The sequence below is a fragment of the Glycine soja genome, chromosome 6 (assembly GCF_004193775.1).
Source record: "Glycine soja cultivar W05 chromosome 6, ASM419377v2, whole genome shotgun sequence".
Lineage (NCBI taxonomy): Eukaryota > Viridiplantae > Streptophyta > Magnoliopsida > Fabales > Fabaceae > Glycine > Glycine soja.
Window position 1 is genome coordinate 3,066,555 of NC_041007.1, and position 139,229 is coordinate 3,205,783.

General features: G+C 31.0%; 11 protein-coding genes, 1 long non-coding RNA gene and 2 pseudogenes across 16 annotated transcripts; 2 read left to right on the plus strand and 12 right to left on the minus strand.

The window, feature by feature from the left end:
* Window positions 1–7,512: 7,512 nt before the first annotated feature.
* Window positions 7,513–8,025, minus strand: LOC114414123 (uncharacterized mitochondrial protein AtMg00810-like). Its single transcript, XM_028378468.1, has one exon. The coding sequence runs from the start codon at window positions 8,023–8,025 to the stop codon at window positions 7,513–7,515; it is 513 nt and encodes a 170-aa protein (XP_028234269.1).
* Window positions 8,026–11,718: 3,693 nt separating this feature from the next.
* On the minus strand, window positions 11,719–13,333 carry LOC114414727 (heat stress transcription factor B-4-like). The gene is made up of 2 exons (XM_028379108.1): window positions 12,993–13,333; window positions 11,719–12,910 (listed from the first exon to the last, which is right to left on the minus strand). Exons 1-2 carry the CDS (start codon window positions 13,239–13,241, stop codon window positions 12,068–12,070), a joined length of 1,092 nt encoding a protein of 363 aa, XP_028234909.1. The 5' UTR covers window positions 13,242–13,333; the 3' UTR covers window positions 11,719–12,067.
* An 18,109-nt stretch (window positions 13,334–31,442) lies between these two features.
* Window positions 31,443–39,063, minus strand: LOC114414728 (probable E3 ubiquitin-protein ligase RHG1A). Of its 4 annotated transcripts, none has more exons than XM_028379111.1 (7): window positions 38,835–39,063; window positions 38,331–38,431; window positions 36,072–37,867; window positions 35,104–35,154; window positions 32,245–32,346; window positions 31,971–32,111; window positions 31,443–31,888 (listed from the first exon to the last, which is right to left on the minus strand). In XM_028379111.1, the coding sequence occupies exons 3-7, from the start codon at window positions 37,770–37,772 to the stop codon at window positions 31,757–31,759; spliced, it is 2,127 nt and encodes a 708-aa protein (XP_028234912.1). In that variant the 5' UTR covers window positions 37,773–37,867; window positions 38,331–38,431; window positions 38,835–39,063; the 3' UTR covers window positions 31,443–31,756. The 4 variants fall into 4 exon arrangements, with proteins under 4 accessions (XP_028234912.1, XP_028234913.1, XP_028234910.1 ...); XM_028379112.1 differs by having other exon boundaries at window positions 38,225–38,431; XM_028379109.1 differs by having other exon boundaries at window positions 38,331–38,478.
* Window positions 39,064–45,318: 6,255 nt separating this feature from the next.
* On the minus strand, window positions 45,319–46,928 carry LOC114413990. The gene is made up of 2 exons (XM_028378373.1): window positions 46,168–46,928; window positions 45,319–45,607 (listed from the first exon to the last, which is right to left on the minus strand). Exons 1-2 carry the CDS (start codon window positions 46,650–46,652, stop codon window positions 45,601–45,603), a joined length of 492 nt encoding a protein of 163 aa, XP_028234174.1. The 5' UTR covers window positions 46,653–46,928; the 3' UTR covers window positions 45,319–45,600.
* Window positions 46,929–48,361: 1,433 nt separating this feature from the next.
* Window positions 48,362–49,974, minus strand: LOC114414731 (annotated as a pseudogene).
* A 282-nt stretch (window positions 49,975–50,256) lies between these two features.
* LOC114414730 (uncharacterized acetyltransferase At3g50280-like) lies at window positions 50,257–51,951 on the minus strand. Its single transcript, XM_028379113.1, has one exon. It carries the CDS (start codon window positions 51,864–51,866, stop codon window positions 50,493–50,495), a length of 1,374 nt encoding a protein of 457 aa, XP_028234914.1. The 5' UTR covers window positions 51,867–51,951; the 3' UTR covers window positions 50,257–50,492.
* Window positions 51,952–59,779: 7,828 nt separating this feature from the next.
* LOC114414732 (uncharacterized acetyltransferase At3g50280-like) lies at window positions 59,780–63,423 on the minus strand. 2 transcript variants are annotated; one of them, XM_028379115.1, is made up of 2 exons: window positions 63,210–63,423; window positions 59,780–61,417 (listed from the first exon to the last, which is right to left on the minus strand). In XM_028379115.1, the coding sequence occupies exon 2, from the start codon at window positions 61,294–61,296 to the stop codon at window positions 59,926–59,928; it is 1,371 nt and encodes a 456-aa protein (XP_028234916.1). In that variant the 5' UTR covers window positions 61,297–61,417; window positions 63,210–63,423; the 3' UTR covers window positions 59,780–59,925. The 2 variants fall into 2 exon arrangements, with proteins under 2 accessions (XP_028234916.1, XP_028234917.1); XM_028379116.1 differs by lacking the exon at window positions 63,210–63,423 and adding an exon at window positions 62,408–63,006.
* A 3,560-nt stretch (window positions 63,424–66,983) lies between these two features.
* Window positions 66,984–71,666, plus strand: LOC114414733 (sulfite exporter TauE/SafE family protein 3-like). The gene is made up of 12 exons (XM_028379117.1): window positions 66,984–67,423; window positions 67,541–67,700; window positions 68,240–68,440; window positions 68,816–68,880; window positions 68,981–69,020; window positions 69,886–69,947; window positions 70,040–70,126; window positions 70,277–70,327; window positions 70,499–70,723; window positions 70,827–70,920; window positions 71,000–71,140; window positions 71,261–71,666. Exons 1-12 carry the CDS (start codon window positions 67,199–67,201, stop codon window positions 71,383–71,385), a joined length of 1,476 nt encoding a protein of 491 aa, XP_028234918.1. The 5' UTR covers window positions 66,984–67,198; the 3' UTR covers window positions 71,386–71,666.
* A 3,258-nt stretch (window positions 71,667–74,924) lies between these two features.
* LOC114414734 (polyadenylate-binding protein 8-like) lies at window positions 74,925–79,522 on the minus strand. The gene is made up of 9 exons (XM_028379118.1): window positions 79,291–79,522; window positions 78,639–78,757; window positions 77,878–78,534; window positions 77,685–77,762; window positions 77,508–77,597; window positions 76,250–76,384; window positions 75,792–75,962; window positions 75,514–75,681; window positions 74,925–75,407 (listed from the first exon to the last, which is right to left on the minus strand). The coding sequence occupies exons 1-9, from the start codon at window positions 79,520–79,522 to the stop codon at window positions 75,165–75,167; spliced, it is 1,893 nt and encodes a 630-aa protein (XP_028234919.1). The 3' UTR covers window positions 74,925–75,164.
* Window positions 79,523–88,998: 9,476 nt separating this feature from the next.
* LOC114414735 (WUSCHEL-related homeobox 4-like) lies at window positions 88,999–90,449 on the minus strand. The gene is made up of 3 exons (XM_028379119.1): window positions 90,127–90,449; window positions 89,506–89,790; window positions 88,999–89,383 (listed from the first exon to the last, which is right to left on the minus strand). Exons 1-3 carry the CDS (start codon window positions 90,370–90,372, stop codon window positions 89,222–89,224), a joined length of 693 nt encoding a protein of 230 aa, XP_028234920.1. The 5' UTR covers window positions 90,373–90,449; the 3' UTR covers window positions 88,999–89,221.
* Window positions 90,450–97,129: 6,680 nt separating this feature from the next.
* Window positions 97,130–98,237, minus strand: LOC114414894. The gene is made up of 2 exons (XR_003667284.1): window positions 97,809–98,237; window positions 97,130–97,711 (listed from the first exon to the last, which is right to left on the minus strand). It is a non-coding gene; the product is annotated as an uncharacterized LOC114414894 (long non-coding RNA).
* A 7,952-nt stretch (window positions 98,238–106,189) lies between these two features.
* On the minus strand, window positions 106,190–107,648 carry LOC114414736 (ethylene-responsive transcription factor RAP2-1-like). The gene is made up of 2 exons (XM_028379120.1): window positions 107,525–107,648; window positions 106,190–107,198 (listed from the first exon to the last, which is right to left on the minus strand). The coding sequence occupies exon 2, from the start codon at window positions 107,194–107,196 to the stop codon at window positions 106,717–106,719; it is 480 nt and encodes a 159-aa protein (XP_028234921.1). The 5' UTR covers window positions 107,197–107,198; window positions 107,525–107,648; the 3' UTR covers window positions 106,190–106,716.
* A 347-nt stretch (window positions 107,649–107,995) lies between these two features.
* Window positions 107,996–108,887, minus strand: LOC114414737 (annotated as a pseudogene).
* Window positions 108,888–121,454: 12,567 nt separating this feature from the next.
* LOC114414738 lies at window positions 121,455–124,294 on the plus strand. Its single transcript, XM_028379122.1, has 2 exons — window positions 121,455–122,793; window positions 123,372–124,294. Exons 1-2 carry the CDS (start codon window positions 121,830–121,832, stop codon window positions 123,887–123,889), a joined length of 1,482 nt encoding a protein of 493 aa, XP_028234923.1. The 5' UTR covers window positions 121,455–121,829; the 3' UTR covers window positions 123,890–124,294.
* Window positions 124,295–139,229: the final 14,935 nt, after the last annotated feature.

Below are 139,229 nucleotides of genomic sequence, written 5' to 3' on the forward strand. Positions count from 1 at the left end.
TCTGATTCGGATGGTAGTTTGAAATCATACCAATTTACCTGTAAACTGCAAGTTTAATCATCTTTTATATCATTATCGTAATATTTTAACATCTACAATGATGTGTGTAAGACTTAATTTAATTTACATGCCATTATTTTTATCTTAACTATATTTTCAATAATATAAATAATCAATACATTAGCCTTAACTTGCAGCGTATAAAAACCAATTAAGATCAAGTCACGAGATTCAACAAGTGTAGGGAAAATGCCATGAAAATTAAAAAAGTAAAAGAGCCAGGGGAAAGAATGATGCATGAATTGAACGTGTGCTTGCGTGTTTAAAATTTGGATATTTATTGGCCATTATTTGGGTTCCGACCCGAGCGCGTGGACCCCGTGCTGCACACAATCTGATAATAGTGTGATGTAGACGTTGATAAAGGGACAAGTAAGTTAGTTAATCAATTTAGAAGGGACACGATTCAATATGATAGGAGATGAGATTAATTTGGTGGTGAAAGGAGAAAAAATATTATAAATTTGATTTTTTTTATTAATAATCAATTATTAATATTTATAAATAAAAAAAATTCAATATGTCACGAGACATTTTGTTTCCAATGGTCTGGCAACCCCTAATATAAGATTAGTACTTTTGTTGCTCGTTATATTAATTTTATAATTATAACAAGCAGTTCTGTTTAACTATTCTAAAGCTTTGTGATGACTATACCTGTTTATGATTTGCATTTCAAACAATTAGAAAAATTATAGTGCAGTCACTAGACCAATTTTTGTATATAAAAAAAAATTAAGGGTTTCTTGCCTGCTCCTTTCTTATTTTAAAAAAAAATCTTTTCTGTTTTAAAAAATATTTTCTTAATAATAGTAGGTTTGATTTTTTTAAAACTAATATACATTTTTAATTTTTAGATCATCTCTAAATAATCTAACTTTTTTATTTTCAGTTTTCCATTACTCATGTTTTTCCAACACTTTTACAATTTTTTACAGAACACTTTTACATCTTATTTTCTCACTTTTATGATCTAAATAAACCGTTTTTAAAACTTAAAAAAAAAACACAAATTAAGTTATGCGGAAAATGTGTCTAGAATCATAACCTAAAAATTGTCCTCAACAAAATAAAGTAAATTATGACTATTGAGCAAGCAAAATTGTAGACTCTGAGCCAAGAGGAGGGAAGGGTTCTTAGCAAAATTGTAGACTCTAAAAATTGTAGACTATTGAGCAAGCAAAATTGTAGACTCTGAATCATAAACAAATATTTATGATTTAAAGGCAATATATTAAGTGAAATTTTTTGTTATTGTGAGAAATAAAAATAATAAATATAATTTATTAATTAGACCATATTTGTCTGGTTAAGAACCTATAAATCCTAATTCCTAAACCATAAATTATAACAAACTCTAAACCTCAAATCTAAATCATACTTCTGCTAACTAATTTTTATTCTTAATCATCTGCATGACCTAGATTTAAGCAAGAGAACTTTTAACTTGATAAGCTCCAATAATTTGACTATAAATTAAGGTTAAATATATTTTAGTCTCTTAAATTTAAAATATTTTTTATTTTGGTCTCTCAATTTAAAAAAAATTATTTTTAGTCGCTCATATATTTTTATAATATTCTTTTTAGTCCCTTAAATTCACATTAAAAGACTAAAAATAACATTTTGTGAAATTGATGGGACTAAAAAATAAATTTTTAATTGAAGGATTAAAATAAATTTATCTCAATTTGAGGGATTAAAAATATATTTAAATTTATAAGTTATATTTGTGTTCATATATACATACAATAAATTTAAGTGTCTTTCGAAAAAAAATTCGGTAAATTTAAGTTCATACATAACTTTGTGATCGGTCACGCCATGCGTATACCCTAATGGGCATTAGAATAAACCCTAATAGGCGATCCTGAGTAAGGCTATAGATTTCCAAGGGCTCCCTGCCTGACTGCATCCCACGGTACGTAAGATGCAATTGTTGATCAGCAACAGCTCACTTATGTTGTAATTGCCATCAGCTTAAAGGCAGTTAGCCTCACACAAAAAATGTACCATCGATTTTTTAAATAAAAATATACATTTCTCACGTTTTTAAGAATAATCATTTTAAACTTTCAAAACAAATTAATCATTTGAAAGTACAAATCACAAAGCTTAATAATCACATAATTCTTGGCATAGAAGAAATATGGAATTTTTTTTTGTCAAAATACAAAAAGACATGTATATAATAATAAGGGAGGGGAGACAATTCTCTGCAAGAATACGTTCGACAAGATAAATGAATCCAAAGGAGACGATTTTGATTTTGGTGTGTGTGTTTTTTCTTTTTTCCGCTACGGCATTATCACCCGTCATCACCTTATCCTCTTTCCCACCCATCCATTTTATAATTATTGTTATTACAATGATATTCAAAATTTCAAATAAACAAAACATTATTACTCCAAATCCAATACTCCATATTTTTTCTCGCTCTTTGGTATCTCCATCCGAAAATGCATTCAGGTGCCTTGTAGATAAGATAAATCATCAAAATTACTTTTTTTTGTGACACTTTTTATGATGATATTAGTATGAAATATTTCCTTCTAAAATCATTGTTTAATCTCCGTTTTTAAACATATATTTTCTTTTAATAAATTAAAATTAATACATCAAAGATATCATTGAATTTAAAAATATTATCTTTTTAAGGAATCGGAAATCTTTAATATGGTCCCAGGTCCGTGTCTGTGTGAAACAGTGTGCCTGCTGCAACAGCATGCGCGTTTGTGGGTGCATAATTTTCATCGCTCGCAAGTTGGATCATTTTCTGGTTGCCCAATTACGCAAATCATGAAGTCCAAGAATCCAACCACTTGTTTGGATGCAACATTCACATGGTACGCCAAGTCCAGAACGGGAAGCTGGCTAGAGTGAGTGAAATATATGTACATACATACATACATATATATATATATATTCTTTTAAAAGAAAATTAAAGGGTGCATTTCAATTCCAGGGAATTGAGTTTGGTTTATAGCAAAGTGTATTGATGGCAATGTTGCTTTATTTGCTGCATGTGTATAGTGGTTTGCGTCATAATGTCATGCTGATCTCACGAGTTGGTTGCTGCCAGGAATACCCCATTCCTTAATTTAGCATCTTTCTTCTTTAAGCTGCAACTAGCTCAATAAATTTCTTTGCCGATTACAGCCAGAAATTTAAATTGACAACTTTTTTTTATCCCTGCAGCCAATGGTAAGTTTAGTGTTCCCATTCGCTCTACGATTATGTGAATTTAATTATCATTTTTCTAAGAAACGAAAGAGGCAGGTAGTGGTCCATCGGATTGCTGATACTGATCATCCTGCTTCCCCTTTAATTAATTTCTTTGTCTTTTTTTTTATGTCACGACTCACGAATTTAAAATTTGGGGAATCATGAGTTCAGGTAAATGTGTGAGTTCGACCTAATTGGTTTAATTTCTTCATCTTATTTATCTCATGAATTTAAAATTAGGGAAGATAATGAGTTCAGGAAAATGTGTGAATTAATTGTTTGGGTTCGGTCAGGTTAAAAGATGTAAGCTAATCGCGTTGGAATATTAAGTCATGTTCAAATTTAAAAAGAAAAAAACATATTTAAATTTATTGAATATGACTTGTTTTGGTCTATCTAGGCACAAGTTTGTGATCGATTAAGGACATGTAAAGGAGATGTCTGGTTAACAACATAAAAAATACTTTTGAAGAGTAAAATCAATTTCCTGACATGTTTAGGTAATTTTTTATATTAAAATTTTGCCTCAAAATCTAATTTTGTAGTGGCAAGACTAGAGTTGCTTTTTATAACCTTCTCCCTTACAACTTCACCAAACATTGTCTTGATATTTCCTGCCAATTAAGAAATTAAAACCAATGATAAAGTTTAAAAACTTTTACCTTATTTTCTTTATTGACCCATTGCGACTTGTATGGATGTGGATGTTTTTGTGTTGGCATATTCAATTTCTCCACCACGTAGTTTGATACTACGTAAATTCTCACAACATTTGTTGTCTAATATATCGTTGCATACTTCCTTTGGTAGTGCAAAAAGTATATAAAATATTGTACCTTAGCTAGGACTCTTCTTTTGCTGACAATATGTGTACGTAGGCTTCTTATAATAATCAACAATAATTTTCCACGATCAATAGCGGTGAAGTCTTCACCATACATATATAGGCTCTTCATTATACACAAACTCTTTATTTCCTTCAAATGCTTTATGAGCTTTTCCTTCAATATAATGATAGTCATAATTTTTCAATTTGAGCAATCAAAAGCTAAGCAGATAAATCCTTGACACTTGAAATGCTTGGTTACTTTAGGATTAGTCTTTTGGTCTGGTTTACTCAAAGAAATGGTTGTTAGGTTTGTGTTTTATTGGTGTTAAACATGTTTTTTAGTGAAGGAAATAGGTCAGTATAAGGACTTAGTAAATTGTTTCTCAATCTTAATGGATAGACAAATGACTTTGTCTAAGGTCCAATATTGCTAAAGTTCGACTGACTGAACAATGTATGTGTTAATCCTCCAAGGTTGTTGCCTATTGTCTGCTTCTCATTTTCTTTAATGTCACACTTTAACATATATGATCTGTTTGACTCGCAAAATTTTTGGGAACAGGATAGGACAAAAACAATTATGCTCTATTTGATTCCTAAAATGGATGTGATACAGAACAAAAAAAAGAATCACAAAATAGAATAAAAGCCTCAAATTTTGTTACCCAGCTATGCCATGGGACAATTTTTTGTCCCAAATAGAAACGCTCATACCCTTATAGCTTGGTTGATCTCATCCATCCTTATATTCTTCTACATATGTGGACATATGAATTCTTAATTTAGCATTTTTTTTTTCATGCAATTCCTTCTTCCAATACTTCGTGCAAATTCTCCAAATAGTGACATCATCTGGAACTCGAGGATTGCTGCATTATTAAGGTGAATAAATATTTCTAGCGGACTACACAAATTGTGCTTGTTAAAGAAAACTATATGATATTTATAGTTGAAACAAAGTGAGTTCGAGTTAATTTAACTAGTTAGTAACTTTTGAGTTTTGAAACATTTTGGAATGATGTTTCTTAACAATTCATAATTTCATTTGGTTATATTAACGATATGTCCATAAAGTAAATAGCGAACGAAGGGTGAGCATTATGATACAAAGTAAAAAAATAAAAATAAAAATCAGAGCACTCATGGAACCTTTATTCAATCAGTAGTTATTTTTAATTTCTTCACAACTGGAATTCATCATTTTTAATTATACACGGTCAGAGAGAGCTAGTTTTAAGCAGGCTATGTGCGTATCAGAATTTTGATCCAATATTGCCAAAGAAACTGTTGAGTGGAACTCAGAGCGATCGAGCTGGTTAAAGCAGGCCCAATATTCAAGAAAAATTTCAGCAATAAATCAAAGGTATACACTATGCAACTGGGCTGCAGCCTGCATGCATGATGATGATGATTCTTCATGGCCCATGTAAATAGTATTATCAAACCAAGATTTTGGTACTTTTCCTTCCCAGTGATAAAGTCACAAAGCATGAGGTCCCACGGGCACGAGCAGCCAGTAAAGCAATGCGAAACTCAACGCGTGTATATTTCATAAAGTTAATTACACACTTTATTTTAATTGGGTTTCTTAGTTTCTTTAATTCTAATTAAACAAACCAATTATTATGTAGTCTAACTAACATTTAATTGTTAATGAATATTACTGACGTAATATAATTTTTCAATCTGACATAATGTTAGTTGCCTAAACATACACCCACCGACATGAAACTTCAAATAAAAAGGCTTAAATTTATATTTTAGTCTTTAAAATTACAAGTTTCAGTTACTTTAATCTTGGCTCTTAATTTTTTTTATTAGCCGTTAACTTTTAAAATAATAGTCCCTTTTTTATTTTTTAATATAAAATAATAGTATAATGTTAATTGAAAAAATTTAAATAAATAAGTTTTACAAAATTAAAATCAAAGTAAATATTTCATGTTAACATTAAAATAATATAAACGTTTACAATTTTAAAGATTTGAAGGAAGGATTTCTAAAATAAAAAGCTTTTTTACTCCCTTTACAATTTTGAAGACGAATAAAAAATTACTCAAATAAGGTTTTGGGTTCCTTAAAGTGAGTGAGTACTTCACTTTAGAGGATAAAGCAAGCAATCTTAGTTATTAATGAGAAAATCAATATTTGATATATGCATAAGAAATTATGGATGTGTTAGAATATTAACTATTATTTTTCTATCAATGGTTTTAATTGCTTACTTTATGCTTTAAAGTGGGTTTGTCATTTTATTGGAATCAAATCCTTCAAATAAATACACGCACAGCTAAAAAAATGATATTAAAGTTAAATTCACAAAACTAACCGACATTTAACAATTTGAAGACTTGAATGAAAGTTCGCTGGAATAAATGCACATAAGAAACTTACGTTACACTTTTGAAGACATGAGAAAAAAATTATTCAAATAATTACACACTCAACTAAAATAATGATATTATAAAGCAAAAATTAAACTAACTGACATTTATAAATTTGAACACTTGAAATTTTACTCAAATAAATACACACATGACTAGCTTAGCAATATTTTTTTTTTGTTACCTTTAATGATCGTGCTTTGTACCGTTATTTTCGTTCATTAAACAAGAAGAATGATGTATAGATATTCCAAAGATTTTCTTTTATCTTAGGAATCAAGATAAAATTTATAATAATTCATCTATTCTATTTAATTAATTAAACAAGACCCTATTGATTATCTCAAAGATTTTAAAAATTCATTTTACACTTCTCTGTTGAAACATTAAAGTTCTCACATTATGCACTCACTCACTCTATGTTAAAGAAGATGATGAAGAAATTGATTGAGAGAAAATAGAGAAAACTTAGAATTCTGAATTAAAACTTGTGCACTCTCATACTTCTTATTGATTATCACTATTATATTTTTATACATACTGCACATATAGCTATAATAAACTTCATAGTTGTCAAATTAACTTCTAAATGAATCATTAACTAACTCCTAACTAACTAACTGAATTATAACATACATCAACATCCCTCCTTAATTCATATTTGTCAAGGATGTCATTCCTAACTTGTCTCTCAATTCCTTGAATTTGATAGACTTCAATGGCTTAGTTAGTATGTCTGCAACTTGATCTTCAGACCTACAAAACTCTATTTCAAGTTTTTGCTTACTCACTTGATCACGCAGGAAAGGAAATGAAACTTGGTTTCAATAGGTTTACTCCTGCCATGGGCCACAAGATGCTTAGCTAAATTAATTGTTGATTTGTTATCAATCAACAACCTCATAGGACTACAGTCTCTCAAGTTTAGTTCTTCAATTAAAGCTTCTAGCCATAGAGCTTGACAAGTTGCCATAGCAGCAACAATATATTCTGTTTCACAAGTTGACAAAGCAACTACATTCTGCTTCTTTGAGCACCAAAAGATTGGTGTTGTTCCAAATTTGAAAACATACCCAGTAGTGATTTTCCTATCATCCTTATCACTACACCAATCTGAATCACTATAACCAAATAGTTCTTCTTACTGTAAGGATATAAAATGCCAACATCCAATGTTCCTTTCACATACCTCAAAATCCTTTTTGCTGCCAAGAAGTGAGGTGTCTTTGGTTTCTCCATAAACCTGCTTATCAACCCAACACAATAGGCAATGTTAGGTCTGGTGTTACATAGGTACCTCAATGAGCCTACAATTTGCTTGTACATGGTAGGATCGACTTCTTTCTCATCCCCATCTATTTGCAGCTTGATTCCAGTTTCAGTTGGTGTGATCACAGAATTGCACTCCATCATGTTGAACCTCTTCAAAATGTGTTCTGCATACTTCTTTTGATGCATGAAAATCCATTTACTAGTAGAAACAAATTCAATACCCAAGAAGTATGATAGTTCACCAAGATCAGACATCTCAAATTATTCCATTATTCTTCCTTTGAACACTCTCATATCTTCTTTACTACTGCCAGTCACTAGCAAATCATCTACATAAAGACATATTATCAAAAACTCACCAGAATCTGTGTTTCTGACATAAACTCCATGCTCAATAGTGCACTTGGTGAAATTCTGTTGGACTAGGAAGTTATTAATTCTCATATTTCAAGCATTAGGAGCCTGCTTAAGGCCATATAGTGCCTTATTCAACTTGTAAACTTTATCCTCTTGACCTGTCACTACATAACCAGGTGGTTGAGTTATGTAGACTTCTTCTTCAAGTGGCCCATTCAAAAATGCTGACTTCACATCAAATTGATATAAAGATCAGTTTCAGTTGCTAGCAGCTGCCACAATGAGCCTAATAGTTTCAAGTCTTGCAACTAGAGCGAAAACCTCATTGTAGTCCAAATCATGTTTCTTTAGAAATTCCCTTGCTACTAATCTTGCCTTATACTTGGATACATCTCCATTAGGCTTTATTTAGTCTTATAGACCCACTTCACATCAATTGGTCTTTTTCCTTGAGGTAAGTGGACTAACTCCTAAGTTTGGTTCTTCTCAATTGATCTCAATTCTTCTTCCATAGCTGCTCTCCGATGTGAACTTTGTGAGGCTTCATCATGACTCATTGGTTCTGATTCAGCAAGTAGAGCAAAGTGCACAAAATCCCCTTCTGTAGTGATTGTTGTATCAGGATACAATTCATACTCTCCAAGTGTTTATGGTACTTGTCTCTTTCTTTGTGACCTTCTGAGTTGCTTTCCACATGATGGTACATCATCTTCACTTTGTTTGTCTTTAAGGTTCACAATCACCTTTCTTTCACCACTGTCAGCAACATTTATTTCCCAATTCCAGCTCTTTCTTTCATCTATCAAGACATCTCTACTAATCACAACCTTCCTCATTCTAGGATCATACAACTAGTAGGCACTAGTTGGATGATATCCAATGAGTATCATTGGTTCAACCTTGTCATCAAGTTTCTTTCTGATCTGCTCAGGCACATTCTTAAAATACAATGAACCAAATATTCTGAAATGACTCACACTAGGCTTGTTTTCTGACCATGCTTCTTCAGGTGTGTATCCCTGTAATCTCTTAGTGGGACATCTGTTCAGAATATATACAGCAATAGAAGTTGTCTCTCCCCAGAAATAATGAGACATTCCTTTCCCTTTCATCATGCTCTTGGCCATGTTGAGAATGGTTCTGTTTCTTCTCCCAGCAACACCATTATGCTAAGGTGTATAGGGAGATGTCACTTCATGAATTCATGAATTATTCCCTCTTCATCACATATACTTGAAATTCATGTGAGTTTAAAATACAGTATACATCAACGCTCTTTTTTTCTTATCTTTTTCCTTTTATCACATATCATATATTAACTATTAAATCTATCCCTTTCACTTTTGTTTCCTCTCTTCTTTCTTTGTGTATGTAGATAAAAAGAAATCTATTATAAAATATTACTTAATAAATAATATATCAATACCAGAAATACATTTGTTCAATCAAACAAATAAGAGACTTAATTGAAAAAAAAATTAATTTTAATTAGACAAATTTTATAATAAGTAATATTTTTATTTATTTATAAGAATAAAAAATGACTCTAAAAGATTTATAATGATTAAATATTTTGTTTAACCAACTATTTTGGTAGTGTATTTTTCCTCTCATAACCACAAATGTTGGTTTTGAGTTTTGGTTTCTTTTGGGGGTGTAATTGAAAGAATGGTGCTTTAGCGAGTAGTTCGATGCGGGTGTGTAACATTTAGCAACAGCTCCAATCACCACAAATGCGTTTAAAAGTCTAAAACCGAAAGCTTCTTTTACCAGCATGATCGGTATCCACTTTTGAAACCCATCACTCACTTTATCTTCTTCGAACTCCAACTTCATCTCACTACTCTGCACTTCTCTAGTCGCCCGGACATTCGGACCCTGCAACCTTATCTGACATTCCACTCTTGCCTGCTTCCTTCTACACGTGCCACACTCTCCTTAAACAAACCAAAAAATAAATAAATATTAATCATTATTACTTAATACAAAGAGAAATATTTACTATGAGTACTTGTCTAAACTTGTTAGGGTTTTCGTATTTTTTGGTCTTTTATTATTATTTTCTTTTTAACCCTCAGGAGGTGAAATTATCCCAGCTTTGTACACCTCCTAACTTTAACCACCTTTGCTTGTCTAAAGACCCAAATATAGACATTTCTTATCTTGCTTTCTCTGATGCCTTTCAGAGTTTCTCTGTTTGAGATTTTAATACTGCGCAGGAACATATAGGGTATATGAAATTTGAATACTGCATATATGATATGATATAATAAATTATCAAACACTAGCAAGGAAAGCTATGACGAAAATGCAAAGACAAACTTTATGGGACACTTTACTCGTATAGGGATGTAGGAGTAGGGAAATGTGACAAGAAAAGAAGACTCAACTCAAAAGAGCAAGAATCATGAACTTCCTGGCAAAGGTGCAAACATGATACAATATTGTTCCAACGTTCTTAAACTGGTCAAGGCACTTACTCTCTTTCACACTACTGCTCGTGTTTTGTCTCTGTAAGAAACAAAATGTGTGAAGCAAAAGCGTGGGAAAATAAAATGAGAGTGAAGAGAAGAGAATGGAATCCCAAGGGTACTGAGAAAACTTTAATTGGATGACTACTCAAAGTAGGGAAAGACAAAGGTTTACTGGTCCTCAGAAGCATAGAAGAAGCCTTGATAGAAACATTTCAAACAACATTTTCAGTCAAGCTTCCCTTACGTTTCGCTTTCATCGAATAATTCACTTCCTTGTTCTTTTCTTGTAAACCTTCCAGCACCATTTTGAATATTTTATTCCCGTGATTATGTCTCTCTCTACTTCTCCTTACGTTCTTATGGAGGGAAAGAAAAGGATAGGGACTTCCCTTTTCTGCCACTGACAATTTATTACCTATATGTTCTCTATCTTTTTCTTTTTTCCTACATTTTCTTTTCTTATCTTTCTCATTTTTGTAAAATCTATTATTAGAAATACTACGTAGAAATAGTTTACTTATTCACAAATACGAGAAGTAGGACTATAAGAAACACTATGATAGCCTTCTTTTTCCATAAATCATGGCACTATACTCAATCTCGACCCAAACAAAAATGATTAATCAATCTTGATTACTAAATAGTATTATTTAATTAAAATGACTAACCAAAATCGTACATCTAATAATGGGAATATTTTTTGAACGAATCAGTGATTTACTGTCAGCTCCTTTATAGTATGGATCTTTTGTAATATCACTCGTCTTTTCATCGGTTTTTGAATTGAGATGCAATGTATTTTGTGTTCTTCGCTTCGTACATGGACACCATTAATGGGGCTAGCTTCCTTAAGAAAGCCTTGAATAAATTTGTCTTTAAGCCAGCCTGTTACATTCTCAGTTCTCAGCTTTTTACCCAATAAAAACTGTAAGCAACTCTTTATCATTAACACTCTCTCTCTTACGCTGGCATTAGCATTAATGTAACTGGAGGCATGCAGATACCAAAATAAGCGAAAGAGACGATGAACAAGACGAAAAAAAGAATGATCCCACACAATCACGGACAATAAAGTGTACCAATGAAAATGGGAAAAAACATGACCAGAAAGAGGAGTTGAAGAACATTTAAAGTTTTGCTTTAATTTCTGATCTTTTAGTCTAACCAAAACCCACCTATATCAACTGATCGATGATGGGTCGGGAACAAAGATAATAATATCGGCACTAAGTTATATGTACACAGAATCACAAAAACAGTCACACAAACGAACCCACGCGCGCACACACTCACACGTTTCCATGAATATCATCTGCATCCTCCAAGACTCAAAACTTGAGTGTGGTGATTTAAAAGTTAAAATAGAAAACAAATCAAAGCAAGTAGTAAAAGAAAATTAATTTAAGCAGCTATATAGCTAGCTTGGGATATCATATCATACTTAGAATTAATCATCAGTAGTGGAACTAACAAGTGGATGGAGGCATGAGATTCAAGCCCAAGTCATCCTTTTCCAAAACCAAACGAGCCTTGTTGGTCTCTGGATTAGATCCATAATCCGGGTGCACCCTTTTCTTGGACTGCAGCGACACCCCAAAAAGTTTGGTCTTGCAGCTGTTAATGTTGCTGTTAGGCCCTTCAACAATGGTTATAGAACTCCTTGATGTGTTGGTGGGAGAGTTCACAACATAGGTCTGAGGTTGAGTTATTTGTGTAGCTCCTTGCTTAGGGTTAGTAGAATAATAGCCCAGAAGCTGGTTCGTTGGCCTTTGCGTCATTGAAACATTGCCGCCACTAGTTATTGGAGTGGCAGAAGGTGTATTGCATAGTAGCAAAGAAGAAGAGTAAGAGTTGCTTGGAGCCACTGGCTTGACATGGTTCTGAACGAAGTAGATGATGTCATTGTAGAGCTTCTTCATGTGTGCGAGTTCTGACATGAGCATGTTGTTGCTTCTTCTGAGTCTCTCGTTGTCCTCCGAAAGCGCCGTGACGGAAGTGTTGTAGTTGGCTGCTGCTGCTGCACCGTTCACCAATGAGGTGGATCCACGTGGCGGCGAGTCGCACCAATTGGCTTGGTCGTCGGAGTCGTTGGAGGGAGAGATGCTGACTCTGCTGGAGAAGGGAAAGAAAGTTGGGACGCTAACGTTGACTCCTAAGGGAGAATGAGAATGGTGGTGATGGTGGTTCATGCTTCCTTGTTGAGGCTGAGCGGTTTTTCTTCTATGGATCTCGCACAGCAAGTGTTTCTCTCCCTTCTTGAAGAATTCGTTGGCGAACTCCCATCGGTCTGGCACAATCTTTCTAAAACCCTAATTCATGCATTTAAAATTAACCATGTTAATTATAAGAATAACTGAAGAACTAGATATAGTGTGTAAGTGAATATAATACATAGGTGTTGAGCTGGCGAACGAAGCTTGAGAAGTTGTTGTGTTTGAAGTAGTTAGGAAGAAGGTCTCTTGCGAACTCAGGAGGACGCCAAACGACGAAGGTGGTGTCGTCTTCGCCCCAAGACACAATGTGATCTGTGGCGGGATCATCCACCAGTTGGTATGTTTTGGTGAGGAAAGGAGCTGGCACTGATTTGTGTGAGTCCAAAGAGAGTAAAATGCCTTCACAGTTGTCTAGAAGAAGAGCCATTGGAGAAAAATTAAGAGAGAGTGTCAATGAGAGAATGGTGCGAGAAGATAAAAATTAATGTTTAGGGGAAAAGAGAGAGAAAGAGGAGTATTAGTAGTGCTTGCCTTGTTACTGTGTAAATGTAATGTTATGCGTTTTGTATTCTCTCTTTTTTTGTAATTATTTTAATTTGAATGTAGAGCATGTATTTTAGATGTAGGGGGCATTATATTATTATATTTTTGTTTCCCGCATCGGTTGTGTAGTGAGAGAGAATATGTGTCTGTCTGTCTAGGACTGTGAAATAAGGGCCTTTCAAGGCAAACCCGTGACTCACTTTCTCTCTCTCTCTCCTTCTACGTGTGTGTGCGTATGTGTTTGTGATACAGAGAGGCTTCTGAGTTCTGACATTGATCCCGCGCACACCCACTTAATATCACGCACAAGAGGAAGAAGGTGCAGACCAATGCTATCTACTATTCTCATCTTTTATAAATTGACCGTTGAACCCTTCCTCAACTCAATCTTTTCTTACTTTTTACTTTCATTCCATTCCATTAGTAGTAATCAGTCAAACACTTCCTATGTTACAGCCTTTTCCCTAATCATTTTTTTCCTGCGAGCATGCAGGTTAAAAAGTCTTTATGTTTAGAGTTATATAACGGTTGTAAATTATATTGTTCTAATAATTCCAATGTCTAAGAAGATATAATATACTCATATATATGCTAATTAAACTGGAATGATTATGTCATGAGGGGTATTAATTAATTTCCAATTCAAAAGGTAAAGGAATCTTGTGAAGAAGTACGATCTGATTTTTGACAAACAATATGGTTTTTGTTTTTGGGTATTGACATAACATTTATCGTATCCAAATAAAATATTGGAATCAATAAAAGATGTGTATCAGAAATGTGAAGAAGGTGGGTTTCACTTCACGTCAAACGAGTGTCCTCTTTTCACAATTTGTAGGTTTCCTTTTGTTGTTTAATGTCACCAGCCAAACACAGTCTCTAAATTCGAATCCCTATCAAATTTTGTTGGTATTGCACATCTTGAGCAGATATAAGGCAAAGGATACATCGAACTACGTGATGGGAATTAAAAGACTGTTGCGGGTGACGACATTTCTTCCTTCCGTTGCTTCTATATATGATTTTCTCTCTTTCTCCTTCTTTTCTTCCTTTTCCTTATTGAAAAAAACAGATTTCAAACTTCAATATCGTGTGCTAGAGACGTATGCTCTCTCTGGCCACTAGTACCTTTTACTCCCTAGCTTACAATATATAGCTAGCTCTAGCTACCCGTGTTTAGCTTTCCCTTTACTTTTACATTACATTGAGCCTCCAAACTTTGGCTCGGCTTCTTTTGCTGATGCGTCCAGTCCAGGTGATTGAATTATTGACCCCAAAAGTTCCCATGAAACAACTAGGGAAATTTTTCCAGCTTTTCCACCTCCGTTCTAGGACTATTTCTTTATAATTATAAATATAATAATAAACCAAAACACATGATATTTCATTGCTCATTCTCTCGCTTTCCTTTCTTCTTATCACATAAATGTATACCATAACTGTGTAATATATATATATATATATACACACACACATATATACCATGTACTGTATATATGTGATTAAGTCGTCCGTGCATTAAACTTCCCAAATGAAGGCAACTAGATATAATGAGTAAAACATATGAATGAGCTAATCAACAAATCATTCAATCGATTCATAATTTCACATCAGCAATCATGCAATGAGTTTCTAAATATTTCGCTGATTGTCTTGTTAATTACTATTTTTGGTTTTTACTTTTGTGGATGGGTAGGGTTGTGTTGGCATACTAAGATACAGGTTTCATAATTTGAAAGAAAAGAGGAGGTAAAAAAAGTTGCTTGAAAACCATAGAGTAATAAGTGGCCAGTGAGGATGCAAATAATTAAAATGAGAAGCGCATTCATTTTGTGATAATAAGTGAAAGTATAGTAGTAGGGACGCAGAAGCAGATAGAGGGCCAAAGCAAAACAATGGGAAAATGATGACTAATTATTTCGGATAGATACCACAGCTGATTATTTTGATAGTGTCTATGATTCTCATTATTGGAAAAACAAAGCTAAACTGTCCCGGTTCCCCACCCATATAGTAGTAATTATTTCTCACTTTACAATTTTCTTTGCTTTCCTCATATAACAATGTGAGTATAATTAAATAATAATATCTCATTATGTCAAAAGTTGCTCAACACCCAATTGAAGCTTACGAGAGAAGCTCAAACTTTATTATCGGTTTACCCCCCAAACAGAAGAAGTATTAAGAATTCAAAGGATGGAAATATTATACATAAAAGGGTTTTAAATTTATTAATTAGAAATTAAGCTGGGTCATTTTTCACCAGAGAATCGCTATCCTCTAAATCTGTTGCCGATATGGTTGAGAATATAAAACTGGCCTCCCACACTACAGAAAAAAATTATCATTTACTAACAATATGTTATCATTCTCTACTAAACACGTGAACTTGAAGAACTTTTTTTTAATACATATTAAAAAATGCTGTTAAAAGTTTTTAATAACATTTAAAAAATATAATCAATTGTGAATAAATGTTATTAAGGTCTCGTGAATTTTTATCAAATGTGTATATATATCCTATGTCGTTAAAGGTTTTAATGATTCACTATACATAAAATTTAATAAAATATTATCACAATATATTAATAATATTTATTCATATTTGATAATATTTTTTAATTATTAATTTTTTTATTAATGTTTTTACTAAATGTTAGATAAAAAAATATTGTTAAAAATCATATCTTCAGCAGTGATTATACTATTCACTATTAACATAATTTTAGCTAATAAAAACTAAACTATTAGTGTGCATAGTACGCGTTTATACATAATTTATGAGGCATAATAATTATACAAATAAATAATTCTATTAGAATAGAATATAAATATATATCATAAATACATATCAAAGGTTAGTGTGTAATACATTATACAGTTATTAGTGGTATCTTTAAAGTATGCAGTAATAGTTTATCTTTTTTCTTGTATAAAGATATATAATAACTAGGACAATCTTATATCAAATCTCTTATGAGTACATATGATATTTTTTTATAGTGTGATAAGTAAAGATTTAAAATATCATTAGTTAAGTAAAACAAAATCTCAATGAAAACAAAATAATAAGAACTTAAGAATGGGTTATTTGGACACATTTAAAATCCCAATGCTATCTACTATTCTCATCTTTTCACACAAGCAATCAAATATAGTTTATCGTAACATATAATAATTTTTTAATTAAATCAAATAATAAATAATTTAAAAAAGTAAACAAAGTAAGTATCAGGAAACAATCAACAGAATCACATGTTTTATTTTTAGGTTCATAAAGACTCACATTTCATTGCGACATTACATCACTTACATTCTCTATTGACATCGCATCGACAATTCTATTCTTTGACATGTCTCCTCTTTGCAACTTGCTAACTAGTTGTCTTTGAAATGGGAGAATATGTAACATTTCTTATTCAAATTTTATGTTAAAATATCAATACTAACTAATTGAAGATTTTTCATAGGAAAAATTATAAGTTTTATAGATTATCTTGTTTATACAATAAGGTTATATTTTTTTTTCTTGTGATAACAAGATATTTCCAAAATCAAAAGTTATGAAACTAAGTTCTCAAGCAAATATAATCTATCAAACTCCTCACATATGTTTAAAGAGTTCAAACTATTTATGACTTATATAGCACCTCGTGAGTAGGTTACATTTAAATCACATTCAACGACAATAATACTAGTAAAATAATAAAGTACAAATAGCTGACTCAGTATAAAAAATTTTCTATATTCATTATTTAGTTGTTGAAGTAATATATATATAAACCTTTTCCGTTACACAATATTACTATTTAATATGACTTAATATTGGATAAAATAATATAAATTTCTTTTAATACCTTTGTATTTTTGATGGTTTATAATCATCTAGTAGTGGGTTTGAACCATTACAAAGTGTAATTTTTTACCATTTATACTGAAGGACCAAATTAAATCTAAAAAATTAAAAGATTAAATTGAACTTAAATAATAAATTAGTGGAATAAAAAACTAATTTAACCATTTTAAAGCTATACTTTTAAGATTTTTCATTAAAATATTATTGGGTTTGAGGCTAAATAATCAAAACTTTCTCAAACTTTAAATTATAACTTAGTACAATTACTAAACTAAAAAAATTACATAGCAAATAAATTCATATGATTAAATTTATATACACTAAAAAATAATATGATCTGAACGAGATTGAAATAAAAAAAAATTGCATCTTTTGTATTTGGTCAAATTTTTAATTTCTCATTATAGTGATGGTTTTATATATTTCTTAAACAAAAAATATATACCATTTACCTACTTTTGAATTTCGTAAGATGTTAAGGTGTCGTATTGGTTAAGAATTAAAATATTAAATGGGAAACAAAAATACTTATTTAATATATAAAAAATATTATAAAGTTATTTTATTAATTGAGGTGGTTTAGGTAAATAAAAGTGAGATGAGTAGAAACATGAGAACAGAAAATGCAGCAGCAGCTAACATATATGATATATCGCCGGCAGCTTCAAGTCCCAATAATGAAACGAGAATGGGGGAATGGATGATGCGGTTCTAGTTCTTCCCCTACTCTCTATTCATTGTATGTATTGTAGTCTAGCTAGTAGCTAGCATATTCATTCATAGAGAGAGAAAGATGTAAATTAAGAAGAGGAGGAAAGGACCAAAGAAAGTGATAAGTATCTGGCAAGTTTCTAAACAATCATGCCCTTGTTGTTTCTATTTCTTTTTGCTTCTTCTTCTGCACCCTTCTGCTTCTTCCTAACCTTTTCTTAATTCCCAATTCCCAGTAGTTCACACTTCTTCACACCATCCCTGACTCTTTCTCTGTACTCTACTGCCACCCCATTGCAGCAGCGGCTGACATGGAGACAGTAGTCCTTTTTATTTTTTGATGCATCTGTGAGTATTGCTAGTCTCGTGATTCTTCTTTTGTTTTTTTCCCTTCACAATTATATTTATTACCACCACCTTATTCCCTTGTTCATGTTACGTGCTTATTTATGGGAATTCTCCACTTTTTTTTATTTATTATTTTTATCATCAACCATCTTCTTCCAGCTAGCTAGCTGTACAATTATATTATATATCAAATATATTTAACGTGATCACATACTCCTCTCTCTGTCCTTTTCCCAATTTCGATTGTGTTTCCAATTATGCTGAATCTTTTTCTTCTTTTTTATTTTTCAAAACAGGAGCGGGTGAATATTAAAGAATTTCATCAAAATGGAAAGTTTTCTATGTCCTCATATGTTTTGGCAGTCAATATTATTATCTATCCAGATTCAATTCAAACTTCTTGTTGCAGAACTATGCCCGGTTGATTGGCTTGACCAGAACAGAATTTAATTTGACCTAATTAATAATGTGTTTATAAATGGAGGGAAGAAGATAAAACTGGGTGGGTCCCATACCATTTTTTCCAATTGTATTTTGGTAAGAGAACTGAAGTGTGATATGATCCAACGTCTCATTTTATTTTATATGATAAAGAGTTCTTGGACTCTTGTTGATTAAAAATGGAAGAGTCCTTGCATTTCGTTTTTGTATTGTGACTATGATGGTTATGATTAAGATTGTAAAAAAAAAAAAAGATAAGGAAGGGAGATATACGTATTAATTATTAGAATAGATAGGTGTTTATTTGATTGAAAGAAAGAAATTGGAGAGAGAGATAGCTGGGGCCCACAGAGGAAGGAAATCTAGAAAACAAAGGCTGATTTCCCCTCACAAGTTGTCAGGAACTGAGACAGATACTAGCGAGCCCACCACAGCACCAAAATATCACTACCAAAATTCACCCAACAAACAAAAACAAATAAAACTCACATAGATGATACATCCCTCGTTGGCTCTTGCTTCTCGCACTTGACACTCACGTTGAAGAGCCAAGAAGATTCTATTCTAATTTCTAAAACGCAGTGAAAGTGAACCAACCCCACCTCCTATCACATGACCACCGCCGCTACCTCTCAATATAAATCTTCTTTCTTATTATTGAACAAATTAAAACTCCCCATGGGAATTTCAAGGAGAGACAACTTAAAAACACATGCACAACCAATACGGATAAACCGTTTTATTTTTAATCCCAACAAAACCAAATCATATTTATATATCAAATGTAGGCTTAAGCTACCCAACATCCTACGTTAATGACGAATATATGTGCACATTTTTCTAAAAAAAGTGAAAGAATAAAAAATCTGTATTCTTTATACGACAAGGCCACTGAGGTTCTTTGATCTTCTTCTGTCCGTTTTCGCACTCTCTTTTGTCTGTTTCACTGTCGCCCTCTTCAATTTCCATAGAACACACATTTTATATTAATTAAATTAAAATATACTGCAGATACGTACATGCTTGTCAATTTTAGAAGGAAAAAAAAATGAAGCATAAGAGGGACAGATATGCTATTAAGATTAATTTAATAACAAAGGAAATGTGGGTAGTTTGTACTTTATACGAGATTTTAATTAAGTTAAAACTTCAATTATTGCTTGAAATAAAAAGGAAAGAGGGACTAATAGCTGAGCACATATATATTTTGGTAATGATGTACATGTTTTGAATACTACAATTATACACAGACATGAAAGGGAAGTTGGGTCAAATAAGTTGAATTCAAACTTTTTTTTCATATAGTATTACTTAATTGGAGGGTCACGAGGGGCTATGAGCCTATGACATATGAATCCCACGAGGAAATGATACTGATAATAATGTACCGGACAAGATGCCCGTTTGTTTTTATAGTGTCATTTAAATTTATATAGAAACATTCGTGTACCTAAGCTGAGCCCCAGGTTCTTTTTGCCCTGTTTGTGTATGGATCATTGACATCTCCCCTCCCTTCTAGTTCTTTCCTGGATAATAATGAGAGCTTGCGCTTTCTGTTTTGCATATTGGCCGGTCTTTCAATTTTATTTTCTTCATCAATATCAGTTTAATGCCAACAAAGCTAAATACATCGTATTTCTTAGCGAAAATAAATAAAAAGGATATATTCGTGATATTTAAAAATAAATTTATTGTATAATAGTTTAAATTATTTTTTAGTTTAGTTAAATAATAATAAAAAACAATGAATATTATCTCATTCTTTCATATGTGTTCAGACCGACATCGTTTATTAGTTTGTGCGGAAAAAAAGCTTAATTTTCTTTTAATAAAGTTTTGAGGTCATGATTAAGAAAAACAGTTAATTTATGATTTTTTTTTTTCCTTTTGTAGGAGTCTACTAAAAAAGAGGTGAACGAAACGAGGATTTTTCGTCCCTTCAAAACTCGTCTAATATATATAATTATTCTACAGTTTTTTTTTTTTACAGAATAATTGTTCTACAGTTAAGTTCTCTCAAATTGGGGGGATTAGGATAAAAAAATACATTAGGTTATTTTTTAAATATATTACTTCTAAATACATCAGGCATTGACCGTTTGTTTGGTTGAGACAAAAGACCACATACTAATTACAGGGAAGAAAAAGATTGAGCATTGTTTTCCTTCCTTTGTTTGGAAGTCTGAGGAAAGGAAAGGATGAGTTTTTGAGTAACCTATGTATTGTAGGCATCCTTCCAATTTGGACAGAAAAGAGAAGAAGGGTCTTTTTTTTTAGAATGATAAAAAATATTTCTATTTATTTGATATTTTTATTTAAAATATTTGTTATTTTATATATTTATATTTTTGTTCTTATTATCTAATAATCTAAAAATCATTTTATCTTCTCATTTTTTTCTTTCTTTTCTAAACTAAACATACCATTAGGAAATACAATTCCTATAGCAAGAAATGTTGATCTTAGCACAACCAATATTTGTCTTTTCCCTTCTTTTTTTTAACTGGCCAAAAACATAAAGTGTATTAATAGTCAGGGGTAGCGGTGGTGCTCCTAAAAATACAGTTTTTTTGTACAAGGATAAAAAATATCGTTACCGATTTCACATTTCTTTTTTTATTTAGGTATTTATGTCATTTAAACATATATATGTTTTTTTTTCTTTCAATTTCTTTTCTAAACCAAACATCCCTTTAGCAAATGCAATTCCTTTGACAAGAAATGCTGATCTTAGCACAACCAAAATTTTCGTTTTTCTTTCTTTTATTAACACGGCCAAAAACATATAAATTGTATTAATAGTTACAGGTACCAGTAGTGCTCCTAAAAATGTTCAGAACACAGTCATAGTTACATGAACCGAATGAAAGAGCAAACCTCGATGATATGGATTAGCTACCCAGTTATATCAGATAATCCATATGGGTGCAGATATTTTTGTAAATTATTATTATTATTTTAGTCTTTTTGCGTCTAGCTAGTTCATTATAAATTGATGCTGAATCAGACAACGAGCTAGAAAACAGTATTATATATAATTAAATTAATCATGCGTGGTTTCTCTCTCTCTCTCTCTCTATATATATATATACAAACGAATAATTTTATTCAGAAAACACGTGCTGATCAGTACAAGACGTACTCAACAAGTCGAGAGAAATTCAATCTTACATCCAGTTAAATATAATATTACCGACATGTTTAGATGTGAAAATAATATATAATAACATACATATATGAAAACTAATATGCATAATTTGATCAAACGAAAAAGTTATATAAAGGAGGTATATATATAGAAAAAAGAGTATGTACATGAGGGATATGGGTTTGCATGCAAAAGTTAAATTGTCCTGGAAAAGACGTCGTAAAGCAGCTTCCTGGAAGAATATTAATATCTCTATGATCAAAATATTATACATGCATGGCATATTGATACTTCTTATCAACAAAAGAAAGTTCATTTTAGCATACTTTAGAGTTACATTAAAAGGAGAGAACAACAAGAGAGGTCTTTCTTCCTCTTCCTTTCAACCTTTTTTTTTTCCCTCCTTTTTCTTTCCCTTTATTTTTTTCTTTTCTTAAAGCCATCCATACGACTTCTACGTGAAGAAAAAAAAAAGATCCTTCTATTTATGTGAGATGATGAGATACTTTGCCTCGTACTACAGAATAAGAATAGAACGGGTAGTATATTCATATTCTACAACCTAACTGATCACACACACCAAACATCTTCTATCTTTTCGTAATTTTAATTAAAAGAAAAGCAAAGAGAAGTATTATATAGATAACTAATGATCCACTTGACGGGATGTTGGGCCTAAGAATGTCACTCTTTGAAACAAACTTTTAATTTGATGGATGATGAAGCACATATTCGCATGTATACATGCATGGCCGACCTCGCATGTCTAGTAGTGGGACCCAAATCGTATTTTCAGTACAATTAGCATTTGAGTGTCTTTGCTTGACCTAAACATGATTAAGCAAAAAGCCCGAGTCACCGAATGTCAAAAAAGACAGATATGGAAGCAACGGTTGGTCATTGGTGGTTTCATTTGGTTTAGGATTATAGAGTGAAGTATAGAAGAAGGAAGATATTAGATAGATAGATATCTAGCTAGAGGTAACGGGGAACATAAAGTCTGTTGGATCACATGCATATCACATTCTTTTCTCCTTCTTCTTCTCCTTCTCTTCTTTTCATACTGTGGCTGATTAATGTTTAAAGAGAAAAAAAACAAAAAATAAAGGTGATTACTAAGCAACAAAAAAAAGGGAGGGGAATGGTTAATTCCACATCCACATTCCATATTCCACAGTTTGAAGGCTGCTTCTGCTACGTCCTCCTCAATCCAAGGGATTCCATGACATGATGAAGCTCCTTCAATTCCTTCTGGTTTATGGGTCCCCCACGTCATCATTTCATGCATATAGTTGAAAGACCCACCTCTCTCACGTCCATAACTTTGCAAAGCATTTGCTTAAAGTGGCATTTTTTTCTGATGCCAGCCAATAATGCATGACTGCATGTTTATCAAAATGGTAATCCCCCCACTCTGTGCAAGTGCAACACTTCCTCACTCTCACCACTCTCAATCTCTCATTATCGTTCACATCGACTTTCAGTAATAAAGAACCTAAATTAACTGAATCACAAACAAACCCATCTGGTTTTATAATTATTAATGTTGTGACCGGATCAAAATCATTTGATTTGTTTGATAGATTCGGACTGTCCAGTTTCTATCTTGAATCTTTTTTTTTTTTGTTTTTCCTTTATAAAAATATAATATGTACCTATATACCCATATGTAAGTATATACATCTATAATGCTAAAAATGTAGTTGCCACCTAATTTTCCACTAACCAAAACCCTTTTGGCTGAGTCAATCATGTCTGATATAAAGCTCTTTTCGCTAAGTGATCTGATAGTGATACGGGTCTCGCTCGATTAACCAGGGAACGAAATTGACGTTTTGCCTCTACTGCTATTTCTCTTTTCAAATTCCATTTAGCCGTTTATAATCAGGTTAAGTATATATGTAGTGCGTTAAGTAGCTCAAAACAAACGGTGAAACAAAAGGTGGTTTCTAATTCGTACATTACTGTTAAATTTGAATTTGTTTTTGTGTGTGTAGGCATACCCTCTAATCAATAGTTAAAGATTAATCTTTTTGAGGTGTAAAAATTACTGGAGCGAACTTAATCTCTGGTGATGAAGTCCTTTTTTTTTATATATATAACAACAAGAATGAAAACCCAACACAGTTAATCGACCTAACTATCTGTCAATTAATCACACTTCGTTGTTATATATTTATAAATTATATTATATCAGCATCACTTTTAATTGGTTCTGTTAATTAATTTAGCGACACTGCGACTTTTTTTTGACAATTCATCGACACTTTTTTTAATTTTAAGTAAAGCTTCCATTTCAAAGTTTAATAGTTAATTAGCAAAGGAAGTTGAATAATGGTTCAAAATCTCGCTGTACGACGAAAGCTAACAAATATTACGTTTTAATATTGTTTTGTTGGAGAATAATTTTTATTTTCTCCTTTAAATGGCCATGTGTATTTTTATTATTGGTTGATTTTGAATTCCTATATTCATGCAAATTCTTTTTGTGAGATATAGCATTGCAACAAGTTTAATAACTTGGTTATGTAGAAATAATATATTATCCTTTATTAAAAAACTAAATAACCTAATCTTGCTCTACAACAATATACCTCTAGTTATCCAAAGTGTATTATTATCCTCTACCGGAATCTTTCTTTAATTAAAATAATGATTTGACTAAAAATTTCATATCTTTAAACATAACAACATTGTTTCTCTTATTGTTTGTTTTTCCTTTATTGAAGGAACATAGAAGGGAACATAAATAATTAAAGAAAAAGTAATTATTTGATTCCCATGTTGGTACTAATACTATCTCAATTTTGATGATATAGAAGAAAGCATAGCTTTTTAAGTTGATTGTACTAGCTAGTTTTTGCAAACTTTTGTTAAGCAGATGTTCAATTTCTCCTTGTGGACCAATGTAGCTAGCATCTTCCTACGGGAGCTATTCAGCTGAGGTATACAAATAATGCATTCCTTTGTGGTCAATTTAGATCTATCTTTAGGCAAAAATCATCTAATCTAATCATAAAAAATAAACAGTAGTTCAATTTGAATTAATTTAAATACATATAATCTTTTGTGATTTGAATTGGATTGACTATTTAATTATTTTTACCTTATTTTTGGTTTATCGTTACCAACACATGTAATGCTGCCTGGATTCTCGCTTTCTCTTCTAAAGATGGACAGGTAGATGCTTTGAAGGCAGAAATATTAGCCATTCTCCATTGCATGGGATAATGGGTTCGAGGAGGTATGCTGGGGAAATGGATAACTCCCAAGTAGTTACTGTGCGTGGTTTCCTCAGGCTCGTGCCCTCCCTAGCTTGCATCAATATTACCTCCTTGTTGCTTCAGATTTTGAAATACACTAATGAGGATTGGTTCCTCTCCTTCGTCTTGATTGATAGAGAGGCTATCAATGCTGCTAACCATTTAGCATATATTGGAGTCCGTCAACTTCAAAAAAAATAATCGGTCTCCCCATGTCTAGTGTCTAGCCCTTGAAACGAAAACCGTTGAATCCTATCTATCCCTTGTTTGAGATCACACTAGTGAAGATGACTTAGTACGTGGACGACTAACACTACTATATATTTGACTTTTAACAATATTTTTCTACCTAACACTTTATAAAATTATTGTTAAAAGTCTTTTGTTACATTTTAAAAATATTATCAAATTATAAATAAATATTTCTAATATATTTTTATTATATTTTATTAAAATTATATATAATCCATATTACTAAAACTTAAAAATATCTTTAAAAAAATTTAACAATATAGATTATACATAACATTTAATAAATGTTACAAAAATATATTAGTAACATGCATTCATAATTTTACAATATTTTTGAATGTCATTCAAAGTTTTTAGTAATATTTTTATTAAGTATTAGATAAAAAAAATGTTACTAAAAATCATATTTGTATTAATATATAAATCCATTTGATTACACCCATTTTATTAATAAGTCGGCAGGGTTGTAATTATTAATAAGGTACAACTTAATAAATGACTAAATGTCCAATAAGATAATGCAGAACAAAGAACCAATTAAAAGGTGGGCATAGAAAAACATGGTTTTAGGGTAAGTTTTCGGGTTAATGTTAGCTAGTGGCTTCTATAATCTATCATGGACCGCATCACTGTTGCCAAAAGTGGAACCAACATCCTATTATGGTCCGGGGCTTCTTTGGTGTTGGCTTTATTTACAGAACAAGAGTGAAGCTGTTTTCACGTCCCACCCAAAAAAGCAAAGTGTACGCACCAAAACTTTTGTAGATATAAGTGAAAGAACAGAAGCGTACAAGCATGTAAGACAAAGCGTACATCCTAGTTCTCGATGGTGGAGACTAGCTTGAAATGCATGGTGATAATTGATTTTAGTGTTTAAGTTTGAATATTCAAATAAGAGAATAATTCTCCACTCCCCCACCAAAAATAAAGAAAACGTGAATTACCAAAGCTGTACGTGCATATATAAGAAAACAGGTTCACAAGACTTAAAAAATAATTTTTTCTGAATAAAATTTTCAATAAACAAAAAAGAATTTTTTTAATCATAAGTTAAAATTAACACACACACACATATATATATGATAATTTATAAAAAAAAGGTTCATTTAATTTTTTAAAAGATGATTTTAACTTATACATAACCTAATTTTTATTCATAGTAAAAGTTTAATATATATTTTACTTTTTTATGAGTATTTATTGAGTAGTTTATTCAAAAAGAGTCCAAATATAAAATGATGAGTGCTTTAATTACCGGTTGATGTTTAAGGAGAAAATTTGCATCTTACAAGGAAATTGATGTCTTACGTACGTTTGCCTTCTTGTTATATATCCTAATTATGCTCACGTAACTTTCCAATACAAATTGTTACTAGAAGAGGTGACATTTAGATTAGTGCTTGATCAATCTCAAATTAAGGATACGATGGAGAGAAAAAAAAAACGAAGGACAAAGACAGGCATGTATGTATAGTATATATACTTCAGGTACCACTTATTTATGCATAATTCCACAACGTACCATAAAGTTATTCATCTCCCAAAGTCCTACACAAGGATAAAGAATAATGGGTTTTACATATCTTGGCAAAAGAACAAATGTTCCATTTACGTGGGGGAAGCTTTGCATCAGAGCGCAATATACATCAAAAGCAGAAGCTGTGGGCATAACTAGCTACATGGTTCAGCTTAAAGAAGGAATAACTTTGACTGCACAAAAGAACAGAGATATTGGTGGAGTCCTAAAATAAATTCATTATGGTATATCATTTCAGTGAAAAAAAAAAGCATATTGTGATACAAAGTGGAAGGAAGCAGGCCTAGAGAAGGCTGGCCAAAGACCCCACAAAGAGAAAGAAGAAAAAAGAAAAAAGAAAGTATAAAAACAGCTTTATGGGGAATAAGGATGAGGTTGCATGATTGAACTGAAGTGAACACTCTCACTCTTCTCCTATGAAATTTACGACAATCTTTTGGTATATATGTACATAATATACATATATACACTTAATTTTAGTAGTTCTAGTACTCTAGGATTTAGAAGAGGATATATTGGCTACTTTACTTTTAAGAGATATAAGAAAGAAAGAAAAAGGCAAAGAAGAGAGAGAGAGAGAGAGAGAGAGAGAGAAAGGCAAAGGGCATGAGTACGACAGGACTAAGATCAGCTGGAATTTGCGGTGGAAGGTGGTGGAAGTGGATGAGGAGGTGGTGGGAATAATTATAATAACAATAATAGATTGCAAGATAGATAGTTATAATCATGGGCGAAGCATATTCACTTTCCTCTTTGTCATCACTTTCTAAGGCATGATTAGAAAAAAGTTCACCAATCTTCTCCACCTCCTTCAAAGAAAAAAGCAGCCTCCTCCTTCGTCCTTTCTTCCTCTTCCTCCCTCCCCTTTATGTTAACCAACTCTTCTCAAGTGCTTAGAGGGAAATCAATATAAATAAAAAAAACTTGCTTTCCAAGTATTTGAATAGCCACAAAAGTTTGAGATAATCCTCACTATTAAAGTATTAACCAACCACCATAAAAAGGTGAATTGTCTCTTGCTTTCATGCTATAATAATTAAAAGATGGAAATCCGCGAACACGTTGGCAAATGAGTTCTTGAAAATAATTGTTTTTTAATCATGGATCTCTCTCAGGAGTTAATTGGCCATTGTTATTGCTAGTAATTCATGAGGGAAAAATAACTAGTCTTAGGATTATAGTACGTAGTCTACGTAAATTAGAAGGTTGTTTTTATGCTTCAATGATTAAAAAAGTTATGATTTTTATTTAAAGTTATGCACATATATAATCACTAAAAAGTGCGTACTTAGTAGTATATTATTTGCAAAACGAAAAATATTAGCCTTCACAATGAAGAAGATGCAGGAAGTAATTGCCCATAAAAAAATAAAGAGTTGCAATTGGGTCGTATAACAATAGCCGAGGGTTGGTAGCACGTAGTTAGACCCAAAATGAAGCCCGAGCCCATCTCAGAATTGGGGCCTATCATCAGTGTATGCACTTCATCGTAGGAACTGTTGAAGCTCGCATTTCATATTAGCCTCCTCAAAGCTTCTTTGGGCACAAGATAATACCTTTCATGACCAAAGAAAAAATCAACACCTTTGATTTACATTTACTTATAATGTAGCTTTGATAAAATGTGCATAGGTTCCGAAAGCTTTGCATTAGGAATCTATGCCTTAAGGAGAAAACTGGAAGGGGAATTTAATGTCTCTACAGAGTGAAATTTATTGAACGTGTATTAGTACTTGTCTGTTAGTTTATTATTATTTATTATTGACCAAGTTTTTTAGGATTAGTTGTTTTATTTTTTATTACTTAGTAGTTGTTATATTAGTGGTTTGTTATTATTTAGGAAGTAAGTTATTATTGTTTATGTCTGTTACAATAAATCTATATTTAAACAGATGATCATTCAATAAAAAAAATGTGCATTCATCTCCCTTAATTTTGTGAGTTACACTTATTTTACAATAGATTGGTATCAGAACCTTCTTAGGAAGGACCTGTGATTGAACTGAGTGAAACCCATCACAAAAAAAGCCTAAACACCTTGCTTCAGTTCATCTGATAAATGGATTCCGAAACACCACACACAACACTAGCACCACGTGTGTTTGATGACGATAATTATCAAATCTGGGCAGCGAGAATGGAGGCACATCTTAAGGCAAATGATCTCTGGGAAGCTGTTGAGGAAGACTACGAAGTTCTTCCCTTACCAACTAATCCAACAATGGCTCAGATAAAAAATAAAAAAGAAATGAAAGCAAGAAAGTCAAAGACAAAAGCTACTTTGTTTGTTGTTGTCTCAAAAGAAATTTTCACTAGAATCATGACCATCAAATCAACATATGAAATATGGAGTTTCCTCCATAATAAATATGAAGGAGATGAAAGGATTAAAGGAACGCAAGCCCTAAATCAGGTTAGAGAATTTAAGATGCAGAAAATGAAGGAGTTCAAAACAATTAAAGAGTATGCTAACAAGCTTCTTAGCATTGCTAACAAAGTATGACTGCTTGGTTCTAATTTTTCCGACTCAAGAATAGTTGAGAAAATACTGATGACTATCCCTGAAAGATTTGATACATCCTTGGAGAATGCTAAAGATATACCTTGATAGAACTTGTAAATGGTTTGCAAGCCTAGAAGCAAAGAAGAAAAATGAGGACTGAGGGTTCTATGGAAGGAGCATTGCAAGCTAAATTGCAAACAAACCAAGGAGAGAAAAACAAGTGGGTGAAATACAAGAAGAAAAAGGAACTGTAGCCATTGAAAGTTGTGCAGATACAAAATTAATTTATGATGTTTGGTATGTACCTGAGATTCATCAAAAGTTGTTAAGTGTGGGACAATTGATTAAGAAGGAGTTTAAAGTCATTTTTGAAAATAAGCATTATTTGATTAAAGATGTCAATGACAAGGAAATTTTCAATATCAAAATGAGAGGTAAAAGTTTCTCATTTGATCCATTGAAGGAAGAGCAAATAGCTCATCCAGTTACTATAAACAATACAGAAGTCTGGCACAAAAGATTAGGCTATTTTCATCATGCAGCTGTTGAGGAACAATGTGCAATCTCACTTGACCATTATACAACAAATGCTTTAAATAATGCAGATTTTGTCATGAAGAGAGCATTATCAATGTATTCAAAAGAAATGGATCAATGACTTTCATCCTTTGACGTCTTGAAGGTTAAAAAGATGGAGTTGGAGATTGAATCACAATTTATGAATGAAGCTCGTTTAGAATTGAATAATACCATTGGGCAGTCAATCCAGAATGACAAAAAAGAAAAAGAGATCCTTTGTAAAAGGAAGGATGTGTTAATGGGTGAATTGAAACAACTTCTTGCTTTAGTTAAACAAAAAGAAACGAAGATAACAAACAATGACTCTAATTAGAAGTTGTAGGAAATAAGATAAATAAAGTTGTCTCTGAATTTAAAGAAATGCAGTCAAGCATCCAATAAGGTATAGCATCCTTCAAGCAGAGGATTATTTTCATAGATAAAAGAGTCCCAAAACTAGAAGTGAAAAAGAAAGTTGTTACTATGGCAAGGAATTTTAAGGAGGCTGCACATATAACAACTAAAGCAGTATGAGCAGTTGCCTATTAGTTTGTTATTTTCAATTAATTGTTTGACCAAGTTTTTTAGGATTAGTTGTTTTATTTTCTTGTTACTTAGTAGTTGTTATGTTAGTGGTTTGTTATTGTTATGTTAGTGGTTTGTTATTATTTAGGAGGAAGTCAATTATTATTACTTCTTTCTATTACAACAAATCTGTATTTAAACAATGATCTTCAATAAAAAAAAGTGGCTAAATTAGGTGATTGTTTGAGCATATTAACTCGTCTCATCTTTTTTTCCACAATGTTGATGAGTGGGCACTTGTCATCAATTACCGCCCCTTTTTTTTTCCAACTAGTTAACTCTGTTTCATTCACTTCATTAGGTGTGTGTAATGTATGTGTGTTTTTGCCAACTTGTCAAATCCCAACCTTCATCAAGCCTGAGTACTATTCTGTAAATTTTAAAATCGGTATATTGTTTTTAAATCCTCTTAAATAGTCACATTTTTACTATTTCAGAGTATCCAGACACCAATATATAGAGAGAGAGAGAGGGGGAGAGAGAATTCTATTAATCAAGGACAGCTGCCAAGCTGTTAACGAGTTAATGGAGAAAGAATGAGAGGATATTATTGAGAATCAACAAGGGGAGGACGTTAAAGCGATAGACAAGCATGTGCTGAGAAAACTACAGGGAAGGCTGGGTGGTGGGTGTTTCCTAGTGTTTAGTGTTTTGGCCCATTCTTGTTTTGGTTTTAGGGTGGGCTCCTCACTTTGTTGAAGCTGTAGCAAATTTTCATCGAGGACTTCAATAATCTCCCGTCATTTCTTTCAAATTGTGAAGAGAAACCTAAGCAATGCTAAGATAGCCCCACCCTCTAATATTCATCATACACACGTTAACTAAAGCAAGGAATAGCAATTACGAGAGCTTAGTTTAATAATAAACAAATAAAACCATCCCAAACGCGCAAATCCAGAACCTACGATTATATTTGAATAATATTTTTTGTACCTAGTTTTCCGTTCAGCATAAATCCAATCCGAGCAATATAAAAAAATTTCATAAACGTAAACCAAACCTTGCAAACTTGAGTTAATAATTCGGGAGAGAAGGGTAGGGGAAACCTTTGTCAGTCAGGTACGACAATTTACTAGGCTACAGATAGAAAACAAGGTATAACAAGGCAACAAACACCAGAATTTCCTGGGTAAATTGCGCCATTTTTTTTTCCTTCATGGTCATGGTATTTGCCTGAGGACAGATTCGTCACATACATCATGTTGCCAAACCCGTTGTCTTACAAATGGGACAAAGATTCTTATGCATTAACCACTGTTTGATACAGCTGCTATGGAAATCATGGCCACAATCAAGCGTTCCAATATCATCCTCATCACCATAATCCTCCTGCGGACAACATAAATCAAGTGATGAGACAATGTGCACAAGCATGCAGGGGATTTAAATAAGTCGGCTTAGTTAGGTTTACCTGACAAACACAACAGGGTTCTGCATCAATCTGAGGCCCTTTTTCAGCCGAGTGCTTTCTCTGTTTCAAGTGTTTCAATACAGTTTCCTCACTCAATCCAGTACTCACATTTCCAATGCGCTCTTCCAGAGCCAACAACTCCTGTTATAGTCACAAATGTCACATGAGAAACTCTCTAAAACGAAGCACTGACTTGAAATATAAGGGATAAACTGAAACTATGGTTGTATAGATATATTAATATTTCCATCCAGATGTAGAAATGAGATTTTACCTCATAAGACATGTTATCAACATCAAGTCGCATATCCCTGTGCCGATCACGAACATCAGCTATTCCAGAAAGAAATGATTGATGATCAAGGATCACAACATCCTGTCACAAAATGAAAACACGGTTCTTACACCAGCATTTACAAGCTTAATATAAATACCCATTAAGCTCAATAGTAAACAGCAACCGACCATACTGAGTTTATGAACAGATAAATTCATATATTTGGCTAACATAAAATTATGAGCTACTTATATATTAAAAACAACACTTGAGGAAGGAGGTCAAAGGTTGGTTAGCACGGAAAGTTTAATAGACTTTCATATAGGTGCTGAAGAAAATGGAGTTATGCCCACTCATACTTGTGTCTTTGTCTGAACACAGAACACATTAACAAAAAATAAATTAGTTGCAGTGAGTCCTTTATTATTTTTCTAGAGACCGAATCCTCACTGTGGCATCCAGACTAATGGTTTAGAAGAGGCCTTAACATCAGCCATGAGCTAATACTCTAAAACAAAAAACTCTTGGATTACATGCAAGATTCTACCACAAGCAACTATAGTGAACATAGATATGACAGGACCTACATATGATGTACCAACAGCTCCAAGAATGATTGATTCTTTCCTTTGTTTGGGCTACTGGCCATCCGCCGAAAGTTTCGGGTTTAATACCAATATTTTAGCAACAAATCCAATAAATCTTAGTGTAGTGTTAGGTGTATTGGTTTTTTTTGAAAAGGGAGTGTGTGCAAGGAGATGAATAAGATCTTTCAAGCGGAGATGTGTTAGACACGAATTTTAACATAAAAATAAGATTATATTACTGATAAACAATCTGGTTAAGACCGGGTTTAGAGTACAAGCACATCAAAACAAGGTTTCCCCCAAACAAAAAATTACCTCTTTCAAACACACCACAAACAACAAACTAGACAATGTAAATAACTTCCTCATGCCATTCCTAACAAAACACACCATAACGGTAAAATAAACCTTCATAACTGTCCTAGACACTCCTAAACAAGACATTCAGGACTTGCCAGTCTTGGCCTATTTCTTTTTCTTCCAAACACCTTCCAAGACCTTGAGCCTTCAACCTCCTCCACAGGCTCATCAAAACTGATCTATCAAGATGTAAACTATAGGATTCAAGTGAGGTGGATGAAAGGAATGCCTTGAATGTTATTGATGGTAAAAGGTATTACTCAAAAAGTAAGTACTTGAAAAAGAACAGTTAAGGGATGTAGTTTTTCACATCCTCGTAATGTGTTGGTGAAGAAAATTTGATGTTTCTTGGTTAAATGTTGAAGTGTGCATGTGACCATGGTTATAGGAAATGGAACCAGATAGTTGATTGGCTTGAAAATCTTTCTCATGGTTTTAATATTAGATTTCACGTATTGGAGTTTCCTCCTCCAAGATATGGTAGAATCCAAGGAGATTTATCTGGTGTGTCTTTCTTTAGGAGTATTTTAGCTGGTTAAGGGCATTTTACACACATGGTCAAGCACATCTTACAACCCAACTTACCAGTGTATTTAAGGAGATCAAGCACATATTTCCTTTGAGAATTAAAGATGCCTTAGTTAGAGTAGGCAACTTCAGCTTCCAAAGATCCTTTTTCTCAAACTACGTAGCTAACTTCTCCCTTAGAATTTGTTTTTCAAGGTCATTATCACCTACAATAATTATATTATATCATGTACATAGACCAAAGGTGCTATAAGTTAGCTTTCTTGAGAATGTTACATAAAAAGGGTATGAAAACCTTGACTGTGCATGTATCCCAAGGATACCATAACCTGAGCGAACCTTCCACCAAACCAGGCACAGGAAGGACTGCTTGAGGCTATACAAAGCCTTCACTCCCAATTCTATTCCCCCCAATGGCTAACTCTTCTTCTCAATTCATTTTCCTATTAATAGGCAGCTTTGGTCTGCTAACAAAAACACACCCTTAATGGGTCTAATCAGTTGCAAGCCCATTTCTCTTCTTTCTAACATAACTCCTTGTATGTAACCGAAAAAAAAAAACTTGTATTTCTTTGACTAACTAACCTAACTAATTACTAACATAACTAGCATAACACACCCATTATTGAAACATAATCATTTAATTTGGCTGCCAAATTGTGATTAAATAATGCAGACAAAATTTAAAAGCAATTGAAAAACATCAGACTTATCTTTCATGAGAAAAATCCATGTTACTTAGTGTGGTCATCAATAAAAGAAACAACTATTTTGCACCAGAGATATTGAAAATAGACACAAGACCCCACACATCAGTATGAACAAGATCAAAAGGTTTAGCACTTTTACTATTATTAGGAGAAAAAGTTGAACGATGGTGTTTAGCAAATTGACAGACTTCACAATGAAAGGAGTCGACAGCTACTCTGTGAAATAAGGAAGGAATTTAAGAGAGGGAAGTGACAGAAGTTGTAATTCAGGAAACGGAGGGGGAGATCCCTGGATCTGTTGAACATCCAGGAATTCACTATTTTTGTATAGTTTTAAGTTCTTGGTATTGTACCTGCATTGGAGCAGGACAAGTAATTATATTTTTTGAATTAGATCTGTATAGGGATTGAACCAGCTTCGAAGCCATTATGGCACTATTAGAAAATCAGATAAAGGCAAAGGAAACTTAACATCTATCTGTCAATAAAAAACTTCGTACCCCATTGCCCAGAGGCTCTTCGCTATGCGAAGGTATGGGGGAGGGATGTTGTACGCAGTCTTACCCTTGCATATGCAAAGAGACTGTTTCCGGATTCGAACCCATGACCAACAAGTCACCAAGGCATAACATCTATCTGTCAATATACACCATTAATTTAGAATAACTAACCTCAAATCGCACATTCCCACCTCTACGCATAAGGCCCAAAACATTGCGGAGCTGCACCATGGAAAAAAATGTTATTACAAAAGAAAATTTATTCAAGAAAGAAAATAAATACTGCGGCTTGCAAGAGTATTTAAATAACACAGAGCCCAAATATCATCAGCAGAAGGCATAATAGAACATTTGCATAAAGATTAAAAACAAAACTAAATTTATCATTTCTTTTCAAGGGACAAGTTCAATTATGATAAAATAGGTTGTATATAGTGGTTTTATTAGCTACTGAAATATTTATTCCTCTTTAACAATGCTATTAGGAGTACTTTTTTTGGTATTCTGTGATCTCTGGCGAAAGGTTTTTGACTGGATTTATACTATTTTGGATCTATATGGACCTTATAGTCAAGTTATTGAGGTTCAAAAACCTTGAACATTTCTAGATCGTACTATTGTAGAGCCAAAATGATGCAATCAAACCTAGTGTGATGATTGTGCAAGAGCAACCAAACACAGGAGTAAAATATTTATCAAATTTGCTCCCAGACTTATTTTGTTTGCCAGAAATCATTATTGACAGTTATATTCAAGATCATACCTCCTTCAGCCAGGAGTTTGATTTAAATAAATTTGAAGCCAAATATTGTTCACAGAATAGGGAGTTGGGACAAAAAAGAAAATAAAGTTGGGTAAGGTTCATAAGAAATAACAACTAGGACGAACTAAAGTAGTCTTAACTCACTGGAATCACATATGATGCAAACCAAATATGTTGGAATTGAAGCTACAATTTTTAAATAAACAAATTTCCACTTAAAAAATTTCTAGAACAAAAATTTAAATTTCAAAGAAAATGGTGCCAATCACTTATAGACACCTCCAAACAATTAATACAATCATTAAAGCAACAATCATTCCCAGCAGTAAAAACTATGATTATTAAAATGCAAGAGAAAAGACAACTGAATACAAACCTCAGATACAAGTCTACTACTTCCTCCTTCACTTGCAACAGCCAAAGTACGTAGTGAATAAGGAATTCCAAATTCACTATCACCTTGCCTCTCCAACCATGAAGCTGATCTCGGGTTTGCCCCACTCCCAGATGATAACGCCCTTGGTTCAGATGTAGAAAGACCAGAGCGCAAGGAAGAATAATTATGGCTTGGACTTCCAATAGCATCAGAACTGGGAGAAAACAACGAACGACGAACATATTCAGATAACCTCCGTGGATGCTGTGGAGGATTAGAACGAGAAAAAGTTGTGGCAGATGAGGGATTGGTAGCTGGATTTGATCCAGTCCGTGATGAAGAAGCAACATTTCCGGGAATACTTAAATTTTCACTACTTGAACTTGAAGCTCTAACTGTTGGATTTTGAACTAAATTTCTTAAATCAGTTGCAGGTACAAAGACTGGATGTTCTAACATATTTCTAGACATTCTTCTTGAGCTTGCATCCTGCTGATCCCTGTCTGCGCATATAACTGAGTTTGATGAATGGATGTTTCTGGAGCTAGAACCACCACTCCATCTAAATGATTGTCTATTCCTAGGCAAAGCAGGAACATGGATTACAAGTGGCTGGCTTTGAGGAACCACATTATCTATCGGTGGTGCTGACCTCAAGTTCAGAGAATTATCAACAAAATGAAGCCTTTGGGATACTTGAGAGGATGGAGGGACACCAGAATGCCTAATCATGCTCCCAGTTGAGAATGCAGTGGGAGGAACAGAATTTGGTGGGTTCGAAGGATTTAACCTCAAACGGAAATTCCTGTGAAAGCTTTCTGAGCTTCCTGCAATGTTTGAATCAGGAACGTTTTCAGATGCTCCATCCCCCATTCCCAGGCCAAGTCTTGCATTTACCTGTTCTGAGGAAATAGATCTTCTTGAACTGCTTCCAGCATTAACCTGAGTAGGAATGGTGTGCCAAGCACTACCATCTGTATGCTGACTGTAGCTAGAACTCCCAGCATCTGAAGATTGTCCATTATTTCCTTCAACAGCCTTTCTTTTACAAGAGACACGTCGAGTATCATGAGAACAACCTGGCCTACCATCAGTATCTTCTACCAGGAAGCCATTATTTCCAGAAGGAAGCAGAAAAGAACCAGATCCAACATTAGGTGGTATACACTCGTTTGCTGACCCACTAGACTTGTTTAAGTTAGGGAGCTCCAGATGTTGACTATTATCACTGCCATTGTCCGCTAAACCTGCATTTAAGTTGAGATTCTGGGACATCAAACGAGAATTGGGGCTACGCGTGTACATAGGACCTGTATTGACATTGTCTAGTGAAAGAGCATTGGCTGGTTCAAGGCGCCTTTCTTCTAGTCTTGGACCAGCCAATGCACCAGCAGTAATGGTTGATGACCATCCAAGTTCTCTTTTTTGCTCATTATTGTTAACCTCATTTGGTGTATTACTGGAACTTGGCTCCCCTAAGCTCCATCCACTCAAATTTTGCCATTCACGATTAATAATGGAATTCCCATAAGATGAGTTCATATCACCAGGAGAAAGTATATAATCAGGTATTTGATTCTCTGCAGGATTCACATTATTCCAGCAAATTTGCTGATCCACGGTAGAATTGCCTGATGCAGATCCACAATCAAATTCTAAGGTTTCAGGCATTGAACCAACTGTACCTCTCTGCCCTTGCATTGAAGGAATCTATTGGTTTTCCCAACTCAATATAATTAAATATATGAAATGAATCCCTCAATAAAGCAGTAAGTCAGACACTAAATTTGGCAGAGCTGTTCAACAAAACAAGAAAATGTTCATTAGGCAAACTTGACAATTATGCAACAAAAATATGCAAGAAAATGTTCACATAAGATGCAAATATGTTATCAATGGCAGAAGGCCAAAATTCTGCCATATAGACACGCCATTGTGGCCTATGGCGCTGCCATAGTGGGCCTCCCTTCACTAATTGCCTATGGCGGTTGGCAAAAAATCTGCCATACCATTCTGCCATAACAGCCATGGTGCCGCCATTTAACAACACTCATGTAATCCTCATGTGCTTCAGTAAAACCTCATATCAAGAAAAGTATCAGAGCATATGGCAAACTCAACAATTAAGAAACAAAATTACAAAATAAACATACCTCAACACAGGAAGGTCATCACAATTGATAAAGTCAATGTGTAACTAAGAAGTCAATCTGTAACTAAAGATCAGGTTATGTGTGCTTCTTAATGTTATGCTCTAACCTTCTGAATTAGCGTATAGAACAGGTATGCACCACTCAAGTCACAAGCAGCACAGCTCAATCCTCTTTCATCAGCTAAAGAACCTGGCAGTACCAATCCCACTAATGCAGCATTGTCAATTGATTAGTCCCAGAAATTTGTTCACCCCCTAGATAAATAGACAAAACCTCAACAACAGAGTCAGCACGTTTTCACACAAGTTAATGAATAAAATCGGGAAAAAACAAAGAAATGAAAATTTTGACAAGATCAGCTCCAATATTGAAAACACCCAACTGGGTTCAATTGGCACAAGACCAAACTGAATTAAAGAGATTGAAAAAGAAATGGACCAATAAAACCAGCATAATCCAAAATCAACCATCCTAAGAAATCCCGTCCAAAATAAATAAATAAAAACAAAACAAACCATGAAAAATTCAAACTTGATAAATTTCTGAACCGCAGCAAATCATCCACTGATCAGACCATAAAAGAAACGCAGGTTAAATGGAAGAAACTCACCGGATGAAATGGAAAAGGGCCGATCTAATTGGAGAATCAAGGTATGCGTGACTCAGAATAAATAGAGAAAGAAAGCACCCATGTTGGATATGGGGTGCTTCTTTTATTCGATTTATTGTTCCCTTTCCTACTGGTGAGAAGAAAACAAAGAAAGGCAAGAACACAGTGACAAAAGGGAGAGAGAAGAGAAGACGTTGGATGGCGGAGGATATCAAAATCAGATAGAAAACTGAAAAGAAAAAAACAACAATAAAATAAAATGCAATGTAATAATCTTTAATTTACAAAACAATCCAAGAGATATTAAGCTGTATTATATTAGAATTTTAAAAGTTTTTAAAAGACTTTTTTATATAAAATGTCGTGATATTTAATTAGAATTTTGAAAATATTATAAATAATTCTTGTTATATTTAATTAAGATTTTATATAAAAAATAATAAAATTTGGTAGTATTCTATTAGAATTGTTTATATTTTATAAAAAGTCTTTTAGTTTTTTAAAATATACAAATTTTAATAAATTTCATCAAATTTTAAAGAATAAAATATTTATCAAACAATTTTATTCCAACTCTTGATACTTTGTTAAATTATTTTCTTGTAATTTTAAATACATTTCTGAAAAATCACATAATTCTTTCCAATCTTATAAATTTATAAAAAAAATTTCAAATCTTTTAAATTCTTAGGATATAAATCTATTAAAATTTTATAAAAAAAATTAATAAGTCATAATATTTTTACATACTTTTTAAAATTCACATTCAATACACCTCCTAAATTAAATTAATGGAAAGGAGAAGAAATGAAATTACTATTAGATTGGTAATTAGGCATGTAAGAACAGATAATATTATTAGTAACAGTAATTAATAGGTGGTAATTTCTGTAATGAGAAAGTGGGTGCCCTCTGCCCTGTTTGGGCGCTTACCAAATGAGGGGAGGTGAGGTCTGTATCTTTAGCTCTGACCTTACTCAATCCATATGGGTCTGGCTCTGTCCCCAAACAAAGCAAATAATAATGATGTTAATAAATTATCGGTGTTGGAGGTTCTGCTGAATGCAGCCCCCATCTCCCTTTTGTGTTCACATCTACACCATGCCAAGGACTCATCTTTCTCTTTCTTGTTTATTGTGCTGTGTTAGTACGGTGGGTTATTTTTATTTTACTGCTATTTTACAATAAAAAATAAATTATTGAAATAAAGAATATTTTATAAATTCAATAAGTTAACTAATTGACTTTTGCAATTTTGAAGACTAAATGAGTTTATTTTAAAGGAAAGAAATTAAGATTGCATTTAGTACTTATTTGATATACATTTATAAATAGAAATAAACAAATAAAAATGACGTTGACCAAGTAAGAAAGAGAGAGAGGAAGATTTGGGACATTAACTTTATTGATTTATATATGTTTTTATAATATTAATGATTTTTTTTTAGATTGTACCTGATTAAGAAAATTAAGGGTAAAATATGAATGATGTAATCTAAAATTTAAAAATTATTAATTTTATTCTCATAAGTTTTTTTATTAATTTAGTTTATGTAAAAAATAAAACAATTTTGTTGATTTTCGGTGATAAAACATTTGGTGTAAAAAATAAACAAGAAAGAGAAAGATGAGTAAAAAATAAGCTAAGAAAGAGAAAGTATTAATTTTAGTCTTCATAAGTTTTTCTCATCTTTCCTTGGTGTATTTTGAATGCACTTAAAGAAATAATTAACAGGGGACTATTTAATGAAATTTATATAAAGCATCAAATAAAAATATTTTTTGTTTTTACATATATTAAATTAATAAAAAAAATTATTAAAATAAAATTAATATTTTTCAAAATTTTAGAGGGATCTTAAACATATTTTACCCAAAAAGTAATTACTTACTTTTTAAAAAATAATAACTTAACATCTGTTTTATTTATACTGAGTGTGTTGACCAAACAATATTTTTTTCCCAAAGTTATCGCATTGTATATTATTATTATTATTATTATTATTATATAAACTAATTGATAAACTATAATTGCACTATAAACACTAGCTGTGATTTAGGTTCAAGTATTCAACGATATGTAAAATTTATTGTAAATGTTTGTTAAGATTGATAGTCTTTTCTGACCTTACAAAGGGACACGTCTTTCCCTCATTTAAAATTTTGTATAAAAAAATAATATATTCAAATATTGATATATTTTATACTATCGCAAAAATTATTACATTTATATATTTTGTATTGTAATAATATAATTATAATTATATTTTATATAATCAAATAATATTATATTATTTATATTTTTTAAGAAATGAAAAATAATAAATTTCTATATATATATATATATATATATATATATATATATATATTGCTGATTATATTTACACTTTACAATATTGTGAACTGGAAGAAGAGGTTTCTGGTGCATTTTAATGACAAAAGCATGTAAGAGCATATGGAATCCGGCCATGCTTGTTACATCAAATGGAATCATGAACAGCGGAGTGAAAAACAGTTCCTTTCTGTGTGGATAAGGTTTAATTTACCACATAACATAGGGATCTCTCATATGGACACCAAGTAAGCATAAATTAATATCATAGGGATATAGCAACGTGGCTAATATCTAAATTAAAATAGCATAAACTTAATTATTTTCATAATTTATATTAATAATCTAAAATTTATTTTTGCAATTAGACGATACTAATTCTAGTCAGTTTAATGAGTTTATACTCCGCTGAATTTTCTGATATTACAAAGTCCAACTGTATCGTCTCCTGAATTGCATTTTTCTATTTACTTGGAAAAATTATATTATCATTATCGCTTGAATTGACAAAGAAAAAAAAAATTAGCTTGTTAACTTTAAGCCAAAATTATATTTCTGCCTTCAGCAATTCTTTATGTTGAGCTGTGTGTGCTGTAAGTATGGAATCCCAATACTGCTATACAATACCTTGATTCATACACAGAATCACACATTCATTGATGGAGCTTGTAAATTAAAGGATTGTAGGGATGCCTTTAAACAAATTCCAGCTTGCTCTTCAGATAAGCACATGGAAATCTGCCAAAATTTTCCGCATATATATGCAGCATTTAACCAATCCCATTGCTATATCCACTCTGCTCTTTTCTGCTAAGTATACTCTCATTTGATTTTCTTACTATCATACATATCCCTTGATACATAACCATTATTATGGAATGTATTCTTCAGAACAATGTTTTGTTTTTGACATTCTGAAATATACTCTCCGAAACATAATTTTATTTTTAACATTTTAAAAAGTATTTTTTAAACTATTCTTTTTGTGTTCTAGAAAATACTTTTATTTTTAACATTTCAAAAAGTATTTTCTAAACTATTCTTTTTGTGTTCTCGAAAATACTTTTATTTTTAACATTTCAAAAGGTATTTTCTAAACTATTCTTTTTCTCCGAAACATAATTTTATTTTTAACATTTCAAAAAGTATTTTTTAAACTATTCTTTTTGTGTTCCGGAAAATACTTTTTCAGAATGTTAAAAAATAATACTATGAAAATACTTTTCATGATGTTTAACAAAACATTAAGAAAAATTAAAACAAAATACTAGAACCATTAAAAATTCTATAAAGAAAAAATTGTACAAAAGTAAAACAATTGAAGTTGATAAAACATGTAATTGATATTGATCCTTTAATCTGAATGACTCTAAAAAACTACTTGAATAAATTTAAGATCTAATTCTATGCTACTACATATATGCATATATGAAATGAGAAGCATTAATGGTATTGTGTGAGTGGACAAAAATAAAGCAATGGAGAAATTTAATTAGTTGAGAACATAAATATACTACATTAGAGTTTGGAGGATGAGAAAATCTAACAATATATAGGGCAAGAGACTGAGTAAGAGGGAAATAAAGGAAGATGGAGACAAGAGATATTGAAGGGAGATGAAGGGAGTGAAAGAGAGAAAAATATGTTGTTATGAAATAGAGTATGCTAGAGAGAAAAGAAAGTCTAAAAAAAGATTATTTAAATAATTTTATTTTCTCTTTTTAAAAAAGGGAAGTATAGTTAGAAAAAATAGAAACGAAAATAACAATAACCCGAGTTAATTATGGTCATTATACAAGCCCGCGAGCATGTATTCTTAATTTGCACGTATATGTTCAGTCCACACCTGTAAATATCAAGGATATTAACATTATGTTGAGCAATAGTTTTTTTTATTAGTTGAAAAATTTATTTAATTATTTGATAAATAAACTTTTTTATTAGTTTCTCAATAGTTTCTAGTATTTTTTAAAATATTACTAGTAAAAATTTTTAAAATATCAGTTTCTAGTTTTTCATATTTTCTTTTATTTTTATCTTTAATATATTTATCAAATTTTTTATTTATTTTTTTAAAATAAATTATAATTTTATTATTTTTTAATTACTTCAACAATTAATTTTATCGAACACTTATAATTTAATTTAATAAGTAACCTTTCAACTTCTAACTATCTTTTTAAGTTAATTTTGTCAAATATAACTACATTGTTAACTATGAGTATTTCCAATCTCATGGTCATAGATTATGCATTTTTTTTTAATTATCAACAACAAGATAACAAAAGGAATTATTATAATAAAAAAAGTTTAAGCCTTAATAGAGATAAAATGATAATTATGGGTGTTTATTTCTTAAAATATAATAATAAAAGTATAACTATTAATGTACTTTCAACATTAATTTCTTCTACACATCTTGATATCGAATTTCATTCTTAATTTCAGTTTTAAAATTGATGTTAAAGTGTTTCACTTTTAACATCACTTGATTAAACAACAATTTAAAACTAATATTAAGTATTTTTTCTTAACTGATGTTAATTTTAATTTTTTTTTTACATTCAACGGAGCTAAAAGGCCCGGAAAGAGAAATTACACTGAAATTATGCAAGGAGTAGTCGTGCTTACATGCTTCCCAAATTTAAGATAGACAGGCATTTAATATTCTGATTTCTACAAACGTGATTATGTGGACATCTATTATCCTTAGCCATTTTCCGTAGATATTACCACTTATCAAGTAATAATTTTTAGCAATTAATTGATCACTGAACACACTAAATTAGTAAACTTAAGTCGGATAATGGTGTGAAATTAAGTAGTATAATTGATAATATCCTCAAATATAACTTTAATTTTTTTCCCCAACGACTGTACTGTAACTAATATTGACAATCCAGAGTATTATAATTAAAAATTTAATCTTTACAAATATGATAATGTATTGAAGATAGAATTTAATCCGTATAAATTAATAAATTAATAATTAATAATTCATTAAAATTAAAGGATTGACAACGGTTACACACCTTAATATAATGGTGTAAGACTATATTACTTTAACAAAACTTACCTAGAGAATTTATATTCAATTCTTTTTGTATGTCAATTTTTTTTTTGATTAACAACAATTACCTTGAGTGAAATTAGTATTTAATTCGAGAAAAAAATTAACTATTAATATTTTTTGATAAAAAATCTATATACATTTGTTATACATATATCCAATAAGATTTGACTATTTCATTTCATTATCCGATTTAATAATATGATGTGAAAATAAGTTCATTTTTTTTATTGAATGTCTGTATAGAAATATTTTACAAATTGAATTCTTATATATAAAAAATTCTTTTCACATTTTTAAATTTTTTTATACTGCTTTTAATAATTCTAATAAATATATTAGGTTTTTATTAATACATGAAAATATTTTTATTTAATTATAGTCTAACTTTTTCTTAAAATGTGAGTAAATTTTTTTTTAATTCAATGATACTTTGTTAAATGATGATGTATTACATAGAATATCTTAACCATTACTACATGTATTGTAAATTTAGTTTAAATATATTTTTTGTTTACTGTAATATATAATTTTTATGTTAATTGTTGCAAATATTAATATGTATTTAAACTTTATTTTTCTTCTAATTTTGTTAAAAAATGATGTTTTCCGTTCTTATCATTCAATATATGGCACTCACCACTGCCGTGTCCTCAACACACTACTGACAACCTCATTCCTACTTACGTATCACACACTACCCTCCTCCCTTTCTTCACCACCCGTATTCTCCCCCACTCCTTCATCTCTTATCTGCTCAATGTTTTTCTCATTCTCAAATAGCCGTAGGAAACCCAAATGAGTTTCTAGCCATATATGCATGGCTGGTAATCCTATTTGTAACGGCTGCAACGTTGCTTGAACACGGAAAGCACCATATAACTATCAGCAGACAACTTCTAGTGGTGTTGGACGTTGCCCACCGATATAATTAATTGTTCCATTTGTGATAAGATTGATAATTTTTAAGGTACGCACGAATATATCTTGTTCAATTTGGATATAATTACTGTGACAAAATTCGATAAATTGTTATACATCAATTCAATTCGTTAATATTTGGTGTACGTCTTGCGTTTATTGAGTAGCATTTTTGTTCAAGGAAATTATCATTACGTCATGCATATTACGTAAAAAGAATTCCAATGAGCTAGGTAATAGCATATTTTGTGTACATGCTTCTACAATAAAAAAAAGGACAAAAAAATGAAAAAAAAATAAAGTAAGATATATGATAGTGAAACGAAGAAAGGTCAGAGAAAATAGACACGCTGACACGGAGAGAAATTGTAGAGAGGCTGGCTGCAGCTGCATAATCCATGTCCTTGTTGATCTCTTTTAAAACTAAACACACGCTTCGTCTGTCAAGTCCTGTGTCAAACAAAATAGGATAAGTTGAAAGAAATGGGCAATTAAAAATTTCAAGTATACAAATAAGGCTTAATATATTCTTGGCCCCTGTAAATTAGCGTTTTTTAATTTTTTATCCCTATAAATTCATTTTTTTAACTTTAGTTTCTATAAGATGATATTTTTCAAATTTTGATTTTTGTAAATTCTTTTTGTTCATTTTTAATCTTTATAATATAAGTTTGTATATACTCAGACAATTGAAAGAGATAATTTTCTAGCTAATTGTGAAAGAAATGTGTGAAATACATATTCATAAGAGAAAATAAAAAGAATGTTGAGAATATTTAATTGAGAGAATAAGATTAGGAGTCTCTTCACTCTCCAAATTATATATTCCTAACTTATAATACATAAGTAGGTTAAAATGGAAAAATAGTAAATAAGAAATAAATATACAAACACTTATAGAAAAAAAAGTTTTTTCATATGCTAAAATTAATTTATGCATATGTTAAAATTAATTTTTTGGATAAGCTAAACAATTTTAGTTGCTCCTAGAATTAGAAGTTCATTTTAACCTCAATGATAACGACATTGGTGACGTGGTGGTTGACGTCAGAGAGACAGAGGCTGAAGAGGATCTTGGTCGGGGTCGAGGTCGAGGGAGAAGTCGGTCGCTGATTATTTGGGTGTATCTGTTTTTTTTTTTTTTAATTCGAGGAAGAGGGGTAATTTCTAGCTTCCATATCCGAGAAAAAGAGCGAGACTTGTCGTTGCGGCGCGATAATGGCTTGTGATGGTTAGTGGTGGGTTTCCTGGTATGCTGCGGTGGTTCCTTCTTCGATGACGTTGTTGTGGCCACAGTGGTGTCGTCGCCGCGTTGGCTCTTAGTGCTGAAAACATATGGAGGTCTGAACTCTGAAGCAGCGATGCAAAGGAGCGACGACTTTGACAGTGGTGCCGACGATTGGAGGAGGGTTGTGGAAGAGAAAGTGGTGGTGATGGTGATGTTGTTGACTGGTGTTTGGTGTTTTTTTTTTGTGTGTTGAAATTTGACGGCCATTGTTGAGTGCTTTCGAAGGTTCGTAATCTCCAAGTGAGAGAGAAGGGGATAGGGATAGGATTAAATTGGGAAAAACAAAAAGATACAAATTTTCAATCGTTCATTTAAAATCTAATGAATCTGACACGGTATAATTCCTCCTAGCTAGAAGATCACAATAAACTGATGTGTGAGAAACATATAATTTGACTCGATTGTGGAGCCATCATGGAAAAACTTGCTTATTTTCTTAGTGGCGTGGGTGGGACTCCACTCCAGCATCTAGGAGACGTTGCATCCGTTTTGCAAGTGTTTGGCTTTATTTTTCTATAAAATAAAAGGCTGTTACTTAGGTTCCCATGGATATTACATTAATTTCAATCATAAAACGTCATCATGTAAATTATTTAATCACATTAACAAATTAAATTTAAATTTTTCTTTTTGTAATTTAAATCTGAAGATCTTATAACAAATTTTATATTTTAATTTTTAATTTAATGTTTTATTAAAATATGACTTTATCTCTAATTTTTCTAATTCAATCCCTACTTTCCTAATTCCTAGCCTTAGTGATTCCGTCTTCTTCCTCCTCTTTTCGTTTTTCTTTCTCTGATTTAATTTCGTTTGTGTGTGTAATAATGTTGTAAAACACCCGTTGGCAGTTGAGGATTCAAAATCCATCTCGAATGCAGATCAGAGTTAAGAAAATAACTGCACGTTCAAGTCTAATTTCTTACTTTTCTTTGTCTGATTCGTTTGCATTATTTGCAATTTTCTATCCAAATTAAATGGGGATTAAATGGTGATAACCCAAAACAATCGTCTCCTATGGGTCGAAACTTTAAATGGGGATTTCATTAGGAGGAAGAAGACGGAGTCACAGTCTAGCATTCATATTTTAGAAAATTAGGGATTGAATTAAAACATTATGAATAAAATGGTCTTTTAATAAAATATTAAATTAAAACTAAAATTAAAAAATTGCTATAAAGTTCTCAGGTTTAATTTGCAAAAAAAAATTAATAATTTAAATAATCAATATCATGATTAGATTATATAATACATACCACTATAGGTTATTTTAAAATCATACTAAAATAACGATCAAAATAAAATAATAAAAGAATTCATGAAAAGTATATTTATTTACATCTAACTGGGATTAAACTATCCTTATAAGTTTTTGAGTTTTTCTTCTTCTTCTATTTATTTTTTCTCCTCTTTTTTCATTAAAATCATGCTTATAAATTTATCAAATGTGATTTTATTCCAACACTAATTTTTTATCAACAAGTATTAATTTATTAGTTTAGGATTTAGAATTCCTATAAAATTTAAAGATAATAATTTTATTCTCATAAATTTTTATATTTATTTGATCATATAAAAATAAAATATATTTTTATTCATCTTAAGTGATAATTTTGTTAACCACTAGTTAAATCATCACATATTGGTAAATTATTTGAAAATGACCACTTCTTGATTAAATAACTATATATTAACACCTTAATATTACAAAAAAAAAATTTAAACATCTATTATTTTTCTTTATTGATAAAGTTATAAGGGAAAACATTAAACAATAAGAGAAAGAAATAAAGAAATACAATTCAGAATGTGATAAAAAAAAAACTTAAGGCAAATGAAAGAGGAAAAAATTAAAAATACTTTATTAATGAATACAAATTACTAAGTGATATTTCTCCTTAAAAGATAAATAAAAACACCTTAGTAAAATACAAATGATCTTATTTTAAGGATGAGTACTGTGAAGCACAAGGCAGATTAGTGAACTAGTACAAGGGATTAGACACCGAAACTGCATTCATGAACTCCTCATCTGATTCCAGCAATGCTTCCACCTCCTTCACGGCCTGGCTATGATGTCACTTTCCCATCAAATTTGTTGGCATTACCACTTCTTGCCGCCACCGCTTTTCCCATTCCAAATTCATTTCCATACACACTTAACCTGGGCGAGCCACCCATCATCACACAGTAGGGGGTCAAAGAAACGACCTATTTGAATTACGAAAGGAGACTCTAACCACACTTTGAGAGATTGCAGCACCACTCTAGCAACAGCCTGGTGCAACTTCCATGCTGCCCATCCTAGACCTTTCTCAAGCAATCCCTTTTCGTGGTTTCTGCACTCACTACATGAATTGAATTTCCAAAGTATTCTTGATCGATTATTTGCGGCCAACCTGCAAGTTGGATCTCCAAACAAGCGCTGATAATGATTGGAACGAAGAGATTTTGGGGGTATTGGACTCCGAGTTGGCCTTTGCTTTCAGTTTTGCAATAGATTCTGCTGAAAAGTGAAAGCTTCTCTCTCTCAGCAAGGGTGTTTCATATCTGCTAATAATCTCGTCATGATGCTTGAAAGGGAGATTTATTGGTGGAGCGCAATCTTTTGGAAACCAACGATTGTCGATGGGCACATCAGTTGCATGGCCAATAACGTGGTTCATGGAACAACCTATGAAAACAGCATCAACTAGTTCAGTGACTTGGATGGACAACAGGGGCATGGTGTAGTCATCATGGTTGAGTGCTTTGTGTTGGTCAAACAATGGCTGAACAAACGAGTGGGACGTCAACTGGGGAGAGGATATCAGATATGGTCATATCCAGAGCTGCATGGATGAATCTGGCTCCATCACTGTTGACGTCGCAATCAGCGAAAACAGAATAAGAGGGAGGGTCTTGGGTTTGGTGGGTGACTCGGCGACCAGAGCCAAAGGATAGAAATGGGAGAGGGTGAGAGAAAGAGAGCGTTTGAGCTTCTCCAACAGATTTTCCATGAAATCTTGTTGATCAACAAGAGTTGCTGGCTTCTTGAAGAGAAGGCCCTTCTGAATATAGTTGGTAGACAACATAGCAATATCCCAATCTGTTAAATTCCAGATCTGGTTTGGAACTTCGTTGGGGTGCTGCGGCTTCATTAAAAAAAAGGTTAGCGTCGTTTGCATTGACTATAATGACATTGATATGATAGTACGCGTTGCACTTTACATTTTATGTGGGTATTCTTTGTAGTGGTGGGACTTATTGCGTCATTATAATCTTGATGCATAAAAACTTAGAGATATACGATGCTGAAAAATCAGATGTTTGAAGATATATGATACATCAAACACTTATTCAATCATTTTAATTGTTTTAATCTTCTTGTATCAAATGCTAGGATATTTGTGCCATATAAAAGAAAATTGTTAAACCATCAAACTCCATTAATTCTAAATTCTCTAACACTGCAACAATATTAAAAATGACAATATTTTTAACCGCCAAAATTTTGAAAATGAAAATGTTTCCATCACCAACACCACTAGAGGCGATTTCCGCCAGAATCTTATATGCATCCACTCTAGACGCGACAATAGCATCAATCAACACGCTTGGTTCACTCTGAACATCTTTGATTCTGATCTTATCAGTCAACGAGAGTTTCTTAGTTCCATGTTATTATGTTTTTCCTGTCATAGGATTTTTGGAATTTTCGTGTTTTATGTTATTCATATGATATCTTATGATTATGGGAGTTCCCTCATTTCCTTGTATATAGTTGTTGAATTTGTATTTGTGTTGTTTCCAATCAAATAACGCAATTTCCTTCAATCCTTAGAAAACTATTCTCTAAAACATATATTTCTTTCATGTGACAAAAACTCAACAATCATTGCGCAAGGGAGCCTAGATATTTCTCCGTGGGAGGAGCGAAAAATCTATTGCTTAGAAGATAAATGCATCACTTCACTAATAAAGATTTAACAGCGTTTAAAATGACAGAAATAATCATATTTGAGCTGTTGAACTGCCAAATACTGCGAACATTTTAGCAAACGAGCATCAGAGATTGGAAACCGAAACAGCATTCATAAACTCCCTGTCTGATTCAAGAGCGCTCATTATATGTGGTAAAAGGCCCACTTCCAAATCGATGCTTCCCCCTCCTTCACGACCTGGGTATGATGTCACTTTTCCATCAAATTTGTTCGCATATCCACTTCTTGCCGCCACTGCTTTTCCCATTCCAAACTCATTCCCATACATGTTGAACCTGGGTGAGCTACTTATCAACACAACGTACGGGTCCATGGCTTGACCAATTTGATAGATCAAAGGAGACTGTAACCACTCTTTGAGTGATTGCAACACCACTTTGTTGTTATGGTTTGCAACAGCCATGTGCAACTTCCATGCAGCCCATCCTAAATCATTCTCAAGTAATTCCCCTACTGTTGTTTCTGCACTCACTCTATTAACTGAGTTTCCAAAGTATTCCTGAGGCAGAGGTGGTTCCATTCTTGTTCGACTGTTTGCGGTTAACCTGCAACTTGTTCTTTGCTCATATGGTAGGGAGCATGCACGAGTTATGGATCTCCAAACATGGGCTGATAGGGATTGAAACGAAGAGATTTTGGTGGTATTGGACTCCATGTTGGCCTTTGCTTTCAGTTTTGCAATAGACTCTGCTGAAAACTGGAAAACTCTCTCCCTCATCAAGGGTGCTTCAAATCTGCTGATAAACTCGTCATGGTGTTTGAAAGGAAGATTGATTGGTGGAGCACAATCATTAGGAAACCAGCGACTGTGAATGGGTCGGTGTGAAATGGGAAGATCAGTTTCATGGCCTTGAGCTTGAGCTTGAAAGATGTGAGACCATGTATTGAAAAAGTTCCAATAAGAAGTGCCATCACCGACAGAGTGGTTCATGGAACAACCTATGAAAACACCATCAACTAGCTCAGTGACTTGGATGGACAACAGGGGCATGGTGTGGCCATCATGGTTGAGTGCTTTGTGGTGGTCAAACAATGACTGAACAACGAGTGGGATGTCAACTGGGGAGAGGATATCAGATATGGTCATATCCAGAGTTGCATAGATGAATCTGGCTCCATCACTATTTTTGCAATCAACGGAAACAGTGTAAGAGGGAGGGTTTTGGGTTTGGTGGGTGACAAGGCGACCGGCTAATGGATAGAAATGGGAGAGGGTGAGAGAAAGAGAGTGTTTGAGCTTTCCCAACAGATTCCCAATGAAATCATGTCGATCAACAAGTGGGGTGGGTTTCTTAAAGAGTAGACCCTTCTGGATATAGTGCATAGACAACATAGCAATATCCCAATGGGTTAAATGACATGTTTGGTTTGACATTTCGGTTAAACCATGTGGTTTGACGAAGCATTCTGAAATGCGTCGAACGACAGGGGTAATCATGATGCAGAGATAGGCTTAGAGATTTAGTATTATTAATTTCCTTTGAGAACTCTGATCCAAGAAATCGTTACTCTATATGTATAAATAGTATGGATGTACATGCAAAGGTATTAGAGAATGACCGGGGGAGGAAAAAGCAAATGCGTTTTTGAGTTTTGCTACAAAACTCTGGATATGCAAACAGAACGGATTCTAAGGTGAACTTTTAACTTTCTTGCGTCACCGGTGACCGTTGGATATATTAATTTAATATTCAGCGGCTGAGATTTTTCACCGGGTACCGTTTGAAACTGTGATTTAAAATTTACCCTTTGACCACAATATTAAAGAAGATTTTGGGCAAATATGCAAAAATGTAAAGTGAATTTAGAAAGGGGAAAACGAAGAATGGCTGGCTAATATGGGAGATTCGATCTTTTGTTGTCGATGTCAAACCAAAAAATAGCAAGTTGAATTGTTTTTTGAATCTCCATATTTTACTTACGTATTTATTCGTTGCATGTTTAATTAATTTTAGTTTATTTTTCGTTTTAAAGAAGAAGGAGATGAAAAATTCCAAAGATGTAGGATACGGTGATGCAATGAGCTAACCTTGAATTAGTAAAATCTTATGAGGAATGTGAATGAGCTTCACACCTTCACCTTGGTTTCGAATAGGTCATAGTGACGCACCCTGCTAAGTCAAGAAGACCAAACATTTCAATATCCACACGCACACACACCTTAGCTCATGAATTTCAAAGAAACTACCGTCAACCATCACTATTTCGGGAGAATGGGGTTATAAACAAGCATCGACCATTAAAAAAAAATATAGTAATATAAAGATAAGCTTACTTGGGGAATTAAACAATTTTGTGCCGATGGGTTTTCTTTTATAATATCCAATATAGGATAGTAAAGAAGTCTTAAAAAATTGGGGCATTTTCATAAATTTAATAAATTAAAAACTGGTTAAAGCCGGGAAAAAATGAATCTCACCCATGAGACACTAAAGTTGAAACTTCACCTTAGAATCCGTTATGCAAACAGCATATTTTGCTTTCACATTTAAAGTCGTGCTTTTTAACACAAATGCCCATTAGAGCATAGTACTCGTAATTCAGAATATTTTGCTTTCACATTTGAACTCGTGCTTTTTAAGGAGTTTTTTTTTTTTAATGAGGGTGCTTTTATGTTAAATATTATTAAAAGTTACAATTATAGGAATCATAAAGTTATCCAGATCGATTATAAAATACTACTCATGTTTCTTATTGAGTTTAGTTTGAGTTTGAGATTTACTAGTAAACTCTTGGAAAATGTGACATTAACATTAAGGTGGAACAGCATAAAGGTAGTATCTTTTTAATCTTGAAATGTTTTATTAAAATACACGAATGAAACATATATAATATTATATGTATTATAATTTTTTTAGATTTAGTTAACAAAACTATAATATACACACACAATATTATGTGTTATAAATTAATAATTCTGTCATCTATATTAATCTATGATTGAATAATTATATAATAAATTAATTTTAATTAAATTATTAAAAAAATAAAATGAGAAAAAAAAAACTTAATTGAAATAGCAAATTCGTCGACTGTTCAAAACGCACACTCGTTTTTTAGCAACTTCCCTTCTTTTTTTTTAGAGGAAGCATCTTCCTTCTTTAGTTTGGGTGTCGCTAATTAAATAATTAAAACGGGTCTTCATTTTAATGAAGATAAATTAAAGAGAATATAATATTTTCTATTTATTTTAGTTATTTATTAAAAATTGAGTAATGATATCTTTTGTTGTAAGCACTTAAAAGAAATCAGCAGAAAAAAGAACTTAAAAAAAAAACGATATCATATGTAAAATGAAAATGCATATGCTTAAGTGAGAAAAAATAGTTTTCAAATTTATCTTCTTTTTAAAAAAAATGGTTAAATTTGTTATATAACGGTAGATTAATTATTTGTTCAATAATTTTGAATACATTCAATATTATTAACTTCTTGAAAGTTTTTATGAAATTTCTTTGCCGTATATAAAAAATGATAAACTGGCAAGGAATATTTATTTTTTATCCATTCAAACTCATAACTGATTGGTATACTCTTCTTGGTAAGATGTCAATAAAAGTAACGAATATTAAATGATACATTAAAAGCAATTTCAATAATAAAAGTATGTTGACATTGTCGGATTTGTCACCTGAGTATAGCGCCCCCAGATACTTTTGGTTGTGCGAAAAATTAGGTCACATATAATGGAATAATATATACAAACAATTCTTTATTTTAAACATTTTATTAATATTTTTATTTTTATCTTTTTTTATCACATAAAAAATTTATCATATCTATATTTTTATTTTCTTTTTAGGTGTTGCATAGGGATTTGAGGTATTCATTAAAAAAATTTCCATATAAATTATAAGTTTAATATATATGAAATGATATTATGAAATAGTTTTATACTGTTATTTACTCATAAAATTATTATTTGAATTATTTTAAATAATTATTTTAAAAATTAATAAATTTATTATATATTATAAATTGTGATTGAATAACATTTCTCATAAAGTATGAAACAAAGAACTTAAGCAAAAAAAAATTAATTGAAATATTTTAAAAATATTATTTTATTTTAACTATTTTGAAAGCCTTATAATCTTTAGGTCCCAAAATAATACTCCCTTCAATCCTATATATTGATAACATCCTAGAAGGAATATTTGGTTCTATTTATAAATCACCAACTAACCTATTAATAATTTTTTTTAAATTCTGCCATTTATATTATTCTCAACACTTGATTAGGGAAGAAAAATATTGAGATTGAAGGTTGTTATTGGTCCATATTCATTTATGCGGATAGTAGAGTAATTTATGATAAGTATTTAATTAGTTATTAGTGAAATTAATTGGATGTGTAATTATATTAGGACATAATTGGAAACTTCATTTTATTTTCATACATGTTTAATGACTTAACTTCCCTTCTTGATCTTGATGATTCGATTGAGAGTGATTAATATATAAGACGAGAGGAAGTAACTTTGTCTAAACTATCTTGAAAATGCATCCAAGAATTTTTTTTTAACTTATTTTTTAGATTATAAGTATTTTTCATTAAAGCAATCACACTCAAGTTAGACAAGATTAACTACGGACTATAAATTTTTTTTTCAATATATTAAGACTCAAATTTGAGATGTAAGTTATCATCTAATAACAAACTATATTTTCTAATTAATAAAAAATTATTATATATAATTAGTTTGTTGAAATTTACCATTTTAAATTCTTTTACTCCAACAACACAAAGCTGTTAAATCCTTACTAAATAATGAGGTTTACTTGGTTTTATAAAAAATAAAGTTGAAGATACAATGTATCTTTTATGTTGACTTTGTGTCTATACTTGGCTCAAAAGTTCAGAATATCTTATTAGGCAGGTAAAAAAAATGGCTGACAGCTAGCATCAATGGCTTTTCTGTCCAACATACAAGGTGATAAAATGCATCCAACACTATAATTATTATAATGGCATTTCAGCATCATACCCGGAAAGATCGGTGGAGTATATTTACTTATTCTATTTAATTTTTTATCAATAAATATTAATTATTAATTTTTTTAATGAAAAATTGAATCCGTGATCTTTCATCTTTCTCTATTTCTCTTACTGTTAAATCAACTTTATAACTCATTTTTGTATTTAATTTAACCATTTTGATTGCTATTAATTTTAACAAAACATTGCTTATGATATTATAAGAAAATGCTTATAATAATCCACATGGTCCATCACGCACCTATATGGGAAAACCAGTCTTGTGGCCGGCTCAATAGACCTATAACTATAGAGACTTTTGATGGAAAGGCTCATCAAGTTATTTTTTATGTGACCGCACTTAATTAACTTTTCTACATTTGATAAAAAACATTAATTTGCAACAGTTTAAAATTTTGAGTTGCTTTTTCTTTTTTTTTTTCAAAGAAAAGTGTGATAGAATGGAGGTCACTCTAAATATTAGTAAATTAAGGGTAAGCGATGATATACTAGAATTGTCAAAAATAATTCACTCATATGATTAATGTACAGTTCTAAACAGTAAATAGTTTTATCCGGTTGCGATTACTCAATTTATCATTGGGTGTAAGAGATCTTAAAGAGAGTTTCTCACCAATTGAAATTTTAGTGGCATCAAATTTATAATGTACAGGGTAAAGTACCAATAATAAATAAATGAATAAATATAGAAAATCTTCAAAATAATAGTATGCATTAAAGAGTTGAAACTCTATTTAACCTGTGTTTTTTTAGATTTATCAAAACCAAACAAGGAAGTGCCTAAAATGGAGAGAAAGTCTATCATGACATTATTTTATGAAAACAAAACAAGGATTTAAACCCTTGAAGTTATTAATTATTCTTATCAAATCATGATCTCTTCAAGAAACTCTTATGCTTAAGTCAGTAAATGAATGATCATAATTAATGTGTAATATAAAGATGAATTGCCTGTAGCCATGTATTAGTAATTGTACCTAAGTGGAGTGATGGTTATTATTCACTATATTTTACCCGGTACATTTATCATACGTAATTATGTACAAATTAATTGATCTTTGAATGACAAAAAAATTCATATAGGTTGAAACTCTTGCTAATGCCGTCCTATTCATACAAATTAGTGATCGTGTATTACTAGACAGAGTTGTTTGCAAATTGTAATTATCTCTTGAACATTCATCAGAAGATTAAAAGTTGAAGAAAGTGATCACGATGGAAGCATTTCACGTTATAACCATCTTCGGTTTAGAGTCAGTATCGATTCTTCTCTTAAACCCTTTTAATTTATTTACGAGACAATCAATAATATATAATAACAAAATACTTAAAATTTAAGTTGGAAGCTATCATAATTAAATTAAAATGTGTTTGGATGGGAAAATTAAACTAGGTAAAGTATTTTAACAAATATATTAAAATGTCTCCTCATAATATAATCTGTTTGGATGGGAAAATTTTAAAAATAATTAAAATACTATCATTTTTATAAAGCATTTTTATACAGTAATTTCACAAAATTTCAAATTATCACCAAAAATAAAGAAATTAAATTTCTTCGGCCACTTACAACACACCAGCTCTCTCTCTCCCTCCCTCTCAACACACAACAACCACCTCCCTCTCTCTTTACTCTTTGATTTCAGGTTCCCACCTTATTGATCGAACGCTCTTTCTCCCTCCCTCTCAACGCAACGCACAGTTACCACCCCCCCCCCATTTCTCTGCTCTTTGATTTCAAGTTTGTGTACACCTTATTGATCCACACCATTGTTCTAAGTTGGGTTTCCTTTGGCAAAGTGCTTTGAGCTCCATAATGATACCGTGAGTCAGAGTCCGAATCCTGAAACACTGAAGCTGAGTTGGAGTTACAATTGATTATTGGTAGCCATGGTTGCAGTAGCTACCGCGAAACCACTTTTGCCACTATCGTTTATGCTTTTGTTATCGTCATTTCTTTTGATCGTCGTCGCTTACAAACTTGGCGATATCGTTCCCATGAACTGCATGAGTCAATACCACTCCGTTCGTTCCCATTTCTCCTTTAGGTCCCAAAATAATACTCCCTCCCGTCCTATATATTGGTAACATCCTAGAAGGAATATTTGGTCCTATTTATAAGTCACCAGCTAATCTATTAATAAAGATTTTTTAATTCTATCATTTATACTATTCTCAACACTTTATTAGGGAAGAAAAATATTGAGATTGAAGATTGTTATTGGTTCATATCCATTTATGTGGATAGTAGAATAATGAGTGAATATTAATAATGACGTGGAAGAGAGAGAATGTGAGAAATGATAATTTATGATAAGTATTTAATTAGTTATTAGTAAAATTAATTGGATGTGTAATTATATTGGGACATAATTAAAAACTTGTTTTATTTTCATACATGTTTAATGACTTAACTTCTCTTTTTGGTCTTGATGATTCGATTGAGAATGATCAATATATAAGACGGGAGGAAGTAACTTTGTCTAAACTATCTTGAAAATGCATCCAAGAAGTTTTTTTTAACTTATTTTTTTTTAAATTATAAGTATTTTTCATTAAAAGCAATCACACTCAAGACAAGACTAATTGCCGACTATAAAATTTTTTCTCAAAATATTAAGACTCAAATTCGAGATAATTAATTAAATTAAAATAATTTATATATCAAAATCTATATAAGGTGAATTGATATTAATAGATGACAAAATAAGTTATATGATAAGCGTGTAAGTTATCATCTAATAACAAACTATATTTTCTAATTAATAAAAATTATCATATATAATTAGTTTGTTGAAATTTATCATTTTAAATTCTTTTACTCCAACAACACAAAGCTGTTAAATCCTTACTAAATAATGAGGTTTACTTGGTTTTATAAAAAATAAAGTTGAAGATACAATGTATCTTTTATGTTGACTTTGTGTCTATACTTGGTTCAAAAGTTCAGAATATCTTATTAGGCAGGTAAAAAAATGGCTGACAGCTAGCATCAATGGCTTTTCTGTCCAACATACAAGGTGATAAAATGCATCCAACACTATAATTATTATAATGGCATTTCAGCATCATACCCGGAAAGATCGGTGGAGTAAATTTACTCCTTCTATTTAATTTTTATCAATAAATATTAATTATTAATTTTTTTTTATGAAAAATTGAATCCGTGATCTTTCATCTTTCTCTATTTCTTTTACTGTTAAATCAACTTTATAAATCATTTTTGTATTTAATTTAACCATTTGATTGCTATTAATTTTAACAAAACATTGCTTATGATATTACAAGAAAATGCTTATAATAATCCACATGGTCCATCACGCACCTATATGGAAAAACCAGTCTTGTGGCCGGCTCAATAGACCTATAACTATAGAGACTTTTGATGGAAAGGCTCATCAAGTTATTTTTTATGTGACTGCACTTAATTAACTTTTCTACATTTGATAAAAAAAAAACATTAATTTGCAACAGTTTAAAATTTTGAGTTGCTTTTTCTTTTCTTTTTCAAAGAAAAGTGTGATAGAATGGAGGTCACTCTAAATATTAGTAAATTAAGGGTAAGCGATGATATACTAGAATTGGCAAAAATAATTCACTCATATGATTAATGTACAGTTCTAAACAGTAAATAGTTTTATCCGGTTGCGATTACTCAATTTATCATTGGGTGTAAGAGATCTTAAAGAGAGTTTCTCACCAATTGAAATTTTAGTGGCATCAAATTTATAATGTACAGGGTAAAGTACCAATAATAAATAAATGAATAAATATAGAAAATCTTAACAAAATAATAGTATGCATTAAAGAGTTGAAACTCTATTTAACCTGTGTTTTTTTAGATTTATCAAAACCAAACAAGGAAGCGCCTAAAATGGAGAGAAAGTCTATCATGACATTATTTTATGAAAACAAAACAAGGATTTAAACCCTTGAAGTTATTAATTATTCTTATCAAATCATGATCTCTTCAAGAAACTCTTATGCTTAAGTCAGTAAATGAATGATCGTAATTAATGTGTAGTATAAAGATGAATTGCCTGTAGCCATGTATTAGTAATTGTACCTAAGTGGAGTGATGGTTATTATTCACTATATTTTACCCGGTACATTTATCATACGTAATAAGTACAAATTAATTGATCTTTGAATGACAAAAAATTTCATATAGGTTGAAACTCTTGCTAATGCCGTCCAATTCATACAAATTAGTGATCGTGTATTACTAGACAGAGTTGTTTGCAAATTGTAATTATCTCTTGAACATTCATCAGAAGATTAAAAGTGGAAGAAAGTGATCACGATGGAAGCATTTCACGTTATAGCCATCTTCGGTTTTGAGTCAGTATCGATTCTTCTCTTAAACCCTTTTAATTTATTTACGAGACAATCAATAATATATAATAACAAAATACTTAAAATTTAAGTTGGAAGCTATCATAATTCAGTTGAAGTTTCAACATTTATAACAGTGCCATGGTGTCATGTACAGGGCAAATTAGCAAACTGCACTCATGAACTCGTCGTCTGATTCCAACGCGCTCATTGTATCCGGTGAAAGACAGACTTCCAAATCAATGCTTCCCCCTCCTTCATGGCCAGGGTATGATGTCACTTTGCCATCAAATTTGTTGGCATAACCACTTCTAACTGCCACTGCTTTCCCCATTCCAAACTCATTCCCATACATGTTGAACCTTGGCGAGCTACCCATCATCACACAGTAGGGGTCAAAAAAACCACCAATTTGATATATGAAAGGAGATTCTAACCACACTTTGAGAAAATCCAAAACAGCACTGGCATTATGGTTTGCAACAGCAAGGTGCAACTTCCATGCTGCCCATCCCAAACCATTCTCAAGCAACTCCCTTGTCGTGGCCTCACCACTCACCGCATGAAGCGAGTTTCCAAAGTATTCCTTAGGCAGAGGTGGTTCCATTCTTGATCGATTGTCTGTGGCCAGCTTGCAACTTGTTCTCTGCTCCTGTGGTACTGAGCGCGCACGAGTTATGGATCTCCAAACAAGTGCTGATAATGACTGGAACGAAGAGATTTTGGTGGTATTGCACTCCTTGTTCGCCTTTGCTTTCAGCTTCGCAATAGACTCTGCTGAAAAGTGGAAGATTCTCTCTCTCAGCTTGGGCGATTCAAATCTGCTAATAAACTCGTCGTGGTTTTTGAAGGGAAGATTGATTAATGGACCGTAAAGCTCTGGAAACCAGCGATTATGAATAGGATTGTGTGAAATGGGAACATCATATTCATGCCCTTCAGCTTGAGCTTGAAAAATCTCAGACCACGTGTTAAAGAAATTCCAATAAGAAGTGCCATCGCCAATAACGTGGTTCATGGAACAACCTATAAAAACAGCATCCACTAGTTGAGTGACTTGGATGGACAACAATGGCATGGTGTGGCCATCATGGTTGACTGCTTTGTGGTGGTCAAACAATGAGTGAACAATGGGTGGGACGTCAATGGGAGAGATTATGTCAGATATGGTCATGTCCAATGTTGCATAGATGAATCTAGCTCCATCACTATTGTTGTTGCAATCAACAAGCACAGCATATGAGGGAGGGTCTTGGGTTTTCTGAGTTACAAGGCGACCAGCCAAAGGATAGAAATGGAAGAGGGTGAGAGAAAGAGAGTGCTTGAGCTTCTCCAACAGGTTCTCAATGAAATCATGTTGATCAACAAGTGTTGTTGGAGGCTTCTTGAAAAGCAGACCCTTCTGGATGTAGTGGACGGACAGCATAGCAATATCCCAAGGTGTTAAGTTGCATATTTGGTTTGACTCTTGGCCGGGACAATGTGGCTTGACGAAGCATTCTGAAACATGACGAACGACATGGGTACTCATCATTCGATTAGTCACGCACAGAATTCAGATCTCTGTTGCAGAGAGCTTAGTTAGAGATGTACGTATTTCCTTGTTATGTGTATGAAGTTCAGGGGTGATCTGGTTTCAACTTGTTCGTGTGCAGCTGCAAGAAAGTAATAGTAAAAAGGAATGAGATATTAATTGAATTTTATTTTCTATACAATATGCGAACAATATATTGTTACATATTTCCTCCCAAAAAGTTATCCTGTTACATTATCTAAAGATTTTGATTAGAACGACTGAACAACGAGATAACAATTGCTAAAGAAATTGAACTGTTCTAAACTTCTAATAATGAAAACAAAATGACCCGATGAAAATTATACAGTGTTAGTCAAATTCAATGGCAAGTCATAAGCCTGAAACATTAAATCACACTATCACGTAAAAGGAAAAAAAAAACGTCGGCACTGGAGAACTAGTAGTCAAATCAAACTAATCAAATCTCGGGAAAGCTTGACAAACCCAATAGCATGTTTAACAACAACGAAACTAATCTAAATTTACATTTCATGATCAACAATTTAAATTAACCACAAAAATTAATGGAAGGAAAGCTTTGTGTTGGATAATTAAGGCTTCCATAAACAAAATTATTCACCTCTACAAAGGATCGTGAGAATGCACATAAAAATTATACCGTAAGAAAAAAAATAATAACAAACCCAAGAATTTAACGTGATTCGACACCTTTTGCCTAGATCCACGAAACCGACTCAAAAAGAATTTCACGTCACAAAAATGATTACAAAATTGTAACTCACCTCAAATAGTGTATTACTCTGCAAATCCGAGTATCATACTCAATGGTTACAAAAAATAATAACATTCTCGCACAAAGACATTTTTCTCTCAACAAAATAACTTTGTTTCACAATCTCTCTTTTCACACTCTCTCTCTTCATGTGTTTTTATTTATAGTGAAGATTGTCACCAACTATAATAAATAAACTCTCTTGAAAGTTGAAACAAAAATAACTTTTAATGCATCCATTCAACTAAGGTTCATTTAGTAAAATACAATATTTCACTTTACATTTAAACCATCTAAACTTTAGTGATAAAAATCCAATTCCCAATATGTATATACCTTATCTTTTGATTTGGAATTCTACAATTTTCCTCCTCAAGTCAAAAGAGAGAAATATCCTTTAGTCAATTTGAAAGTGAATAAACTCTTCTTCCAACAGAAATATCTCTGAACAATTCAACAACATTAAAAAACTTCACTTTTTTTTTCACTTTGTTATCATGGTTCCTCTTCACTTTGTAACTTCATGGTATACTCATGAATTGGCAAGTTCGTTCTTATTTAGAAGGCTGCAAAGCAACTTCTTAAACGGCGCATGGCTAAGGTATGTGTGAATAGTTGCTAAGATATGTTAATGGGTGGTATTTTCATTGTGTCTTTCTTGGTTGTATAGCATTTCGGCTGTGGTTCATCTCCTCTTTAGTTATGGGTTTAAATTGGGCATGCAGGATTTTGTTTCAGGAGTGGCCAGTGGGTAGTGGCCATTCTATTCTATACTTCTATCGATGATCTTATATCTTGTGGGACTGAGTGGGTGGCTAGGTGTACCATGCCTTTTGTTTGAAGTATAGCAATGGTACAAAATGTTGATTTTCTATTACTTCAACTTAGAAAGAAAGCAGATACAAACATTCATAATTGAAAATCTACAAACTAGTTCATCGGATGGAATTCGCCCCATGAACCCACAGTTCAAATCAAATTAATTAAAATTGGTTAGAGTTGATTTAATTAATTGATTCTTTCCACAACCAACAAAATAAAATCAATTAAAATTGATCTTAAACCAATCCTATTATTGTCCAAGTAAAATATTAATAAACAAGAGCAGTGGATATATATGAAGAAAGAGGGAGCGTACCAGGCTATCGTTTCTTTCTATGAGGTAGCCATGCAATTGGTGTTTGCAACCTCTGCAGTTTCTTCTCCTAATCCAACTGTATTTTAATTTGATTGATGGGTAAACAAACAAAAATTTATAAGCATAGAGATAGAATTATAGATAAATTATAATTATATAGCAAAAACAAAATCTTGTGGAAACCGCTGCCCGTTGTCCCCGCTGCGGCTGATAAACCCCATATAATAAAATAATAAAAGTATCTAAGTATTCATATTCCTCCGAATAATGACAAACATAACCGCTTAAGGTGGAATATATTATTGGCTATTTTGAGAGGAAGGGTGTGAGGGGTATAAAACAAAAAGAAAAAAACAATAATAAATGATGTAAAAGTTAAAAATAAAACAAAATAATGTAAACTGTTTTTTTTTCTCTTTTAAAAATCATCCACACACTATTTTCAGCGGTCAGTTCATGTCACCAAAAAGCCTTTCTATCTTAAGAGAGTAATTTACTTTTAGAATTGTCAAATTAGTACATTTTTTAAAATCTTATTGTTATGACATTAGGTAGGTTTTGTTAAGTTGATTTTAATTTTGTGAAAGAAACTACTGATAGTTTTTTACTGTTAAAAATATTTTTGTAGCAATCTAAAATTATGAGAAAATAGAAAAATATAGGCAAGTCACCTTTCAAAACTAAAAAATATAAATATAAATTTTCAAAAATAAATTAATTTAATCATTTTAAAATTAAGCAACTTTCCATCTTATCCTTAACAAAAGACATCATTTAGAATGAATAAATTGTTGTTTTTATAAGACATTTTATAATTTCTATAAAGTATTTAATTTTTATTATTTGTTTTTATTAAATACTCAAAGTAATTGTATTTTTATTGATAATAATGCATAATGCTTTTAAACTTGATAATAATGCATAATGTATATATCATCCACAATAAGCTAATGATTATTAACAAGAATAAAATTAATACATCAGTGGTATTTTTTTAAAAAGAAAACAATAAAGCCAGCTATTTTATTTATATGTACAATAATGTTACAAATGTTTTATGTGAAGGATGACAAGAAGTACATAAATTGACTCCATTTGCTTATGAAATAAATTGACTACATCTTAATCTTTAGATGCAGCGTTCATCATGCCTTTGAAGGATAATTAGGTATCATTTCTTTCAGTCTATCAACTCGATCCCCCATCCATGCAGTTTGTGTTCCTGCTGCCTATTGTCACCGCTGCTAAATCCTTGTAATAATAATCAAAATATCACTTGGAAGAAAATTAACCAAATTCTCAGCAAGTAAATGGAAGAAATTAACAAGAGATGGATCGATTTCATGTAATTAGCAACTTACTTTTGGTCTGCACTAAAGAGAGACGGAGTACATGGATGATATTGATGATGAAGGACTCAAAGGCAAAAAGTAAAGGTGAAGGACTGAGATGTAAAATAATCATAACAAGTATTCGGAATAAAAATAAGATATTTACAAAAATAGGAATTCAAATAAGTTAAAATAATATATTTACGTATAACAAAATTCAAAATTAATATAATCAGATAACCCACGATAACAATTAAGTTAAACATATAGACCATGCATATTTACAAACAAAGTTTGTCCATATTAAAGCCACCCTTATTTGACAAGCATCGTACAAAAAAGTTGAGAAGCCAGAATATATAGATAAGATACGGGAAAAATAAATTATATAAATTGGACGAACAGGGGAAAGTGGAGAACTTGAATTTTGTTTGTGTATTGCTTTTAGTTAATTACTCATTTTATATACCTACGCAATTTTTACAATTTAATCTCTACACACACATAATATTTATTTAAATTTTTATAGGCTTAAATACATTTTTGTGTGTATAAAAAAAGATATTTTAGTTTATGTAAAAAATATTTATTTTATTTTTTATTCTTATGTGGCTTTAGATAATATTTTTTTATTGTTTAAAGTAGCTTTTTTATTATTTAAAACATTATCTAAAGTGTTTTAAGAATGAAAAACAAAATAAATATATTTTATAAAAATTAATAAAAAATACTAAATTATAGAAATAAAAAACATATTTAAGCTTTGTTACATATGTATCTTTTAATTCATTTTAGTTTTTATACGTACATTTTTTAATCATTTTTAAGTCCTATAGTTTGACGATTGTGATTCGCAACTTGCATGGCAATTTCCCCTTGATGAAGAGGCATGAACCTGTTTTTTTTTTTATTTAAATAGGTTTTATCATTATTGTGCAAGACTCATTATATGGGTGATATGGTACATGGGATGATATTACAAACAACAATCACTTTGCTCCCAATAATCCTATTTATATATCAATAATTTTATCTTATATATACTGATATAATCCTGTTTATATATCAATAATAAAACAACAATCACTTTGCTCCCAATAATGTAAATACACTTGTCAAACCTCATTTAATTTTATGTATGCGTGCATGCATTTGATTATTTTATATTTAGAATTTCGATTGGTATTATTAACACCTCAGACTAACTTCACTCAGTACCAGGTATTTTGTTTTTGTTTCTTACAAGCTCAATGGTAGGTATTTACTTCCCTTGTAACCAATTGCAAGTTAATAAATAAAATAATTTTGAAAGAAAGTGCTGATGGAGGGAGCTTGGCTTTGGTTATTTCTTCTTGCAACTTGTAGAAAGAAAAGGACATTTAATGATACTCCTCTCACCCACCCACCCAATCAGAAGAAAGAGAAAACGATGGGTCATACTGTACATTTGTTTATGTTGGTGCTTTGCAACGCAAGTTAAACAAATGAAATTACCATGAAGCTTCATAGTTTTGCTGTGATATTGGATTAGCAAGGACGCACAGTTATCTCTACGATTGAGTGAATGCTTGAACATTAAGTTTGCTTAAAATTGTTTAATACCTTCTTTCATGAAGCTTCCTAGACCGCCTTTGCTTGTTCCTTGATCGCTCTTGTACTACTATTGGGTGTTTGTAAGTTGTCCTTACTCTGGATAGGGGACTCTGATTTTGCTAATCATTGCCATTGAGGATATTCACCATTTTTTAAAACGCCTTATAATAGCATTTTCATCTACTTTTTTTCATGAATGAAAAGAAAACAGTGTAATATTGGTAATGGAGCTGGAGCAGAACAGTGATAACAGAGCATGATCGATCTACCCCCAATCCAGAAGCTTAACTTCAATATTTTTCAAATTTTTTACGTGAAAAATTTGGTATAGGCACGTAGAAACCGCAATTCTATAAAGAAAAGCTAATTGTAACAAAAATACATATATAATTAGTGTGTGACTAATATATGTGTAAACCATCAATTTGGGGTAATGGTAAGAATTTAAACAAATAAAATAAGGTTATATGTTCAAATTTCAATGTCACTTCTCCCTCTTCATATTCGAAGAACTGGGGTCTTCAAAGTTCAAATGAACCAAAAGTGTAGAACTTTGAACATATAAAGGGTTTAATTTTTAATACATGTGTAAAGATTTTTACACAAAAATTAAACAGAAATACTTTTAAATATAATCATAAAACTATTATTAAAAAATTTAACAATGAATAATAATATAAAAACTTTGAATTTAACTTTTATGTAATATTAGTATAAAAAATATCTTAGACAATAAAAATTTATATTATATATGCCTTTTCAATTTAAAATAATTATTATAAAAATTAATAAACTTATTATATATTTTCAAGGATTTCATATACGAAATTAATACTGCCATTCAGTGGGCTGAAAGAGGGAGAGAGAGAAAGTGTGGCTTTGTTATATAAGAGAGGATGATGGTACTGAAAATTGCCTCCTTAGTCCTTAACTTTCATAATTTCCTCCCTCAACCATACTTGTAGAACCAACCAGCGTAAAAAAACAATAAGCAGAGAAAAAAGAGAGATAGAGGGAGAGAGTTAGGATATATAGCATTGGTCCTGTACTTCTTCTACATCACATATGGCTATAGAAGTGAGAAAGAAGACTTCAATAACAGCAGCAACAACAGCAATATGGCTGGTCTCGTGGAGCCTTATTATGGCCTACAATGTCAGTTTAGCAGAAAGAGTTTTGAAAGACCAAAAATCTGAGAGTTTTGTTGCCAAAGAAAGGCAAGGAGTTATGAATAGTATAATCGATTTCTTCCGGAACGATGGAGAGCCTACTAATGACCGTGTTTGGCCTGTGAGTTTATCAAACACGTTTGCATGTCATGAGTCACTTTTTGGTACTTTGGCTATGTTTTTAGTTAAGCTACTTAATATCTATTTCATGATATTGGCAAGCTGCTCTGAAATGCAGGAAATGAAGTTTGGTTGGAGAATTGTAGTAGGGTCGATTGTTGGATTTTTTGGAGCTGCATTGGGTAGTGTAGGCGGGGTTGGAGGTGGAGGAATTTTTATCCCTATGCTCACTTTGGTCATTGGTTTTGATGCTAAGTCTTCCACAGCCCTTTCTAAGTGTTAGTATTTTGCTCTGTTCTGTTTATTCTTTCATGATACACAAGTAAAAACATAGCCATGCCTAAGGGGTCTTAATTCTTAAACCATTTATTGTTGATCTACAAAACCAAGGGTGCACGTATATTTGCACTTCATCTTTTTTGAGTTCCAAAATGTTTAATTACTGGCTTGCATGCAGAATTAACATTCATAGTGTCACATGTTAAAATTTAAATGTTGTTAGCCTAGTACACCTGACCATATAAAAAAAAAGAATTTCTTATTACATCTGAACTCAATTTTCTTTAATATGTACGGAGATAAATTAGGTTAATTTAATGCAAATTCATTTGAATTTTTGAATTTTCCATTTGAGTAGTTAAAAACATTAACACCAAAATGGGAGAGAGATTAATAAAATAAAAGGAAAAGACATAAAAATGACAATGCAATAAGTGATGTGACAAGAAAGAAAAAAAAATAAGGTGAAAAAAAAGACAAAGTGACAAGTGATTTTTATATTTTCTTTTCACATTTAACTGTTATTTCATAATTGTAGGTATGATAATGGGAGCAGCAGTATCAACTGTATACTACAACCTGAGATTTAGACACCCAACACTAGACTTGCCAGTTATAGATTATGATCTGGCTTTGCTCTTCCAGCCTATGCTAATGCTAGGAATAAGCATTGGTGTTGCATTTAATGTCATGTTTGCTGATTGGATGGTGACGGTTTTGCTTATCATCTTATTTATTGGTAATCATTATTTACTTAGCATAAGCTCAAGTGCTCAACCTTTTAAATTAATTAAATTTTCCTGGGGCAGTCTCATAATCTATGTGGGTGCGTTCTTTCTTCTGAAAGTGCTCTCTTTTGTGTCTGTGTTTTTGAAAGAGGATACGTTTTCATCATTTAAGATTTGATATTTTCATTGCTTACTTAAATGAAATTTTCTAGAGAAGAAAATGTTATTTATCTATCTTTTGTAGCCAACATATTACACTTTGTTTTTTTTTCAATATTTATCAACCAACTTATGCTACATAGTACATATGACATGATTTATTTGCCGTTCTATTCCGAATAACTTATACTTTGTTTGATTTTTAATGCAACTAATCTCGGTTGTAGCTACATCCACAAAAGCTTTATTCAAAGGAATAGATACATGGAAAAAGGAAACAATTATGAAAAAGGTAAACTTACCTATGTGCACTTTTAAAATTCTAAAGTTGAATCTGTATTGTTTTCTACTTGATATCAATTATCAAGAGGATTATGCTACTGAAATTTCAGGAAGCAGCTAAGATGTTGGAATCGGATTCCTCTCCTGGCTGTAAGTCCTTGCAAACCTTCCTATAAAATATAGAGAAACTTTCAGCAACTACATAAAAGATTAATGTAAAATCTGAAAACTATAAGAAACAAAATAAGTATACTGCTGAAAATATAGTGGAATTATAAGATTTATCAGATAAGAATTAATGAACATATTCATTTCTCCTTATAGGTCTTATTTTAGGCACGAATCAGTGTTACAAATTTGTAATAGGGGTGAAATTTGGTTTCTTTTTGTTTTGTTTTGTTTTACGTTGGCAGGATTTAAATGGATAGAGTTAATGCATAATTACAGAGAGCATTGAGTTCCCCCATTCATTGTCACTACTTTTTTGCCATCATGTGTAGAACTACATTTGAGTTTCTTCACAACTTAGTTTTGTGATTCTTTACAACTTCAGGAAATATAAGGGCGGGAAATGAAAAGCATTTTCTTCACCCAGCATTTAGTTGTGTAGACCCTGGATAATAGAAAAAGAAATGCTATGACTGCTATAAAAAATTATAAAAGAGAAGAGAAAAATCATATTTAGAACTTCATATATACTATGCCAACAAATTGAGGAATTTTAGTTTCATGTTGATGTATATGTTCAAGTGCACTAGTTTTTTTTTTTTTTTTGAAAGGCTGTTCAAGTGCACTAGTAATTAAAAGTTAAATGGAAAAAAAAAACTTATTCAAACAATCATCTGGTAGAACAAATGGTTGAACACTTATGTCAACTTGATATTCATTAGCACAAATAAGAACTAGTTACTTTTAGATAAATCAAACCTTTAGTTCTCAATTAACATTTGAAAGTTCTAGTAGAAAATCTCTAATATTACTGTTAAAACACTATTGCACTTACCCCTTAACGCAGATGTTTCTGAAGAAGACTATAAGTCACTACCAGCTGGTTCAGCTGATCCACGAGATGAGGAGGTGATTTCCAATGGCCATCCAAGGCATTCCTTATAGCAACTTTTTTTTTGGTTTTGTTAGCCTTACATGTTGTGGTAAATTCTGAAGTGCAGGTCCCTTTACTAAAGAACATCTATTGGAAAGAATTATTAGTCCTTGTGTATGTCTGGGTGGCTTTTCTCATTGTTCAGATTATTAAGGTAGTTAAATTATTATATTTGGTTTGTTTTTCTGATTCAGTCACAGGCATGCAGTTCTGGCTTTTGAAATTTGTGTACACAATCTGAAGCAAAGGAAATACGCTGCCCCTAGATCTAACAAATATCCACCTCTTGATTGTTTCAATGCAGACATACACTAAAACTTGCTCCATACTGTACTGGGTTCTTAATTCCTTGCAGGTAAAGATTCTAAGTACATATCAACACACACACACACACACACACACACAAGTGTTATCTAGTCAATCTATTGGTTTTGAACTGAAGTGCACATCTTTTGCTGAAACTTGCATAATATCATTTCCTCAAATGATCTAAATGAAATTTGGCTTGCATAATTGTCACTTTAAGGTGCCTATTGCAATTTCGGTTACGCTTTATGAAGCCATATGCTTGTGCAATGGAACTAGAGTGATTTCATCTAAGGGAAAGGAAAATACAGATTGGATGAAGCTTCACAAGATCTGCCTTTACTGTTCCTGCGGAATAATAGCTGGTATAGTTAGTGGACTGCTTGGTCTAGGTGGTGGCTTCATTTTGGGACCACTCTTTCTGGAGTTGGGAATTCCTCCTCAGGTACAGACTCATCCATTCTTGAGCATTTACTAGACTTTAGGTTTTCTAAAACAATCAGACGTGAAAAATAAAATAGCCTTGATGCATGTGTTCTCTGTGGCAGGTTGCTAGTGCTACATCAACATTTGCTATGGTTTTCTCCTCCTCCATGTCAGTGGTACAATATTACCTTCTAGAACGCTTCCCAGTACCTTATGGTAAGAGAGTGTGTAGCAGGTTTCTTGAAAGATAACAGAAACTCATACTAATTAAAGCTAATGTACTCTGGATATGCAGCTTCTTACTTTATTTTGGTTGCAACCATAGCTGCATTAACTGGCCAGCATGTGGTGAGAAAGATAATTGCTATCTTCGGTCGAGCATCCATCATAATCTTTGTACTAGCATTCACCATTTTTTTGAGCGCAATCAGTTTAGGTACTCCATGAATTTTAGTTGAAACTTTTGACATTATGTTCCATCGCTGTATTTTTTTTATTTTTTATTTTGTTGATTGGTTATTCAAGCATACTTAATTTCTCCTTTTGGGTATCACAGGTGGAGTGGGAATTGAGAACATGGTTGAGAAGATGGAAAATAATGAGTATATGGGGTTTGCAAATATCTGCCATGTCAATCTTGGGGGTGTTTTTCCTACATACAGAAGTGGAAGTTTTCTATAGATAACATTTTGCAGACCAGTGATGTGGTCACCTATTTGTTCCTTTTTGAGAAATTCCAGTGGCACACTGATACTTTGTTGAACACGATTTTTATTATTAGTTAAAATTTTTAAAAAAATCACAAAATTAGGTGGATTTCACTTCTTATTTAACAAGTTCACTCATGATTTTGCAGTTTTCCAACAAACTTCAACTAGTAATAGAGATTGTGTTAAAAAAAAGTGTGTAGCACTCTTGCCCCTTTTTGTTCAAGTAAATAAATGATATTTTTTCCCCTCTGTCGTATTCGTTGTAGAAGTATCAGTACTTCACTTTATAGCCGCACCCTATTCTCTGCATCTCAATATTGATACTATGTGTTCAGCTTTCACTTTGGGTTCGATACAATTCAGTTGATTAAATGTTAACAATTACTTAAATATTTGAGACAAATCTGAACGATGTACCCTGAAATCTAAGCAACATGTATGTTATGATGTTGGTAATTTTATTTGATCAGGTTCATGATGTGTGTTTGTCATATGATCAGTATAATTTTTTTTCTAAAAAATCAACAAGATTTTTGGTAATTCATGATGTTGGCAATGTTATGGAGACAATATTTTATAAGAGTATAGTTGTTATGCACTATAAAATAATTTTATATCATCAATCAATAAAAAATTATAATTAATATGACTTTTAAAATAACTAGTATAAAAATTAACAAATTGAATCATCACACATAATGAATTTGGTTTGTAACAGGATAATAATATAAAATTACATTACATTGTTCATGTATAATCTATGATCTCGTAGTATAATGAATTAAAAAATGATATATTCTTTTCATTTCAGTGAGTTTTTGTCCCATAAGATTTTTGTTAGTAATTTTTTTATGCATATGAAAGAAACTACAAAAACAGAAAACTACAATCTAACATAATGGATGTCAATTGTATCTGCTGGCAACACGAGCTCCAAGTTGGAGGGACAATTGCGCAGCAGCGTAAAAGGGATATGAGATTTAGCTCCTGTTTTAGCCATAAGATCTGCAATAGCGTTACCTTCTCTCAAAGTATGTTTCATAGTGACTTTCCAAGAATTGTCGAAGAAACATATTTTTATTAGTACAAGACACATTCTATAAGTCATTGACATTTAAATGAGTGTTATGAATGCTATTATTTCATGGACATCCATCATTTGTTAGATTTGATTTTTATTTTTTTTTAATGTAAGGGAAAGACCCCGTAGAAGCCAACATTAGAAATCGTGAGGAAATACGGTAGAAATCAGCTGCCATAAATGCCCATGACATGTTTTGGTTATTTAAAGATCTTCCAAAATGCTAGATGCCCCGAAATGTTAGTAATATAAACATTTTTAATGAACATTAAAACTTAATTTAAAAAATTTAATTTCAATAATTGGCTATAATTCTGTCTATAGAAATCAAGCACGATCCTCTGGCCTCATATATATGATCATACAAATCTTTTATTTATTTATTTATTTATTTCCTCTCCATACTTCATTTATTCAAGAAATTATTTTTTACATTCCTTAAAGAAAAAAAGAAGGAAGTGCAAATAGAATTGTTCAGAATTTTTCATGGACGATTAGCATACATGATAGTAATGGGCATTTAAAGCCATAGGTGGACCTATGTTAATTTAAAAGTTTGATGTGTACTACCATTTATTATCGGGCGTTATGGATTATAGCTGCGCGAATAAATTATAAAGCCATTAAATGACAATAACAAATAAAAAAAATAGCCGTTAACAAAAATATAAAATCAAATGTATTCCATTACCGGAAATCGAACCCGGATCTCTGGTGAAAGCCAGATACCCTAACCGCTGCACGACAATGGGCCATTTAAATGAAATTACCTTGTTTATTTATGTATTAACTATTAATTAATAGCTATGAAAGCAACATTAATTTACCAAACCACCCCTATTTGAATGCAGAAAAAAGATATAGGAAAACGATGGAGAAAAAAATCATGATGAGATAAAAAAAAAAAACAGAAAGAAAAGATGTCAGCTAGTAAGAGTGTTCGCCGTATAATTTGGTTTAATTTTTTATTAAAAAATCATCCAAAAGTCAAATATAAAAATTATATGTGATTCAATTTGGTTAGGTTTAAATTTAATATCAAATTTAAATCAATTTTTTTTAGTTTCATTTTAATCAATTTTTACAGTTTTTACTACAATAAATATTTCATTAAATATTTTTTACTTTTTTTTCATCTTTTAAATTAAATTATATTTTAAAAACTGCTGATAAGAATTTACAAGACTTATTAACATGTTAAACATTCTATAGTAAAAATCAGTCAAGCTTCCATCCATTTAAGTACCTAAGAGTCAAAACTGGATTTAGGCATTATATTATATATTATTACATGTAGCTAACAAATATTATAATAAATCAACCAAAAGTTTACCAATCATGCATGAAATTTTCTGATATCCAATCTTAATTAGAGTTAATTAATTAAGATTTATTTAGTTTGAATAAATATTTTGTTTTTTGTTTTACTTTTCTAATAATTGTAACAGCATTACTGTAAAATTGTCATGAAATAGATAAATAAAAAAATAGACAAGTGTAAAGGCAAATTTTATGTAAAATTATAATAAGATTGGTAAAACTTATATATATCATATTTTGTTGCTTAAGGGTTTCTAGAAATTACCATTAATATGATTTTTAAGATAATTATCATAAATAAATGTTAACAAAATTTATCATACATAATAAATCATGATTAAATGGTAATATAAAATTATTTTACGGGTGTATAACTTATTTTCTCAATAATTAAATATTGATTCTCAATGAATATATTTACATGTTACAGTCTGATAGATGCATCTATTTTTTTGTTATACCTAATTAGTTTGACAATACGTGAAGGACTTAATTTTACAACCTATTTATATGATGACTTAATAATTATACTTATGTGAACCTTAGAAGAATTTAACAATTTTGAAACAAGTAATTTATATTCTAAAGTGGTCTACTCAATCGTCATTCGCTCAACACGTCTTTTCCTCAGCATCTAACAGGAAAGCTTTGATGAGTGCCACAGTCTCTTTTATTTGTTGTAGAATGTAGATTGTGGGACACATCCACTACAACAAATGTGATTTGTGTCGGATAAACTTAGTAAATATATATTGAATTACATTAGCGTAAATATATCGAATTTCTACAAGGAAGCAATTCGTATACATGTGGTATAACTTAGTAAATATATATTGAATTCACTAGCATAAAATAACTTCATTTGTTCACATATTTTCATAAAAAGATTTGCAATTGATCGAAATTGTTATTGTTTTATGTTGCCAACTTGAATATCATTAGGACTCCTGATAAGCTCCCAAAAGGAGTGAATTGCTTAAATTAAAGAAAGAATTTCAAATTAAAAAGAGGGATCCACATTTACCAGAACAAATTTTGGCTTTAATCTTGCCTTGTTCCTCCATCTTTTTTTGTTAATTGTTAACCATACCACACAAACAAACGAAGCATGGGAAATTAAAGATAGCATTAAAAACAGTTAAAAGCTGAAAGCTATTCTTTTTTAAAAGAAAAGTTGGGCCAAAATAGGACGGCCAAGTCAAACTAAGTAGTACTGAAGAGAAACCAAAGCAAAATGCAAATCAATAAGCTACTCCAAGGAGTGTTTGCTAATCCTACAAAAAAGCCAGAAACACACAACTGTGACTGTTTAAAGAACATGTGTATTCCTGTAAACTGACGTACAGAATCTAAGACTCGACATTATCATTCAGAGAGAGTGAAGCCAGTTGATCGGCTGGGCTGTTTGATTGCTGCTGTGTAACTTTTCTCAACACATCCATGGCCTCAACAACTTTTGCCTTAAGAGCATCTGGTGACTCAATCAGATGTAATACCTCGGGTTGATCCATCTCTAAAAGCATACCAGTAACCTTTGCTGCTGTTTCATGCTCCAGCTTATCTACTAACGGGTATAAAGCTTCACCAAGCATCTACAAAACCATTCACAATAGAGTCATATGTCAATTTTCTAGTGCGCATGAAACAATGAGTATTCAATCCAAATGTGTTGAAATTAAAGCCAGAAACAGTTCTTACAGTCCTCTGCTGTTCAGGAGTAGCATTGGCAAGGGCCGAGGCCAGGGCCTGTGTGGGCATTGGTTGACCAATGCCGTAACTGACCATTCCTCCAGGTACTCCTGCCAGTTGAATATTTTGCATATTGGAGCCAGGAGGATATCGGTAGACATGTCCCCTTGGAAGCATCTGAAAATCACAGCAACAAGTATCCCAACATCAGGCATAGAGAATGACAAATACAAGGGGTTAAAAAAGGAAAACAGACCAGAAATCACCGAAGGTGTGCAGAACAAGACCTGTTGGTGCATCAATGGCAGTGGCTGCTGGAGCTGTTGCATAGGACCTGCTCCTCGTTGTCCTCCTGAGCGCTGCCCCTGTTGACCCTGCTGAACCAGTGGAACATAGAAGTTTGGAGCACCACCTGGCCTCATTCCAGGAACAAAATGCTGCTGGTAACCAAATGCAGCCTGTGATGAAGATCAAATTTTCATCTAATATTGCAACACAAGTAATGCAGGAGGAACAGAAATACAGAATACAACATAATCAACTGAAACATTAAAACTTAAAAAGTAGGTAGGCTGTAGGCCACATTATGCACGAGTAAAAACTTAAAACCAACTGAATCATGAAGAATCACAAGCTAATATAGAAGGTGAAATTCACATTTTATTCCAAGACAGAGGTCTTCTAATAACATGATATCATCAAACTGAAAATGAAAAAACAATGATAACAAGTTCTTTTCGATTACTTGAGGTATCATGCTTGGAGCTGCTTGCCCATACAGCAATTGTTGTCCTATCCCAGGAGCCCCTAGAGGGTATAGTGGCATTCGAGGTGAAACATTAGGGGTTATTGCAACAGGCCTCGCTTGTGAAAATTGTGCCTGCATTAAATAATATGCCCCAAAGAATAAAGCAATTATGCTTGGTCAGAAAATTAATAGCTGCATGTATAAATACAAGAATAAGTTAAGACCCTTCTCAATTATGTTAACCATTCATATCAGTACATATAGAAAATATCTCATAATATCAAGATTGTATCTTAGAATGTTTACAATGTATCTGAGGTAATGTCTCAGGAATGGTTTCCATACCTTAAATAATTCATTTGTTTCCTTATTTAATTAGGATTAACAGTCTATTAGTACAAATGGTAGTTCTTTGTCTTCACTTCAACACCAATATAAGAGAATATCGCTCAGTCTTTTTTCTTTTTCTTTTCCTCCCCTACATAAATCCCAATAATTTCAATGACTCAACCTACAAAATCCGAAATAATTAGACCAGAAAACTCTATCCTTCTCTTTGCTTCAAATTAAAAAAAAAAGCAAAAAAAAAAAAAACCTATGTCTTTCTCCTGATTCTAAGAGAAGCTTGTATTTAACTTGTTTTCCTTCCAACAGATCATCTAATAGGGACAAGACAGCTTGAGCTCCTCTGCATTTCACTTCACCTCTAATCTTTCTATTTGGTGTGATTTTTCTCAATGAAACAATATCAATAGCTTCCAATTCAAGGTATGAAGTATGCACCACAAGTCTTATAACTTAAAACAATTTATCTATTGTTGGGATTTGTGAACTCAACCTCCTTGCCCAAATACTTCTTGTAGTTGAAAATATTGATGCATCTATGTATAAATAGTAATTGTTCCACATTTCTGCAAGCAAATCCTAGCCATATCCTCTATCATTTAGAAATGGTCATATGCATTCTACATATCATGTCTGTACTATTGACATAGTGATCATATTTGTGATCCATAGAAATGAAATTTTAAGTGACATAAGCATCTTTTGCTAGTCTACAAACAAAGGATGATATCTGCTACCAAAAAGAAGTTTATGTAAAATTTTAACTAAAAGCAGAGACAGGCATGAAAATACAAAAAATAACTACAATCAGCAATGTACTTAATGCAGGAATTTTTATTCCTAAAGATGACCATAATGTAATTATAAAGCATATAGTTAACTGGTGATCTGTTGTTGCACTGTATATTACCTGTAACCTTGCTCTTCTATCTTCTTTTCTCTGTGCAAGGGCAACATAGAGAGGTTTGCCAGCAACCATTTTACCATTCATCTCACCAAGCTACAAGTATCAACAGATTTTGTATATGAGCAATAAAGTTCCTTGTCAGTTATTTAAGGATAGCCCCTAACATTTTTTTATACTTACAGCCCAACTTGCTCCCTCAGCAATTGAAAATGCAACAAATCCAGATCCCCTACTAATTCCACTTGGATCTCGCATAACCTGCATATTAGGAAAAAAGAAACACATTTTGCGAAGATAAAAAGAAACACATTTTACGAAGATGTAGATTTGACAATTGCATATATGAACAAAACGAAGAACCATACTCACACACCTTGCATGAGGTTATCGTACCAAACTCAGAGAACAGTTCCCTGAGTTCTTCATCACCAACACTATCATCCAAGTTCTTGATATACAAGTTTGTACCATGATATTTATCAACAGTCTCCTTCGTACTCTGCTCATTTCGCTCTTTCAGTTCAAGCTCCCTTTCAGACTTTTTCTGGGCTTTTCCAACATACCACTCCTTACCATCAAAATTCTTTCCATTTAGAGCCTCCACAGCTTTAGCAGCATCTTCTACATTCGCAAAATTGACAAAACCAAAACCTTTTGATTTACCATCTACATCTCTCATCACTACAGCACTAGTAATAGCTCCATATTCTCCAAAAATCCTCTTCAAGTCAGCCTCCGTCGTTGCCTCAAACAGGTTTTTCACATAAACGTTATTAAACTTTGTGCCACTGAGAGCACTCTCTCTATCCTGCTTCCGCTGGAAAGGACCCACATAGACCTGCTTATCATTGATCAGCATGCCATTTAACTTGTCAATTGCATTTTGTGCAGATTCTTCACTCTCAAACTGCACAAAACCATGGCCTTTAGACTGGCCAGAAGCATCCGTCGCAATCTTGCAAGATAGAATATTCCCAAAAGCCGAAAATGTATCAAACAAAGCCTTGTGATCGATTGCCTTGTCCAAATTCTGCACCATCAATCAAGAAATAACGAGATTTAATAAACAACCAGAAAATAAAAAATTAATACCCATCATAAAAAAAAAAGGGTTTGAGAATCAGCAAAAGGCACCTTTATGAAAACATTAGCTGCACCACTCTTCCGAGCACTAGGGTCCCGAATAGAGTACATTATTCTAATGGTTTTGCCATTTAGCGGAGTGAAATTCAGCACATCAATTGCTTTTGCGGCTGCATGATAGTTATAGTTTGTAATCAAGGTTAAAATAGTCATAAGCAAGAACAAAAGTGATTAATCCTATCAATTGAAGAACAAAAGCGATTAATCCTATCAATGCAAGAAAAAAAGCGATTAATCATATCAATGAAAGAACAAACGCGATTAAACCAATCAATTCAAGAACAAACGCGATTAAACCTATCAATTCAAGAACAAAAGCTACCAATCCTATCAATGCAAGAACAGATTAACAATCATATCAATGTTATGCAAGAACAGACGCGATTAATCCTATCAATGCAAGAACAAAAGCAATTAATCCTATCAATGCAAGAACAAAAGCGATTAATCCTATCAATGCAAGAACAAAAGCGATTAACCCAGTCAATGCAAGAACAAAAGCGATTAACCCTATCAATGCAAGAACAAAAGTGATTAGCGTATCAATGAAAGCGCAAACGCGATTAATCCTATCAATGCAAAAACAAAACGCGATTAATCCTATCAATGCAAGAACAAATGCGATTCAGAAAAAGAAAGAAACCATCTCGAGCGTTGCTGAAATTGACGTAGCCGTAACCAAGGGATTGTTGGGTGGCCACGTCCCTGCAAATTCGAACGGAAACGACTTGGGCAACCTGGTTGAAGAGATCATAGAGCTGCGGATCGTTGACGTCGTGGTCAAGATCCCCGACGTACAACGAGATGGTCGTCATCGACGGATTTGCACCAGAAGCCGCCGCGTCATTGGTGGGGGTCTGAGGAATATGCGCCATTTCTATCTTTCTTTTTTTTTTATTTTTCTGGAAAATTGAATGCGGTAATAGGTTGAAGCACAACTAACGTAGGATTAAGTATCCCAAACGTTAGACCCTAACTAATAAGGAATTTCTGTTTGGATATTATAAAAACTTGAAACTTTTTTAATTTATATCGTTTTTTTCTTTTCTTTTTGAATAAAGTCCGCCGGAGAGAGTAGCGGTCGGTGCAGTAACGGAGAAAAGAAGAATGGTGGCACCGCACTGGGTTCTACTGAAGGGTATGTGAATCCTCAATTTAATTCCGCAGATTTTTTTATTTTAGAAAATAATAAAGATACGAAATCTAGTTTTGGGGTTATCAATAACTCGCTAACTTTTAACAATGCACTTAGACCGACTAGTATTCGATAAACTTTTAAATATGATAGAGTCTTGAATTTATTATTAATATTTAAAAAATAAATAAAACATTTGGGTTATTTAGGATTCAACATATCTTTATTTGATAAGTTGTTTCTAAATTAAAATTTTTTCATCCCTAATAAGATTTAAACTTTTATTCTTTAACAACATCAAATTTTTGATGAAAATGTTTTATCATTATTATAACATTTAAATTATTATTTAATAGTGATGTATTACTATACTTAATTATTAAAGTATTATGAAATTATTATTTACTATTTTATTTTATTATCTTATTTATAAATATTTTATTATTTTTATATAAAACAAATTCTTAAAAGTCTATATTTGAATTCTCAAGTTAAATTTATGAAACTCTCACACGAGATTACAGCGGACTCTCAAGTTTAATAATTTTTAATTTTATATATAGATTGTGAACTTTTTTTATTTTTTTCAGCTATTTTATCTCTCACATATGTAATAAATTATATTACTTATTAGAACATTTCCCGAAGAATGAATTTAATGCATATTTCATAATTAAAATATGCTTTCTTCATTATTATCATGAAGAGATAGTGAATTTTAATGATTAGATTTTAAATATGTTTGGTACACAAGATCACATCAATTTAATTAAATTACATATTTTTATATTTAAATTTAATCTTTATATAAAAATATGTGAACATTAATCAAAATTATTTTTAAAATATTTAAAAACTTTTTAAAAATAAATATATTAATATTGAGTAAGATAATTATATTTTTAATTGAGGAGTTATTGTCTTAAAAATATTAAGCCTAATAAAATTCATTTTTTTATTTCTTTTTTAATTAATAATAGCGATGCAATACTTATATGAAATATATAAATTAAAAATTAATAATAAATTTAAATTCAAAAATATTTCAATTAAATTATTTATTTTTGTTATTATGAATATTATCTTTATATGTATTTGAATTTCGTGCGACAATAATTAATATTTTTTAAAATATTTCCACTACAAAAATTAAAATTTTATTTTTAAATAATATTTTAATCATTTTGAAAATATAAGTTTTAATTATGTGATATTATTGAAATTTTCAATTAATTAATCTTGTTATGGCTTAAATTGAATATTATGTATCAATGAGATTTGTTTATGATTATTATTATTATAAATTTATTATTCTTAAATATTATTAATATTTGGTTTTTAATTCATTATTTTTTATATTTTAAATTTGCTAATCTTTATTTTTTTATAAATAAAATTTATTTATAAAAGATTATTATGTGATAAAAAAATTATATATTATAATTTAATTGATATAAACATTATTTATCTATAAAACATTATTGATGTGTGCTGCTCTTTTTAAATATTATTTCATGTTAATTGTCATATGTTACTATTTTAATTATTTTTTAACTAAATTAAAGAAAACAATATTATTAACATTAATGATATATTATTATTGCATACTTTATAGATATTTTATATTTATTATACATAATAAATATTTAGTACATTATGGTCTGAATTTGTAAAAATAAAAAATATCAATATTATTATTGTCTGAATTAGCAAAATAAAAAATTATAAATATTATTTATATATGTGTTATTCTTATTTAATATTATTACGCGTTATTTTATATATTTTACAATTTCTATTTTCTATTAAATTAAAAATGTCAATGTTATTAATAATAATATCTATATTATTATTCCATTTTTATAGCTATATTATATTTATTATGAATAATTAAAGTTTAAGACATTATGGTCTGAATTTATAAGAATAAAATATTATTATTATTATTATTATTTTTATTATTATTATTATTATTAGAATTAAGATCTGAATTCATAAAAAATATAATTATAAAATTGTCATTCATATATGAATATAAAAGAACTCTATTTATTTTTATTCTTATTGATTTATTATTATAAAAATGAGTAATAGTTACTATTTTCATATTGAAAATTTAGTATAAAAAATAATTTTAAAGTAAATTATATATATATATATATGAAAATTAATCTAGTATTTAATTTTAAAATTAACTAAATACCTATAAATTAATTCATATTGTTCATAAAATTTATTTTAATATTTAAATAAAACATTATACTTTTTATATACATAATAGTTTATTTCTTCATATATATCTTTAGCTACCAATTAAAATACAATTTTATGGATTATTTTAATTTTAACTACATATTTATAAAATTAATACTTTCAATCCATAAAAATAGTACTGTCAATTATTATTTATTATAAGTATAATTTATAGCAACCAATTTAAAAAATATTATAATTTTAACAAAATAAAACATAAAGCATATTTTCATTTGAAAACTAATTATTGGTAGAAAAATTAGTAAGCAATTTTAAAAATTTAATAAAGTTGAGAATAAGTAATAATATAATATTTAATTTTATCATAATATATTTATATATCTACAAATTATTTATTATTTTAATTAAATAAAATAAAAATGGTGAACATTTCTTATTTTAAAATTAATTACTGGTGAGAAAAATAATATATTATTATTATAACATCTATAAAAATATTTAAAATTTGGATAAAATGAAATGGAAAAATTGAGCATACTAATATATATCCTTGATCATAAATGTTAATTGTTATTCATGAGTACTAAATGCATCAAAAATAGGATAAAAAGTAGTAATGTACCTCTAATTTATGGTTTCTTTTGTGAGATTTATTAATAATTTATTTTTGTGTAAAGTTATGCAGTGAAAACTCCATTTGGATGACTAATGTTGAACTTATTTGAATTTTTAGGCTAAAGAAAAAAAGATTTTGAAATGTTGCTGAAGGACTCGCTCAGCGAGTCAGATTGACTAAGTGGGTCTTATCTGCTTAGCGAGGAAGTCAACTCGCTAAGCGAGTACAAAATCCTACATAATGTTAAGTTAGAGAGCAGCACGTTTAGCGCACAGTTAGCCCACCTAGCGAGGATTTTGTCTCTTCTCGCACTTAGTGCGTCCAAGCCCGCTTAACGCCCAGCCACTAACTCTCGCTCAGCGAGCGTGCCTTTGTAAGTTTAGAAGCCGAAAAGTCTTTAAAAACTGAGAGAGGATGAGAAATGAAGCATCAAGCAGTGTGGAAAGGAAGGAATAGGGCACTTTCCTTCACATCTTTACTTCACCATTCCATCCCCACATCATTTTCCTTATTGCATTAAGCCCTCGTTGCCAATGGAGGGCTAAATACTTCATTGTTGGGGAGTTTTTCCACTAAGCACTCTTGATGTAAAAACTCTAACTATCTATTTAATATTATTACTAGTGTTCTCTGCTTCTATCTGTGTTTAATTTTCATATTTATGGCTTGATCATCCTATTTATATGTTTGTTAGGCTTTGAGTATTGAAAAATACTTTTAGTCCTTAGAACTTGGTAGAGCAGCGAGAGGCTTGCATTTCTAGGAATGGTGTGTAGTAATCTAGTAAATGTTGCATCTTTTGCGTAATGAAGTTCGCTTAAAATGAGTTTGTTGAGAAATCAAGAATGAAACTAAGAGGGCTAGACTCTTTCATGTGAGGAATTACAATTAAAGTAATTTAACGGTGCAAAAAATATTAGAGAAATATTAAATAGAGAAAAAAAAATTTAGTTACGTCAAGACAAAGTTCGATAGAATACTCCTCAACATTTTCATCTTGGTATTTGTTCTATTATACAATTATGTGTTTGTCTTGTCAAGTGTTTTTAAGTTTAGAAAAATTAATTCAGGAATTTGAAACATGAATGAGTTATTTCACTTTATTACACTGCAATTAAATTAGTTTACAAACTGAATATGCTTCATCTAGGTATAACAAATTTCCTTTGGACATGATACTTGCACTTACAGTTTTAATTACTACTTGAGCGAATTGATTCACTTGTCAATCGAGCTAACAATAAATAAAATATTTATACTTATTATTAAAATTATCAAATTTAATGATTAATTATTAAAATTATATATAAAAATAACATTAATTTCAACAACTTATTTTTTTTTGCTAAATACATTGAAGCATTAAATTCAGTTAAATCTGACGACTATTATAAAATTGAATGATGGATCTAATGGCAAGAAAAATTTCATGTGAAGTTTACTTGTAAATAAAAATTATATTAATTATTAGAACATTTTAATGAAGAATGAATTTAATGCATAATTTATAATAAAAAAATCTCATTGTTAGGTATCTTAAAAAGATTGTGAGCTTTAATTATTTTACTGAATTTTAAATTCATGCAATGTATGAGATCACACAAGTTTCCCTAAGGAAGGTGTATTGGATTTTAACATAATTTTTTTTTGTCAATTTTAAAGATTATGTAGGAATATTATGATTTATAGATTTTTTTTTAAATATTTTTATGATATTTTGAATTTTAATGGATTAATATCATAAGAATGTAAAGAAATTGAAAAGTTTTTATAGGCACATGGTGTGTGTGTGGGGGCCATGGAAGACGAAGATCCTTCCAAAAGTGAAGTTCTTATTGTGGAGATTAATGAATAATGACCAATAGCTTACCCACAGCGAACAATATGCAGAGAAGGAATTTTAATATCCAAAATTGGGACTACAAGTGTTATCTCTGTAATGATGAATCAGAAACTATGGAACATGTTTTCTTCAATTGCAGGACATCGAGGCAAATCTGGAATCACTTTGTGCGTTTGTTCGGTGTATTATTTGTGTTTCCTCAAACACCTTCACAGAATTTCATACAACAAATAATTTGTAATGCAAATGCAAAGATGAACCGGAACTGGAAAACTCTATCGTGCTCAACTGTGTGGGTTTTATGGTATAGACAGAATCTGATTGCTTTTCAGAACAAGGCTTTTGATGTTGATGATGTAGTCTACACAGTCGGATTCCATGCATTGAAATGGTTGAAGACTTGTGAACCCTCTTTCCCGATTTCATTTGGCCAATGGATAGGAAACACTTCTATTGTGCTTCTGGACGTGTAGATAAAAACAAGGCTTCATAATCCCTTGATTTTATCAAAACGGTGGAACAGATCAATAGGAGTGGGCTTCATAATTATGTCAAACTTGGTAAACATGAACTTGTAATAGGTACGGACTGGTAGATTGATATTCTGTATGTTTCGGTTATTAAATGTCCCTGCATAGGGTAGATATCATATAACCGAGCCTTTTTAATAGATGTCTCTTGCCTATTCATTATTTTCTACACAACTCTTTAAGATGGTATATCTTCTAGTCTTGGCTTTATATAAAACTTTAGCTTATAAAAAAAAAAAACTAACCCTTCTTGCATTCTTTTATTCTTATTTTTGAATTTGAACAATAAATTTAAATGATATGTTGGTTTTTTTTAATTATTATAATTATTTTGATAAATCCAATAATATATTTAAGTGGGGTAGAAGGCACTGGTGAGGATAGAAAATTTGTAGAAGAGTTACTGAATTATCTGAAAGACGAAATTAAATGTGACAGTTATAAGAACATTTTGTCAATCAGTTGATAAGCATAATCAGTATAAGAAAAACATAGTTAATCTTAACACATAAAACAAACTTTAATTTAGAAAGCAAATGGAAAAGTGTGAGAAGAGATGAATATATTAGATATTCTTTTATTTCAAAATAATAGAAGAAACATATATGACACACATGTCTTAAAGAGAAAAGAAAATATGTGATGATAAAAAATAAAGTTTGATAACCAATATAAAAATAAAGGCAAGAGTCTATCAAAATGTTAAGGTTTGGATGAGATTGTTTGATATAAGTTTTATAGTAAAAAGTTTAATGAAATCCATCAAAATTATTCTAAAAAAATAATCAGTCAAAAATTGTATATTTTTTAATATTAAAAAACTTTTTATAAGTTATAAAAAATCACAATCGAATACCATTAGATTTTATTGTCCTTATTTAAAAATCTTAAAAGTCTTAATTGAATACCACACACTTTTTTCATAAAAAAATCTTTTAAAATTCTTTAAAACCCTAATCCAATACATCCCTTAAATTATATATTTTTATATTTAAATTTAGTATTTATATAAAAAAAACATGAGTTTAAAATATTTAATAGCATATTAAACATAATTATATTAATATTTTAAAAGGGTTTTTAATTTGATTTTTTAGACAATTGGTTCTAGAACAAATTATAAGAACACCCCCTCAACTATTATCAAATGACACATAATTTCACCTTTGTTTTGTTTTCCTACACTAATCCCCTTTAAGTTTGTAAACTTTACGCTAAAATCTCTTTATATGTTTGAAAATATTACAATGACATCTTCTCAATATTCCATCAAATATAGACTAACACCCCCTACAGGATAAATGTAATGATTAAGAAAAAAAAAGGAGATACATGTGTAATTACATTAAATCTTAGAAAATATTATTGTAATTTGCTCTTGATTTTAAAAGAAATATGAAAAATGAGTTAAATTTCAAATATAAAAAGTGATTTTTTAATTTTTTTTTATAATAAAGTTGTGACTCCGAGCCAACAGGTTTAATGCGCGGGCTAAATGGTGGGGGTTGCAAACTTACTAAAACAGAACCCGTATTAATTTTGGGCTTTGGGAGACGGTTAAATGTAATTGTGGGCTTAAATAGATAGGTTTATCCGCATATCCAACTCCTTTCTCCTTCTCTATCCCTTCCCTCCCATTCCCTAACTCTTTCCCATTTTTCTTTCGAAGGTGATAGCATAGATCACAAAAATGCAATCGTCGAGTTTGAGGAGGTCACATCTGATGACGAGGAAAAAAGGCATCTTCTTCGCTACAACATTGACTTTCGTTGTCTAATGACAAACCCTTGGTCATTTTGATAGTTTTTTTTTTCAGTTTCTATGGTGCGTCATTTACTTGGATTTCCCTTTTCGTTTTGATTTTCAGATACCATAGTCTTGTAATTATTTTTGGTGGTTTGTACTTTGAAGAATTTGAATCAAGATGGAATAGAGGAGTCAAATGTGAGGTCTTGTAATTAAAGTTGAATGTCGAGAAGAAAAATGAAAAAGAAATGTATTTTATTTTTGTTCATTTCTGATCCTAGATAAACTATTTTTGTCTCGAATGATTGCATGAAGGACAATTTATTGTTCTAAAGTTATATGACAACGAACTTTGATACCACTGAATGGACAGAAGTTGAGTTGAACAAGGGATTTGATCTTGAAATAAAATATGTAGTCAATAAGAAGAAAAAAAAACCCAATAAAAAGAGGGTAGTTAATGATATTCAGAATGATTAACAAAATCCACAGAATATTTGTGAAAATTCAAAAGAAAGATGTTTTGAACAAGATGGAGATAAACATCTGCATCTTATGAAACAAGCAAGAGTCCGGATGATGAAGGATTGCATTCGGGTATTTTAAATACGAGGGACTAAAATTAAGGGGAAAAAATTCAAAGCACTACAAACAAATTTGTTTAATTTGTAATTTGTACAAAATATTTTTTAACTTAAATTTGAATTGACTCACTATTTGAGTATTTGAATTTGTCCGGTCATTTACTGATAATTATAAATGCAAAGAATAATATATGCATATGATATTTTATTTTTTTCATGTGATATTTTTATTTTAAAAGAAATTCATAAATATAATAAATGAATTTATTATGTTTCTAAATGTAATTTTTAAAAAATAAAATAAAGTATGCAAAAGAAAAGAGTTTCCCTTTTCATTTTATATTTTAAATTTAAAGAATAATTAAAATAATACTTGGCTTAAATATAATTTTAATTCTCTTATTTTGTTATATCTATAATTTTTATTTTTTAAAAAAATATAATTGTTTGATTCTCTTATTTTATAGATTTTACCATTTTTTTTATGTATTTCACAATTTTGGTCCAATTCTTAATTTTGTGTATGTTTTATTTTGATCCAATTCAACACTTGATCTAACATAATTTAATTAAAATATAAAAAATAAAAGAAATAGACATTGACAAAACTATTGATTTGATAAAATAAAAAAAAATTGTATTTTTTTCTAGGAACAACCAAAATTGTATTTAATCCATGATATTTTTATATTTTTTATATTATAGAATAAGAAATTTTAACTTCGTTTTTTAATGGAGTGTGGAGATTTGAAAGATAAGTTCTTCAACATTGTAATTTATGGATTTTATTTCTAATATTTAATTATTTGATGTCTTTTCAATTTGGTGATTTTTCATAATTATAGTGCATTTTACGGATCATTTTTACTGACTTTTTTTATGCGAGAGGTATATAGATGCAATTAAAAAAAATAACAAGATGACACACTTAAATTATTTACAACAACACCGATACACTTATCTTAAAACTACCTACTAAAAAATAATATATCATGTGATGATTTAAATTAATAATAAGTAAGTTTTTAACAAATATTTTTTTGTTAAGTCTTAAATAATTTAAGACGAATATACTAGTCTTTCATTCACCACAGTCCTGTTTCCGTGTATCGCCCATTTTAATTATTACTATACATTTTTTTTGTTAAATCTCTCTACCTTCTTAAATTGTAAAAATGATTGAGAGAATATGGCTACTCTTTTCTCAATATGCACACTCAGTGAACGAGATGAAACTGGTCGGAACTTCTATTTTCAAATTGTTAGTCTTCATTTTCCCTCCTAAGTCTGGTTCTTATGGCCCTACTAGGCACTATGAGGTAAAAAGAAATTTGCATGTCAACAGTGAAAAAATAAATATATGAGTGTACCCTTTGATACTTGACGTGCCCTACTTTATGAAAGTCTGATTTATGATGGTTGAGTGGAGTATCTAACATGATTATTTTATAAGATTTCAGCTAGAGGACACTCATGCTTTTTCAATTTGAAACTAAAAGGCTTAAAAGGATAGGCTTAAGAAGAAGAAGAAGAATTAAGAAGGAGTAGTTGCGTGGACTTGTACGTCAGTAGCTTCTCCTTTTAACCTAAAAGCTTCGTTTGATTTATGTGTGTTCCTGTAGTCAAAAGGATTCATCGTTTTCAAAGTCACACCCCCATGTAGCTGAAATCAACAAATAGAGGGAGACAAATCGCTTTGGTTTGGTTCCAAAGTCAGGAATATAGCATTAAGTGGGAGAGTACAGATCAGAGACAATTAACTTTGTCTTCTTTCCCGATACAAAGGAAAAAGAAAAGTAAAGCAAATTAAACCACATCGATCCATTCAATAATCAGCTGCGATATTCGGAACTAAAGCAAAGCGCAAAATGATGGATATTAAATGATCAATCAAACTCAAACCCCTTCATCTGCCTTCCGGGTGCAATGGGAAAAGCTCCAGAGTTCTATGTTCCTCTTGCTCACACGCTGATGACATGTTTTGTTCTTCCAAGCACTCAAATACCCATCTCCTACACTTCTTCTTGTACGGACTATCTTCCTCGTGATCTCTCTCTACTACTTCCCCCTGCAACAATCCGTTAAAGTACTTTAACTTTCTTTTCTCTCAAACAAGATCTCATAGTTATACTTCTTAATTATTACTACTAGTACCATCCTAGGTTAGTGTAGAACATACTATAAACATACCCTTGTTGTCTCCAAAGTAACAATACTATGAATTGTGTGAGTTCGAGGACTATGAGAAAAGGCAAGGCTGTTGCGCTTCTGCTTTTGTCTCTCGCGTGCTTTGTGGTTCTGAAACCAATAGAACACGTTTTTCCCTTCGATCTTACCGTACTTTCCAAGCTGGACAGTGATCTGCTCTATCTGTTGAGCATTTGGAGTTCGTATCCCTCCTTTGTACAACATCTCCAATATGCCTATCTGTTCTTGAGTAGGATTCCACCGTGTTCCTCCTGGATGCGTTTCAACCTGTGTATTATAACAACAAATAACGAAAAATCGTTCACTTAATTTCTTTGTCTCTCAAACAATTTAAAATTATGTGCATGTGCCGATATATAGTATATAAATGTGGTACATATGTGCACGAGATCTTTTTATCCATTAAAATTAAAAATATGTATCAGGATTTATAACAGTTAAGAATTTTATTCGACCAATTGAACTGCACTTTCTTAGTACGTGCACGTGAATTATATTAATGCATGGATGATGGAAGAGAGAAAATTAAATGAATTAAAGAAAAGATAGAAGTGAATAATTAAGAGATCAGATAATAATAATAATAATAATAATAATACGGACCTGGCCTTGGGGTGAAGGTGGATCCTTCTTACTGTCGTCAGAGGAAACGGGTTTTCTGGGGCCACTTTCAGGCCTGATGAAGCTCTTGAGATCGAAAGGAACAGAAGGGGTGGTAGGGATAGTATTAGTTTGGGTGTTGGGAAGCTTGGGAGCAAGAGGGCGTAATCTCTTGCAGCCAAGTGTGAGGAAAGGTTCGTGCTCCCAGCAGAATCCACGTGTGAACTGATGCACCTTCATGCTGCCCATGGTGGAGAGAAGAGGATGATAGGGAGATCAATGATTATATAGAGGATGAGGATGATCGAGAGGATCGCTATGCTAAAGTGGACAAAGTGGGAAATGAGGTGTTACCTGCAACAACCAAGACCAAATGATGAGATGTAGTTGACTTACGAATTTCCACCTATAAATTAAAGTAAAAGCTGATGCAACTAGACTTAAAAAGAAAAGCAAAATCGCACCGTACAGAGTAAATTATTGCTATAAGTAGTGCTTTGTTTGGGGTGCCCACCGTATCTCAGTAGAAAATTAGAGATTAATTTATCAAGATGCAAAGATTTTTTAGGGTCGAATCTCTGATTAAATGCACAATAAACATCATCACCATACAATTATATTACTATAGGTAATAGTAACAATAACGTACTATTTTTAACATATTTTTCCATTAAAAATTACAAAATGATACAAGAGATTCAAGTGAAACTGCTAATATTTCATAATTTTCTTTAAATTTTAACCTATACCAAAATCTGTTAGAAAAAATGTAATGATATTTGGAAATCTTATCATTCTAAACTACCTAATAACAGACAGGGTTATTGACTTATTTGGGTGTTTAAGAATCATGTTTGTTCAAAGAAAAATATAGTACATTAGCTAAAAATTACAGTTCTTTGGGCATGGATGGAATGAGCGCGAGTGGACAAGGGTGGGTATGTGTGGGATGGATATATGTTGGACGTATGCGTTTGTGCGTGTGTGTTGGCCCGTCAAATCGGGTCTTTTTTTCTTGCTTTCATGATAAGGTATCCTTGCTTTTCGGTGGCCTCTTTGCTCATCAATAAAGTGATGTGAGGAATGCAAAAAGATTCCTCCAATCCCAAAACTTGAAAATGGAAGCCCTTTGATCTGCTTTTCAGGATACGGATTTTTTATTTAAAAACGGATGAATGGGACGTCGAGAGGAGGATATCATGAATGCCGTCTTTGTCCTTTTGAAGTGGTAGAGAATGTCCAAGAAAACACTCACTCACTCACTCGCTCAACCCACATCTCTCAAACCCATTTCCCACTCTTTTGGGAACTGTAGCTCAATTTCCTAAGTACTACTACTACTACTACTTTACACTCCACATATATGTAATAATCTATGCCAACCATGCACCCATCATAATCTAGCTAGCCTACATACCCCTCCATTAAACTTTACTGCATATCCAAATTAATTCTAATATAATATGTTATATCTATTAATATTTAGCCTCCACATGTATTTAATATTTTTTTCTAAAGAATTGAAATATATTGATTATAAAAAGATATAACACATTCAATATTTTGTTGGTAACCTGAAGTTTTAGCTTTAATTATTTTATCTTGAGTGAACTCTGAGTACATCAATTTTTTTGCTAGCTAGCTAATTTGCTAGCCTTAGAAATATGTATGGGTGTAGAAATATTATTTTCTCTTAGTTTTTATAAAATAACAAATATCACATGTATTAAAAAAAGAAATATATATTAGTAAAATAACATAACATATGAATTTTTCATTTAAAGTAAAAAAAAAATCTTTAAAATTTATTTTATCTCTCCCTCACCCTCTTGGATCAGTCGTGAACTTACTCATCATATTAATATACTGCATTTAAATTTATGTTTAGGTAATAGCATATATTTTCAATTAACAAAAGCTGTGAGAAGTGGGCAATAATTCTCATTTCCCGCGTAGCATATGATTGAGTGTTGAGTGCAGCTGGCAACTGGTCTGGTCGGATAACTAATCACAGTTTTTTAAGCAACCCAGCTCGGCACGTGAGTAAACATATTTATTCATGTAATTCCAACCTTTAGTTATGCACGTGCCATTCAAATTGGGTGCACGAGAGAAACAAACTGCACACGTGTCTCAGTCAAAATACATGATTGCCAATCATGTACCTGCAAGCTGCGCGTGAGTTTTTCCTCTTTCACTCCTATGAATATGATTATGAAAGCCTTTAAGACGATGAAGTCATGAAGCTAGGTTTTCCTAGCAATATATTTTTTAATATTTTTTTTAACATATTGTTTATTATTAACTACGGAGTAAAATTTATTTAAAAAATTATGAGTTTCTTTTATTATTTTACGGTTTTTTTTTCATAATTTTATAAGTTACAATAAATTTTAACTAATAAAAAAGTATTTGCTAATATTCATCTAACCTCTTATTTATATGGTGCGTAGTTATTAATGTCATATATCTATCTCGTTACCCTCAAATCAGTAACCAAGACTTATACCCACTAAATTTTTTGTCTAAAAAACAATTTACAATCATTTTACAAATTAAAGCCATTCTCAAGCAAATATTGTAGCATTTGCATTTCGAAAATAATCAAACCCATAAACTCCTCTCAGGCAAATATCAAATACATGACGTGGAATTGGTGCAAGGTAAGGCTTTTAATGTTCTCTGAATGCATGGAGATTGAAACCAATGAGTTGCTTGCTGCATAAAAATATGGGGAGATGTTGTTTTGAGGGGGAGATCTGGGGAAGTAATTATTTGAGGTAGGAAAAAGGGTCAAGAAAAAGTAAAACAAAAAAACTTAACCACGTACCACTAACTTTAAGATTTACTTATCATCTGTTTCGAAGGACATGTGATTGGATCAGTAAATATATCATTGCAGAAGCTGGCTTTGTTAAAAAAGTATGATCAATGGCTCCCTTTCAACATAAGAGAAAACCACTTTTAAAGTTAAAATTTGAAGAAGAAAAATGGAAACTCCAAAAGCATGATTTAAATATAATGCTTGAAGAAGATAATAAATTAATTATTTTAATTAGTATAATAATAAAGCTTGATATGTACCGAGTTTTTTTTTTATCGGATGAGAATAAAAAATAATATTATTACGCATAATATATATCAAGTTAATCAAATGAGATAGAAAAATCATTATTATAAAGAATAATTATCTTACAGTATATGATAATATATAACTAAATGATGTAAGTATTTCCCAATCAATTTTTTAATTTTTTTAAAAAATTCGATAGACATTTATTACACACCATAGAAACATTCAATACTTCAGTTGCAGCACCTGGCCCCTTAGCCTGATGTGACCTCCCGAAATTGTATCTTTCGAATCCTGAATTCCCTCCTAGTCGTACAACGTAATCCTTGATGAGTTGCGTTACGTTATGTGGTGTAGCTTTTGCTTACCAGCACATTAAAATTTATGCCTGAATGTTTCTAAAGTATACGAGCAAATTTTCAGTATTTTTGTCCTATAAATTGGTTTATAAATAGTTATTTTTATTTCTCAAATTTTTATTTATTTTGAAATAAAATAGTTTGAAAAATCATATATATTAAGGGGTTGTCTTAAAGAAAGAGTACATATTCTAAGAGTACTTAAAAACAATTCCGTCAAGTACACGTGAAGTTGCTCCTTTTATTGAAAGAATAACTATTACGAATATTTATTGAAATTTATTTATTTTTTAATATTTTTCGTAAATTGTTACTGATATAGCTTTCAATGAGAGGGGGGAAAAAATGCTTAACTTCAGTTCAAGTTGAAACTTACCCAGTTGCATTGATTCTTACCTTGGCCATTATTAAAATTAATTAAGTTTAAATGTTTGGTTTAAAAGGCGAGCTTTTTAAATCTTTTATCCCATTGGCCAGATGTCACTTTATATGAACGTCAGTATCGTGGGATAATGATATCAAGGTTGACAATTTATAGATTATGAGCTTGAGGCCATGTTTTTTGGCCTCACATTATACAGATCTCGTATCTGATTGCACCACATTTATCTCAACTCCCTTCAATCACGACAACGCAAGATTTTCCCTCTAATCAATCCATGTTAAATTGCCAATGAGGCAATGCCGTGCCTATTTACACAAGTATATAGGTTTTCATGATTCTGTTGCTAATTTTATAGGATTTAGGTTTTCCAGCTAATATGTTTCGAAAGTCTTAATTTCATTGCAAAATAGCTATACATGCTCAATTTTACTACGTCATCTCCTCATATAATCTACAAATCTGTCGGTCCCAGAATTGCATATTACCGAGTTAGGAATTTTCTAATTGTCCAAATATAAACATATCAAAAACAGCATTGTTTCTGTAGCCCCTTCACCTAAAAAAACTTTATTATTGTATAATTAATCACATTCTCCTTCGATCCCTTTTCTCTATTTTTTTTAAATAAATACAATAACACGAGTAACAATGATAAATTTTTTTATTGAATTTAATTTTGATGTACTATTAATGCATATAAAATACTACTATATAAATACAATTCTGAATCTTTTACACACAATGACATTATCTTAAAACTAAAATCATTTAAAATCTTATGTGTGTGTGACGCAGACACACATACATGCGTTATACGTACACCCGGATATAGATAATCAACATTGAAAGCTAGCTAGTAGTGTTTATATATATATATATATATATATATATATATATATATATATATATATATATATATGAGTGTAACTAGTTAATAATTATATATATGACCTCTTAAAAAAAGTCATGTATTTTTTCTTTTAATCGTTACCATTCAAATATGATTCGATTAATTAACATCTTTATTATTACTTTGTCTCTATATAGAGACACAAAAAGAGAGATAGAAAAATTAACATATATAATAAATTTCAAAATTGAAATATTTCATTTGAATTGTTCAATTATGAATGTTTAATAAGTTAATTATAGGTTCTTTTCTTCATTGAAATAATAGGGAGGATCGTTATGCTCATTATTAAACATGTTGAAGAGATATTAAAAAAGAAAAACTCGTTGAAAAGATAAAATAGAACTAGAGGTCGAATATATCATAAAAAAGAATTAGATCAAGAATAAAGTTTCGATTATATGCATGTCAAACCTTTCTTTCTCTTCACCGAGATGTAGATCAAAAAGAATTTATTCTAATGCAAATTAAGAGATTCACAAGACATGTTATCCTATTTTGATATTCAGCACCGTAAGTATTGAATTATCTTTTAAAAAGACAAGGAAGGTTAAAATGGCAGCAAGTGTCTGTTATTGAATTCATCCAACCCGAAAGTATAATATCCATGTTAATAATGTTTGGTATCAAAGTCATGGAATGGGAAATTTGACAATCTAGAAAACAAATTATGTAATGTACTTTATCAACTGGTTTATGAGTGAGTATTTTTCTAATTTTTTTTATCATATCAATCTATCTTGGTGTGAATTTTGTTTAAGCATATACTCAAGTAAATGTATTCGTTAGATAGAAAAAATCATCAAAATTTCATGATTTTTTTTAAATTAATCATCATATCTTAACTCAAATCTCCACAGTTTTTAGCTTGCAAATTTTGAATGCAATGGTCTATTGTGATATAGATGAATAACTGGTTTGATGGGAGTGAATATATAAATGAAAATATTTCTTATTGAATAAATGTTCGATTGTGATTAAAATACTCCACTCAATATAAAAATTCAACCTGCTTAATAAAAATGAAAACAATTTTTTTAATTAGAAGAATCAGGTAAAACCAAATTTAGACCCAAATAAGTTCAAATTTTAGATTCGAAGTAAAATGTGAATGAATGGCCATATACCATAAGATTACCGTGGCTTTGGCAGGGATGATTTGTCGCATAGTAAATTTGATAAGCTCAAGAACGTAAACGAGAGTGTGATATTGAAATTGTGAATGTTGCCGGTAGGGTAGAGAAGAGGACATTGGCGAATTGAAGTTGGGTCGCACAATTGATAGGGCGTGGATCCCACACAGTGGACAAAGCGGTGGAAATCCATCATTAGGGGAAGACAATGCCATCATTTGTATATATTTCATTATCCTACAAACACATCAACGTAACAAAATTATAACACACCCATGATATACCTAGCTAGCAAGCCAGGAGTACAATAATAAAAAAGAAGCAAATATATATCTTTTTCCCTCCTACAATACAATTGTTTTATTACTATAAATTCTATTGTGTTATGTCGTACATTCACACACACATATTGTCTATTTAGTTAGTAATTTTTTTTACCATTAGTTAGTTTTTATGTTGATGTAGTTCAAAAAGAAGAAAGCTAGAAATCCTTTTGTTTTTTGGTAGACAACCTAGCTAGGGTTCCTTCAGGAAAAAAATTATTTCTATTTATGTTTTTTATAATTAAGAAAAAAGATATGAAGAAAAAAGATAAATATAGAATAAACCAAATAATGTCATAAAAAGATAATAGAAAATATAAATAAAATGCTATATATAATATAGTATTAAATAAAATAACTTTAAAAAGTTGTTAGTCTTGAGTGCATGTATGTCTCGAAAATCACTTAAACCTCCATGTATGTATAAATTAGATTTTTTAAAACAATTAAAAATTTATTAATTAACAAGTATATATTATTCAAGTTAAGGAAAATCTCTATTAGAAGATCATCTAAAACTTGGTTCATTTGAAAAGTGTTATCCCTCCTTTCTTGATCTAACTTGTGAGTTAAGTCTAAATTTGAAGGGTAATTATTTCGTCATGAAAGAGAGAGGTTCTCATGTAATTGTGTCCTAATTCAATTCCATCGGGTCTACTAACAGCCAGGTTGCATTATAGTTGATATAATAATCACTCATTTATTAACCAATCTCTATAGTTGAGGCCTATGATTTATCAGCTCCTAAAGGCGACTTAGAACTGAGAGAGTACATACAAAACCTTGAGCCTAGAAGACTAATGAAATTAAAATGAATCCAAAGTTGACATGGATCATAAAATCTATATAGAAGAATTAAGATTTGGAGTATAGAAATAAAATGAAGTCTTGCATGTGCAAGACAAGTCTAAAAGTTTTTTTAAACCATTGGATACATCATTTTTTAATGAAAGACCAATATTTTTTTCATTTTTTTTCTTTTTCTTTTACCATTTTGTCCCTCTGTTCCCATCTCTCCCTCCAACCCATTGCCATTTCGATCACTTCCGTTGTCGCCGTCGTATCTCCGACGAGATTTCCGACCGTCAATTCCACCATCCCTCCATTCTCTTTCTCTGTCACAATGCAAAACTCACCCTCCTTCGTCGCTGCTCCGCCACCGCTCCCCCTCCCTCCGCCGTCTCGCCCTACCTACCAAATAAACGTCATCCCCTTCCTGCCGCCGCCACCCTTCGTCGGAGCTCCCAACTCCATCTTCCAAATCATTGTCCTCCCCTTCCCGCCGCCGCCGCCATTCGCTGGACCTGAAGCTTCGTTGATCTCTCATCCCTCGAATTCCTGCTCGCTCTCCTCGCCGTCTACCGTCCTCCGTCCTCCGTCCACAGTTACGACATTGGTTGCAGCGCTGGTTTGGGAGGAGAGATGGAGATCAGATGAAAGGGGCACTTCAAATTTGAAGAAGATGTGAGAAGAGGTAGAGGAGAGATGGGTCAGAACTTCACCGAAGCCATCGTTTCTTTTCTCCAAAGCATCCCCAATGAGCGTCGTCCGAAACGGTGTCGTTAACAAAGCTCGTCGCCGCCAACGCCCTTTCCACGCGGTTGCGGGAGTTCTGCTCCGTCGCGCACCTCCTCTGCTTCGCGGAGGTCCTGCCCAACAACTTCAACGATGGAGGTGTTCGGGTGGTGGGGCCGTCGGGTCGGAGCCGGTGGTGGCTGGTGGATCAGAGGAGATCCAGAGAAGAAGAGATAAAGTGAGAAAGAGAAGAATAAAATAAAATAAAATAAAAACTGATGGACAGATCTTGCATGCTAGAATCCGTCCTCAATAAAATCTTAAATGAGCACACCCTAAGATGTAGCAAAAAGTATATGCAATTTTAAGAAATTGTCAAATGATTTCATGATCTTTTCAAGAGTGCTAAAGTTGGAAGTTTGCTACCATTTTAATTACTAGAACAAGAATTGGCATTTGTCTTGATACAAGAGAAAAAATTGTCTTTACATGAATCGGTATTGTATTAAAATGCAATGATCTCACTCTTCAGCGATTAACACAGAAATAATGTGTAGTAAAATATTGACATGCCAGTATCAGTGCACAAAACAATTTTAAAGTGTATTTATTCAATGATTCGAACCACATTAATTAATGAAAGTGGTGACTTTTATCATTCAAATTTGTCACAAACTCTTATAACAAAAAATACAAAAAAAAAAAACACTGTGAATGCAATATATTGTCATTTACTCCTTAGTTTAGGACATATATTGCGTGTATTTAATTAAAGAGTAATTAATCATTTTTATCTCTTAAAATGTAATTTATTGATAAATGTATCTTTGAAAGATAAAAATATATAAAATTTAGTCCCTGAAAATGTAAAAAGGTGCGATAAATATGTCATGTCGTTAACTTCCGTCTGTTACCATTAATAAAATAGTCTACGTGACACGAAAGGATAAATTTGTCACTAAAATGATTGCCAACATGGATTGTCAACATAGAGACATTTGTTATAATTTTTTTTTACTTTTTGTCTTTCAATTTGGCTAACAAATGGGTCTTTAAAAGATAAAAATACAAAATTTAGTTCCTGAAAGTATAAAAAGTGCAACAAATATATCTGAACATTAATAATAGATTGTAACTCATTATTATTATTATTATTATTATTATTGTTATTATTATTATTATTATTATTATTATTATTATTATTATTATTTATAATTTACTGTTCCTATTCATTTAGTGCTTATGCAGTATATTTTTAAAATTTTCTTTTAATATATATATTTTTATTATTTTGATTTTCTTGTCAAACCTTAATTTTTGCTGTTAAAATTTATTTTATCTTATATCTTATAATTTTATCAAATTTCTACTAATTTTCTCACTTTTAATCTTTAAAATTATTCCATATCATAATTCAAATTTAAGTGCCATCATATTTAGATTGAAAATAATATGTCGAGAGTTTTGAGTAGAAAAAACACAATCGGTCGTGGGATCAAATTTATTTTAAAAAAATTAATCAACTACTTTTTTTTATAAAAAAAAATCTCACAAAATTTAAACTAGATAAAGTTAAAGTAAAATTATAAGTCTTTTTCTTAATCGATAATATATATATATATATATATATATATATATATATATATATATATATATATATATATATATATATATATATATATATATATATATATATATGAAAGAATCATTGGATAAACCTTATGTGCTTCCATTCGAGACAACACTTATTATATATAATATGAATGAAATGAAAACAATTACTAACAAATAAAGAACCCAAATAAATTTAAATAAAAAAATACAATAGTGCTCAAACTAATACAGAGGTTAACTTAAAAAAAAAAAACTAATACAAAAGTTTATTCTTTGTCTTTGTGATGTAGAATTGTATCTCTTGTTGATTTAGGGACTGTGACGACTTTGCATTCCATTTGACATACTATGAAAGAGTACGTAATAAAGATAATTAATTGAAGAAACAAAAAATTTCATGAAATTAAAGGCTTTCATTTTTTAAAATTGTAACTCAATTTTTTTATATCATAAAACTAAAGAATTTTATTTTATTTTGGAAAATAAGTAGTTATATTGATTAATTAAAAAACTAATTAACAATTTGATAGATGGATAAATAGATAGATAATTAAAGTATAAGATTTCAAATCTTATGCTATATTTTACTATTTTTAATCCCTTTTTCCATAACTTCTCTCCTATACAATTCATTATTAACGTCTGAATATATTTGTCGCACTTCTTATACTTTCGAGAATTAAATTTTGCATTTTTATCTTTTAGGGATGTAGTTGTCAGTGGAGTGAAAAGATGAAAAGTAAAAAAAAATATTCTGACAAATATGTCCCTATGCTGACAATCCACATTGGCAATCATTTCAATGACAAATTTGTCCCTCCGTGCCATGTAGGCTATTTTATTAACAGTGACGAACGAAAGTTAACAGCAACACATATTTGTCACACTTTTTACACTTTCAGGGATTAAATTTTGTATTTTCATTTTTTATAGACATATTTATCAACAAAATACACATTAAGAGACAAAAATGACTATTTACCCTTAATCAAATTATGCCTTACAATAGCAACATTAATGGTTAAACCAAGTCTTCATACATATGCTCTAAAACCCTTCACTAAAACCCTTCACTAGGCTAACTGACCTTAGTGGAAGTTATGTTTTAAACATTTGCATTGTGAGCAAATTACAGTATTAGATACATTTGAATTTTGAAAAGATGTGAAGCTATGTTATATATATTTTTTATTTTGATAATATAGCTCCTTTCTTATTCATTAATAATGTGAAAGCTTTAAATTAGCAATTATTAAAAAAAAGTGAAACCACACATGTGCACAAATGATTATATTTTTCTAGACTGGCTGAGCCAAATAAATTATCAAAACTAAATTTCTGGTAAGCTTGGTTGGTGAAAAACCTTTAGAGTTGAAACTTTTTTTTGACAGTCTCTATCTTTAGAGTTGAAACTAAGCATAGGGCCTCGGGCAAATCATAAAATCAATTCGTAGGTGAAAAGGAAAAGAAAATTATAGAAAGATGTGACGTCCACCCACTTTAATTTGTTGTGAAAGTAACTTTTTATTTCTATGCTCCTAGTCCTCATTTTGTTTGGAAGCCTTTTAGCTTGGAAATTGGCGGAAAGGGATCGCTGATGCTATAGTATTTATCACTGGTTGCTCTAGCGTATAATGCCAACTAAAGTGAAATGCGGGTAGCATCATTCTTCGGATAAAATTATACTCCTAACTAGATCTAGATGCATGTGGCATCTTTCTATATATGCACTTAACTCGTGACTTTATGTTCTACAGTTTAATTCCCTTTTCCTTTTTTATCTCTAGAAAGACAGAAAGTTAAGGAGAGTGGTGAAATATTTGTCATTTCATGTAAGGGAAAGTGGGTACAAAAGAGCAGGGAAAAGAAAAGGGTTTTTGTTTTGGGGCAAGGAGGAGGGGTATTGAATGGAAGACAGTCCAAACATAATTAAATTAATTGATGCCACTGAATCATCTCTCTCTGTAGTTATATTCCTTTTTTAGCGTTTTCTTATTTTCTTCTTCCTTTCTCAAGTTTCTTTTCTTTTTCCTCTTGGCCCTAGCTGTTTGCAATAACTCAGTTAAAATTTTGACTATTGTTTCCCAGTCCAAATGTCTCCCCTAAATCTCATACATCATACTTCTTGGGAAAATAATAAAATATGATAAGAAAAAGTACATTTAGTAAATAAATATTCACATTTTCTGAAAATCCTCCAGTATTCATAATTTATTGAAAGTGTTAATATGTAAAATGAATTATAGATTGTTTCCCTAGGCTTCCTCGTTTTATATAAAAAATAATAAAATCTTATCATCAATTACCTTTACTATTTCTTTTATTTAAGCTTAAAAGTACTTTTGGGTATTACAATTGTGTAAATTGGATCCTTCCGTTCCGTCATTCTTCCGTTAAATAAGAGAATAGATTGCCAAAATGTTAAAGATGCCATTAACACCCACGCTAAAGGCTAGCAACAATACTTAACCTCTAGTTATTATGACAAGGAGAGAGTATATTATTTTTGACATTTAATTCTTTCAATTTTCAAAAAGAAGGTAGACAGAAAATAATTTCCATATCATAATTTTATGTAGAAATAAAAAATAGTTAAAAAATTATTTATGGCTTATCTTCATATAAATAAGAATTTTTAATCTTTGTAGATTTAATTAAATCTAATTTTAGTCATTTATAACTTTTTCTTAATTTTTCATTTTTTTTTTTGAAATTTCTGCAATAACTGTTGAGATAACATATCTAAAGATTCGATACATATCATTACATAATGAAAAAATACGTCTCGTGCTGGGCCTGCTAAAAAGCTTGTTGGAACAACAAATTAAGGACAGTCCGGAGAAAATTTTGCCCGTTTGGGATCAGCTCAGCCATCGGCTTCAAACATATTCCTTTGGTCCACAGTACAAATAAGGGTGTTAGTATTGTTTCCTGTCATAATTTTTCTTAGTTCCTATAAAATTTTAAAACTCTTGTAATTCTTGAAAAAAAATATTCTCAACCCCTTAATAGGGGCCAAGAGTAATTTGCCTGGGCTAATAGTATCTCCCTACAAATGAATTAAGGCCCAAACATATGAAATTGGACCAAGAGTCCATTACGTGTCACATATGAAGATTGTTCACTGTTTTTGATAAAAAGTTTTTTTTTTTTTTTTTAAATGAGAACTATGAATTTCATTGAAAGACCACGGGAGCATTAGAAGAGGCTCCTATGTCATGTTCTAAATCAAAAGAGAGTTGGGCTGGAACATGCTCCATGCAAACTTGATCAACCAAAACAAAAGCTAACTTCAATCAACAACAAAGCTTCATATGGGGGAGGGATTAACATATATATATGGTAATCTAAGTTTATTTTTTTATTTGTAAATGTTAGTCGATAATATGTTAGTTTTTGTTAGTGAAAAATTAGAACTCATGATCTATCTTTATTTTTTTCCTACTTTTATCATCAAGTTAACTTTATATCTTCTTTTGACAATTTAAGTTGATTGACTTAAAATCAACATAGGTCCAAATATAGGTTTCTGGTTGTGAATATGCAACGTTCTTCTTGGGTGAATTTTAAGTGACTACCTAGGTAAAATTCCAATTTAACAAAAGCCTACGCTCAAAAAAATCCGTTGAAATCTATGTTGAGTTCTATCACATGTGCTTGGTTTATTCAAAAAAAAAAAAAAACAAAACATGTGCTTGGCTTTGATAATTGCATTTTTACGAAGTTGTTGCTAATAAAGTTTGCAAGCTTCTAAATGTGTTTTGCACATCTTAAGAGATTGTGTAAGTGCCGTGAATACGCGGTCAAGGATGTTTGATCCAAGGATGTGGACTGAATTTTTTTTAGCTCAGATTTAACGTGTTGGATGAATAATAACTTGTCATAACAGTAGGCAAAACATGACCAATAGGAATGGGACTTTTGGTTGTAAAATTTTATGGGAGTATTTGTCGGGCTGTTGTGTAAGGACAAACAATTTTACTTTCTTACAACATGCGTTCTAATATGCATGGAAAATACTTTTAGCTATTCCTAAACCTTTCTATATAGTCATCCATAAAATAGTGATTTTGTTCTTATGTGGATTTAATGGTGTGTAAAAACTAGTTCAGTAAATAAACTAAAATATATTAATTTTAAATTATTTTAATTGGTTCAGTTTTAAATTTAAATAATCAAACTGATTTAAAAATCGATTCAGAATCAAACTAATTTTAAAAAATTAATTCTAAATGGAACTGATTTGTAATCAATTTTAAATTAATTTTAAGTATTGGATCATTTTCGAACTAATTTTTGAATTGTTTCTTTTTAAAAAAAAACATTAAAATAAAAATCAGTTCGATTAACTATATCGATTTTATAAAAATAATTCAATTAATTGAATTGATTTTATACAATAATGCAATTCTTTTTTCTTGAACAAATACGTGCATTGCTATATATGAATTACTAACAACATGGTGCTTTCCGCCTTTCCCCACCTATATATAGCTACGTACGTCAAATTCAAATATAAAGTTGATGGGTCTAAGAGGAACTCAAACAGATCATGATGGTGTGATGTATGAAGAGTCTTCTTCAATGAGATGATGGTTCTTTCAGAAAAGGATTCCACGATCAAAGCTAAAATTTAGGGATTGATCGATGATATATGGTTCTTTCATAAAAGGATTCCACGATAAAGCCAAGCTTTAGCTTTTAGGGGATTGCTTTATGACCTCAAAAATTGCTGGTTCACTTTGCATCCGGAAGTTGATGGTTGGATTTTGAAATAGCATTGCTTATATACGGTTAAAACCCATTGTTCATTAACTCACTCACCAATGTTTGCAACTTGGTAAGAGAAATCACTGTTCTCTTGTAGCAGCATGAATGGGTTGTGGTCGTGAGTCTTGACACGTGTTTTTTGTAAGGCAATTCGATGTGCAAATCATATTTACTAATTAACTTTGGGCATGCATGGAGGTCTTGGCCTTTTTCAAATGCTTGATCGTCCCCACCAGTCTCTTGCCAGCTGAAGGAAAATGTCACAAGGGTGTCTTTACCTTGTTTTTTTCTTCTTTTTTTAGTGTTCTATTTCTTTTGAGCTTAATTTTCATTATATATATAAATTATACTAGTTTTTTTTTTCATTTGATAATTTTAAGAACTAGTTATTAAACTTAATCCATTTAGTAGTAATTTTTTTATGGACATTGAATTTCATCAATCATATCATTGGATTGGTATAAATGATCAGATAATTTAAAATCTATTTAATATTTCACTAATTAACTTTATTAATTTTAACATAGAGTATACTTTATAAAATATAAATTTTATTTATATGTTGATGTACACAGATTCAGAAAAATAATATTACATAATTCAATGATTAACTTTGTTGAATTCATATTTTATAAGAACGTACTAAATAAATTTAGGATTCATTACTTACTTTTAAGCGGATTCATTTCGTTTATAGAATATTTTTAAAAAATTATTCATGCAACATATAATAAATTTATATAAATAGAACATATTCATGTTTGTTTTTCTTTTGAGAGTACAAGTATTTGCTATTCACAGTGGAGTTTGAAGTTTGACCAAGGGGAATCAATGATTGGAAAGGGACAGTGCCGCACATAGTCGCATTGACTGAGACATCTCCCACCCCAAGCTGAAGAGATTATTTCTCCAACATTATATTTGACATATAACACTTAAGATTATGGTGCATTGGAGAGCTAGCAAGCATATATCATTCACAATGTTAACTGAGAAACATTAACACACTCGACGAAAATAAAAAATAAAAAATAAAAATAGCAACACGAATTCAATTAAGTTCTGTTTGGTTTCATCTAAAAGGGGAAAATGTTCTCACCTGAAAAACTAAAAATGTTTGACGAACATTTTCACTTGATAATGTATGGTTTATTTTTTTTTTCTATTTTTAAAAAATATAAAAATAAGTAAAGAATTTCTAAATTTAAGACGAAATAAGAGATTTCTTGTGTGTCAAAACGAAAGAACATATGTGTATATATATTAGTGGTTACATTAAAATAAGTTATAAATTGAAAAAAAGAGAGACGAAAAGCATAGGATCACATCATTTAAACGCTATTTGTTGAAATGTTTTCACAGCATGCAGCATTTTTTTAAGGAAATGTGTTGTACAAGAATACTAAGTGGAAAACTAAAGGAAAAAAAAATGAAGAGCTGGCTGAGGCCCTACTCTTACAATGTGTATCAAACGAAAGTACGCAACTGATCCTAAACTCCAACTTTCCCATGACTGTGACAAGTGACAACCTCACTTTGAGATAGAGCCACCCTGTTCTCCGCCTATCTCGCATATTCTTTTAAGAAAAAGAAAAAAAGAAGTTTTGTGGGGTGTCATGGGCAACTGATGCTTTTGGTGCTCAATTCTTCCTTATCTCTCTATCCACTTGTTAGCACTGTTCGACAAGTGAAACATTATGTGTTTGTTTGTTTCATATTAATGCGGCTTTGTTGGGCCACTGCTGTTCCTATCTTTATCTCTTCACCCTTGGCCTTTTTTCACACTGCATCATTTGCTCATATTTTGACAATCATCAAGATAACATAAACATGGTAGAATTAATATAGTTCACACACACAAGCCTAAGCGGCGCCGATCAGAGAAACTACACAACTTTCCAACAGTAAGTAAAAAAAGTATATATGAAATCATTTTCACCACATGGATATCAAATTATTGAATTCATCGGGAACATAGAAAAAATAATCTGAAACAACAAAACACGGTTAATTTGATCCTATTGTGTTACGGATATCTCGTTACAAATTACAACACACAACCGACCTGAGAAAAGACCTCATGATCATATGCCCCATCATAGCGAGAATCTATGTAGCTACCAGTCCACCGCTCCAGCATACACATAATGAAAGGAAAAAAGTAATCTAAAATGAGTTTCTTCGTGAGATGAGCAACAACATGAGGTGAGCAACTAATAATATATATACCCCTTAATTTATATATAGTTAAAGGAGTTACTCACCTCATTAACAAGTTAATTAGCCTCATCTCAATTCTCATCAGGTGTGTCTATTTCTTCCTACACTTTCTAATATTAATTAAATAAACTGGAAGAAAATATTTACTCAGATAAATCATATGACAAATATAAAAGTTTTTTCTTTTCAAATTAACATAGGTGAAGAGGGCAAGTTGAAGCCCTATATATAAGTCACATCAGAACCCATGATTGGTGGATCAATATTAATCTTGAAGGTTGAAGGAAATTACTAATCTTCAGGTTTGGGATACTCGTTCAAGTCTGGTTTCTCATAGCTGACGTGGCTGGAACTAATGGAGTGTGTCGACGAGGATTGCTGAAGCGCGGTTTGGAGCGCGTCGACTCTGGCGCCGACTTGGGTCGCTTTTTTGCGAATTGAATCGGCGGACATCTTGCCCTGTTGTTGGGTCGAAACGTCGTCGTCCTGGGACAGCAATTCGGGGAAGTTAAGGCGAGCGGAAGGGCCTCGGAGGTGGAAGACGGCGGTGTCGTAGGCGCGTGCGGCGGCGACGGGGGTGGCGTAAGAACCCAACCAGATCCTCGACCTCTTGTTGGGTTCTCTAATCTCCGCCACCCACTTGCCCCACTTCCTCATCCTTATTCCTCTGTATGGCTTCTCTTGTTGTTGGTGCTGCTGCTTTCGCTTCTCGCTTTTCCTCGTAATAGTCGTATTAGAGGAACAACAATCTCCTAAACCCGCTTCTTCCATATCTGCAGGAAGACAACGATTACACCTACCTACTACCTATTAAAAACCTGCTACCTAGTAGTAATTAATAAACTTAACTATGTGTGACCATGAAGTAATATATATTTATATTTGTGGGAAGTTGCAGTTGCGAGCTGCAGCAAAGCAAAGGTGTCGAGAGGAGATTCTGTTCATATTGGTACACCCTCAAGACACAGAAACCATCATGTTGCTGTTGTATTGGTTTATATTTATATGGAGGGTGGAAAACGAAAATTGTTAGTTTGTGAGGAAATATAAATAATTGGAGAAGAGAAAAGAGAGGGTGAAGTGAAGGGAATGAGTTTACCACTTGGCTTCTAGTCTGTCGTCTGGTACGGCCGCCACGTTGAGCTTTCTTTAAGATAAATCCAAAGATGGCCGACACAATCCATCACACCTATCTCTCTCACTCTCCATTTCCATTTCCAACCCATTTTTGTTCCTATTCCACGTACCCTTTTATGCCCACTGTGATCGCCCACGTGGCCGTGGACCGGTCACGCCTTTCTTTAAGATAAATATTTTACTTTGTTTTTTTCATTCAAAAACTGCACTTACTGTGTATTAATAGTTTTTTTTTTTACTAATATTTCATTTAAATACTTAACTAAATTTAGAGGTGATTTAATTCTTTGGTTTATCTTTAATATTTATCTTTGATTTTATAAATATAAAATATAATTAACTAATTTTTTGTTTTAATTTTATAAATATTTAAATATTTATAATTAGTAATTTTAAAAAATTCACTCAAAATGAATAATATAAAATGCTCCCATCATGCAATATCTCGTGTGTAACTGCATTTTATGTATGTTTTGTTTAGAGCTTTTTTCATCCAACATTATATATCTCAAATTCGTGTTTGTATCCATGTCAGATCTTTTCAAAAGACATTTTTACTCATACATGATGGTTTAGAACCTAAAACCTTTCAAGCCATCATTGGCAACGGTACTCATGACTTAACCTTCAATGAATCTGTGCTTTTAATTGGACTTCAATTTATTACTATGTGCTTCTTTTCCAGCGCGTAAGACAGAGGAGCAGGAACGATCGAGCAATGCTACCATTCTCACAACGTGATAAAAATTTAGAAAAGGCAACAAAATAGCACAGTTGAGCACGGAATTGACGACCCACGCGCCAATCCCGTTACACCCACCTGTAAAAAAATGCAACAAGACACCGCCACGTGGCAAACCAAGTTGCACCCGAGCAGCGCAATCTGGCAGTTGAGCACGAGTGGCAGGCACTCGCCTTGCGCCGCCACGTACTGCGGTCCAGAACCTGTAACCAAACATAACGGAGAACGGGAGCGTGGTGAAGAGGATCGCGAGAACTCCAGCCACAGGAAAGACATGAACGCGGAAATGGCGTGGTAGAAGAGCTGAAAGAAAACGAGCTTACGACGACGAAGACGGTGCGCAACATGTGTAGAAAACGTAGGACCAGAAGAAAACACGACCAGAGGGACGGGTCCCGAGGGGGAATCATAGGAGCCACTGGAGCTGGGTCTTGGAGCGCCGCCAGAGCCACCGCGTCTCTTTGATTTTGGCGGCGGTGGAGACCAAGACGGGATCGGCGGCGAAGGTGTCGGCAGAGAGGGAGAAGACGCGATGACGGAGAATGCGTGAGCCACTGAGATCGGATGAGATGCAAATTAGTTTTAAATTTTACAAATTAATTCAGGATCATTTTGTAAATATATTCATTTTTTAAATTATATTTAATGAAATATTAAAATTAGAATATAAAAAATTAATACACATGACATTATATTATATTATTGATTTGATCAAAAGATAATGAAAATCCTTCGACTAAAGGTGACGCGGTAGAGTTTACCATGAAGTTAACTACCAATGTATTTATACTTTAACCAAACATACATTCTCGAAACTTACAAGACCTTCCAATTCTTTTATATGCGATCATATAAATAATAACGTGTTTCACTTTATATGCCTGGCCAACATTTTTTTTCTTTTTACAAAATTACAAGTATATTTTTCCAAGAAACATTTTTTTTATGAACTGAATTACAATATACATATATATATAACACAATTATTCCTTCAAATATTTTTCTTTCTCTTGTTTATATTGTCAACGAATTGCTCATAAAAATTTATTGTCAAAGAATTGTTATGATTTTTTTAAAAAAATATATTTGCTCGGGAAGGGGTGGCGTCGTTGCTAGACAGTTGACTACGCAAATAATTAATAATTACTGAATATTTTTTCACTAAAAGATTTTTAAAATTGGGTAGAATTTAAAATTTTGTAATTAAAATAAAATGGTAATTTAAATAATAATAATAAAGGGTTAGGTAAAACGAGAAAATCACTTTTGAGTAAAGGTATTATTAATTTATGAATATGAGTATGTCTTATACATTTTTAATTAATTTTAAATTCCTAAATAAAATTTTCAAAATATATTTTATGTTTTTAAAATATTAAATATATTAATCTAATTCAAAATACACTTAAAATATATAAAAAAAATTGACTTTCATGCAACTATAAAGTGTTATATTTAGTAAATCTATTGATTTTCAATAGTAGTTATTTTAAAAGTTTTACATTCAAAATAATTTTAAATTAATTTTCAATACAACACATAAAAATATATATTCAATAATAGGAGCAATATTTATTATGAATGTATTATGGAAGAATAAAATTTTAGTCAATAATTAAATAGGGGATTAGTTTAGAGTTTGTCGGAATGATAATTATTAATGATGTTGGTGGACGGCTTGACGCTTAACTTAATGGAGGAACGAGTGGATGGAATCAAAAGAATGACAGCAGTCGGTGGTATTGGACGGATGGATGGGGTGCGAATAGAGGAAGACTTTCCGTCCACGCAATAAAGAACTCTATTCTTGAATTTCCTATTTCTTTCCTTCTGTGACAGCTATAGTTTGAGTTTTTCTTACTTGAACAATTTAATTAACATTTATTAAGAGATCACTTGAAAATATCTCATATTTAATATCAGGAACTAGCTTATTTAATGTTTTAAATTCTAATAAGCATCCTAAAAATTCATTCTAATTTTATTAAATTTTAATTATAATATAAATATTTTCTTATTTTAACGATGATAGAAAAATATATAAAGCAGAAATCAATCCAAAAATATATAAATATTGTGTTAATCGAAGGTAACACACTAATACGGTAATACCAATAGCAAGGCAATCTAAATTTGTCATTCGCAATATAATTTTTTACAATGATAACATATAATAAATTATAATTTTATTCTCCTAATTTTCTAAATCTATTATTTTGATTCTCATATAGATTATTAATTATAATTATTAGAGATATTAAATTAATTATAATTAAATAATAATTATTAATCATTAAAAAAACTTTAATAAAATAACTATTATATAATTCTAATGTGGGGTCAGTGTCAGTCAAATCACCTGCGATAAGGAAAGTAGAAGAGGAGGAGCATCGTATTCTCGAAAATTAAGATTAGTAATTTTTATTCAATTTTTTAATAATTAATAATTTTAATTAATTTAATAATTCAATTAATCAAAATTATTTTTTAATAATCTATCACAAGAATCAAAATCAATAATTTATAAGACTAAGAAATAAAAAATATTACAATATAGGAGAACCAAAATTATAAATTTAAATGAAAATTATAATTTAACCTATATAAAAATAAAAATAATCCAAAGTATAATTAAAATATCTCAAATTTAATTTTGTAAACTCAAACCTATCCAAATTTAGATTTGATAAAAGTGGGGCAGTGAAGAACGTTTTTGTTAAGAGGAACCTTCTTGTTCTTGTTTTGGTACCCAAGAGATAGCTTCTTAACTGATTAACGGCTTGACATCAGCGCCATTAAATCTGCTGACCATCCACAATTTTCTCGCCGACACACTGGTCAATCTATTGACTTTTTGTTCTAAAACAACTGCCTCCCTACGACTAAAAACAACAGTAGAAATGCTTTGAGGCAATTTGGAAAACCAAAAGGAGGGAGAAGGCCTTGCAACTGTATTATTAAAGCTAAACAAGGAACAGAATATTTGCATTCTATAATTGAAATATATCATAATTTTATCAATTATTTTTAATAAAATAAATGTTTTTTATGGACCTAGGTTGGAAATCACATTATATCTTAATCCATTAGATAAAAGACTAATTATATTTATAATGTGTGTACTCAAAAAAGAAAAAATGAGGATTAAGATCACTGGTCAATTGTCTTTATTTATTTTCATCTCTCTTTTTTTCTTTTATTAATTTAAAAGTGACAAGTGGTTAGAAATTAATTGATATTTTTTTTATAGCTGTTAATAATTTTTTTCTTACATGTTAACTATTGATTGAAGGCATGAATTCGTTTTACAAAATTTGTACTAGTGTATTAATGAGTTTTAGCCCGTGCATTAATTTATGTTTTTTTAGAATATTATTCTATTTTATAAAGGGTATGCAAAAACCTTACTTAAAATAAGTTTTTCATTAAAAATGTATTATGTCTTCCTGTAATTACTTTAATTGTAAACTAAAACATCGTAATCATTGAAATTAATTATAAAATAATATGATAAAAACTATAACACGTAATTTACCTATTAATATATGGCATTGGATTAAATATAGATTTGGACAGGATTAAAAATTTAATTATAAGCATTTTTTTTTCTCAAAGACGGTGGTGTTAGTTTTCCTCCGACGGCATGTAAATATGTAATATTAATGAGTTCTCATTGGTCCAACAGGATAAGGACGACGAGAGATGATCGATTCAGAATTGAACGTTCCACTAACGACAATGGAAATTCTGCATGTACAACCCAACAAGGGTTAAGGCCACCCATGAAATTTCGGCAAGAGGCTCCTAAAATGTTCAGAGAAAGAGAGTGCTGAAATGAACTGTGTATGTGTCGATCAAATGGGTAAGTTTTGCAACTTGCAAGTCAGTTTAGTACCACTTGTAGGTGCAATTTGCTTAACTGAAATAGGAGTATCAATTATTTGATAAACAAAACGTGTTAATTGGATATTAATTTGATGGTTGCAGAATTGTTCTTCTGGGTTGTGAAAGCATTGTTCATGCTGTGGGGAAGAGTATAGAATATTTATATATCTATATTGGCTAGTTTGGAACGAGATATATACTAATAATTAGTACTAAATAAGTTTAACGTAATAAATAATTAATAATCGGCCGAATTGCAAATGATCGAATGTGTTGGATGTTGGGTCCTTATCAGCATGATAGGGATTCAACATAGGATCACTCGTTCACTCCGAACAGCTGACATCGTTTTCTTGAATTCCATTTAGAACAAGTGAATATATCATCTAGTTTGATTTTGAATTAATCTTTCCTTTTTTTTTAGATTTTTAATTTATTTTCCCGTTTAGAACTTGACAAATTTTTTCCTAGAAAAAGAAAAGAAACACATACAACTTTTACACTATATTTGCTGACGCTCACAAAAGAAACCGGGCTTTAGAACGGAGAATGATAAAACCCTTGCTAGTTTGTGCGTATTTTCACATATTTCAGTAAGGATATTGAGAAATTCAATTTAATGTATCATATCTTTTTTTCTAAATCACATATCTTTTTTTACAAAAAAAAAATATATAATTTGAGTCAGAATTATTATAAATGATAAAATTTATTCTTTAAGTATTTAACACAATTGAATATCTATAATTCAAATTGAAATCTTTAATTATTCTCAAATAATTTAATGTTAATTGATTTAATGATATTAAATGTATCATATAAATAGAAAAAAAAATGGAAAATCAGCTGACCCAAGAAACGTGAGCTCCACCTAACTGCCCAATATGGAGGAAGTTTAGTCGGCAGTCAAAGTTGTCCACTAGTTAATGACATTATTATCATAATAACAATTCTCAAATTATTTTGCCTTGATAAATCATGACGCATTTGACATTATTTTCTAGCGTCTTTATCAATGGCTAAACATATCCAATAAAGGAAAACCTAACTTGGCTTCTCACTAATTTGTCATCTAGGTTTTGCAGCAGTAACAAAGAAAGATGCATGAATTGGACACTAATGGCCAAGAAGAATGCAACTTGCAGCAGTTCCTTCCCTCCAATGTATGAATTAACCACCATACAGTATGTAGCTATCCAACCGTCATGAAAACACATGTTTTGCGGCGACGAGACAATCAGCAAATCCCATATTGCTATCAGGACAGGAATTTAACATCGCTAGTCCCCACCGAGCTGGTTCCTGTTAAATGTATCCCCCGGCTGGCGGCTACGACAGGGTGCATGATCGAATATCTATTTGATTTAATTTTTCAGTAATTTTCAAATTTATATAATCAGAGCTCTAATTAACATCGACAAGGATACTTAATCCTTTTCCTCACACATTGATTAAGCAAGTTATGTTCATATCAGTAAAATCAATTGCATCTATAATGTATAATTGATTATATAAATTGTTTATCATAATTTTATAAGTTTTCTAATTTTATATAGATTTAAATAGATTTAAGTATTTTAAATAAAAATTCACTTCAATATGCTAAAATTGTTAAAGTGAGGATTTAAATTAATTTTATTGATGTTACCATATTTAAAAATATGTTCGGGTACTTATATAAACAATTCCCCATCATATATACATTCCGATGAGAAAAAAACTTAAATAATCATGATTAAAATTAAATAATTCATATAAACATTTTCAGGAGATGCTATTAAATAAATCACATCAATTTTTAGGCCGCATATTTACAAAATTAGAAGAAAAAGATTGCTGGATTGGACAAGACTAAATTCAACATTAGATTAATTAATGGGTATTAAATTGAGTAAGATAACAACTACAAGAACAATATTGTTGTAATTGAAGTGAAAAAAGCAAACACTATAGTCGACTACAACAGAGCTGATCGATTAAATATAACTAGTTAATCAGATTTAACAGTAAGCTAATGAAAAGTTTCCGTTACACTTTTACTCAAATGGACTCGTTACCGTACGTGTGATCTTTAACCATTTTACTAAATCTCAGAAAAAAAATATTGTTAAATGTCTAATGTGTAGTAGTGAGTCCACTCTCGTTTTTTTAAAGAAATATTTATCAATTTTCACAATAATTGATCTTTGTTGTGATTGATTATTTTTAGTAAGATTTTTCTTTTAAAATATGTTTTTTTTCTTTTCCATTTTAAGGTTCAAACCTGAAAGACCTTGCCTAAAAAGCTTAACTCTTGCTCAACTTAAAATTATTCAAAACCGCATATTATAGTTTTGTTTGAAAGAGTTTATCAATAATTTATTTTAAGTTAGCTTATGCTATAAGGACTCGTGTGAGTGTTTGAAAGAGTGTATAAAAACATCATATGGATGATCCCATAAAATCTTTTGAGCTTATTTTAATAAGCTATTCAAGTTAGCCAACAAGCGCTTGAGCGGTACTTTTGAATATGCCATAGTTTGAATCCTGTCAAACCCAATAAAATGTTTCGATTTTTATTTTTCATTTTTTCATTCCTTGTGTGCCGCATAACAATTTTGTTTGTATGTAAATGCTAATTAATGATTTTTTTATTTTTAACATTTTGTGATATATGATATTAATTATATATATATATATATATATATATATATATATATATATATATATATATATATATATAAAGTTTTTTTAAAAAATATTTTAATCACATTTTGATTCTTATTTTTAAATTTATAAAATGAAACAACATTTTATAAGTGCTTATGCAATAATGAATCCAAACACTTTAAAATTATGTTAGCACTTTTTAACATGTACATATTCAAACACAAACAACTTGATTCAAAAAAAAAAAAAACACAAACGACTTATTGGATTTTAAATACTTATAACATAAATTCTTAAGCAATGATGATTTATTAAATAAGATTTTAATTAATATTTTTTTTCCAAACAGACCCTATATCTAGTTAATTAGCCAGATGTATGAAGAAATAATAATAATAAAAAAAAACAGAAGAGTGCCAAAGAAGTAGCCCTTAGGGAAAGGAACCTTATCCGATGGATCTGTTTCTAGGCTCTCTTAAATCCTTTTATTTTTTATGTGGACCTTTCTCGTCAGTCCATGTGTATCTAGTTGGATCAATACGGGCGGCCTTCTCTGAACCAAACAAAAAAGGCCAGCCTTGTTTTTCTATACCTTTTACTTCATGATAGAGTTTATGTACTTCGATTTGATACTTTTATATGACATCAACTAAATTTTTCTCTCAACTAATTTGATTACTTTAAATACGTTTAATGAAAATAATAATTAAAAGCATAAGTTAAGAGATAATTTCTTTTAAATATTTATCATTATATGTAATGTTAATATATAAGATATATGTATCTTTTTTTTTTTATCAATTTCTTTAAAAATATATACAATTGAATGCATCAATTGTATTTAGTTTAAAATAAATTTATAAAATAATATTATATATATATATATATATTTTGCAGAGTAATATAATGTATTTTATTTCATTATTTGTTAGGAGAAGAGAGTATACATTTCGACACGATAAGGAAGAAGGGGATGAAACTCATATTTAAAGAAATAATAATTTAAAAAATATTTTGGTAATAATTTTTTTACGGGATATTAAATGAAAAATGATCCTATAATAGTAATACTAGATAAGATAATTATCCTTTAACACTAGACTAGATAAGATAAATACCCGTAACACTTTTTGCCTGTTCTCCGTCATAGATTGTTTGATAAAGTAGCTCAGATATGACTACTAGCCTGTACTGTATCTTGTTACTGTTTGATGTTCAAAAACTTGCTTTGGCTTTGGATACAAAAGCTATCTCTATTCAGACAGGGAGTGCATTCGGCACTCATGCTCGTTAATTAACTCTTGTGCTGACGCATACGTGACATTGAGTAACATGTCATATTCTTTTGTTCTCTGTTAATTAATCTTTGAAACCTCATCCTTTCTGCAAACAACTTTCGCAGATGTAATTTACTACCCATTCCGGCAACTTTTGGTCTGCAAGAAAGGCAGACAAAGGAGATTATGAGCTCTTAAATGCTATAGCATTTTCCTCCTTCATCAAGGGAAGTTCGAGAGAGGATAAGGACGGAAAAAAATTGAAAAAAGAAATTAACTGCATTGCAAATTATGAACCAGTGCATTCTTATTAATTATACATCTCAATGTCTTTTAATTTTACTAATTAGTTTTTAATTTGTACCAATAAAAGATGCTCTAACATATTAATTCTACTAGGAATTGCCCTTTTTCCATATGCTGATCATTATCATCAATGTTGGCTTTCCTCTTTCCCTTTTGCTTTATTAGAAAAGAACCTTTTGTTTCATATATACTTTCATTGCCTTCCCCTGCATGTCACTGCGTTTCATCTTTCTTGTCACTTTTATTAGTCAGAATCCGGTTTTCAAAGATTTGGGAGACTGCCTTGCTATATGGTAGTATCTAGATTGCTTTCTTTTAACAATAATATATAAGTTTGTAAAAAGAGTCTATGCATTTAGATATTGCATATTAATATAAAGAAAGAAAGTTAAAAGGAACCTAAATAGAATCAAATTAGTATGTTGATCAATGTAATCAAACAGGTTACATTAATATTATATAAGTATTATAAAATAGTATTGGATTGAAGATTGCTTGTATTGGTTGGTTCCTCTTATTGACTTTGATGTAAAAATATTTAAAATTTCTTATTGAATAATATATCCAATATCACCATTAAAAAAATTTAAAAACACATTAGATCAATTTTTAAAATACTATTTAATCTAACAAATATTTTTTTATTTTGAAATTGTTTAATTTTTGTTTTGTTTTTTTTAATTGAATCGATGTATTAACATTCTTAAATTTAACAGTAGCCTTTTGTGCATTGTTCAAGAATGTCAATAAAAGTCTTTGAATGATTGCGTTGACGGTATGTATTATGCTCTCATTAAATTTGTTGTATTTATCAGAAAGGGAATTGAGATGCTATTATTTTTTATATAGACTACTTGTATTTCTACTGAAGATAAATTTATGTTGAGTAAGACTAATATATACAACACAACTCTCGGATAAATATTTTTTTTTTCTTTAACGTAATAAAAAATGAAAGAATAGTGTGAAGAAATTCTCAGTTATATGCAATTCTTTGGACTTTAAAGAGAACAAAATCCCTCTATAAAGTTCGATTCTTGACTTGTGGCGCCAAATGTGTATGCCTATACTTGCGCTTTATGACTACCAATAGGCACCTCAATTGTTTGCAAAGGCACTACCAGACTACCATACCAGTAATGCTTCCTCATAAAAGTTCTTTATATTTTTTTAAATGATTGCAAACTGTTAGGAAGATGTTATTTTTTCAATATTTTGTAACAAGATGTCGCGAAAACCCAACGATTGCGTAAGTACCTCTCTTTAACTTATCTATCCATTAAAAAGTAAAACATATAACATGCAAGAACCTCTTATTGGCCAAGCCATTAAGATTGATCACCATCTTACGAAATATAATAACACCATAAAGTCATTTTAGTTATAATTTAAATAATGATACCTACTTTTCACAGCTGCGCATCAATCTGAAAAAAAGCAATTTAATTATGTATCATCATCAGATTAATTGGTCAGAGAATGATTATCAATTATTTGGTTCATTGCTCCTTCATACTTTCATTTTTCTGAATAAATCCAACATGAAGCTATATATACTGTGCTACGACCTAGTTTGAATTGGTTTATATTTCATGAAAGTTTTTTTTAATTATGATAGATATTTAATTCTTGATTTATAAAAAAAAAACTTAGTATAAGTTGCAAGCTAGTGTTTATGAGAAGTTAAATATTGAGAAAACTTTTTAAAGAGTCGAAGTATACAATTTCATTTTAATTTTGAGGGAAAAATTATTCCTTTGATTTATTTTCTATCATAAATATTAATTTGTTAAAAAAATTATCCAAAATAATTTTAAGAAGATATTGATCGAGCAAATGAGGAGAACACATCAACTTCTGAAGATTAATAAACATTGTTTAAGTTTGATTTCAACATAAGAATATCAAAATGTAATTTTATTTTTATTAATATGAAAGTAAAATAGGACGTTGGATGTTGAATATTTCCTCCAATAAAAACGTTTGAAAATACCAATTCATATCACTAAAGTCATACTACCATATCAGTATATTTATTTGCCTGCATCGATTCAAATCCCATGGTCCATGCATGGCCGTATTTGAGGACACTCCCTCACAATGAGAGTTTGCCATCTGGAAGAACCATTATTCATCAAATGAGACGAACTCTACATGTGAAATTGTTTTTCTCTTAAACATTAATTAGTCAGTATTAAACATATACCAATGAATTATGATGTCGGTGCATTAGTGGCAGAGTGCATTCGCTCACCTAAAACTCCCACAGTCCCACTAGATTCAAATGGAATGTTGGAAGTCCATTCGAACATTGTGTTGCTGGAATCATTAAGAAAATCTGTTTGAATCAGAAATAAAATTTTATTTAAGATATTTGTTGTTGACAATTTTTTTAAATAAATCTTTAAATCGACTATCATATTCAATAAGAAATGAATTAAATTAATTATCATCCTCGTTAATGGCAGCATAAAAAAAGTATAAAACAATCTATTTTAATAATATAAAATTAAATAAAACGAAATATATACTCCCATATTTTATACGCGCTCAATATATAAAAAAAAAAACTAGTCTTACATTAAGATTTCTCTTAATCCAGGTATTTGCATCTCTCGAGTCTGGATACGCTAAAAAATTCAAAAGAAAGCATATACTATTTTATAACTTTTCAAACTAAGTTCCTTATGAATCAAGTGAGTTTCTAGGCAGTTGCAAAAGGCTTTTATTTATTTATTTTTATAATGATGACAATAAAGTCTAATTTTATACAAACTATCTAATCGATCCCTACCATTAGGTTTACGTTAGTAGGTTTAAATATTTTTTAATAAAAGTATAAGTATCAATATATTATTGACCAAAGTGAAACTCGAATCAAATATTTTAAATAAAATTTTGTTTGAATTATATAGATAAAAAAAATTAAATTTAAGAGTTATTAAGCTAAAAATAGACAATTGGATATCTTTAATAAAATTTAATGATTAATAAAATCAGTTGATACCCCACACAAATATTAAGGTGAATAAAAAAAATCAATTATAAGCACTTTATTTAACATTATTTTTATTAAAAAACTTTATATTAGAAAGCATTATTGTTTTTCAAAAGAAGATCCCGTAAGTAATCCTATGCTGTAAACATCCCTTATAATAAACTAAAATATTTTTTTAAGGCAAGATACAATACCATTTTATAATATAATTTATTTTACGAGTTAAGTAAATTTTCAGAAGTTTTTTTTAAATATATAAAACTATTTTTTTATTTTGATGCCAATTTTTTTTTAATTTCAACTGTTTATATTTAAAATTTATACAAATATTTTTAATCCCAATTATGCATACTATTAATAAATTTAAATTCACTATTATATTCTTTAAATCATCATATATTATTGGTATAAACTATTCATTAATTTTAAAATTTATTTTCTTGTGTATATTTTTTATGATTTGAAATGTTTTCTCTTTTTTAATATGTACTTTAAATATGTTGCATTTATAAATTTATATTGTTTTAATAGAAGTCAGAAAACAAATGTAGATTAATATAATGTTAAAGTCAACAAAAAACTGCCAAACACTTTCCAACAACGTAGTTAATTTTTATGTTTTCTTCCCTTATAGGCTCATACTTCCTTTTTATTTTTCACTTTATATCAGCCTCGTTTTTCTGGCATTTTAATGGGCCACGACTTTTACTTTGAAAATCTTTTTTCTTTGGTAGAACAAGACTATTCGACCAGAAACCAAAGGAAAAGAACTATTTTTTGACCAAAAAAGGTGGTACAAGAACAAGAGAACCTAACCAAAATGTCCTTCAGACGAATCAGAACTCAGAAAAAAGCAACCAATTGGCGTTTGAAACCTTTTGCTCTGAAGGCCTGATTGTCTTGCCTGCGACAATATAACTAGGAAAACAACATTTTCTTTGATCAATTTTGCTTTCCGAATAGGGGGAAACTACTATTATCTCTCCTAATAATTATAGTTATTTTCCTACATTCTTATCTTTACAAATGTTCTTTGTTATATCTTTCTTCTTTAAAAACCACATTAATTATTATTATTATCATTTCCCGTTTCGATTATAAAAAAAGAAAAAACTGATCTCATCCTCTCTCTATTTCTTTTTATCTGTGTTTTAAGTTTGTTATATAAAAAACAAGAAATATAATATATTTACTTGATTGTAATAAAATAATTATGAGATTTTTTTTTTGTTTTAGCTAATTTTTCTTTTTTCACTTGACAATAAATGCATTAATAGATTTTCCGTTCCAAAATAATTATCTTATAAGAAAAAAAATATGTTGTAAAATATTTGTTATTTTAGTCTTTCAATATAATATTAATTATTTTTTTCATTTATATCTTTAATAACTATCCTTGTCTTGTATCATTTCTAAAAAAGAAGATTAATATTAATAAGATTAATTTAGTAAAATTATTATTTCCTTTTATATATTTATTAATTTTTCTTGATGTGTATAAATAAATCTAGGATGATAACTAAAATGAAATGAAGGGAATATTAATTAAGATTAGGAACAAGTAAAAATATAATCAATAAAAAAAAATTAATATTATTTTAAACTTTATAAGTAATAAATAAATAAAAACAAAAATTCTTTAAAAATTTAACAATTAAGAAAGTTATTCTCTTAATTTCTTTTTAATTGTTGAATTTTTATTTTTATTTATCTTTCGGTTGACAAAATTTAATATCATATTAATTGTTCTATTATCAATTAATACTCTGACTTTATTAAACTATTTGACTAATTAAATGTTTATTAATTTTTCAGCCTGTTTTTTTTTTTTAAAAAAAAACTTAAGCTGTTAAGCATCAATTCAAAATGAAGAAATAAAAAATTAAATGTAAAATTGATTTTAGTTTCTGGAAGTGCTTGGTAATGGAAAGCACAAACAACTCAACCACAGTTCTTAGCCTCTCTCTCTCTCTCTCTCTCCTTTGAAAACAGAAGACACAATAAATCATCGTCAAACGCGTTCTTTGCTTAACGAGGATAGCTTGTCGGTTCCCACAGTAGTATTAAATTATAGGGAACTGCCAATGAAATTCTTAATCAAAGAAAAAACGCACCTTACCTTACCTTGTCGTGTGCCCTTCCCTTCTTCCCATGCCCCTGCATGCTTTCTTTGATTGAATTGAACCAGTCTTAGTCCACGCCCGCCACCCACCTCATTATTTCAATTTTCCCCTCTCTTACTCATTCTTTTCTCTCTTCCCTTATTCATCACTCTTCCAAAATAAAATTAAAAAAAAAACCCACCTTTTTAGTTTTCTCTCATAGTCTCATCTCATCACGACAAACAACAATCTAATCTATGCAACCCCAAAGAAACCCAATTCAATAGAAAAAGAAAACAAAAAATCAGATGAGCCAGTGGATACACGTGGCGGTGGCAGCATCCGCCGTGGGATGCGTCTCGACCCTTTTGTTGGTCTTTCTCTGGCGTTGGTGCCATAAAAGAAATCATCGCAGAAATTTCGTTGAGCCGGCTAGTTTGACCAGAGTGGAGAGTGTCCAGGGAGGGATTTCTGTTTCCAGGCTTCATCAACAACAACAACCTTTTCAATTGGATCAGGGAAACAAGAACAACAACAAGGGCAATTACAATTACTATGTTTTTCGCGGTGGTGGCGTGTCGGGGAAAAGAAGTTTGTTCAATTGGGGTGATCATCCATCTATGGCCGCTGATGCTGTTGAAAATGGATGGTCACGATTTGCTTTCACAGGGTACAAGAGTTACACGCCATCTCCTTCGAAAAGATCAGCACTTTTAGGAGTTTGCGCTGCACCTGGTGGAGGAAGTGATTTTGGAAGAGAATCAGAGGTTGAGATAAGCTGGGAAGTGGCCCGTGGATCTGCTGAGTTTATGCAGAAGGTGAGGTTGAATCCCGGGATCAAAAAATCTCATCATCACAACAACAATAACAACGCTTTTTCTCTGAGTGTTGCTTCTATCATTAGAGGGGCTTTGCCTTTGCCTGGTCCTCCTTTGGGGAACTGTGCGTTCCCACAAGAGGCATATTTTGAGATTACCATTTTGTACTCACGTGGGGATGAGTATGAGTTTGTTGGGAAGAGTGTGGAAGGTGAAAAGACCAAGCTTTTGGTTCAAGGTAACTCCAATGTTAAAGGGAATTCGGAGGCTTTGGTTCATGTTACTAGTGGCAATGGTAGTAATAAAATCAACAATGTTGAAGGAGAAGGTGGGAAGGGTGAATCTGTGATGTTCTCTTTTGGGTTAACTGCTGGGGGTTCTGTTCCTTTGAGAGTTCCAGGTAGCTACACTGGGAGCATTGGCTTCAACTCCAACGGTTCTCTCTATCTTGATGGTAACTACTAATATTAAATCATTTACCTGCCATTAGCTTCCTGCTTCACCTTCATTTGTTTGCTTCCATTTGACTGAATTAGGTAGAGTTTTGTGGACCAAAGTAGGTATAATTGTATAAACAACAATTAACAACTATGATTTTTTTTTTCTTTGTTATTTAGTTTTTGTCTATTGCGATTTTAAAAAAGAATTGAATGGAATGACACATGAGACTCGTACTTACATGTCTTTGATTTTTATTTTCAAAATGCAATTAAACAAGGTTGTTTAGACAACAATTGTGAGGTGGTGTAAGTGTAAAACATATTCCATTTCTTTTGAGAGACAAGTTGAACAAGATGAAAACAGAAAAAGAATACGTGAAAACATCTTTCCGCTGTTTCTGGTTTTTAGCTTTTGAAAGACTTGTTTTGGAAATAATTTTCAAAACTTAATAAATTTTGGATGATAAATTGATTAACAAGTAATGTGAAACTATTTTAAAAAATAAATTGAGATGCGAAACAAACATGGCATATATTTCTGTTATATTGTTTTGGTATCTTTCGAGACATCTAAGTTTGAAAATTGTTACAGGAATGAAACTTGTAAGCGAATCAGAGAAGGCAGAATGGGTAGGAACCGATAGAGTGATTGGTTGTGGATTTGATCCTAGGCAGAAGAAGGTTTTCTTCACATTAGACTCAGAGCTAATGCATGTCATTCACTGTCAGACAGAGGAATTTGGTACACCACTCTTTCCAATCTTGGCTGCAAACATAGACATTCTGGTGTTAGTTAATTTTGGACAAAGTGCATTTAAATATGCACCTGCAAATGCCCAGAGAACACCAAATCCATGCTTCATAGCCCCACTTGTAAATTCCCCTGCTGCTACCATAGGCTATGATGACAGCAAGGAGCTATTCTCAATTGGAAGGATTGATTCTCAGTGGCTCAATCGGTCCACAACCAAAGGAAGCCACAACAATGGGAACAATAATAATAACAATAACAACAAAAATCGAACATTGGATTTTGATGAGGAGTCTGAGGCTGATCTATTTGAAATCGTCTTAGATGGTTCTGGAAAATCGCCAAACACAGCATCATAGCTTACAGCAAAGAGTGCACATTGGTAAAACATCATCTATATATATTTGCTTGTCCTAATGGGACATGGCTTTGCTGCACATACATGGGTTTCATTTGGAAGAATGTTTAACGTGTGTATCTCGCCATCGGTTAATGCTGTACGAATGAATACACAGAACACACACAGAAGGAGATTCATATACATGACACACTACTTTACCTATCATCACCAATTGTGGAGGCTTAACATTGACTAACCAGTCAAATACAGTTTGTCTTTCGTTATCTACTCTATTATTTTTTGCAAGCGGCCAGGAATTTAATTTTTTCTTTTGGAAGAGAATATAATCACCCCCCTCTGTAAATTTGTATCCTCGTATATATTAATAAAAATGTTTCAGGTTTCAACTGCCTGTGAAAAATGACATTCTCTTTCATGCTTCATGTGAAAAAGCTTATTAAAATCGGCATCAACAAATAAAAAAAGGAATTCGATGAGTGTGATTAAATAGCCAACCACACGTTGAAGTTGCAGGAAGAATTTTGATTCAATTTTATCATAAGACGTTCTTTGGATAAACAAAGAGCTTTATATGTGTGACTTTTGATTTTTTTTTTTATGTAAAGTTAAAAGAGCTCTTAAAATAATCTCTATTTAAAAAACTTTTATATTTAGTTCTCAAAAACTTTTGTAGCTTGTATTGAGAATTAGTTCTTATAATTGGTTTAAAGAATTGACTTGTAAAAATATCTTAAGAGTTCAATTGAAAAGTTAGCATTCTTAATTACTATTATTAAAAAATAAAAAGAAAGAGAAATGAAGCATCATATATAAATTAATATTTATTATAAAATAATTTATTTTCTTTGTCTTCTATTTTTTTTACTTTCAAAGGAATGAGTGAAACTTTGAATTTTGAACCGTTAGATGTTAAATTTTGTCTTAATCTAGTCATATAAATATTTTTCTTTCAATGTAATCTTCTCTTAATAAATAAACATGTACGCCTTCTTATCATAGTCATCTAACTTAATAATTGTAATGTTAAATTCTTTCTTTCAAATCCGTTGTCTCACCTGACATATACTAGTATTTTTGTGTGTGTGTGTGTGTGGGTCATTAATATCGTTAGCTGAGTCTTAATTGGTAATTGTAGTTTTCAAAACATTGTCATTTCAAACAAACAAAAGAATAAACTGAAACTTCAGATTAATATAGAATATAAAATTAATAATTTTGCACAAAGAAGACTTTTTTTTTTTAAGAAAAAGCACAAAGAAGAATTTAGGAATCCCTTTTTCTCATTCTTCTGCTGGTAGAAATGTGGAGGTCATCGACGTTTGTGGCTATGGCTTTTGTTTGGTTAAACATTGAAGGGAAACTGAGGAAACATGGCGTTGCAAAAGGTAAGGATATTCATAATTATAGTTTGTTCCTCAAAAAGTAATAATTTTTAATTTGATATAATAAAAAAGTAATACTCCCTAATCTTAAATATAAGAAATAAAACCATGACATAGTTGGTTAACTATATTAATTTTAATTAATATTAAAATGTAGGCTGTAATTTATATGTTTGATAATATATTAATATTAATGTAACTTAAACTCAAAAACTAATAATTAAGATTTGGGAAACTAAATTTAAAACAAAATTTTACTGTATAAATTAATATAAATATGCTAATATAAAAATAATAAAACAAAAGTTTATTATTATAATTATAATATTTTTTTAAGTTAAGAAAGTCTAATTTAATTGGTTGAGAAATAATGTATGAGTTATTATAGAATTATGTGATATTATTTTTTATTCCCACTCATAAAAAAATAATATTTTTGTGAGATAACTTATATCTTTCACGGATAATTGATTGCATTCACATTTTTACTTTTCAAATTATTTTGAAAGTATTTTTAAGAAAAAAGAATTCCCTTATGTACCAAAAAAAAAAAGGAAAATAATTCTTCTATGTGTTCATTTCATTTGTAAGATTTGACCTTCCACATGGACCACAACAAACAATCGAAAACGAAAAACGTGGTACAGTTTGAACGACAAATTCTTAAGTGAATTAATGAGATCTATCTTGTACAACCAACCTAAATAAATTTTATTAATCTCCCTATTCAAACATTTGTTCCATTCTCCTCCCAATTTGGCAGGATGCTGTTGGAATCGATTTTCTTCTTGAGTTTTGTAATTAGTTTTAGGGTTTGACTCCTCCGGTGGCCACCATTATCTTTAATGGCCACCTAATAAGAATTTCATCTGTTCTGCTTTTGCCTTGGGGTGTTGGCAACTGGGAATTTAACAACCTATAAATTAAGCATATCAATGTACCCAAAAAAAATCAACATATAATAACGTGTCAAACTGCCAATCCTTAGTTTAAATTCGTCAAAGGTCAGAATAATGTTTTTTACTTTCTGAGTGGTCAGAAACAGAATAATAAAACCACTTAAATTTTTTTTGGACGATCGAAACCACTTACCTAGTTGATGCTTGTGTCACCTAGCTTTAAGAAGAGCAATTTTAACCGTGGCTTCTCTCTCGTTATTAATTTTCCCCACAAAAAAAAGATAAATAATCATTTTTTTCTAAATGTGTAATTTACTTATCAATACGTCTTTAAAATGTTAAAATATAAAATTTAGTTTTCAAAATTATAAAAAATGTGACAAATATATCTGATCATTAACTTCCGTTCTTCACGGTTAATAAAATAAAATAGTATACATGGTAATTATTATAATTTTTTTAAAATTGTAATAATTAATCACAACTTACTATTAACGGATATATTTGTAACATTTTTTACACTTTTGGGGATTAAATTTTATATTTTCATCTTTTCGGAATGTATTTGTCAACAAAGTATAAAGACAAAAAGTTAAAAAAATATTATATGACAAATATGTTCATATGTCGACATTTAGAGATAGCTATGTTGACATTTTAGGGACAATTTCATCTCTCTACGACTTAATATATTTATCACACTTTTTACAAGAATTAAATTTATCAGCGAATTAGCCATTCTGGAACAAAACTAGCTATTTACCAAAAAAATATTTAGGAATCTTTTTATTTTTATTTCTTTTTAATATGCACCGTTATTTGTAAAAGGTTCTATATATGTGGTTGTTTTTTTTCAACAATCGAGGGAAGAATTCCTGTTAATGGTGTTCTTAAGGTATTCGTGTGCAGTGTCATCCACATTAGAGGGTTCAAATTAAACTTGTGTTGCCTTATTAATCTTGGTCTGGTTTCAATTTACTTTTAATAAAATTAGGTTTTAGAAAATAGTGACGGAAACTCCAAATTAAGGGCATCTCTCCATCACACAACTTCTACAGTTCAAGCTTATATTGTACCCGTGAAGAACTGATTATAGAAAAAGATGAAAAAATTACTAAAGAAACCAATCCTTAATTTCCACACTTGTGGATGGTTCCATACTTGGTGTTCTATACTAGCACTTCGAGTACAAAATCCTCCTTCTGTAGCTAATGCATGTTCCATAGTGGCACTGTGGCAGTTATAATATCTAACTTCTCAACCTGAAGTAAATTAATAACCATAAATGACAAATATAATAGCAACACAATTCAAAAAATATGCACACTCGAATCCATTCGAGTGTGTGAACATGCACGTCCATGCAGACATAAAATTTTAGCACATACAGGAACTCCATAATATTCTGAGACCTTTTAATTTCCAGAATTTCCAAAGCACAACAACTGAGTTCCTCTCATCAAGCAAAACACGAAAACGGTATTAATTTATCTTTCAATCTAATAACCTCATCTAATGATGCTATCTGACCAGATTAACTCTGAAAAACAGAAGAAATAAATTTTATATAGTTTTTATATTTGACTAATTAAGATTATTAAGTTAAAAATAATAAATATTTTTACCTTTGTAACACGTGCGCATACCAATCTTTTTTGTCAAACATTGGAATGGGCTGGGTTGTAATACTCACAGACGAAGGAAATGCTCAGTCAAGCAGAAAGCGGATTAAACTAATTATGCAAAAAAACTAGAAGGCATTTTTTGAGTAATTGCTTCCTGCACCCCATTGAAAACTTTAAAGAAAGTAAATGGACAAATATGCCCTTCATTATCTATTACACTCACCAAACACCCTTTGCCTGCGCCTAATCCTAGTAACTCCTTCCCTTTCCCTTCTGCCTCGACCTTGTACCCATTCCTGTTTCCTTGTGCCGCTACAGCTTCCAACTAGGTTCTTATGAAATAATTTATAAGTGGTTTAACCTATGAAGAACTGCTTGAATCCCCGGTGTAATTAGCTTCCCCGCAATATATATAGCCTACCACTTAAGGTACACTACATTCTGTGAATATGTGCAACTCTTGAAGTCATGGAAAAATTTGAAGTTAAAATAAGACAATCATATAACACTGCCACTTCGATTTTCTCATTGAAGACTTGTCGAGATTTCTGTTATACGCCGACACAATCAAGCAACTTTAATGCCTTATCATTGGTAGACTTGAAATAAAAAGATGCAAGAATCTAATTTTGGATTACCAAATCCGTAACAATTCTAATAAGGTTCTTGAGAAATCTAGAAATCGAAACGTACGCATTCTAGATTGCTCAATATGAAATCTTGTAATTTCTAATGATCGGTAAACCGCGGTACTTATCAAAATTTAAAGTTAACACACATAAGAATGGACGTGACCGAAATGGACTCTTGAATTTTGATTTTATATGTCGATTTTGAGAGGTATTTTTATTAAGAGAACAAGGAAAAAACCTGCAAAACAAATGATTCTGACATCCAAATAAACATATGAGCGAAAGAGAAAGAGAGGCACCGTCTTGTTCCTCGTGTGTCGATGTGTGATGGATGTGTTGAGAGGTTTGATGAAGCGTAGTTGCAGATTATAGAGATTATTATAACTTTGCAGATAATTTTTAGTACAACTCGCAAAATTGTTTCATTTATTTAACTGAAAACCAACACACTTTTAAGATCTGAAAAGGATCCAGAATTCAAATGCAAAACTCAATCACTCTCTTCCTCCGAATTCAAAAAAATGAAACTTTTTTATCACAAAATAAAAGAAGTTAGTTTTAATTAGTAATATACCCATTTTAACTAAGAATTTTACCCATCTCACAAAATAAAACAGAACTTTTAATTAGTCTAAATTCACAAAATTAAACTTGCTGCTTTATCCTTCTACACTAACTTGGAAACCCATAAATTGAAATGCAAATTTTTTCCTCAAAACAAAGAAAGCTTTTTTGGATCATACCCATAAGAGGTATAAACTAGAGAACCCAAGAAGCTTCTCCACAGAATTGAAAGCCATAAGAGAGATGGAATTTGAAATAAGGGGTTAGGATATGGAATATTGGATAAGTTCTAACTTAATTCGTCAATAATATCTTCCTATTATTATGCAACATTGGATAAACTTTAACTTAATCGGTTAATAATATCTTTCTATTATTATGCATTGATAAATTGTTAACAATAAATAATTATTATTGTTTCTCAGTTTTAATTATTATAATTATCATTTATTATTCATTTGTAATCTCCATCTATAAGGAGTATTCCTTCATTGAATAAATTAGATTCATTCATCACCGTGAAGCATTTCGAATCCTGACATCCTGTCGTCCGTCGGAACCGCGGAGAAGTTCGGAAGATGAAGAAGTATCAAGATGCATTCTTTAATATAGACTTCTGTGGAAGCGTTTTAGGCGAAGTTCCAAGACACTTCGCTAAATTACCCATATCTAGGACAAGTTTCTGCCATTTGGTTGATTGTTCTTTGTTTATTTGATATGTCGTTGAGAGTGAACCTTGGGTTATTTTGAAGATTTGTAGCTGTTGTTAACTTGGAATATTTTTACTTTTAAGCCTTGAGGAGGGTTTTTTTTCCCTCAAGATTTCACGAGGTGATGGGAAGTAGAAATTTGTCAAGGAGCCTTTGGTTCAGAGAGAGTGGGAACCCACCATTGGTTCTATGAATTTGCCCAGGAGGTAGTAGGATGCGAACAATGATTGTAAGAAAAAAAATCAATTTTGTCTGATGTTTGAATTTAGGAAAGTAATAGATCATAAAAAAAATAATCAGTTCCTGGCAATCTCAACGGCCGTAAATTGTTTAATATTTTTTAAAAGATTTACTAAGTATTTTATGGGAATTTTTACCTGTCAAAAAATTAACTCCTACAAAATATATTAAAATAATAATAAAATCATCGTTACATCATCACTCAACAATACAAATTAATGATAGGGACTAAAATATTAACAGAAAAAATGTTTAGAGATTAAGTGGAATGGGGTGTGAAGTACAGTTAGGAAAAAGGTTTAGGAGAAAGAAGAAAGATATAATAAAGGGAGGATAAGTTGGAAATATTAAAACTATGGAGGTGCAGGAAGCCAAAATGAGGGTGCATGAAGTAATTCTTATATGTTTGTTACTTGTCCAATGCCCACAAACAACGGTTTTCCAAACTCCAAACTAATAGACCTCATTAGGCTTGAATATTTGACGCACCTGTGGACTAAAATTGGACAATAGTTACACTGAGGCGTCTGCGGTTACTTCCTGCACCTCCCAGTTGCTTCCTGCACCCTTTGTGGAATGTTTTTTTTTTTTACCTTCTGGAGGGATTGGTCATTCCGAAAGCAAAAAAAGGAGTGCATTCCATAATTTAATTTTACATTCTGGAAGCCATAAAGGAGGTGTTGGAAGCAACGTGGGAGGTGCAGGAAACAATAGCCTGAGGTGTCGGTTGCATCACATGAAGTGGTGGACGTCATGGATAAGGTCATGAGGATCGTAATGCTTGCTAAGCAAAATTAACTTCTGATAGTATACGAGATATAATTAAGGCTGGTCTAATGGTGAATGAAAAAGAAAAGGAAAAAGAAGTCATAGATTCAAATTTTTTTCACTGATAAAAACTAATAATATTATTAATTAATATTTACCGATAATAAAAAAAACTTCTGATAGCATATAAAAATATCAAAAGGTTGTTTTCATTAATTATCAACATGTAAATATCAAAAGGATTAGCTTACGTGTACAAATTAAGAAGGGTAATGAAAGCTAAACGAGAGATTATTGTTAGATAAATATAATTGACTACCTTGAATAATTATTTTCGGTAGCTAAACATGCGTGCTTTTAGACAAAATTAGTGATTAGATATCACCAAAGAATGATACAGAGGATAGATCGATGTTGGGTCCATTAAGAATGTTGATGATTAGAGTTTGATTTATGATTGTGCATATGAAAAATGTTTTAATTTGCCAAAGAGAACTCATTGGGTGATCTTTGTTTTTTATTATATTTACATCAAAAGGAATTTATGAAACATTTGAAAGCATATTTGAGTTTATAAAATGGTTTATTAGCTATGTACTATTAATTTTTAGCTTATTTTAATAAGCTTCATGTGAAACTATTTTTTTTTTAATGTTTCATGTGAAACATATTAAAGCAATTAGTTTCTTTCAAGTTGTTTTAATAAGTTATCAGTTAAGCTTATGCATAAGCTATGATTCATTAAAAACTGATAGAATAACTGAATAAGTGCTTAATGAAACTTTAAACACTTCTTAGTGATCTCTATTCTCAAACTATTGACCGAGACAGACACTCATTGCAAGTAAAAAGGTAAGAAATAAATAAATAAAGGAAAGTGATTGGATATGAAGGGGTGAGTAACTAATGTTTCCCAATTAGCTAATGCCTATTTGGGTACTTATCTAGCAATGCCTCCGACAGCGCATGCTAATGACATTGATGAAAGCTTGAAATGTAGCACATGTTGTGTCTCCAACTCCATTTCCACAGCAAGAGTGAGAATATACTTAATTGATAGATATGCAATTAATCATGCATTGCAGATTTGATCCCATACAGGATATAACGAAAAAGAGTATTAAATTAAGCAATAAAACACAATAAGATTGCTTATTTGGTTTGAGTAGGCAAGTGATTGCGGTCACGGGCCACCTTGGATTATTATGGGAAGGACATTGATTTTCATGAAACAAAACATATATATGTTGTGTTTGATGTACGTACTTGAAATGAGTGTATGGGAGTCAATAAAACGAAGCTATTAGACCTTAATAGTATCCGAGTTAGTTCTAATTATATTATAATTAATGATTGTGATAAATAAAGTGAGGAGTTGCATGGGAGAGATTGATGAGCTCAAGGAGAGGGAAAAAGATCGATGTGGGATTGGTCAGAAAAAAAAAAGGAGCATTAGGAATGATGTTAGGGATGTAAAGGAAGGTGGAGCATGTGAATGAAAGGTCGACATGGATAAAAGCACGAAGAAAAGAGAGTGGTAAGCGATGATGGGTTGAGAATAAAGAGAACAGTGGCGCAGAGTTTTAGCAGCCTCACTCTCGAAGCACCAAGGAAAAAGCTACACTCCCTATTAATTTATTGCCATGTTTCCGAAGAAATGAATCGCATGTTTTTAACCATGTGATTTTGCTCTTGCTCTAGGGTTACGGGGAATTAAGCGGGGTCGCATAATTAAGATGCAAAAGGAAGATTTGAAATTTTAACAGTCTTTGAGGGGCAGAACTACTGGTATCTACCATCACAGTAACATTTCTTTCGTTGGTGTAGGGTGCTATAGTTTTTTCTACCTCTCACCTTGTTTTTTCCGCCTCCAATTCAATCAAGGGGACAAAATGAGCTAGACTGACCTGACCTAAACTTGTCTGGTAAAACTTAGGATTTATATTAAAAAAATTGAGCATGTAATGAATGATAATTTTTAACCCAGTATGACCAAACTTAGATCAAGGCGTTTGTAAAAGCTTGGCCGTGATGTACAAATCAAGCATTGTTTTAGAAGCACAAATTGAATTTGTATTTTTTTGTCTAACCCGCTATACCTTATGATCTACATCAAGTTCACAACTTCTCGCCATGAATCCACTCAATGTAAGACTTGATTATATTTTGGACACGAATTAAATTTTAGTCTGTATAGTCATATAAGAATTCAACCTTCAAAAAAATTCGTACTAACTAAGTGTGAGTCTCGTTTTAAAAGTCCTAATTAAATTTAGGATTTTTGGCTTAACCCAGAATAGTATAAGATCCACGTTAAATTTATGACTAACCCGACTCAAATATATTATCAAATATAGGACTTGATCTTTAAATTTTGAGTACGAATTAAATTTGAGTTTTTTTTTTTTTAAAGTTTGATTCAACCTTACTTGACTTTAGAAATCCGAAAATGAATATCTTGATTATTTGCCCTAAACTGCTATATATAGCTCATTACCCACATTAAGCCCATGATCAGAACTCGGTCAGTGAAATATAGAACTTGGAATTTAAATTTTGAGCACTTATTAAATATTGATATTTTTAATCTAATTTCATCATGCATCGATATTATAGTAGGATAGGATATTATTGTATTACATATGATTAAACTCCCTTGTACGTATTACACCAGTTCTTGCTCATAGAGGTTGGAGGCGCATAAATTTCTTCTTTTAATTACATTCATACTTAATTGTATGATATTATAATATTGAGAAATATATAATAAATGGATGTGAAGTGAAACTGGAAAACAAAGTGAACAAAAGTGTGAAAAAACGACAAATATTAGCACGAGAATATATATATATATATAAAGGTTTTAAATTATTTAAAATTATTATATAATAAATCACTTGATTTTTATATAACTTTATATATCTTGAAAATCGTATTTGGGATGATTTCTGATTAAATTGATAAGGTAAAATGGGGTGTTCGTGTCCTCCCCTTTCGAATGGGCATGGGAGCTAGGAGCCCCCGAGCTTAATTTTAGGGGTGCGTGCTTCTATTTAATTCTCTGAATTCCTTTTTTTATTTATTATTATTTAGTTCTGTGTTTTCTTTCCTCACAGGAAAAAAAATGTAAGAAAAATAGTATAGGAGAAAATAGCCTTACTTAATTTTAATGTACATTAGTGGAGTATTAAATAACTGTAAATTAATGAGAAAATAATATATTATTTATTGAAATTCATATCCAATGATAGTTTTATTATGTGATAAAATTATTAAACAAGGTGTTATTTAATGATACATGGGAAGAACACTATTAAATGAGCGTCAGATGTACGTTATAATCATAAGTTATTTTAATTCATAAAATTGACATATATTGATCGTTTTAATCCTTGATATCAAGGGCCGCCTCTTAATTAGATTTCCGACTTTAGTAATTATTAGTAATTTGAATACCTAACTTTGGAAAAATATTAATTATTAATTAGTTTAATCATTGACTTTATTATACATCAATCACTTTGATCTTATAATTTAAAGGATTAACATAATGACGTCAGATCCTATTACATTTATATAAGTTGATAATGATTTATTTAAAAAAAGAATTTGTTTTTTATTCTTATTATTGTATGAAAAATTCTTTTGATTGTCACACATTACAAACAAAATTGATCTCTAACCTAATGAATTAAAAAAACACATCTAAAAAAAAGAATTACTTTAATTTATTATCAGAGACCAAAATAATGAATAGATGTCAAATTTAGAGACGTAATTGTCAAATATATAAACTAATTTGATTGATTTTGTAATGACATGGACCAAATTAATTTGTAATACCATATTCAGACACTAAACTGATTAACCCATTCAAAGTTAGAAAACTATTGATGCAAAACTGTCGGTAAGCAAGTTAAAATCAAGATAATCGTCTCATCTAGCTAGTCGAGTCCAAGATACCAAAGGGTCACGCAATAATTGACCATGATTATGGGTGTTCAATGAAAGGAAGAGAAGAGAGAAACTGATATTCAAAATAAATAAATTATTTTTTATATGAATAGTTTTATATAATTAATATTAATATTTTGTTATATAATTGATTATAAAAGTTAGTGTAATTAATCAAATTATTTTATAACTAACTAAATTTATAATTAGTTTGTAACTAATATAATTAATCTATATATCCAATAAGGGGAGTTATATTTTGCAAAGTATATCTTGAACTTGGGGGATAAAAATTAATAGTTGGTATTCGGATACTTGTTTATTAAGAATTAAATTAGTGCATCACTCATGCAAGAGAGATTTGGACGACTTAATATAAAACAGATTAGCGAGAAAGAGGGATTTGGTTTGTCGTTTTGTAAGCATTAAGGACAAAACAGTTGGTAATTAGGTGAATGTTTTAATAATAAATCCACTCAAAAACCCTATGTTTTCAGCGCAAATTTCATTACAGTGGTATACCATTTTGGCATATTTTCAGTCACATACATACCTACCTAGAAGAAACGCTGTTACAAATTTCACCTGATGGTTACTTGGCTAGTGTCCATTTTAACTACAGGAGCTAAAAAGACGTGCTGCCCCGCGAAGCCTGGATAAACAGTTAATGGGGACCACTGTGTGGTTGCTTTCTTTGCATCTGAGGTAACGTTCTGATGGCAAAATCCAATGAATGAAGAGTTAGGTTGAGACTTGAGAGGAAGCTTGAGGTTGGGGTTTTTGTGCACCCACCTCACACACACACTCCTTCAGTTCTAGTCTTCCTTCTAAATAAAAGGAGGCAGAGAAAAAAATGCTGGAAAAGAAAAAACAACAGCTGCCAAGTTTGCTTTCCTTGCAGTTCACCACCACATGAAGAGCAAATTAAAGGCACACAAAGTGACAAACAGAGGAGAGGTCGTTTTCTATTTGGGATTCAACAATAGAATAACCGAAAGTGTATGTTCACAACCATTACCCAGTTAGAATGTTCTTTTCACTCTATAACAAGGTCACATTGCTGCAATTGTTAAACTCGAGAGCAAAATAGTCATAATTAATACCCGTAACTTATTATTATTTTTCATAGAATACAGCTTAAATGTTATATGAGTATTTTATAAATAATAAAAACCCATTCTATAGTTGAAATGAGTAAACACAAATTTAAACCGCATTCACGTGTTAACTCAATTACAACAGTTTTCTACAAAATCATATTAACCAAGAGAAGAGTTAAATTTTATAGATAATAGTACAAAAAGTAAAACTTCAAAAAAAATAAAATATATATATATATATATATATATATATATATATATATATATATATATATATATATTCTCATATGCTAAAAAATGTAAAAGACACTCACCAACATAATGATTCGTTTATTAAAAACTTTGGTTGAACTTCTTCACAATAATGATTATTTTGGTCTCTACTCAAATTAAGTACAAACTGATTACCGAATAATTCAATATACTAGTATATAATCAGATTACCTTCAAACATCTCATTTTTTTTAAAAAAATTATATCAAAATAATTGAATGTCAATTTGGGTACCCAGGAAATGGCATTTATATGAGTTTAATTTTGATATATTATTAGTGTAAAATACTTTTATACATCATTTAATAAAAAAACACTTTTTTATTCACATTATATTAATAAGTAAGTTAACGTGATTAATTTTAATTAAATGCCTGTATGAAAAGTTTTATATTAACCGTGTATATAATTAAATTTTTTTCTATTAATGGCTTTAGTAGTTTCATAAATCAGAAAGCAAGCTCACCATGTGTGGACCTTCAACTTAAAGCATAGTCTAGGATCATTAAGAGATCGATAACCCTGCCAGTGCCCCTCCGTGCAACAACTTTGATCTGTTTTTCAAACTCTCTTTAATGTTCCACCGGTTACCGGCTTTTTATTACAGTCAGGAGAATGAATAACTCCGACTTTAACAGAACGAGGACAAATGTTATTCATATAGACAGATGGATACTACGATTTGCGCACTGAGCTTCTTGTTAATTTAATTTGTAACAGAAAATTCAATCGAATATGTGGTCTCAGACGGAGGATGGGGATGACGTACGTGGAGTCATTCAATTAGGAAAATGTTTTATGTATATCCAAATAAAATAACAAAAGAGTTGTTTTTTTTTTTAATTTATATTTTAAGATATATTTTTTAGTCATGTACATATAAAAATGGTAAAAAGGTATAATAATTATACACATATAACTTTAGTTTTTATGTTTAAATAATGAATCTTATTTAATTATATTAAGGGCACTGTCTCATGAATGAGCGACATGAGAATTCAAGACTGAAGTTCAGAAATTCATTGACAGAGTAGATAACTTGGTTGATTTTCTATTACTGATCCAAAACAACAAAACACGAAAAGACGGTGAAAGTAGACTCGTGTTTGTTGAGGGAGAATCCACTTACATCTTCCATGTTTTATCATATACTCATATATTGTGTAAGTGTCAATAAAAAGTATACATCAATATATTTTTATAGGACCAAGATATTTTTTTATGACAATAAAAATCAAGTCTAACATTGATATAATTTGGAGAAAACAACTGAATCATAAATCAGACAGTCAACATCAACTGAAATATAAAATTTAAACATCCCGTTTTCTATACTGCTAGTGCTACACATGGGAAATCCATTATTCCTGAAGATAAGCCAGACACTCAACGTCAAATTTTTAAAATATTAATAATAATCAGAAGAGTTATAGCGTACGTACGTTCCTAAATAATTTCTCCGCCTCATAAGTCATAAAAATTAGCTAATACAGTTGTCCAATGAAAATGATATATTTTTCCACTTGTCAATACCATGTGAGTATAAACAAAATTTTCAAGAACTGTGAATAAAATGTACTTAAAATTATTATTATTCTCTCCTTTTTTTTTTTCCTCCGTTCAAACGTACAGTAGGATGGTACGTACAGACAACGCGACGCGCGTACGCATCATATCACTCAAAATTTATTGGTTGATGTTGGGACACGACCGTTGTGATTTTTATGTCGTTTTTCTTTTTATTTTTTTAACGATGCTAATTGTTGGGTGAGAAAATGAAATGGTTTTACAGGTACGCACATTAGAAGCTTGACACTGACAGGGAAGGGAGTGATACCATGCTTAAAGTGGCATACTACAAAGATGAATTTATGAGCTGCCACTGCCACAGATTGTGGGGACTATCACAGTCTCACCAATGGGCCCCACCATGTTGTTCAACCTTAACTTAGCGCCATGTGAGGGAAGGACACTAACCCAGCTGGATCTGCCCAATAGGTAGGTCTTACACTGCCATTTGCTTCTAATGTTATGTTATCCAAATCCAAGCTTATAGTACGTTATATATACTCTTGTTTTACCGGGATCGGAAAGAAAATAAAAATGCTCTACCTGCCATTAACATTACAAATATTTTCTTCATTACCAATGAAGTAGCACATGATTGTTGACGTAGCTAGCTAGTTATTTCAATTTTAAGTTCAGAATATTAGACCTTTAAGTAAAACTAAATTGTATCTCTCGTAAATAAGACATGTAATCAATATTCAATACCATAAAAACCTTTCCTTGTGTTAATTTATTTGTTCTGCTCCCGGCTCTTTCAGTGTAATCTGCATCTTTAGTCTTTTTCTTTTTCAATGCCCCTTCTCCCTATATAATTTATGAAGAGTTATGAGTTAGAGTTGTCTAAGTCGGCTAAAGTAACGGCTTCCAATATTTTACGAAAATAAATACCCAAGCCTTCATTAAATTATAATATAACAAGATTAATTATATCAAATTTTATATTCATTTATTTTTAGTAAAAAAAATTGATAAAAAAGATATATGTATTTTTTATGAGGTTACATGTATCTTTTAAAGGATACATTACTTGAACGTTAACCAGATAAAATCAATGTGAAAAACATTTTTTTGGCCTGAATATTTAACGCATAATGCGACTGTATATCCAGCTGCAATGATACATGCTTGTATTTTCTTAAATTAATTTAGTTAATAAAAGAAAGACAAATACAAAATTTAAACATGCATGATATACGATAAATTGTATATCATTGACATTTACATATTCAGAGATAATAGTTGAGCAAGATTTGGGGGGCACAAACAAGTGCGTGGAGGATGAGAAATTAAAAACCTAGAATGTTTTCTTTCACGACGTATGTGCACACATGCAAACGCGGTGTCACAGAAACAAAAGAACAAACACATATACTATGGCACCTGTGAAATGTGGACGTCAGTGATTATGACTGGGTACCGTCAAAGACGCAAACCTCCCCCCTTTCTCTCCATAATGGTGTCTGTATCTGGTTCCGCGTCACGTGGCTTTGTGCGTTGTGTTATTCCTTTTCCTACCTTTGTTCTCAAATCCACATCCCAACTAGATTACGTTAGCTAGGTTTGTTCCATTTTCTATAGCTTCCTCCTTTTCAAGCCCAGCCCCTTTCATTTACTTTCTTTTT

Coding starts and splice junctions, on each gene's coding strand:
- LOC114414738 (XM_028379122.1), top strand. CDS start 121,830: ATGAGCCAGTGGATACACGTGGCGGTGGCAGCATCCGCCGTGGGATGC. Junction 122,794..123,371: donor CGGTTCTCTCTATCTTGATG/GTAACTACTAAT, acceptor AAATTGTTACAG/GAATGAAACTTGTAAGCGAA.
- LOC114414730 (XM_028379113.1), bottom strand. CDS start 51,866: ATGATTACCCCTGTCGTTCGACGCATTTCAGAATGCTTCGTCAAACCA.
- LOC114414728 (XM_028379111.1), bottom strand. CDS start 37,772: ATGCAAGGGCAGAGAGGTACAGTTGGTTCAATGCCTGAAACCTTAGAA. Junction 32,347..35,103: donor GTGGGAATGTGCGATTTGAG/GTTAGTTATTCT, acceptor ATTTTGTGACAG/GATGTTGTGATCCTTGATCA. Junction 31,889..31,970: donor AACCCTGTTGTGTTTGTCAG/GTAAACCTAACT, acceptor TGTTGTCCGCAG/GAGGATTATGGTGATGAGGA.
- LOC114414733 (XM_028379117.1), top strand. CDS start 67,199: ATGGCTATAGAAGTGAGAAAGAAGACTTCAATAACAGCAGCAACAACA. Junction 67,701..68,239: donor TTCCACAGCCCTTTCTAAGT/GTTAGTATTTTG, acceptor TCATAATTGTAG/GTATGATAATGGGAGCAGCA. Junction 70,127..70,276: donor TCATTGTTCAGATTATTAAG/GTAGTTAAATTA, acceptor GTTTCAATGCAG/ACATACACTAAAACTTGCTC.
- LOC114414123 (XM_028378468.1), bottom strand. CDS start 8,025: ATGTCTGATCTTGGTGAACTATCATACTTCTTGGGTATTGAATTTGTT.
- LOC114414735 (XM_028379119.1), bottom strand. CDS start 90,372: ATGGGCAGCATGAAGGTGCATCAGTTCACACGTGGATTCTGCTGGGAG. Junction 89,791..90,126: donor CACCTTCACCCCAAGGCCAG/GTCCGTATTATT, acceptor TATAATACACAG/GTTGAAACGCATCCAGGAGG. Junction 89,384..89,505: donor TTACTTTGGAGACAACAAGG/GTATGTTTATAG, acceptor GGATTGTTGCAG/GGGGAAGTAGTAGAGAGAGA.
- LOC114413990 (XM_028378373.1), bottom strand. CDS start 46,652: ATGGCCGTCAAATTTCAACACACAAAAAAAAAACACCAAACACCAGTC.
- LOC114414727 (XM_028379108.1), bottom strand. CDS start 13,241: ATGGCTCTTCTTCTAGACAACTGTGAAGGCATTTTACTCTCTTTGGAC. Junction 12,911..12,992: donor TTCGCCAGCTCAACACCTAT/GTATTATATTCA, acceptor TGCATGAATTAG/GGTTTTAGAAAGATTGTGCC.
- LOC114414732 (XM_028379115.1), bottom strand. CDS start 61,296: ATGATGAGTACCCATGTCGTTCGTCATGTTTCAGAATGCTTCGTCAAG.
- LOC114414734 (XM_028379118.1), bottom strand. CDS start 79,522: ATGGCGCATATTCCTCAGACCCCCACCAATGACGCGGCGGCTTCTGGT. Junction 78,535..78,638: donor CAGCTAATGTTTTCATAAAG/GTGCCTTTTGCT, acceptor TTGATGGTGCAG/AATTTGGACAAGGCAATCGA. Junction 75,408..75,513: donor CTCCTGAACAGCAGAGGACT/GTAAGAACTGTT, acceptor ATGGTTTTGTAG/ATGCTTGGTGAAGCTTTATA.
- LOC114414736 (XM_028379120.1), bottom strand. CDS start 107,196: ATGGAAGAAGCGGGTTTAGGAGATTGTTGTTCCTCTAATACGACTATT.